Source organism: Micropterus salmoides, unplaced genomic scaffold (assembly GCF_014851395.1).
Source record: "Micropterus salmoides isolate LMB-PRFRI ecotype aquatic unplaced genomic scaffold, ASM1485139v1 Ms_hic_scaffold_12, whole genome shotgun sequence".
NCBI lineage: Eukaryota > Metazoa > Chordata > Actinopteri > Centrarchiformes > Centrarchidae > Micropterus > Micropterus salmoides.
Window position 1 is genome coordinate 5,152,533 of NW_024040263.1, and position 108,997 is coordinate 5,261,529.

At 38.8% G+C, this 108,997-nt stretch overlaps 7 protein-coding genes across 15 annotated transcripts in view; all 7 read right to left on the bottom strand.

The window, feature by feature from the left end:
* Positions 1-977, bottom strand: part of LOC119898946 (synaptogyrin-3-like) — a 16,165-nt gene extending 15,188 nt beyond the window's left edge. The window contains exon 1 of the mRNA XM_038713286.1: positions 936-977. Coding sequence (XP_038569214.1) covers positions 936-977 — 42 coding nt within the window. The remainder of the gene's footprint in view (positions 1-935) is intronic.
* An 8,130-nt stretch (positions 978-9,107) lies between these two features.
* pdia2 (protein disulfide isomerase family A, member 2) lies at positions 9,108-14,699 on the bottom strand. Its single transcript, XM_038712990.1, has 11 exons — positions 14,349-14,699; positions 13,319-13,525; positions 12,984-13,117; positions 12,753-12,890; positions 11,716-11,832; positions 11,500-11,625; positions 11,189-11,383; positions 10,992-11,112; positions 9,662-9,840; positions 9,341-9,505; positions 9,108-9,248 (listed from the first exon to the last, which is right to left on the bottom strand). Exons 1-11 carry the CDS (start codon positions 14,635-14,637, stop codon positions 9,192-9,194), a joined length of 1,728 nt encoding a protein of 575 aa, XP_038568918.1. The 5' UTR covers positions 14,638-14,699; the 3' UTR covers positions 9,108-9,191.
* Positions 14,700-15,900: 1,201 nt separating this feature from the next.
* LOC119898947 (protein PERCC1) lies at positions 15,901-17,399 on the bottom strand. Its single transcript, XM_038713287.1, has 2 exons — positions 16,782-17,399; positions 15,901-15,957 (listed from the first exon to the last, which is right to left on the bottom strand). Exons 1-2 carry the CDS (start codon positions 17,397-17,399, stop codon positions 15,901-15,903), a joined length of 675 nt encoding a protein of 224 aa, XP_038569215.1.
* A 2,827-nt stretch (positions 17,400-20,226) lies between these two features.
* Positions 20,227-22,705, bottom strand: LOC119898773 (toll-like receptor 2). The gene has a single exon (XM_038712989.1). It carries the CDS (start codon positions 22,703-22,705, stop codon positions 20,309-20,311), a length of 2,397 nt encoding a protein of 798 aa, XP_038568917.1. The 3' UTR covers positions 20,227-20,308.
* Positions 22,706-24,832: 2,127 nt separating this feature from the next.
* Positions 24,833-59,284, bottom strand: tmem131l (transmembrane 131 like). Of its 4 annotated transcripts, none has more exons than XM_038712993.1 (33): positions 59,097-59,284; positions 58,278-58,351; positions 54,418-54,461; positions 46,703-46,774; positions 42,468-42,591; positions 42,201-42,317; positions 40,258-40,362; positions 38,935-39,012; positions 37,031-37,184; positions 36,332-36,390; positions 35,776-35,975; positions 35,449-35,593; positions 35,096-35,266; positions 34,943-35,009; positions 34,733-34,856; positions 34,568-34,637; positions 34,331-34,440; positions 34,109-34,178; positions 33,755-33,888; positions 33,430-33,572; positions 33,113-33,299; positions 32,422-32,607; positions 31,868-32,017; positions 31,194-31,746; positions 30,937-31,049; positions 30,565-30,734; positions 30,259-30,468; positions 30,032-30,095; positions 29,498-29,604; positions 29,264-29,396; positions 28,350-28,420; positions 28,072-28,205; positions 24,833-25,369 (listed from the first exon to the last, which is right to left on the bottom strand). In XM_038712993.1, the coding sequence occupies exons 1-33, from the start codon at positions 59,218-59,220 to the stop codon at positions 25,076-25,078; spliced, it is 4,557 nt and encodes a 1,518-aa protein (XP_038568921.1). In that variant the 5' UTR covers positions 59,221-59,284; the 3' UTR covers positions 24,833-25,075. The 4 variants fall into 4 exon arrangements, with proteins under 4 accessions (XP_038568921.1, XP_038568920.1, XP_038568922.1 ...); XM_038712992.1 differs by having other exon boundaries at positions 30,259-30,465; positions 34,943-35,012; positions 59,097-59,283; XM_038712994.1 differs by having other exon boundaries at positions 30,259-30,465; positions 59,097-59,220.
* A 1,730-nt stretch (positions 59,285-61,014) lies between these two features.
* On the bottom strand, positions 61,015-77,895 carry mnd1 (meiotic nuclear divisions 1 homolog (S. cerevisiae)). Of its 2 annotated transcripts, XM_038712995.1 has the most exons (8): positions 77,738-77,895; positions 77,014-77,079; positions 76,434-76,491; positions 73,950-74,098; positions 72,774-72,848; positions 72,517-72,631; positions 65,505-65,549; positions 61,015-61,714 (listed from the first exon to the last, which is right to left on the bottom strand). In XM_038712995.1, the coding sequence occupies exons 1-8, from the start codon at positions 77,738-77,740 to the stop codon at positions 61,608-61,610; spliced, it is 618 nt and encodes a 205-aa protein (XP_038568923.1). In that variant the 5' UTR covers positions 77,741-77,895; the 3' UTR covers positions 61,015-61,607. The 2 variants fall into 2 exon arrangements, with proteins under 2 accessions (XP_038568923.1, XP_038568924.1); XM_038712996.1 differs by lacking the exon at positions 65,505-65,549.
* A 773-nt stretch (positions 77,896-78,668) lies between these two features.
* trim2a (tripartite motif containing 2a) lies at positions 78,669-107,902 on the bottom strand. Of its 5 annotated transcripts, XM_038713001.1 has the most exons (13): positions 100,941-101,112; positions 99,249-99,309; positions 90,422-90,600; positions 88,160-88,397; positions 87,061-87,212; positions 86,690-86,870; positions 84,050-84,773; positions 83,244-83,347; positions 82,855-83,022; positions 82,154-82,334; positions 81,650-81,720; positions 81,238-81,378; positions 78,669-80,251 (listed from the first exon to the last, which is right to left on the bottom strand). In XM_038713001.1, exons 3-13 carry the CDS (start codon positions 90,553-90,555, stop codon positions 80,099-80,101), a joined length of 2,247 nt encoding a protein of 748 aa, XP_038568929.1. In that variant the 5' UTR covers positions 90,556-90,600; positions 99,249-99,309; positions 100,941-101,112; the 3' UTR covers positions 78,669-80,098. The 5 variants fall into 5 exon arrangements, with proteins under 5 accessions (XP_038568929.1, XP_038568928.1, XP_038568931.1 ...); XM_038713000.1 differs by lacking the exons at positions 99,249-99,309; positions 100,941-101,112 and adding an exon at positions 107,761-107,902; XM_038713003.1 differs by lacking the exon at positions 99,249-99,309 and having other exon boundaries at positions 82,166-82,334.
* Positions 107,903-108,997: the final 1,095 nt, after the last annotated feature.

Below are 108,997 nucleotides of genomic sequence, written 5' to 3' on the forward strand. Positions count from 1 at the left end.
AGAAATTGTAGGTCACCAACAAGGATAGGCCACATCTCACAGCCTGTATCAGCATATGTAATTTGTTCAGCTGTCATTGAGACAGTTCAGTTGTCAGGAGACTTACAATTACAGACAATGGACCCAAACTGGTCACAACATCTACTAGGGAGGAGTCAAAGTCATTCATATCCCTGTTGACCAGAGACCCACCCTTCCCAGTGGGTCAGTTTCCATTTCAAACGTCACAGTGCTACAGTCATCTGTACTTCTGTTGTGGAGTTACTGGTATCACCTCCACCCTCCATTACTACAGAATAAACAATAGAGAGGTTTGTACTGGTATACACCAGTCTGAAGTTTCAGCAGAGCAGCAGAGGTTTTAAGTGACTGTGTCAAAACGTTGCAGCATTACTATATCGTGAGTAGAATGACAAAGTATATATGCTTTCAATGTATTCAGTATAAGAATCTATAAGAAGAAATATGGGCTTGTCTGGTACAGACAAGGAGATGACATTACTTATTACTGTATATAATAAGCCATGTTTTAAAATCAATGGGCTCATCATCACCTTAATACAGTTCAAATGCTCAGTTAAACAGTTACTATAGCTTCAACATAATACAGTGTCACTATAGTATGTGAACAGAGGTAGTCCTGTGATTATCATTCACTGCTTCGCCACAAGATGTGCTTTCATGCCAATACCATCACCTCAAACCAACGTTACCAGCCATTATACACACCTGCCAAAAACACGCAAGTAATTCCAGCGCACGTGGGACTCTTCTTTAATGTGAACAAGATATATTTAAGCCCCTGGTATCTATTGAAACTGGCACAAACCTGCCTCTGACATATACAAACTCCAAATACTGTCTGCGAATACTATGTGTCCTCATTCACTACAAAATAGTGTGATGTGTGAGAAATATCAGAGCAGTGGTCTTACCTTGGACAATCGAGGAAGCTCAGATGTCAGTAGGAAACGCATAGGCTACCATGTGGTGTCAGTGGTGACATCACAGCCTGTTGAACCTGTTTTCTTCTGGAATTAGAAACATTTGACTTCCCACAACCTGAAAACACACCCTCTGTATCTGTTTATCTAATACAAGCACACCTTGTTTACCAGCTTCCCACAAATGAGTCTACCTTTGTACAGTCACATGTTCCCTGAATGCAAACTTATTCTCTGATAGAAATTTACAGGATCTTGGTTCAAAAAAGGTGACAATGCAGTTCCTTATCAAATTCTTTATGATTTCTCAGCTCTAGTGTACGAGACTTTCTCTGGTCTAGTCCTGATGTGAAGTATACACAAAATTAAATACTTAGGCCATCGTCTGTACATTATAAAGGGGGGATACGTTATATGGCAAGTTGAAAATACAGTCTGAAATAATTGCTTGGAAAATAGAAACTTCTCCATATTCACCCCTGTTATTAGTCCTGATGTGAAGTATACACAAAATAAAAGAGTTGACAGTAGGCCATCATCTGTGCATTATGGAGGGGGATACATTTTTTGGCAGACTGCATTTCCAGCCAGGTAGGACCAGCAAGCTACTGTTATCACTTTTTGTGTATGAAAAGTGCTGTTTAAATGCAATGCATTAGTAAATTGTTATGATAACAATTTACTCTCAGAACAATTTCCAGCAATATCCAAAGGAAACATGAAGTACAATGTGTAAATATTGTCTACAATGCTGCATTCGGTTTAATGTACATTTCTTTGCAAGGAAGATATTACTATAATCACTGTAGACCTATAGGGAGTCCAAGGTCTGTGTTACAGTGGCAGTATTTTTTTGCGGTATCTGTACTTCACTTTGAGTGTTTTTAGTTGTTGCAACTTTTTACTTTCACTTCACTACATTTCAAAGCCAAATATCGACTTTTTACTCTATTACATTCTGCAGGAGACCTCGTTACATTTGTATTACTAGCCTATGCAGCACACCTGAGTGGAGCAGCACTGAAAAACAAATGTAAAAAACTGATAAAGCTGACTTGGCGCGAATCTATGACGGTTGGATAGTGCCAAAGCAAGGATTACCAGTAGAAGGATAAGGAGCAGTCTACCCTGCTACCAGCGGCGACTTGGCGGAGAGTGCATGGAAAGAATGTCTTCCGGCGGGGACGTCACAGCGATGCATGTTAGAATTCCTGTATAAATATACGGCTACTAAATACATCTTAAAACCGTGCGACACACACATCTCACTAAGTATGTCGCCACCATTACACCATTGTCAGTGTAACTTTATTTTAAATTTATTGAGTGAAGTCACATCATGTTTTGTACATCCTGTGTTAAATGCTTTTATTCTTGTGGCAACTTTCCTATAAAATTCCACTGAAGAAGATATAGTGCTTTACTTCCCCACAATGTGACAATGGTTATATTAGGCCTACAGTTACTTATAAAATTAATAATTTAAGCATTAGAGCTATTTCATGCTTATTCAGTTAACATTATTAACTGTAGGCTATTTGTTATAGGCTATTACTTTTATTTGGTTATTTTATTGGCAACAATGTATTTTAAATGTATATTTCTGCATAACCATTAGGAGTATTTTGATCATCAATGTAATCCTAAAAGAGTTAACATATTATGTTGCCTTATGTCTGCACATTTTTGTCTAGCAATTACATTGATGTTGAAGTACAAGACAGCAAATTAAAAATCTTAACAATGAAGTTCTTAATTTTCTATCGGGATGCTACACTGAGAGAAACCAGCACACAATTATAAAATGATACGAACACAATTTCCCACTCTACATAGCTTATTGTTAATGCTCATAATATAAAGCTATAACCCATGATTCTATACCAAGAAGAAGACCATTTAATGTTCAACTGTAGACAAACGTACAGGCAGTGTTGGGGAGTAACTAGTTACATGCAATTTAGTCAAGTAATTTAATTACAAAATAAATGTAAGTGTTATCTATCACAGTTAGGCCTACTGGGAAAATATGTAATTAAATCACAATTACTCATGAAAATATTTATGATTACATTAGGGGTTACATCTAAATATTTTCTGTAAAAAGCTCAGCGAAATGTTGAATAATATTCATTTCGTTGCTTTTCGTGTTTTTTATGTGGACATGTCTTCCTTTGCCATTTCCGGCTACAGTTGTTTAGTAAAGTGTGATGCTGTTCTGATGCTTTTGATTTGTTCTCATGTTTTAATTTGCAGCGCCACCCCTCTACCAGTTAAACTGCCTCTCATTGCCTTTTTAAAATGGTTTGAAACATTTGAAAACAAAACATTTATGGCAGCATCAGATATGGGGGAAATATATATTATCCCAGTTAGCAAATTAAGGATGGGAGGCTTGAACTTCAAGTTGTCTCTGATATCTATAATGCAACAATGTAGTATCATTTCATGGCCTATAGGCTAGTCAATTAAATTCCAAATATTACCAGTTATATTTTTGAAGTTATAGCTATAGTCTATTAACATATAAATGTAAAAACAAACTCAAATGTAAAACAAAATGTAATATTTAAATAGGTAAACCCCACAATTAATTGAGTTTTTACAGCCTAATAAAAGACAAGGTCCAATTCTAACAAAGTTTCTGGAAGGAAAGGCTTTTGCAGATTTCATCCACTAGATGGAGCCATAGCCTTGTAATGTGCTACAAATACACTAGAATATAAGCAGAAATTTTTAACTAACTTGAAGTGCTGTAGTTAAATTGTACAAACATTTAATTAGCAGATTATATACTATTAACTGAACAAAATGTAATACAACCTTGTTCATAACATTTTGACATCGTATTAATTTTTTATGTGAGTTTTACAGGCCCTTGTCTTTCTAGAATAGGCCTTGCGATGAGTGTTTAACCATGTGATGTGTATGTGGGCATGGCGGTATGTTTGGTTTGTGAGATTGAGTGTGATGTAGTTTTAGTGTTTAGTTCAAAGCAGACCAACGTAAAAACAGTGATAGCTGCCATTAACTTGGCCAAGTTGTCTCTACACTTTCCTTGAAGCAGCTAGTTTCGGAGTCCATGAACTTTGGCTGAACAATTACCGCTACTGATGTTCATGAAAAGTTTTTGTATATAGCAAATGTATACTTATTTGGGATAGTCTATGCTATTGCAAAGGTATTAGCAACATTTTTCAGATTGTACATAATGATGTGTTCCTCCAGGGCAACAGCGACATCCACAATTTCTTTTGCCAGCAACTCTTGCTTGCTTCAAATTTCCTCTTTAACAATGAGAAAGCCAATGTTCACTCCTTTTGTAGCTTGATGAGCCTTTTGTAGAAATTTGATGATTATTTTACTTTATAGGAGACAGGTTAAAACTAGATAAAACTGTTTGCCTCAAGGAGTTTATTGAACACTGGTCAAACCCGTTTAAAGATCCTTTTTATTTAAAACCGTAAAAGTTTTGGGATTGGGAGGGGAATATATTGAACATATTTCTAGATATTTTATACGCTTCTTTTTGGTTTGATTTACAAAATAACCTTTTAAAATTTTGAACAAAGACATATTAACAAAGCTAAAGTAGCTACCACAACTGTTTATGATGCCTGATTTTAGGGCATATTGCAGTCTCCTCAGCACCAGTACTTCCCACGTCAATGCCCATCTTTGTGGAATCTACTAGCCATTTATCTGCTATATAGCTCAGACAGCTGAGGTGGATTAATTGAAACCCAGAAATTGATCTGACATGCAGAAGGATAGAACAGACCACCTATGACAACTATGAACATGTAATATTGTGATTTTAATACAAACAATGAAATCTCTTCCTTATCTAGTAGTGTTAGCCAGTATTGTTAAGCAGTTGATAATAATCTATACATGGATGTGAGCTTCAGCTGCACCAGGAGCATTTTAATATAAGGAATATTAGACTAAGAAGCCACATAAATCCATAACCATATGATTGAATATGTCCCTGATGGGAATGTCTCTCAGCTAAAAATAAACCGTGTTGTAAAAAGGTGAATACTTATCCTATGAATGACAAAAGCCATGTGTTTCTCCAAGAGTAACAGGAAATAACCATACAAATGGGTTTTGCTAGGCAACAGTCATGTAGACATACAGCCAATAAACAACACCAGCTGATGCAACTCTGCAGCAAACCAATAGAAAACAATCTACCACAAAACCATTTCAGTCCACAACAAACAACATAGTCTAGCATTAATTTCAAGTTCAAAAGCATTATCATAAAAGCAACAATCATAATAAATGAGCCAAACAGCAGCCAAATTTAAATCAGTTCAGTCACAACAAACAAAACAATGCCTGATTAATATAGACTGCACTATACTGTAATTTCACCAAAAATGTGAAACCTGGTTAAACCCATTTAAAGATCCTTTTTATTTTACAAAAAAACGTTTTGGGATTGGGAGGGGAATATATTTCTAGGTATTTCACGCTTTCTTTTGGTTTGATTTACAAAAGAACCTTTTAAAAATTTAGACAGAGACATACTAACAAAGCTAAAGTACTGTTGTTGTTGTTTTAAGTACAAACTTCTCAGCTGACATAACTTACATAATTAAGTTGATTAATGTCTTGAATAGTATATCCATATAATATAGCTTAAAAGATTACCCTCCTTTTATATTTGTGTAAAATGTATTCTTGTTCTTTCAAGTATTTTTACAGCAACATTTTTAATGACAAAAAAGGCTGGAACATGTAGGCCTATACTCCTTGTATTGAAAATAATCTCTGGTTCCACACTCCAGTCCAGTTGGTGGCAGTAATGCACCTTTTGGCTAGTTTGGCAACCGCCAATAAAAAAAAAAGAAGTAATTTGTGTGAAAAAATTCAAGCCTGAGGAGCTTATCAGCGACATTGAGCACTGGCGACGGAGTAGCCTATCCACAAGTAGCTGTCACACGACGGTCTCCTTTGGTAGGTTATCCGTGGCACTATTGTCACGGCTGGCTCAAAACCGCGACAAAAAAGAACAGTGCAATGACACAAACTGCATTAAAGGTACCACTACTTTTATTTTAAACTAACAAACAGCTTAATATTCAAATAATCATATGAAGTGTGATAATCAGTAGGTCAGTCATGTCAGCAAGTATGCATGCTTTAAGGAATAGTGAGTGTTGTGTGGTGAAAGAAACAAAAATAACGAGGAGCGTGGAGCATAGGGAACAGGGTTTCCTTCCTGTCTAGCCCGAAGTGCAGAACAAAAGACGCGCTCTTATAGTGGAGAACACTGGGCCCATGTGGCTCCAACAACTGATGATTTTAACCACGCCTCCTGACATCTGCAACACAGGATACAAAGAGACAGACATCCCAGCAGCCGAACGATAGGGATGTCACACTATCCACTCCCCATAGAACACGAATGTTTACAACTCTGAAGAGACGGACTATCCTTCTGGGCACGAGAAGAGAAAAAAGAAGAGTAATCAGGTAAACGTGTTCTCTCCAAGTCTGATGTAGATCACACTTAGCCTAATGTGCAGACAGTGAATCTCTCTCTGTCTGTCCTGCTAACCAGCTGAGAAGCACAGCTCTTGGTCTGTCTGTGTCTTGTTTTCTTGCCAGACTGTGACTGAACAATGTTGAGTGAAATACAACACTTCATGACATTTGATAAACGCAGACGGGCCACTGTGTTTATAAACACAGCTCTGAAAGATGTTAGTGGGCAGAGATTTTTCTAGAAGAAGTTTCTGTTCAGGCTTCTTACAGAGGCAGGATTGTGAGAACATTGTGGTGTCAGGTGTGACTGTGCAGCAGAGCGGCTCTGTTTTTCGGTTTTTGCACTGTAAGTTGCAATGTAGCGGGTAGAGTTTTGCAATATAAACATCTAAAAAATGAAGCCAACTTTGCTCTGTTTGGGACTGTGAGCTGCACTTTATGAGAGGTGCTGAAGTTAACGTGTGGATTTTTGGTGAGATTGTGAATTGAGAAGTGTTTCAGTTAGTTTTGGTATTCACCTACTTGTCTCATCTTAACATACCCAAAGTCCCAAATGGAGTTCTTTGTCTGTCAGATGGTCTGAAGGAGATACTACCACACCAGCAGAGCAATATCGCAGACTTATCCTCCCCACATATAGGAAATATCCATTTGTCCTCTTGCGTCTCAGTTTTCCTTATTGTGATTCACTATAATTTATAATTCTGTATTCAAACCTGTCTTGAGTGAATTTAAAAAGATAGATTGCGTTTTGTAAGGTCAATAGATTTTGATGTGTTGTACTTTTACTTTTGATTACTTAAGTATTTTTAAAGACAGGTACTTTTTTACTTTTACTTAACATTTTTCATGTGGTATTAATAATTTTACTTAAGTATGAAAATTGAGTACTTCTTCCACCACTGCTGTTTCCTCACTGCAAAAGAGAAACTATTTTATACAGAAAACCTTCGATTGAGTTTTTTCAAGCAGAGATGAGAAATGTTCTGGTAAACTCACTTTTTTCTAACTTCACACCTCCAGAGCATTTTCATTTTAAAACTGATTCGCGTGACATCACACGCAATTTACCATATATAATCACTCAATAACTTGTATCATTATACATTTGTAATGGTGGGAAATACATAACGACTCTGAGTTACTCTGTGATACCCCTAGTTATCACTTATACCTACCAAGTAAGATAATATAATAAGGAAATATGTGTACAACAATATTTACATTTTATAGTTTGTTAATGTGACATTGTTCATGGTTTGTATTTGTACTTTAGTGCCAGGATGTAAGCCAGTTTCCACAAGGATAATACAGTTGAAAGTATTCAAATATGTATTTTTGTCTGCCGGTTTGTTTCGACAATTGATACATGGACTGACATGAAATTTTGTATAAAAATTCATGATCACAATAGGTTGAATCCTAATGACTTTGGTGATCTTCTGACATTTTGTCTGGCGGCACCATCTGGTCAAGGTTTTCGCTTATTCAGTGATTCAGTGAAATTTTTTAACATGAACTTGATGGAGTCATGGTTCCAAGATGCTGTAATATCCAAATCATTTTGATGATCCCCTGACTTTTCACCACCACCATGAAGCTGGCCTTGTTGGTTCTTACTCAATATTTCAACAATTATTGAATGGTTTGCAATGAAATTTGGTACAGACATTTTTGGTCTTTGGTGTTTCCCTGACCTTCATCTAGCGCCTTCATCAAGTTAAAATTTCTGTTTATCCAATACTTTGCTAATGACATTCCTACCAACCTCTGCTCTACTTTTAAGTGCCAATTAGCAAATGCTAGCATACTAACATGTTAAACTAAGACGGTGAACATTATGCTTTCTAAACATCAATATGCTAGCATCATCATTGCGAGCCTGTTAGCATGCTGATTTTAGCATTTAGGAAGTACAGCCTCACAGCCGCTAGTCTGGCTATAGACTCTTAGTCTCGTTAGACTTGGTACTCACATTAGGTAATTATGGCACTTTTCGTTAATTACCATGCATACATATTACAACTGAATGTTATTTTCCTCTGTCTGTTGTTTCTTCTAAATCTATTTTCCACAGCATGTTCTTAAACTTTCTTAAACTTTTTTGTTGTCACGTAGGCATGAAAAAACATAACTTTGTTTCTATATTTCAATCTACTTCCTCTTGTGCATTGTCACTCTTCACCATTATCTTTAACATCTTCTGTAAATAACATCATAGAGTACGGTCTAGACCTGCTCTTTTATGAAAAGCGCTGTGAGATAACTGTTGTTGTGATTTGGCGCTATATAAATAAAATTGAATTGAATCTTACCTATTTAAGCTTTGCCTTCTCTGCAAATTGTCCCCTCTTGATTGTTTTTCCACTTGCAGAAGTTCTGATTATGTTGACTCTCATTGCACATAGAGATGCTTCTCATAAACATGTTCATTTATCTTTTATGATAAATGTATTTATGTTTTATTAATGTTTTTCGTCATACTGAAAAAGTCAAAAATGTAACTGAGTTGTTACATAGAAGTGTCTTGAAGAAATGAGATGTAATATTTGTCCCAAGTCTAAAGCGACTATTACGTTGTAGAAAATCATATTTTGGATCAAACTGGAACAAATCTAAATAGTGTTTAAAGCCCATTCAGTATAGTCATAAGTACACAACATCTTTATGTTTGTAACCAAATTAATTTTATTAAGAAAAATTGGAAGATTCTATGTTGATCCTGATTGGCTGGAAACCAAAATTACATCACAGCTCATCTTTAGATGTTGTGTTGGTCAGTTCCTCTGCGGACTCATCAGTCTCCTGTAAGAGAGAAAAATAAAATGGGAAAGTGATGAGTGGAGTAGATTTATATTAATGAGAAAAATATATTAAGTAGCAATAAAAATACAAACCTTGCTATCATCATCCACGTCGTCACCTTTCTCATCTTCATCATCCTCATCATCCTCATCATCCTCATGTTCCTCTTGATCAGTAACCCCCTCAGACAACACTCCTCCATCATCCAAGAACTTCGACATGGTCTCCAGATCCCTTTTTCCAGTGTAGTCGACCACCTACACACACCAAGAGAGGAAGAGACAGAAAAAAGACAGAAATGGGTTGGAGGACAGGATGACTGGGAGAAAGAAATAATCAAAAGCCCTTTACAAAAATTGTGTTCGTCTCTAGAGCCTGTGTTGCTGGACATGTGTGTAAGTTTGTATTTGTACCTCTTTGCCACCAGCTGGGAAGTATTTGAGTGTTGGGAATCCTTCAATGACAACAGACTCCACCTCGTTGGCTGTGGCGTCCATCTTGGCTATGATGATGTCATCGTTGTCCGCATACTTTTCACCCAACTGATCCCAGATGGGAGTCAGTTCCTTACAGTGTCCACACCATGGTGCATCTACACACAGACACACACACACACACACACAACACTGTTAGAAGACAAAAGGTCACATCTGGTAACTGGTTTTATATCAGTGTCGAGGTGAGTCAAGCAAGGAAACAGGAACACAAGAGATTTGGACCCACAATATGGGAAAACACTATAGACAGAGGTGGAACGTGTGACATAATGATATAGATGAACTTACTAAAGACAAGAGAAGCACACAGACTACATATACACAAGAGAGGGGTGTATAACAAGACACAAGTGGAACTCATTGTAGGGCAGTGAAGACAATCAAACAGGCTGGAAAACACACAAAGGCAGGAAGTAAAGTAACACAGGACACATACTTTTAAAATAAATCAGGAAATAACAAAACTCAAACCCAAAAATATGACAATAAGTGAGTTTCCTGACGTCAACACTTTCCCTGCTAATCATGTGTCTGCTTCTCTTATTACTGGAGACTCCAGACATATTATGCCTCTGAACACTGAATGTATAACGTTAGTTATATTCAGACACGTGAATCATAATTTAACGTTAATTTACACACAATTTAAAAAAAGAAGTTGTGTAGCCTACGTGCTATGGACAGATTTTGAGTGCTTAAATAAAATTGCGGAATGTAAATATAGTTATATAATATAGTAGCCCAAGTCACAGGTTGCCATTTTTGATTAGATGCCAAGCTTCAAGAAGGTAGGACAGACTGAGGAGAGAGGAGAGGAGAGATGGACGTATGAGAGTAGTTTGCTGCTGATGAAAGCAGATAATAACCTTTATCCCCAATGTTTCTTGGTTTAGTTTCCATCTGCATTGATAATTGTTAAGCTAAGTGAACTGAAACGAATGCTGTGAGGGCATGAGCTCGGTGGGGTTTAGGTGCATCCTGTCTTGTTGGCAATCAAGGCATTCTGTGTATGTTGTGGCCTATTAGAAGCTGATACAGCAGTAAGGCTTAGTGCTAATTAAATTCCCCAGACCTAATAAACACTTTACCAGTACTACCTGTGCTAATGAATTTATGGGTTGAAATAGTTTGAAAGTGGAAACGAAAGAGAGAAATTTGGAATTGATGAGAAAGAGGAGTTGGTTTCACTAAATTCCAGTTTGAGTTTTTATAGTGCCAACTCAGGCAGGCAGTCAAACCAACTTACAGAACTCTACAAAGACGTTTTTGGTTGGGTCCAGAGCAACAGACTCAAAGTTTTTCCCCACCAGGACTTTGACTGGTCCTTTATCCCAATCCTCTGGGATCTCCTCAGACCGATAGTAGGGCTGCACCACAAGACAAGACAAGTTATTGGCTTTAATGCTGTTGTGTGACTGAATATGAAAGGTGTGTGTGTGTTACCTTGGCAGTGCCATCCACAACTTCCTGGCACAGCTTGCTCAGTGAATTTGCTGTGAGATCCCCGGCAGTGATGGTGAACTTCTTTCCCGTCTCCATGTTGATGATGCGTGCAGTGGGAGCATCATTCGCGGACACGGCAAAGTATTTCAGCACATGAGAGAGGGCTTCTGTCACATCGATCACAATGAACAGCATCTACATAATACACACACAAGACATAAATTAGGTTTTATGTCTTTCTGTCTCTGTCTCTCTCTCAAAAACACACTACCCTACACACACATACGCACACACACACATCAGACTGTTACCTTGCCCTTGAACTTTTTGGCAACAGCCCTGGATTCGTCCACCAGGGCTGTCTGACTCTCCACAGAGGAGTTGATGAACAGCAGGCTGTGCAGGAGGATGCTAGAGGTGAATATCTTATCTGCAGTCTAAGAACAGACACACACTTTTAATATAATTTTACATTTCACATGAATGTTCGAATTATGTGTGTGTGTGTGTGTGTGTGTGGGTTTTACCTGCTGGCTGAATGGGATGATCAGCTCCAGGCTATTTTCCTTGATGAAGGTGGTCAGGTTATTTTTGTCCAGCTTCCCTTCTTCTGACAATGCAAAGTCTGCTCTGCCATCATCAAACTAGCAAACACACACACACATTTGTGTACTGATGGTCGGACAAAACAAGCAAACTTTGGCCCCGGGAAATTTTATTTGATTCAGTCATAAACAAGATACACATTAAGCAAAACAGTAACAAACAAAAATCCAACACGTGCTGGATACACAAAGAAATAAAGTTAATTAAAACAAACTATACTTAGCATGTAACCATGGACGGATTATGAGACAATGGGCCCCTGGCACAAACATGTAAAAAGCCTCCCACCCCTCCTACATATGATCAAGACGACCATCTTGAAACAGACACAAACAACAGCTGCATTGTTTGTTGTTGTTTTGGGTTTCTTTGTAGTCAGTTTGCTTCTATTTGGGGTCGGTTTGTGTCCTTTTGTAGTTGTTTGATTGACTTTCCAACAAGAAATCTTAACAGTCACTTAAACAGAGGCTCTGACCCAGGGGCCCCCTGACCCCCCTTGGGCTGTTCAGTAATCCTGCATGTAACACAAACAAGTTGCATAAAACGGAAGCATGACACAGGATAAAACAGAAAATCTAATCTAACTTATTTCTAAAGGCGTTCTGGAAATTTAAATATTAACTGACAGATTAATACATTTTTAAAAAGTCATTACTGTAATTGCATGCCTAATCTTTTCCTTTATCTTCTGCTATATGGCAAGATGCTAAACAGAATTCAAGCCTTGTTTATTCCAAATCTAAAGTTTCTAAAGTTGGAAAACCCTTTTACAGAAGTCAGCCCACTATCCTCACATTTCTATCCTTGTGAGAACATCCAGTCCTCAAAAAGTATAGTCACTATCTCTAGGCGCTAGATGGCAGCAAAGCCAACATCATTACGGCTTCTTGCATGGAACTGCCTTTCTATAAAACACTTGATTCTGTGCCTTTCAGCGACTATCATAGCATTTTTTTACCTTTTTGAAGAGCACCACTGAGTTGGCTTTGACTTCATACTTGTGGAAAACCTCAGGACTCGCTGACACAGCAAACTCAGTGTCGGTCATATCCAAAGCAGCTTCTTTGAACAACTTGGCTGCTTCACTTTCCAGATCCTAATATAAATATAAATCAAAATATGAATATAACAAATAATATGGGAGCTTATGATTTATTAGTAGAAAGATAGCTAAAATAGATAAACGTACATCAAAGAATCCTACAACAGTGATGTTATGGGAATCGATGAACTGAGCTGCAGAGTCCGTCGAGTCGAGCACAGGGGTGCCAGGGCCTGTTCGGCGCTTCATCCACTGGATTATTCCCTCTACTGACCTCTTACCTGGAAAACACACACATCCACAAAACACGATGTCAAGTCATGTAAAAAAATTTTCAAGTAATTTAACACACCAAGATGTAAGATGAAAAGATTGTGGTTTTGCAGGGGGTTAGAGGGGCACATATGGTTGTGAGTCTGAAAACCTGGACAGGACACAAGTCTACAGTTACATTAAGTGTGTGTCCCTGTGTGTGCGTTTACCAGTGAAGTCAACAGGCTCCTTGCGGTCTCCGTTGACGAACAGTTTCAGAGTGGGGAAGCCATCGATGTCAAACTCCTCAGCCAGCTCCTTCTCCTCTGTGGCGTCCACTTTGGCCAAACGCATCGCTGGTTCCTCAGTCTTCAGCTTCCCAGCAGCCTCTGCATAAAGTGGCTCCAGTTGTTTACAGTGGCCACACCAGGGAGCATCTACACAAACACACAGTTACTTTCTTTATACAACACTGGACTGAGTTTAAATGTGTTTCCATGTAGAAGAAATACTGAAAATCAAGAGGCCGAAGCAGCAGCTACTCCACACAGGTGTCAGTTCTGTCCAGTATTGCGTTGCTATCAGCAGCACATGCACAGATACACATGGTAATAAGCCACTGATAGCAGCAGTGGCAGTTGGGCTCAACCTTTATCCCCTTTGCTCTTTTCCTTGTCATGACCCCTTATACTCACAGCGCTGAGCTAATCTGTGGGAGAGTTGAACCAAGAGAGCATCTGGACAGGAGAGGCCACGTGTATGCACATTTGTATGATAACGCCTCAGTGCTTATGAGGGCCAGAACAGAAAGCAGCGGTGGAAAGAATTTTACATTTATAGTACAAATTCTAAAGTCAAGGTCCACTAAGTTAGCTATTCCTAAAGCTTTGGTCCAAACCCACAGCCTCCTTTAGCTTTATTTTAATGTGTGTTTCCAAGGTCAAAGAGGAACCTCTGTGTTTGTTTTATTTTATTTTTTGTGTTACTCCATCACATCTGCATGTCTTCTTTAGGAAAGTACAGATCTGTGACACCTTTTAACACAAAACTTGTCAATTACAATCCATTTTGGTCCAACATATGTCACTGATGTTATCTGATGTTATATGAGCTGAAAAGCAACACAAACTTCAAATATATTGTCTCAAAAAAGTTCTTTGTAGAAGATTTTTATCACCTATTGGGCACAACAGAGTTCATTCATGATCTCACTGCTGTTTCCACTTCAGATGTAATTCAAAACTTAATACAACTACTTACAGAATTCAACAAGCAAATGCTGATTTTCGCTGAGAGCCCTGGCGAAGTTGTTGATGTGGAGAACCATCACATCTTTCTCCTCCTCTATCTCTGTTGTTTTCTCTTTCTTTGGTGCCTCTTTGGTTTCCTCCTCCACTTTTTCTGTCTCCCCCAGAGTTTCTTCTGTTGATGCCTCTTCTTGTGTTCCAGTCTGTTTGTCGGCGTTGCTGTCTGTGTCGTCGGCCTGGACGCAAGAGGCCCACAGCAGCAGGCCTAGCAGAGTTATGGACAGAAGCCTGCGTGTCGTCATGATGGCGTTTTCTGTCTGAGCTGCAGTGGTACCTTCGCTCAGGTATGGGCACCCACAATGTGTAACTGAAAGCATGTACTTTTATTTGTCTAAGATGGAGAGTGTGTGTCAAAATTTTACTGGCCTTGCTGCTCATCCAATCAGATGGTACGCCTACAGGGGACTCTTTCCAGTGTAAACCAATCAAATGGTGCCCTGTAGATTCACAGTTGTGAAAAACTGGTTGATCCACTGTTAAGGCTTCAAGACTCATCACACCTCTTTGTCTTTCTCTCCTTCTTTGTCATCTTTTACTTCATCATTTGTTATTGTGTTTTTAGCCATCACGCACCAGATGGTAGCATGTATATGTGTAAACGTCTTTAATCTTTCATTCCTCACACTGCAGCTGGGCCTTATCAGTCATTTACCTGAAAACAGTGACTGCATAGTAATTGGGAGGATTGTTAGCTCTTCCAATCTTTTAAATGGCTCATCCATATTACCGTTTAACAGAAACAGTAATATGGATGTTTGGAAAAAATCCAGTGTCAGGGGCTATTTGGAGATGTTTACGGTCAGTAACTTTGTCAGCAGATTCATGGTGCGTGTTGGCCCAGAGATGTTTTTTTTTTTTTAAACCCCTTTCAAAAGGTTAGTTAACCCAGATGAGTGCATGCAGATTGTTTTGGTTTTACTGAGTGTGCTGTGGTTTTGAGATATCTGCCCCACCCACCCCGGCTCCAAAGCAATGTCAAATGAATTTCATTTGTGCGGCCAAATACACTGAAAAAAATGTTGACAAAAAAATCTCATCACAAAGGTTCGTTCAATTGCATCACATGATATTCCTCAGGAGATGGAGTTTGTCTAGTTGTCATGGAATTGTAGATATTAAAATATACATTTTTCTGGGCATTTTAAGGACTTCTTTTCTGTGTTGGCTTAAATGTTGAGTTAATTCTTGACTTGGAAACTATTATCTGTTCTGGAGCCTTTTTAATGATAATAAAAAAAATTTAAAAGTCAAAACACGGACTGCATGACTCTGATCGAAGACCACTGTTGCAAGTCGTTACCCATCTCTCTCTCTCTCCCCCGTCCTTTCCTGTCATCTCTCTACTGTTTACTCTCTAATTAAGGCATACAATGCCCCCAAATACTTTAAATAGAATAAAGGGATAATCCATCCTCTTGTTGAAAATTCTGACCACACCAACGTTTACTGACCAGTGTGGTCAGAATTGTGCTCTGTTGTACCTGTAACCACACTCAACAGTGATGTCACGGTGTCCTGGAGTACACTTGCACATCAGGGCAGCAAGGTGAGAAGGTAAACCACTGGAGGTCAGCAGGATTTTCAGGGGAAATTACTCTCTAAACTTAAAACTAAAGACAATAAGGCAACTAGAGAACTCCTGAAATTTTGATATTGCATCACAAAAAAGGCTGAAATATTATATATATATTTTGAGTAACATTGTATCTTTTTATAAATCTGGATAATCCAGAGTATTTATTTGGATGTCTCTCTTTAGTTGACAGCATGGAAAAAAGTTCAGTGTGAGGTCTGTGTATTACCCAGAGTAACTGGAACACTGTCTCTGAAAAAGGCAAGTTCCTATTTAATCGTTTAAATGTAAGTTTTCAATTCTGTCAGCACCACTGACTAAATTACAGTTCCCTTTATTGTATTTGGGTTTCAAAACCTGGACACACAAAACAACATGGTCTGCATGACTACATACCACTATGCTTTTTGTAATTTGGGTGAAACAAACATCACATTAATGATAGGCTGCAGTTAAAAAACTGAGCACAACACATAGGCATTGATTGGTTTCTGTTTTTCCATTTTTATTAAACTTTTTAAGAATCTATCAAAGTTAAAAAAGGTATGAATAAAGAACAGTCCGCTGTCAGCCCCTGCAGGCTGTTTAATGCTGCATGTGTGTGTTCTCCGTTAGTGTGTGTGTGAGCTCTGGGTTTGGATCCCAGTTTGCCAGCAAGTCACTGAAGTCTGGCTGAGTGCCGTCGAGGGTGTGTGTGTTGTGGTGTGTCAGTGCATTGTAGTGCATGTGTGTGTTTGTGTCTGTGTGTGTGCTGTCCTGTGAAGGCGAGTCACTTTTTGTGTGTGTGACATCAGGTGTGTTACTGAAACTGACCAGAGAGCAGCAGGGGATTGGTTCAGTCCAGAAACTGAGCGGGAGATGCCGCTTGATCATCGGGCGGCTGCGGCCCTGACTTGGGCCCCTGTGGTTGAACAGTTCGGCCAGGGGCCCCAAACCGCTGTTACCCTTAGCAAATCCTACTCCTTTATCATCAGCACAAGTCCCAAAGCTGTTTTCTTGCTCCTCTGGACTTCCTGCTCTTGCAATTTTCAGCAGGTCGTCATAATAACGCAGCCGCCCGCCTGTTGTGACGGAGACTGGGTCGCTGTAGATGTCACAAGTGTCTTGATCACCAGAGCAGCGACCAAAATACCGCTGAATGTCACGGCTGATGAGATCTGCAAACCTCAGCAGCTGCTTGGTCACGTCCAAAGCATAGTGGGCGGGTTTTAAGAAAAGCTCTAAACATTCCTCCTCTTCCTCCTGAGCTTCAGATTCTTCATCATCCTCCTCCTCCTCTTCTTCTCTGTCTTCGTCATCTTCCCTCAGCTCCGGCTTTTCCTCCAGCATCTCCTCTACATCTTCCTTGCATGAAGAGTGCTGGAAAATAAGCGGAAAGTAGGCTGGAGTCGGGGTCTGCACGAGGAAGTTTCTGATGACGCCCGCCGCCATGTTGGCTTATTAAAGCTGGAGACAGTTACAGAAGAGAAGAAGTAAAGGATCAAATAGTAAAGCAGTTTGTTGACAGGATATAAATTTGAAATTGCTTGAAAAAGAAAACGTTTTATTACCTGAGCACAATTAGCTGCCAGGTTCAGCTGAATCTAACTTGAAGTCCGAGGAAAAGGTCTGGCCTAGGTCATTGATGGAGCCATTTTACTCTATGTGTGTGTGCATATGTAATACTGGACCATCAGGATTGTCACAATATATATACCTCAGCACACGGCTGCAGGCGTGTGTGTGTCTCCTGTCAGATGAGGCAGCTTCCAGAACAAATATTTGCGTGCCGGATTGGTCAAACACACTTTGTTTACTTAATCACTGGGCAACCAGGGAGGGGGTCCGAGGCTAATGGATCCTCTGCTAGGGGATGATGGAGAGTTGTTATACACACATGCACACACACACATCATTGCTTTTTCCATCCCTGTTATCAGGCTAGTTAAAGGATAAAAGAGCATGAAATCAAATCATATGCTGTTTTGACTTCTAAAGGGTAAGCCACATCAGCAGACTAAGATACAGTACAACCTAGTCAGACATGACGTGCTATAATGTTTTTTAATAGGGACACGACATGAAACTCACACGAGTCAACCAGGTCAACCTCCCAAACTGCCAATCCTTGTCTTCAGGAAGATGAGTCAGACACAACATCAGTTTTACCCGTGGCTATTGACTGACTTGCTGAACAGAAAAAAACCTCTTTAAAGGCTAGTGGAGGACAGATGCAGGGGTAGCAGCAACATAGTGCTGCTGATGAGCAGGTTAGCACTTTGTATTTTTTACTCCCAGTGAGCCTAGAATAGGTTAAAGGATAAGGCTTGAATTATTTTCTATTTCTGTCAATGTCAACAAATCTAATAAAAAGTTGTGGGACTCTTGAATTCTTCTTTCCCTCCCTAGTTTGCCCTTTAAAGGTATACAGGGACAAAAATAATTTCCTTAAAAACAAGAAACTTTAGGCATGTAACAGTAATTTTTCAGGAAAACTTCTGTAAAGGACTATGTTATTTGTTGAAGATAGTGTTCACAATTTATTTATAATGTGGCCTGTAGAGTTTTTTTGCCTGCTGCACAGCAGATCAGCTGAATATGTAAAAATATACACATTTGTTTGTCAAATTTCCTACAAAAGAAATTTACTAAGATGGAAATTTTATTTGTAAAATAGGTTTACCATATTCTCTATCTACAACTTACCACAAGACACACGTTTTTACAGCTACATACATTATTAATTATTATTTGCATTTCCTCAACATTTAACCAATAATATTTGAAATCTTTGGAAGTTCTGAGATCTTTATTGAAGTAAATAAGGTGCAGTGCATTTGAACTATGTCGAGCAGCACAATATATAAGTGCCATGTTGCTTTTGGTGGGTAACGTCATGCTGGTTTACTTTATTGTAGATAAAACAGAACAAAGTATAGTGATAAGTTTCACTTATTAAGTCCTGCACTTCACCAGATTTTACTGACCTTTACAGACATCTGTAACTCTGTAAATATGTGCATGTGCTTCTGTTTATATGTACATGTTGAGCATTAATATATGTTTGTGTGTGTGTGTGTGTGTGTGTGTGTGTGTGTTATCAGGACACCCTGACTCCCTTGGCCTGCCTGTCACCAGTATCCAGGCTTCTGTGTTGATTTTAGGACTAAAGATCAATAGCAGCAATATGTCGGCTCTCAAGAGCCTGACAATGAATTACACAGGCTTTTAGCCACACAAGCACATAGACACACACACACACACACACACACACACACACACACACACACACACACACACACACACAGATTTGTATTATATTTGAAATTCATCATAATCCTTTAAGAGTATATAGAAACATCATTCCTGCTACAATTTTTAGGGGTAGTTTGTTTCAGAAACCAACTTTGTGAAATTATACTTTTAGTGGGTAAAAGTTTTGTTTATAGGTTAAATATTAGCAGGTTGTTCAGCAGTTTGTGCAAACTTAGTATTTCATATAAATAATGGATCAGTTTCTCTTGATGATGAGTAATGCATACTTACAGAATAAAATCAGCTTACAAGAAAAATGTGACATGTTCAGCTGCTTTACATAGTAATATATTTTTATTTTATTTGTTCTATTAAACTCTTTTTTGTTAACTATTTAACAAATGTAAACTGTAATCAAGAAAGAAAACAGAAAACATATTGTGTTACAATACATACTTTCATACTACATTCATTAAAAACATGTATTCTTGTTTAGTAATTTTGAATTAAAAGAACACTTGCCTCAGTTGCAGTCTGTAAATGCCTGTGCAGCTGTAAAACACCCCAGTGAATCAAATAAATAGACTACATCCAGTATGTTGTGACTCACATGTCCTGCACTTTGTACACCAACCATGCACCCCAACCACCTCTCTAAGATGTGGTGTACATAAATGTAGCACTTTACACACACACACACACACACACACACACACACACACACACACACACACACACACACACACACACACACACACACACACACACACACACAATACATTGCCAAGGGACATAATCTAGACAGCATTTACATTTCCTTACAACACATGATTGTCTCACCAAATTAGCAGAACAGAAACAGAATTTTTTGGGACAGGGTTGCCCCAGTGCATGCTAGTTAGGCTCCAACTCTGAATGGGATTAAAGAATGAAGGGATGCATGGATACAACAAATATTATGAGGCACAATTTACGTATGAGCTGACCACTGATATTTTATTGAGACAATCCATTCTCAGGCTTTCACCACATTTATCCAACAGAAAATAACACGGAAAAGCTCTCAAAAGTTACACATTTAAAAAAAAAACTGCAAAAAAACCCCACTAAAACCTAAGTCCTAAGTCCACAGTGTCCATTAAACAGTGTCCATTCTCAGTCTCAGGTGTTTCAATAGCTGTTCTCAGGCTTTGCCAGAACCTGGGGATCTGGTTGTCATCATCAGGCCACTTCAGGTACGTCCTGGAGTTCATGACTTTCCTGAGTTTACAGAACCTTTTGGGGATGGTCGCTTTGTCAATGGGCTCCAACAGAATCAGCACCATTGAGTCGTCGTTTTGGTCAAACAATCTAAAATGGGTGTAATCCAGCTCGTATTTGCACCATTCACTCCTGACAAAATGCTCAGAAAGGACAAACAGAGTTTTGTGACTCTTCTCTATGGCGTCCACGATGTTGTCCAAGATCCAGTCTCCAGGAACAAAGTCTCTCTTGTGGAGGCAGAGCCGGAGAGGAGGCTCGGCCTGCTCGAGTTCCGGGACCAGATGTGCTTCCACCCATCCTGAGTCCATTTCACTGTATGACACAAAGGCGTCATACTTGAGTTCTCCCTTTTTTAACTTTGGCTTCCGCTTTGCTCTCAGCCAGGCCCAGGTCATCCTGATATACCACACAACACTAAATTTGTGACACACACCTGCGATGAGCAGAAACACTGCCAGGATGCCTAAGCAGAGTAAAGAAAAAGCTAAATCTGCGTGGCACTCAAACACTGACAACCTCACGTCTACCACACTCTCTCCTCTGTCGGCGTCAGGAGAGTCACAGATGTACGACTTGAATCCATCTCCAATTGTGACGCGATGATTCGCTGAATTACTTGTCATGAACGTTACAAAGTCACATGAACAGACATAAGTGTTAGCACCTGCCTCCAAACGCTTTAGATTTTTATATGAGTTTAGATTATCACTGCTGATTGTGTGTAAATCATTGTTTTGAATGGAGAGAAATGTGAGACCAGGGTATACAGGCCCATCTGGCAAACGACTGAGCTTGTTTCCAGAGATGTGTAACTCTCTGAGAAAAGGTAGTTCGATGTTGAACACTGCCAAGGCATTGTCTGACAGGTCGAGGATGTGTAAGCTCACCGGCAAACAAGCTGTCACTTTTGTTAAATGCGTCGATGAAAGGTTTAAGAACTGGAGACTTGGCGGCCAGAAACAAGTCTCCGGCATACTATGAAACACATTTCCACTCATGTCAATGTTTTCAAGCTTCTCTAGTTTGGTGAAGAGCTGGCTGTTGATTGACTGCAGGTAATTCCTGCTGATATTGAAGGTTTCCAAATTCAAAAAAACACCTTTGCCGTCGCACATCATTTGGCTAAGGGCCAGATCACTAAAAATGTTGTCACTAATGTCCAGATACTCCAGCTTTGTGAGACGGGCAGATAAGTCACAAGGAATGGCGAAAAGCTTGCAGTTTAGCACAGACATATGCACCACCTTCAGCAGACGGTACAGGAATAAGAGGGCTGGGAACATGTGGAACTCAGGCACATCAATGTTTTTGAGGACGACAGTCTCCAAACAGTCCAGGGTTTGGAGATATGGACGGTGAACCGAATAAAGAAATAAAAAATGTATTTCTTCAAGTGCAAACATAACTATATTGGAGTTTGACAGCAGTTCTAGAAATTCTAGACCAGCTGTAACTGTAATGTTAATCTTTTTTAAAATAACTTGTGTTGTTCCGCCTTTGAAGGCCACTTTAAATGGGATCATATGATTCTTTGTGAGGAACCATGTGTCGGTGAATGTCAAGGTTGTGTTTGGGTGTACAACATCAGATAGTATAGCTTCCACGAGTGCTGGATTTATCTGAAACGGACCATTCAGACCAAGTGTTACATGTTTAATTGGTCCAATTTGTCTCAAACTTCCTCCTGCATATAATTTCAGGTTCTGTCCATCAAAAATAACCTCTTCAAGACCACTGAGGCCAGAAAAGTCATTTTTTCTGACAGATTGAAAGTAAGGTCCTCCAAATTGTAAGGTTTTTAATCTCGTCAGTGGCTGGAAAAGATTGCCTTGATCCAACACGCTATATCTGTTCCCCAAAAGATTCAAGTGCCTAAGAGAAAAAAGGTTCTCAAACCATCCAGCAGACAACCTATCCAGTCTGTTAAAGGACAAGTCCAATTTCTCCAAATTACTCAGCGGGGAAAATGCTTGCTCCTGGATCGTTTTGATTCTGTTGTTACTCATGGTCAAAGACCATAACCTGGCATAGGCAACAAAGTCTTTTTTCGTTATTGTCCCCAGTCTGTTGAATGAGAGATCGAGTTCAGTGATGAGGTTTGACGGGGCTGCAGGGACTTTTGTGTGGTTTTGTCTCGAGCAGTTACAGGATGTTTGTTCACAGCTGTGACACTGTGGTCTGGACAATGACAAGCTTTGACGCGTAAGCAGGACAAACATGAGAAATGTCAGGATTGTCATCTTGAGTCCCTATAAAACACAACAGAAAACAAATCAACAGGCCTTTTATTGCAATATATGAATAAAAAACACAATTGTTGGCTGTGGCTATTAAGCTGCCGCACATCACATTTATCAAACTACTCATTCATCATTGGAGAGAAATATTACAAAATGCAAATTAACCTTGTGAATAAAACAAATGCTGTCTGACTTTCTTTCCAAAGGCATTTTTGGTAATTATACCACAGAGAAATATCATGATTATAAAGCACAGGTGTAACTAATAACTTTAATGATGCGGCTTTTTTATTGTAGTGTGTCGGAGAGCACAAACCGGGACCCCGAATGGAGTCATTAATTACATTATTCACACTTGCGCTTTTCCTACTGGGACAAGAAGACGTCTTCTCTGCAAAAGGCCATTTCATTTAAAAGGATGAACACCTGCGTCATAGTTGTCCAGTTATACTGCCAGATTACTACAAATTAATCCACACCTGCAGGCCAATCAGAACGGGGACTTCTCTGTGGCCATGGTATCAAATCTATTGATAAATTGATTAATTTAAAAGAAATTATATATAATTTAAATTTGCATTAACTACTTAATGCTACTACTCTACTATCACTATTTCTACTGTATTTTGTTGATTCTGTATTGATGAATTAATGTGAATTTCAAATGGAATTGCATATGCTAGAAGTCAGATTTGAATAAAAAATTTTTACTTTTAAATGAAATGATTTTTAACAACTTTTAAAATTTGACAGTTTATAATCAGTTATGAAACACTGAAAAATGCTATATTCACTTGAGGATCACATGGCACACTCCATAAAGCAATAAAGCATGACGGGACTAAAAAGAAATTAGTAAATAAAGTAAAATACCTTGATGAGTCTTGGCTGAAATTTCTTGTCCATCTTCGGCACGGTCATGGCAGGACAGGAAGAGGATTCACACATTTTCATTATGACTTCTCTAGTTTGCAAATTACTTCCCCACGTCTCAGACATTCTACCACATTAGGAAGTGGAGTGACATAAATAAAATGTTGGTTTCCCGGCAGAGCTTTGGGATTAGATAATCTCACGAACAACACTTAGGTTGTTGGTTTATTTGGTTTCACAGTTCAGCAGAGAGCTGACAGAACCACCTGCAACAGAGAAATGCCTTTTTTTCTATTTGGTTGCCACACAACTAATGGAAACTCTTATATTTTATTTGAACAAAATATTTGTATACTTGTTTTACGTGAAGTCTTCTGTATTGTGTGTGGCTAAGAGACCTAACAAACCAGCCTCAGTTAGACTCTTTAACTGCCTGTCGGTGTGAATGTGTCCGTAGGTTTTAGAAAAACCTGTCCAAAGTGTATCACACCTCTCAATCAATGACAGCTGGGCGAGGATGCAGCCCACCCTGACACTGAAAAGGGGAAGTGGGTATAAACTGATGGGTGGATGTATACAGCATTGAAACATGTAATGAATTATCTTATGGCTTTTTCTTAACTAGTGACATTTGTTTTTATAATTATTTTCTGTGTTATGCTTTGGATTGTATTTTCTTTCATTGTGTTTTTACTGTAAAGCACTTTGTAACTTCAAAAGGTGCTATATCGATAGTTAAACTATTATTCAAATACTAGGTCTGTAACTAGTTCTCTCATCAGGGAAGGAACTAGATTGGTATGTTTTTTCTTCTTAGCAACAGGGCCTATAGCTAGTGATGTGATCTGTCTGCCCAGAACAAGATGCAGTATTTTAACTACTTTCCTTGACCACTAATTAGCTTACAAAAAGATATCTGGAGAACAAATAGCCAGATTGTTTGAAATGTGTTAATATAAATGTCCACCATAAATTGTTGTGGACATTTAGGGGGAATTTCTCAACCATCCATTTCTCAACATCAGTTTGATTAATAATAAATTTGTCATAGAGTAATACTCTGTGACTTTAGAAAAATAAAAAACCTCGGTGATGCCACCAGCATAGTATCTGTTTTTAACAGAAAGTCCCCAATTCAAATTTGAGGTTATAGTGTTTAAAAGACAGGACCTTTTACCAGCAGCCAAGACAAGACAGACATATAAAGATAGACACAAGTTAAATATTACATTAGGTAATTAAAGAAAGACTGACTTCAGTACAAAACCTTTTTTATTTTCTATGATCAAAACTGCAAAACATCTAGAAAAATATACAACAAATGCTTAACCTTTCACAACATTTAACATTTGAAAACGGGAACATAAAAGAAAAGGAATATTCACATTTTCCCCATTAATGATAAAAGAACATTCATTTTTATTTCCTTTCTTTTATATATCAATGTTTTTTATATGTTTGCAATTATAGTTATGGTCTGCCACTTTGTTTTTTGTTTTAAACATCTCCACAGTAGCCAGAGTCGTTGGAGAGCTGTGAGTTGGAGCTGCGGTTGGAGGAAGAGTTCCATATGTCCAGGTTCATGTGCGGGCCGAACGGGTTGAAGCTGCTGTACTGGATTGGTGCGCACCTCACCTCTGGCTCCCGGCTGAAGGGAGAATGAGGCGGGGTGATGGGGGACACGGGGGACATCGGGGCTGATCGCTCTGGTTGGAAGTGGCTCTGGGGCGTCCAGATGGATCCAAACAGACTGGACATGGGGGAGAGGCTACGGGTACCCGAGAAGTATGGCTGTGGAGGATGGAGAGAAAGAAATAATATTAGCTTTTGAACCACTTTTTTTATAACTATTCTAGCTGCTCTGTGGGCTCAGGAGTTACTGTCCAAAGCTGTTGTATCCCAGTTATACTTCCATCACATTTTCTAACCTTTCCTGCCGCTGTGCTCTGCTACCATCGACCATGTGGCTGCCTGTTCCCTGCAGCGATTGACCTGGCTGTCATTTCACAGCTTTTTAATCTCGTCTCTCCTTTTCAACGAAAACAAAATGACCTTCCTGCTCTAATCAAGATGGCAAGGTTTCTTCCCATCCTCAGCCAGAAGAGTGGTGTCTTAGTGAGTACTGTTTAAGAAGACTCATGCCATGAACCACAATATCGTCTTTTTGATTCTAGCTGGGGAGCTTTGTTGCACCCCCCTGCCCCTATATCTGTCTATTTCTGTCAGCCTCTCAAAAAAACAAACATTTATGCAACAATTTACTATACGCACCAATACTGTCTGATTATAATCTCATTAATACTTTCCTAGAGCATTTGAATAACATGAGAAAAACTGCATGCACCACTGTACACATGTGCGAAGCATCAAACAAAAGAAAAGTTTGTTAAAACCCACTTACAGTTTATTGAAACCAGACACTGTTGGTTCCTTATTTCTGCCCAGACACGGCGAGCAGTGATGAAAGCACAAGAGCTAATAACTTCCCCTAAAAGGTATGACTGTGTGTGTACTGTTGTTCAAAAAGACACAACCACAGAAAAAGAACACACCAAATATGGGTGTTAACGAGTGTGTCACAGGTGTTGTAGCAGGTCAATAAGGATCTTGACCATCTTGATGCCTAATCACAGGTTTCAGGCAGCAGCTTGCTTTCTAGTTGGCCTAGTTCATGTTCCAAAGTCTGTTTCTTTTCTGTAACTCTTGTAATGCAACAAAAAAAGTGCTACTGTGGTTACTTAAATTCTAACACTTTTAGTGTTTACAGTATAGCGTTAATAGCCCCAGTGGAACTTTTTGAACATTTAGTGTTTATATCATTATTATATCATCTTTTATGTGTAATTTCACTAAAAACTACTGCATAGTTTATTTTTTCATTTCAATAATTACACAAATTTAACCACATCCTGTATATCTATATTCTTGTGGTTAATTTATGTACCTGAAGTTGACCAATATTAGTGAAATCTGAATGACACAATATTTATTTTATTATCAAAACCTTACTGATAAGGTATGCCTGATTTTTTAAAAGAATTATAATTACAAATATAGGGATGGGATCGAGACCCGGTTCCAAAAGCACACGGTTCCAAAATTTCTCGAAACCCGAAATTCAATAAGGTTCGAGCTTCTCGATACTGCTATCGAGACTTGCAGGACCTCTGATGTAACATATATGTCTTGAGCGTCAATTCGGTTTATTTTGCAACGCAATGGATACGAAATCAACAAACAAAACTGGATCAGGCTCCAGTCTCTGCCTGATCTCTGTCAGAGCCTACATACGTTACGGTGAGGGTTAAGTTAGCCCCAAACTACTGTAACATTAGGTGATGACAGCTACGCTCGTTACTCTAAGTACGTGCAATAAAATCACTGCAAGTAAAAAGACAATACTTTATCAATACACCTGTCTGTACGGCAATGTTAAACATGTAAAAATGGTTAATTTTAATCATCTCTGTCCTCAGTATCTCATCCTGTATGTTTTATACAAGCACAGCTAACGCTAGCTTGGCATTAGCCAAATGTTAAAAACAAGCTAAACAGAAAGCTGTCTCTGTCTGGAGCACAGACTGGTCTGTAGTCTTAAAAACTCAGCTGCTGGCTGAGACAAACCAGCCGCTCCTCCTTCTACCTGGTAACGTTACCTGCAGCCAGCCAGAGAGGAGGAGGAGGGACTGATACAGACCGATGTCATCACTACTTCTGATGTCAGATAAAGTTATTGAGTTACTTTGCTTCTGTAAACATTAATGTTTAAGCTGTTCTAGAAACAACATTTAGCTGTATTTAAAATATTAAATTAAAAACAACCAGGCAGTTAAAATGTAGCCTACACTTCAATATATGTTTATTTATTGCAAGTGATATGTCATCTCAATATACGTTATCACACATTGAATATTTTCCTCATACCGTGCAGGCCTACCTCATGTCCGTTGGGTCTGGTCTTATCAAATAACCATCACTAAATAATAGTAAAGTATTGATAGTGGCATCGATAAAGAATCGGATTGTTAAGCAGTCTCAATAAGGGTATCAATATCAATAAAAATTAACGATCCCCATCCCTATACAGATATGAATATGATGGCCTGATCTTTATTTTACTTTATTAAAAAATAAATAAATTTAAAAAAAAACAATCGAGTACACACGCAGACTATTAACACCAGAAAAATTTAATCGGCAACTATTTTAATAATCGTAATATCAGTTTAAGTAATTTTAAGGGAAAAAAAAGAAAAAATTATCTGATTCCAGCTTTTTAAATATGAATATTTTCTGGTTTCTGTTTTTTTCACCATTTTCTGACATTTAATAGACCACACAACTAATCGATTAATCAGTAAAATCATCAATGAAATTAATCATTAGTTGTAGCACTACACCTGACAATGACAAATATTTAACTGCAGCAAAGACAGCAGCCAGATCACTTTGTCCTGTTTAAATCATCTGAGTTTAGTGTCGTAACGCCTCACCTTGTTGCCCACACAGGCTGCTGTGTCCCAGGTTGAGGGCGATTCCTGAGGCTGTTCCTCTCTCCAGCTGGTCTGACTGCAGTGTGCAGTCTGGCCCTCCTGACCGGAGAAAACACTCGGAAATGTTCCATTACCTACAAGATGATTAGAGCAAACAAATGCTGAACTTGAATCCAAATAAACGTTAAGGACGCTCAGTCAATGGCTGTTCCAGTAACAGCTTCAAGTGATTTAATTCTGTCCAGAGTGTAATACGAATGTGTGTCATGAGCTTGTACCTATGTAGTTGCTTTCCTCGCTGTAGGTGTAGGGACTGTTGCACTGGCTGGTGGCATTACTCCAAGTAAACCTGCAACGGTTTAAAAGGGACAAATAAAAAAAAAAAACTTATTTACTAAGTTATTTTAAGCAGTTAGGGATGCTGTTTACACAGGGGGTTAGTGGAGGAAGGTCAAGTAGTTTTTGGACACCAAGTCATTCTCCCCCCGTGATGTGTAAAATGCAAATCATAGTAAAACAAATCCAATAAAGACACAACATTAGCATTCAAGTTTCTGTCCAATATTCACTCTTATTAGCTCTGGTTCAGTTCTCCACTCCAGAGGAAAATATCTGGCTATTCGGGTTGTCTTAATGTAGGGCTGGGCAATAAAACAATAATGATAATTATCGCAATATAACAAATGTTCAATAAATGTTTGTGAATCAAATAAATTACATAAAACAAATCAGCACTTAATTTTTATATTGTGATATTTATTTCGTTGAGGAAAAGGGACAAAAAAAGATCATGCATATTTGTTGAAATAAGATTTTATCATAATTGTTTTGAATGTTCTACCTCAGATTTGTTAAGTGTGACTCACTTTTTGGCATCAAGTGTCATTTTCTGACCAAAAAAATTAGTTTAAAACCACAATTAACCATCTGGTTTCTTTAACTTTCACTCGTGAGCAAAAATCAGCCTTTAAACTTGAAAGAAATAAGGATTTGACATTTATCGTGAAAAGTATCGATATCGAATGATATGAATTTTTTTATTGTGATAACATTTTTGGCCATATCGCCCAACACTATTTTAACCTCCAACTTTCTTTAACAGCTTGTCATTTTTTGTCTGTCTGCTCTTTGGTGCTGAATTTGTCATTCATCGCCGTCGGATTCATTTTTAATATAAATAACGGACACTTACCCATTGTACGCAGCAGTGGTGGATGGCTGAGGTATGTAGGGCAGAGATTCGGTGGTGTTGTATCTGAACTCATTGGTGAGTGGGATGGATGGAGCTGACCATGTCTCTTCGGGCAAAAGCTGACCTGTCAGGTCTGAGGGAGCACACGGCAACTTTCCATTAGAGCTAAGACATAATGCACACAAGCCTTAAGACTTTGCTTTTCAACTATGTATTTACAGTGAATGTCTTTACCCATGTTCCTGTCTACTCCTGCAGCAACAGCAGCAAAACTCGGGGCAAAGCTCGGCGCTGTGGGATCTGGGCTTTGGCACTGGTCTTTACGGTACAAGCTGTTCATGCTAAACAGAGAAAAGGCAAAGGTTACAAGTCAAACAGAAAACAGATAAAAACAATTGTATATTTTCCATATGATAACAATATTTTTATCAGTAATCATGACGCAAAGTAGATAAACAGAAACACAAAATGTTACTATTTTGAGGCAAAACCCCCACAAACATGTGCAACATAACTATATATTTAAGTGTTTTTTTAGTTCATTACGTATATTATTACCTACTTTAACATTTAAAAGTGCTCAGTACAATCCACATATGGAATACATTTCACATTTTTGTAAACCATTTTTTTGGCCACACAAACACACATATAAACTAGTATCTTTTGCTGACAATTGCTAAACACGCCAAGATAAAAGCATGTTTCTGTGGAAGCGCAAACAATCAGAGTTCTCGTTCTTGTATCCAGGTGTGTTTGCTGAGGTACCTGACAGCCTTGTAGGTCTGGTAGCAGTCTCGGTCTGCTGGGTAGACGTAATGCATGGAGTCCCCTGCAAAAAACCAACAAGACAAAAATCTGTTTGTACAAAAGTGAAAATAATGTAATTTACCATCATGTGATAAAATCACAGCAACAGTCTATTTTTTCAATAACGATACTGCACTTTGTTGTGGGAAACATTATGTTTTTCTACATAAGGCAGTGTTCCTTACTTTTTCTAGATGAGGTAGTGCAGGCATGTGTTCGGGCACTGGGGTCTTTGTCTCCCTCCATGCTGCTGGCGCTGCTCCAGCTGCCCCAGCTCCCTCTGCTGGCCCTCACACTGCCTGACGAGCTGCCGGAGTCCGAGCCCGACTCACACACTCCACCACCATGACGATCTGTAGTGCACTTCCGTCGAGTACGAGCAGGACACACACCTGCTAGGCATCAACAAGGCCAGTGAGATGAAAATCAAGTGTTCAGTTATTAAGTTAGTAAAGCTGCAGAGAACAGTTACAAGTCAGGAGGCCGCCCACCATTCTGTTTGAGGGCGCTCTCAGCACTCTGTCCGAGCTTTGGTGTTTCTGACTTGAAGCCGTTGCAGCAGTGGTTCCTGTTGCGGGTTCCACTGATGTTACGGTCCCCTGTTTTCCAATCAGGTTCTTTCTCCCTCTCTGGCATCACTTCCACATTGTGCTCAGGAGCACTGGGGCAGTAATCAGACAGAAACAATGATCACACATTATCTTACTGATTGGTGCTTTATAACTGTCGTTTTTTGTTTCACTGCTGTTTGATGTAGCTCGCTGTCCAATGTTTAAATATTATACAACAAAGACCATGTCACGTGGTTTTTTATCAGAACAGATTGATTCATGGATAAAAATTATAGGTAAAATGAGGTCTACCTGGAGGCATTTTCTGTCTTCCTGCGGCTCCTCTTTCCCTTATTATTTCCTGATGCGGTGCCAGGCTCTGTGCTCTGAGCTTTCTTTTTCTGGCCTTTGCCATCTTCCCTCAGCTGGAGAGAGAAAAAAGTGATGATGGTTGTTCTTTAACTTGAAGCCATTAGCTATTATACATTGCAAAGTGCTTGAATCAATTAGTAAAACATAACATTTAATTGATTAAGTACTGGCATAGTACATTTCCACATCTTTCTTACCTCTACTTCAGATCTGTCCCTTTTCTCAGAGTCGGTCTTCTCTGCATAGTGCTCATTGCGGGTCTTCTCTATAGGACTGCATAGTAACAGGCCTGGTCTAGGTCCTGGACTCAATGTGACATTGTCTGGGAAGCCAGCGGGCATTTCCATGGGAAACATAACTGCTACTGGCACTCTATCTTCTATAGTGCTCTGGGGGTCTTCTTTGAAGTCTACGGATGTCTTTTTATCAAGCTCACTGATGAAAGGTGGTTCGTTGTTGTTGCAGACATCAGGGTCTGGAGTGAGGGGAGGGTCTGGCGTCAGGTCTTCGTGCTCTTCATCCATCGTCACAGTGCCAGCCGCTGCTGTGGACAGGCTTGACTTGTATTTGGTGTAATAGAGTGAGACCTTATGTTTCTTTTGTGGTTGGGACGGGGTGATTGAGGAGCCTCTCTTTGAGGTTTGAGGGCGTGGGGCGGGGCTGTTGGCCAAGGCTGGAGAGCCACGCCCCTTACCTTTGTCTGAGGTGTGGCAGGTGTCCACATAGCTCTTACAACTGCCCTTTGTTTTACTGCACACACAAACACAGAAATGATAAATTCAAGTATTTTAACACCAGCAAAAAAATCTACTTGCAGTATATTTATCTTTGTGCAAATAGTAAATAGTCTCTGGAAAAACAGTGGACATACTTTGCTCCATTGGGTGTGATGTTATTGACGGGGCCGTTATCCCGGGACAAGACAGAGTTGTGGTTGCTCCTAATGCTGGGTGTGGAGAACTCACTGAGGATATACTGAGCCTGATGGAAGGCCATCAGACACACACCAAACAGGGAGAAGCTGAAACACAAATAAATACAACAGTCAGATTTATAATGACTTAATAATACTGTATTATAATCTTTCCCTGATAATAACGTCCCACAAAATCTGTAAAGGTCCAACAACGGCCCATTTTCTTATCTTGGCCCCTCCGTAAAACACACAAATATTAACTGATATTTATGTTTTGTGTGGCTCAGTTTTTTGTTGTTTTAGCTAGTTATCATGTTTAAAATGTCTAAAACTGCGTGTTAGGTAACGTGCATTTGCATGTTCAAAGACTCCGGAAAAGAAGGAGCAGATTTTAAACTCTTTTCAGGTCAGTATATTTTTTGGTGGAAAAAGAAAGTGGACAAATATTATTCAACACGCACACGTTCTTGTAGATGAGGTGATCTAACAATTACTGAAAAGGTACTAACCATGTGAAGATGAGGGTGACCACCCAGAAAGTTTCCTCCCAGCTGGGGCCAGGAACCACCTGAGCACAGAGAGGCAACATGTGGTGGGGCAGCGTCACATTGAGGGTGAAAGGGAAAGAGGTGCCGCGTGATGTCACCAGGATGAGGTCCCGGATCACCCAGGAGGAGGTGAAGTCTGGGGTGAACCTGAGGACACAGACAGGTAGAGGCAGTGAGAGGTAAAGAAATGGACATAGAAAGAGTGAAGCAGAGGGTAACAAGAAGAGCGAGGTATAATTAGAACATGTTGCACAAACATGTAAAAGAGGAAGAGTGAAAGTAGATAATGAGTAAACAGAAAAAAAAAACTTCACTCAGTATACTGATGTCAGGAATATGATTTATTTTATGGACATTTTAGATTTGTTTCCAGTGAAATATTATTGAGTTTATATAGTGACTTTGCCGTAGTGAACATCTCTGTTGCTGCTCTAGAAACAACAGTGTTATCTTTAAAATATTCAATTGTAATCATGCACTGAATTAATTTTTTTAATAGAGTATTTCTAAAAAAAGCAATTATTTAGTAACTAAGAAGAACTAATGAGGAGTATTGATAAAATTTGATACCCATTCCTAACTTTAACTCAGTAAAAAAAAAAAAAATAATAAAAATCAACAACCAATGTAAGTAAGCTACAGTTCCACTTACGCGATGGTGATCTCAGAGGTGGTGTTGTGGTCGAGGCTGAAGGAGTGACACTGCAAGACCTCAAAGCCAAACCCCTGACATTTATATCCATTTATATTCATAGACATGACTGTCAGAGGAAGCTCTCCTGCATTCTCCACCTTGAAGCTCTTTCTGATGGCAAAAAGCGGCTTGGTGGTGCGGAGGCCTAGGAGTGACAAGCAGTAACGTTCAGCCAGTTGTTTTTTTCCAACGCCTTGTCTTTCTTTTAAAAGCAAATATATACCACAAAACCTCATTGTTTAACAGCCACGTAGTGACATTAAATTTAAACTCACCATCACGACACTCCATTAGAGTTGACTGTGGAACATTGAAGCGCAGGGAGGCTCCTGGGCCGGGCAGTTTGCCTCCGACTCTTAGCAGCTCTTTGGCCCCGTGGCCCTGCACCGTCATCATGTCAAACACCGTCAGGTTGTTCCTGAAGTACAGTTACAAAGACAAATAAAGACCATGTTTCACCAAGCTGACATTGCACTCAACATGCTTGATAAAAGTAAAATAAGGGCGTATGGATACATTTTTAAAACACACTAAGTGAAATTGTCTGATCTATGAAACTCTTCACTATTGTGAAACATCCAACTAATTGTGAATAAGTACCTGATGATGAGAATGGTAGTGGTGGGTTTGTGTTCAGAGGGGGTAAAGACCACAGCAACTTCTCTGGCCTCCCAGGGCTGCAGCAGCAGACGCAGGACACCGTGTCCTGTTACGTCACCCACATTCTCTCCAGCCTGTGTTTAACGAATCGATAAAGTTAGTGTTACATGTTGGAAGCCAAAAAGCAATGAGTAAATACCAGGGTTGCCCCCTAATAGCAGACTTAAACGTTAGCTAGTCGACTAATGGCTTGAACTAACGACTACCAAATCTTTAGTCGGGGGCAGCCCAAGTCAAAACTGAAAGATTAAACCGAGCCACCACTTTACTTTCCATTGAGTTCTCAGGATTTACCTTGGGGGGAGAAGCCAGCAGAGAAAACTCTGTAGTGCTGATGTTGACCGAGAGGCGGCTGATATTAAACCTGCATATCCAAATAAAGAGAAAACAGTGTGACAAATCAATTAGAGGTATGTGCTAGAACAACATGGTACAATACTCCAAACAGCCAAGGCAGAAAATAACTGTAGTTGAATAATTATCCGTAACATCAAACATATATTCTTGACAGTGTACCATTTGGTTAGGAGGTCCAAAGCCTCCAAGGGGGCAGGGTACATCGACAGGATTCGAATCTCTACAGAAACCACTGAAGAGGAAGGATTCTTAAGCACAAACGTCTTCACCTGAAACAAATAAAACAAAGGTTTTCTTTTTGCTACAGACAGATGTCACAAATAGTAAGTAATGCTTATAAATAAATACACACACACACACACCATTTTTAGTGAGGAATCATTAAGTGTTGCTCACCTTGCTCTCATTGACAGGTGTGGCACCAAAATCCAGAGGAAAGGAAGTCTCTACAGGGAGCCTGGGCCACCTGAGAAGACAAAATGATGTTTGTTTCTGCTGTGTAATGATGCATTACAAACATGGCATGAAAAAATAAAGTGATGTGTCGCATTTAAGACTGACCTGCAAGGTAGTTTGTCTTTGTGGTTCTGCCATCGAGAGCAGAGCTCAGCAGCCAGTTTGCTGTCTGTCGTCCAAGACGAGGAGAAAAAGTCTGGGAGGAGAGAACGCTGCCACTCTGAACGACCTGAAAAATTAAGTAATTAACAATAAAAAAAATTCAGATTATGACCTTTTCTCTCTCACAAAGGGTTATGAAGTGCAATGTCTAACCTGTTTCAGACAGTCTGAGTGGGCAAGGTCGTCCACACTCTCGCTCTGCCTCAAACGTCACTTCCCCCTGCTGACAGACACATCATCTATTACCACATCTGATCTTAATACTGTCCCCCAAGTGAACACACTACTAACAAGCTTGTGTTTTACCTTAAAAGGAGCAGAGTGAAAGTAAAGTGGAACGTGAAAGGCTGCGCCCAGGCTGGTTTCCAGGCTTAAAGTGGACAGATGGTTGATGGGCAGGGCCCTGCTGAGCAGCTGGAGGGACAGGATAGGCCAGCAGCCCTGGGGTACTGTCAGAGGCCCACTGAAGTTCATCACCTGACAGACAGGTGGCAGCAGAGACAATAGCGTCACATTCTGCCATGAACTTGGGATCCTTATCATAAAAGGGTGACATGTAGTGTACTTTGCCCATGTCAGAATTCACTTGGCACAAATTAAGAGAAGCTTTACTGTAATCAGGTCTGCTTCGTAACAGTGCGTGAAGCAGTGGTGCATACCTTCATTACTCCCTGTAGCTTCTCTGAGAGGCTGACATTCATCACAGTGAGGGGCAGGAGAAAGGAGTTTGTCAGCCACAGATCCACCTGATCTGCATTTCTTTGTTTCACCTGTACCAGGCTGAACAACTCATCCACGGTCCGTCTGCAGAAAGCAACAATAAAATGACACCATAATACTCAGAATCACATGTTCGCACAATTGCTGTAATGGACTCCTCACAACAGAGACAATAAGTATGCGTAGGCTACTTTGCTTGTCACAAGCTACAACCACAGGGTTTTTAATTAAGCTTTGGTTTAATTCTAAAAAGGTCTCAACATTACCTTTGTAGTCCAGGGAAGCTGTACGTTGTCTGGTTTCCCAGAATTTTAAAACTGATATGACTTCTGCATTTCCTTCCGTGGCCTGGCAATGAACCTCTGCAGGCAAGTGTAGCCACATCAGTGAAGTTTTTCGCTTCTGGTCTCAGAGGAACACGATTAAATTCCAGACTGGCCTCCACTTTTGATAGCACCTGCATGTCCTGGAGAGATAAATAATCTTGTTTAAGCCCATAAATTGCTAATGATAATACCCATAACATAGCAAAAATGGGTAAAACTTTATTTGGATAGTATTTGTCACAACTGTTTCGCTGTGGCTGTAGTTGTTAAACTGATAATTAATAGAGTATATGTGACAATTCATGACGATGCCCTAATCAAGTTTTATGCCTAAACCTAACCAAACCGAGAATTGTTTAATTTATCAAACAGTTGAATTATTGAATCACAACTAATTAGCTGTTGAAATTTTACAAATACTCTATAAACTATCTGTACTACGCGGACTATACAAATAAAGTGCAACAAAAAACAAAAAGAGAAAAAACCACCTCACCTTTACATAGAGCTTCTTGTCTCCAGAATTTAACATATAAACTCCTACTTTTGGTTCCCCTGTAACAGATTAAATAAATAATCAACAGTGTACACGTGTATGGTACAACAAACTAAATGTATTAAGGTTTATAGGTTTGCACAGTTATGTGAGAGTTTGATGTATCTACATTTTCTGCTACATTTGCTGACACCTACTTGCAAACACATCAATGGCTTTGGTTTGCTGATGTGGTTCAACAACAAAGACAGATGCTGAGTGTCCGATCAAGATAAAACGATTTACAGTAATTGTACATAAATGAAAATGCTGTTTAGACACTTGCAGCTGATTTCTTCTTATCTTCAGTCTCTGTGTTACACGGTAAAGTGAGGTCAGGAAAGCAGAACTGATGTCTTCATAAATTTCTCTGGCTCTATCTGACAGTCAAAGCAGCAGCTTAATGTAAAAAGCTTCATTAAGTCTACCTCTAGTGTCAAAATGGAATCCCTATTTTAACCTTTTGAACTTTTAGGTAAGTTACAAAGAGGCTGAAGAAGCAGAAATATACTAGCGTGAAATACAATTGTTCTTTCCACACTACAATTTCAAAAGACAAATCAATCAGAATCAAGCAATCTTTAAGTGACTGCGCAATACTCTCAATTCCCAAAGCTATTTTGCTCCAGATATTGGGTTAGACAGGTGAAATAAACCCACCTACTGCGGGCTGTCCAGGAGTGGAGGCCACAAGCAGCACCAAAATGTGCTCAATGACGTAAGGCTTGAGCTTGTCCAGGTCAGTGGGCCGGTCACCACGCTCCGACAGATTAATCTGCACACTCAGGCGCTCCTCACTTTGGAGGCAGGACCCCTGGGACACGACAGGAAAGGCATACCGGTCATGCACGAAGCAGAAAGAGAAAGATGAGAACAATGAGAAGTAATTTGAGAGATAAGAAATTCAGTAAATAGGAACAGAAACTAACTAAAGACACAAGTAATCAAATTTGGATGTCAAAGACTCAAAGAATTTTACAAATGAACAAGTTGTTGAGGCGATGAAAACAAAAGGTGATGGAAAAGTGTGAATTACTTTCCATCATGTACATTGATAGACAGAAACAAGTGAGCAGTAACTACCACACACTCTCCACCCTACACTGCAACTAACACCCAGTTGGAGCTGACAAATCCATACTGAGAGAGTGAACATCTCAAACCATCTCAGCAGGTGAATCAGCACTTGACGACCTGTAGACAAATGACCTTGCTTGGTGCCACAGGGGCTCAAGGATGCAATAGCAAACCCAATCCTTTGAAATCAATTCTACTGCTAACTTCCTGTAAGGCTCATTTAATATGCAAGCTGTATCAACACTGACCAAAAGCCAGTTCTCAGTATTGTTAGCGAAAAGAACTGAGGAACAGGTGTTGATCTTGGAAATGAGCCGAAGTTCACAGCTGGGACACTCATGCAACAGAACGCAAGGATGATTTCAGTTTGTACAATTATGGCAGTATAGTTAGGTTGTCTGCAGCTCCCTGTTGCATCATGTGTATTGCGCCACATGAGCACAAGGAGCCCACGGGTCAATTATAGTCTCTTGAGAAAGCAATTAAAAGTCTGGCAAGAAATCTCACCCTCCTCAGGGGTTCTGAGTAAAGCAGAAGGCGCTCAGATGACGAGCCTGACTGTTGGAGCAGAGGGCCAGCTACTCTAAAACTTAGAGGAGTGGGTATGATGAGAGAAGTGAGAAAGACTCACTGCAAAGTATAGGCACAAACTAAAAACGGTGTGCGATTATCCATCATAAAAAAAAAGTACTTGGTTCTTACTTCTTTGTATTTCTGCGTGCATTTCTTGGTCTGACTGCTCGTAATTTGAAGAATGTCAGAAGAAGAAGTGTCAATGAATTCAATTCATGCTGAGTATCTGGGCAAAATAGTTCATTTCTGTCTCTAAATGATCTGATATGAAATATCTCTCTTTGGACAGAACAACTGCACTGAGTTTTGAATTCTGCTATCCTGCATCCTTTATACTTTCAAAATGTGGTCATTTAAAATGGATACGAATAGCTGATGAACTTATCAAAATAATATATGTGAAGATGTGAATAATCCACTTAAAGTCTCAGCACCATTTATTATATAAACTACTTTAAGTCCCCCTCCACTCAAAACTGTGTTTTGGATGTTCAAGCTTTACAGTGCAGAATGTTGTATCAGCAGAATTTGACATTAGACATCTCATACATTTTCACAGTCCTCTGCTGAAGGTGGAAAGTTTACCTTTAAACCCGAATTAAATAAGACATTTACCTAAGCCAACAGTAGCACAAAGCATGACGAGGAAACATGAAACCTCCAGTGCTCTAACACTGAGAATTTGTTTTACAGTAAAGAAGGCACATACTGTGTATGGTGATAAATGATATGCTTGAATGATAAATATCTGCTTATTCATAGATTGTGGATTTTCCATGAGTAAGAAAAAGAATTTTCAATTACGTAATTGAACTTTTTTTGTGGCCAAAACATATCAGACACTACTTATCGGTCAAAGCATGGCACTGTAATATGTCACAGAACATGTGTGGAGAGAATCTTTAAATTAGTACCTGAGGACTGTTGAGCAAACTCTTCGGTAAGCTGCACTCCAGGAGTAGACCCAGTATAGTGATGTTGGAGGCATCTTCCTGCAGGAGAAACAGCATGACAGGCAAAGGGTTTAAAAAATTAATATAGGCATAAAAGAATATTCAGAAACTTAAGTGACGAATTGGGAGTCTTTTTTTCTTTTATATACACAAGGCCTTTAATGATCAATGGCTGCTACGATGCCACACATGACTGAACTCTTGTGGTGCTAGTCATGCACTAAACAGTATAAAAATTTAATACTTCAACAGAGCAGCTTTGTAACAACTGTCTACACTCTCAGATCTATAATCCAAACATCACACAGCCAATTCATTCCACAAATGGTCTGTGGTTACTAGGGTTTCCCTGTACTAAGTTCTAGCAAAACCTAGCATAGCAGTTACTAGTTATCTGAACTCAGTTGAACTTGTCCCCATGTTGTTTTAAACTGAATACCAATGGAGGGACTACCTCTTTTTCAGCTTCTCTCTTTTTGTAAACACACAGTGCCATGCACGTCTTTGCCCCACCACCAACCAACACTTTATTTATAACATAAACATCATACTAACTGACAAACCCTTGTGGCCTTGTCCTAAGCTTGGAGGAACAACATGTCAGCTTGTGTGATATGAAGCAAAAATGCAAAGACAGAAAAAATTGACATAGTATGAATTTGGAGTGTGGCAACCTGATGATTATCCCTATGAGGATGATATGGATTATGTACATGTGGACAATATTTATTTAAATCGCTTGCTTAGAGGACAAAAGGCTGCATTCGCCACAAGCAGCAGACTGAGTGATGATTAGATCTGAAGTCTCTCTGCACTTGGCCAGGCTGACATTTTGCAACTGCCACCCCACTTCCTGTTGTGGAGGCGAAGACACTTTTCTCACACACTTTCAATGCCTTGGCTTGTTTCTAAAATTCTGCACTAATTTGTCTTTGGTTTTCTGTGTTTTTTGAATGGCTTAGAAACATGTGTACAAATGAATGACTGTACAAAACCTGTATCATTTTAAATGGAGTGATTGTGGTTATACAAACGCAAACATTTGCATTTTAAGCAAGAAAAAAAAGGTGATTGTTTAGTGACATCCTCCACGCTGATTGCACACAGTCGGTAATTTCATGACTGCAAGAGCTTGTCAGTGTGTTTCACAGTCTGTGTGTGTGTAGACATCTGTTTATCAGGGCTGGCAAGAAAGTGGAAATCAGCTGTTTCCAATGATTAGCGGTTATTCCCTACTATGCATGGCCCGCACAAACCAACACACATACACATTTAAATACATACCTGAGTTTGGGTCAGCTTAATGCTCTGAATGTTAGGGAATATTAACAGACTATCCTTTCTTTGGACAGACTTTAATGGACCCTGGTGAACTCCCACACCAAATACCTAGAAAAGGAACAGTTATAAAGATTTATAAAAGGATTCTCAACACAATGTGCATTACTATATATTAAGACGAGGCAGTCAACAAGCAAACAAAGGAGTAGTGTCATTTAGTGGGCCTGAAATGATCACTTGAGCAGATGTTTTGTGATTATGAATAAAGAAAAAGACGTTATGTTGCTAATAAGGTAGCACCACAAAGGATGCAGAATTTTCCAAATAAATGCATTTGTATTCATCTTCTTCTTGGTGAAAGAACAAAACAAAGTCAACAGACACATGTTTGGGGAAAAAAAAGTTTTGTCTTGTTGGGCTCACTGGCAAACATTTGCATGGCTCTGAAGCACATGAAGGGAGTGGCACTGTTGCAGGCAGTGCATGGGAGTCTGCAAGTGGCTGTTTGTTTGTAGTTAGTAAGCTACATGTGAGAACCACTGTGGTGCAGGTTTAATGTGAGATGGGCTAAATTCACAACAAAAACATAATGCAGATATTTTAATTGGGAGTAAATCTGTATAGGTAACTAGTATTTGCTCTATGAAATCTGAGACACGAAGTACCACTTATTATGCTGGGTACACACCAAAGGATTTTTTACATCTTATAAGATTTTCAAAATGTGATAGACCACAAACATGAGGAGAAAAAATCCTAGATTTAACCGTTTTGCTCCTATAGTGTGTGGTGTGCCATGATGTGACAAAGACAGCACACCACACACAAACAGATTTTCAACCCAAGTCTAGACTGTGAACACGTGATATGCAGGAATAAATTGCGACGTTGAACAAATATTCGTGCTGTTGCTACAAATCTACAAGCTGATCCTCCATCTCTGCTGTCCACATTAATTTCACCTTGTGCTGCGCCAGCCCTGCATGATTTGGATCACACTACCTTGTTTCGTACGACCCACCCTTCTCTGCTTCTGATTGGCTAGTAGTCCTTACCTGGGAACTGCGCATGTGCAACTCCCAACAAAGATTTTGTACAAGTAAGATGCATCACTCTGTAGCTCAAGAGTGGAGCGTACAACACAGAGGGTGAAAAGAGGAGCTGCAGCAATGTGCAGAATGAGAAAAAATATGGTGTTTTTTGAAAGTTAAACCATGTAAACCTGTTCTGGTACAACACCTAATTAAGATTTTGAACCTGAAAATGAGCATAATACCACCTCTTTAAGTGGTGGCACAACCAGTTAGGATGGAATAACAAGACAGACTCGGGGACTGAAGTGCAAATAAGCCTGGAGGATACAGCAGTTTCAAACATGTGAATTTCCAGACTGTATTCATATTATTCTAAAAACAAAGTATACATACATGGGTTTAATAAGTGGAAGTAAAAGCAGCAACATTTAAATTGTTATAAGAAGAATAAAAGCACCGGTTGTGTGAAACTATGGTGACTTTTCTGTCTCTATAGTTTCTACTTGTTTAACTGTAACAGTTTTTACTTTCCAGGACCAGATTGTGCAATTTGAGATCAACAGCAGTTTTAGAAAGCTAATTTAAAGCAGAAGTCGAATATTATTTTCTATTATAACAATCAGGGTTTTAGACTTCCTTTGTTTATGAGCATGTGCATGTGGGATGAATAGTGAACACAAACATGGTGCATGCTGGCTACGTTCTGAGCAGCAGTCTTAAACCCATCTGGTGCTATTTTTTGATCACACATTTTCTTTTAATGAAAAAAACAAAGTTTTGTAAACTCAAACACAACCAACATGTGAGCATATTTCACTCTGATATCTGGAGATTAAGATATGGGATTTCACCACTATCCCAAAAGAACACAGTCTGAGACTATCCAGCAGGAGTTGTATTAATGGAACTGACCTGGTATGACAGCAGCCCATGGGCCGAAGTGTTTATAAATAATGTGTTTTCTACATTGCCCTCCTCAGACGGGAGGAAAATTAGTTTAAAAGATGCCTTTCCTCTGGGTGGGATCACCTAGGACAGACAGGAAACACGATGAGTTATTTTAGACATTTCTACAAAGAACAAGACGCACAATTGAGAACATTATTAACTACTAACAATTACTTGTGAATATATTGTGCAGCTAAACGTGTACACACACTTGCACACATACAGACTTACTCTTCTGTGAAAGAAAGGTATGTAAAAATGCCTGCTGGATGTAAACATTGACAGCAGTGTCACAGGAACTTCCTGGCTGGGGTTAAGTATATATATGGTTTCAGCTCTCGCCAGCCCCAGCGGCCTGTAAAGTCAGACAGAACAGCATTATAAATGTGTGTGTGTGTGTGTGTGTGTGTGTGTGTGTCTCTCTCTCTCTCTCTCTATCAAGCCTTTACCGATAGAGCACCACAGCCAACTGAGAAAGTCAGTGCCCATATTGTGAGGGCACCAAATTCATTCACAACTCTAGAGACTATTTCATTAAATCCTTTGGCTGATTATTTAAGCCATTAGGATTGGAGTGGCTGTGGTGGTTAATGTTAATTTTAAAAATGTATCATTTAATAGTCAAATTTAATTGGGACATTTAGCTGTTCATTTTACATGTCACATTAGTTTAAGGTTTTACATAAAACACTAAACAAGAATATTTTTTCTTCTTCAGATACGGTGCCATGTGTAACACAGCAATTAAAGTGAACAAACAGCTGTAATCTTTGGGTCACATTATGTAGAAACAAATTCAAAAATTTGCATTTATAAAAAAGATAAGATAAAAGTTTAATCCACCATGTGTCCATATTTGCAAGTTTACAAGAGATTAGCCTAGTAATTCAGTCACACCAATGCATCATAGGAGTCACAGAACAACTAGTGTTTTGCATTCTGTCAATACAGCCACATCTACAAATAAGGACATAAGGAAGGCCATGAAAAAGCTTTTGGTTACATCAGCACAAAGATTAGCTCTCTGGCTTTGGCCACTTCTGCTATTATCTATTACAGTGGCATGTCACCACTCAACATGTTTGCTGACATCCAAACTAAGCAGCAATTAATACTGCTTACCCCTCCCTTTCCACAACCACTACAAGTTAATTAGATTTATATTTTAATTAAATTTCCAATTGAATTAAAATACAAATCTCTGTTTATAAGCTTATGCTCATATGCTTATGTGTTCTCACACCATCGGAATATAATAAGGTCATTTAAATGTGTACCAATATTCATGAAGGACATTTTATTAATCATGTATGGCTGACTGAGGTGGGATGAGAGGTACTTTCATGCGGGTTAAATTACAAGTTGACTGGGTCTTACAGATAACCTTATATAATAACCTTAGATCAAAGTATATGCATGGCTTAATGTAATTCCAGTTTTATTCCTTTGGATATACAGGGAGTAGTTACAATAACAGCAACTTTACAATACACTGCAATCCAACAGTGTAGCCCTGCAACACATACTACCACTTTGAAGCTTTTATTGTTCAGTGTTAATGGCGTATGTGCCATAGAGGTGCTGGTTCATCTTTATGTTATTTTATAGTCCGACGCCACAGTTTATGTTGTTGTTATATTGCATTACATTGTAAAGTTGTCACTTGGTGCGTTTGTGATGGGTCAACACAAACACAATTATTTGACATTTTCATGCTTTATGTTCAATTAATTAAAATAAATGATCCTGTTGTGTCAATCATAACACAGACACTACACACTATAAACTACATAATCTATAAAACATACAGACCATTTTGGAGGTTACTGGAATTTTTAAGTGCTGATCTAGATTTTCCATTAGTGGCAAATACCAGACTTTAAAAATACTTGGAAGAATGCACCCTGCACACAGAGAATGGTCAAAACGTTGTCTACAAATGCTTCATGGACACTGCTGCCACAACACAAAACTGGCAGCGTAGCAGCAGGAACTATTTTTGGAATTGAACAACAAGCTAGTGGAAGTACTATCAGAAGAAATATTCTAATCTGCACCTTTACTCTACAGCTAGTCTAGCAATCAAATGTTGACTGACAACTTGTATGCAACATTTTGCTGCTACATGTTTACTATTGTGACAGCAAACACTTGGTTAGCACCCAGTACAATCTGATCACTTTCAAAAAGATATTCAAGGACAAAAACAGCATTTTGACATGAAACCCAACGGATTTCTTCATTGTCATGGGAAAGACAATTTGTGTCCTTTGATATTTGTCATATATGTCTATATCAGCAATGATATCAAGATGCTAAGCAATCACTGGACAATTCTAACCTGGACCACCTGTTGCAGATATTACAAACTGTACCTACACAGTCTTCCCTTCTCCATTCAGTCAATGCAGAGAAGCTATGCATATGCAAGATCAGGTCAATGGCCAGTGTGCTGTGCTTAAACAGAAGTGGACACAGTGAAACACCAAGCAGCACATGGAATTTGGTTGAGGAGAAACGCTGATGTAATTAGTGTGGAGTCAATGGTGGTCTGTATGTACGAGAGTGCTTCTCTCTGCAGAGGAAGCTCATGAATACAAAGCTAGCATTTTTACCGCTTTGTTTCATTTTGGGAAAGGAACAGTGTATCATAAAAAAAACATTTTTTACAGTTTAAATTTTATGTGGACATCACCTTTATTGCACATCCCATTTCGCTACACTGTTTGTTCACCATGCACTATAGAGACATTTGACATAAATAGCATAGAAGTTAAAGCTGCAATGATTAATCGATTATTTGTCAACTATTAAATTAATTGCCAACTATTTTGATAATTTATTAATCGGCTTGAGTCATTTAAGAAAAAGTAGACAGTAGACTCAATTTCTTTGGGTTGTGGATAAAACAAGACATTTGAGGAAATCATCTTGAGCTTTGGTAAACACTGGTCCTGATTTGTCAACATTATCTTACATTTTATGGACCAAACAAATAATTGGTTAATCAACAAAATAATTGACAGATTAATCCACAATGAAAATAATCATCAGTTACATCCCTATCAGAAATATTACCAAAAAAGTATCTCTGGTCAAAATGAATATAAAAGACAGAATTGCAAATTTCAGCTTGACTTTCATTTTGAAAACGGCAAAATAAAGGTATTTTCTTGTGATTTAGTCGGCCAATTTCAGGTGAGTAAAACACAGGAAAAACTTCAAATTACTTCAACATATCACTGGCACATTCTTGAAATCTTCAGGCATCTTTCACTTCCTGTTTGTCAGCGAGAATTTAACTTTACTTTCACTTTAAGCATTCCCAACAGAACTTAAAAACGGGGCAGTGAGAGTGGTCTAATCAAATCGTTTCTACTTTTTCTTTCCAGCTACCGACCTGGACAAGTGGGCAGGATTAATTGTCACACTCCATTCTGCATAATAAGCACTAACAGGTTTTTGGACATGGGCAGACAGGATCTTCCTAACCACATCAAAACACAGTCTGCTGCAAATATTGTCTGTAAAATTGTCAATAAACAGCAACCAGGAAGCCAGACAGCCAAGCACGCTCAAACCAAAACACATATTAAGTGGTGTGTCTGGTCATTTGCGGTTCAGTCGAACATTGCAGTCCTTCTCATTCGGCTTTATTTTTGTCTTGTTTGGTGGCATGCATCAGCTGTATAATTATCTTTTAACATCTACTTAATTTGTTTCTTATTTCCTGTAGCTGGGTCATTGTTTTTGCAATGCCCAAGTTTTCCAACAGCTTTAACACTCTTTAGTTACATCTTCAGGTCAATACTACTGGTGTAACTGAGCATTATAATTACAACTATTCTCATCGTTAACACAGAAAAAAAGGAAACTACAAGTTTCCTGAAGCAATATCTTCAGTGTCCAAACTTTAGATGCATTTTTTAAATTTTTGTGGGATTTCTGCTTTCCACATGTATGACGCAAAATACTACAAAACAGATGCAGCTTGTGACTGTTTGCTTTTAACAGGAGTATTTGAGACTGCTGTCCAACCACAACATTACATCTGATATTCTGGGTGCTTTGGGAGTACAGACGCAAACAGGAAAGTACTTAACCCTTCTGACTGGGGTCAACCCTCTCCAGTATGCGTCTGGATGCTGGGAACAGGAGCTTACTGCCATACTTGGGTATCCTATCTGCTCTTTAAGGTTGTAGGGCCCCCCGCTTTATGAAATCTCCCCCTTCTGTAGCATTCATCACTGCGACAGGTCACTTGCTATGACGCCACAGTTTCATTTTAACTCAGGTTAAATTTGGTCAGTGGAGTTTTCCACATCATAACTGAGAGATGGCGAAATGAAGTAGATTTTGATATTGGGCGTGCAGTAATGTGTTTCACCATTTTCAGCACAAAATGAACAACATCTATGCCTGTTGAGGCACGTCATATTGAACTAGGAAGTGAGAGAAATACTTACTGCGTCCCAAATTCCAACGCTGGGGGCTGAAAATGCAAGGGCCTCCCATTCTCCCGTGTATATGGAGAGGAACTGGTGGAGAGAAGGGAAGCACAAGAGAAAGAAAACATAAGGCCGAAGAATAGAACTTGAATCTAATCAGTTTCATTGAAAACGTAAGACATGAGAAGAAAAACATCTGTTTGTTTTTAATATCAGAAGTTGCTAATTTAAGACAGAAACATTGTGTTCCCTTTCTAACAGAGCATGTGATGGTCCACCAAGATGAATTTACAGTCAAACCTTTTAATGCCCCAGGCCGCTTCACAAACCACTCACTTCCCTGCCTAACAAAAGGGACTAGAATCTTGCCGGCACATAAAAAGGATGACATTCACACAAAGGCAAGTATGAATCACATTTTTAAATAAAGCCTTTACATATGAAAATAACTGCACACTCCAATTAAGGTTGGAACTAGAAAATACATGGCTTCGTTTAGTTAGATAACTATACTTTTGACAAATCACAATCATACAACCCAACAATATTACACAGTACTCCATGTAAGTAGAGTACATGTGTTTGGAAACAGTTGCACACTTCCAGCTAAATCTGTATTTGAATGAATTTTAAGAGTTCAGAGACTCCATTCAATGGGCATTTACTACAAAGAAGACCTTAAAAACATTGTGCGACACCCCTCTCCAGACTAGATTATGAACCTAAATAAATAAAGTAATTTATTTTCTCTGTACGCAGGATAAGCGGTTGGCGATGGATGGATGGATTTTCTCTTACTACCCTGATTTGATGTATATATTCACAGGTAGAATTTTACATAAGGATGAACAATGACCACAGTATATTTTGATACTGGGTACATAAGTCGAAGATTTTTAACAAAATTTGTATGAATGCGATAGCATGACCAGTTCTGGTACCAGTGAGTCTACCTACAATGTATCACAAGAAATCAAAATCTACATTTCTTTTGTCCCACTTCAAGTACTGTACACACTCTATAGAAAGCCACGCAGCCTGAAAATGAAATGTTCTTAACCCATAACAGCTCCATATCAATGTCATATAAAGACTTCCAACACCTCAGGTACATCTAGATTCTATGGTGCTTTACAAAGCATGTAAGCAATGCTGAATACAAGCAACTAACCACAAGTCAGTGTTAAAACAGGAAACTCTTCTCCAACAGCTCCTTTTGGAGCTCCACTGTGTTTTTATTGGTGACGGTGTGTGTGTGTGTGTGTGTGTGTGTGTGTGTGTGTGTGTGTGTGAGAGACATCCTGTGCTAATGAGCTCTGGGAATGGGTGCCTGGAAGCAGCAGCTGCATTGTAGTTGTGCATGCATGTATGTATGAAAGCAAAATAGAGCCCCGTTAACAGAAGACTCACAGCTGTTGACCAACAGAAGCAAGTAAGTGGAAGGACTACAGTTCAAGTAGATCACCCCTGCAAAATACTGTAAATGCTAGTGATGCAGCCATGTTTAGGGAAGTCACTTTTCTGTATGTTTTCATGAGTGCTGCGCTGGATTCAAGAGTCTTGTGTGTGTTATTTAACTCTAATCTTCACCTGAAGATTAAAATTGCTCCTTGTCCCAATGACAGCAACACCAGCTCAGAAAATACACGCCATTGCCAAATTCAAGAATACATCAAAACACCGAAGCATCACTCATCAACCCTAAACCCCCAAACCCTCAGTTTATTATCACATATTTCAAAGAAAAGCAGCAAATCCTCACATCTGAGAAGATTAAATTTTGAGTATGCATTTTTTACTGAAAAAAGTACTAAAATGATAACTGAAACAGTTTCTGATTCATTTGCTGTCAATTAACTAGCCTAATCGATTAATGATTTTAGCACTAATCTAGTGCACCAACCAGCACCGACACACAACAAGCCTTATTGAGGCTTATTTTAGAAAACATTGTGCATGGCGGTTTTGATGCCTTATTGGCATTTATTAAAAGGCTGGTTTGCCTGAATAAGTGTTCGGCTTTCAGAGGAAATGCATTAATATCAAGACAGACGGATGAACAGATTGGCTGGCCAACCGTCACCGTCTTTAGACCGTGATGCACAAATAGAATCTTTATAAACAATGTCTTCAAAACTTTATAATAAAACACAAAACTTCTGTTGTGCATTTGGTAACAGAAAATGTGCAGGCTTAGTCTTGCAAGGTTGCATTATTTCAAAACATTAAATCAGTAATAAAAAATGGGAACTCACTTTTTTACATTACACAACCCTGGCTAAATATGCTTTCTTCCTGACAGCTACTTATCATCTTGCTGTCTGTTGTTAACAATTGTCTTAAAAAAAAAAAATAAATAAATAAAAACTTCTCACCTGTACAGATTACTGAACCAATTTCTTCTTGTGGTCATTTTAAAACCATGAATTTAAAAAAAATACAATATATTTGAATACAATGAATGTCTTATTGAGCAGATACATGTACAAGATGGAAAATACTTTTAAATTTGCCAACATGCCTCATAAAAAAAAAAATAAAAACTTTATTTGAATATCGTTTCGGTGCCAACATGAAAAAGGAAACATAGGGGTTTTGTTGTGAGATACTGTCACTATAAATGATTGCTGACACATTATCCTGCTGCTGGGAATCATAAAGCAACTCCAATAATGGGAAGCAGCTGTGGCATTTGCATGACTCTGAAACAAAAAAGACCAGGACTCCCGGTCAAGCAGCTTTAACATCTCGTTTTAAAGAAATATATAAAAAAAATAAGGAACCAAGACTGGATTCATGATTTCCACAAAATGATGATTCCTGAGTGATTTAGCCTCTGCTGAAAACAGAAGGTGCTGTATAGACTTCCAATGAACATGTATACACAACATGGAAGAGTAAATACAAGGTTTTATAATAAATACAAATGTAAGGAAATGTTCTGAGTGGATAGCTTCCTGTTAAGGCAGCAATCTAATTTGCCAATCTCATTTAAAATATTTGAAGATGTTCCCCACCCTTTTCCCTAAAAATAAACATTCCTACATATAAAAATTTGTTTGTATGAATTCCATTATAGACTACAGCTTGACAACAGTCAATATAAATTTAGGCCAGCCTAGTGTGAAGTTAATGTGCTGGAAATCAGACTGATCTCTGTATAATCTGTTGACATTGGGGACAGCCACAGTTTACAGAAAGGTCTGAGAGTGCCGTAAGACAACGATCTTCTGTTTTGTGTCTCTGTGAGATTAGTGCTTACCAGTACACTGCTTATATTCTACTACTGGGAGACACAATTACAACCTTGACATACTGTTGAAAAATTGGATTCATCAAGCACAATGAATTATGTATGACTACAACTGGCTAAGAGAGAATAAGAGAAAATATCAACTACTGGTGACTGAGATGTCAGATATGAGCTATTTCTGCAGAAGAAAGCTAAAAAAAAAAGTTTGCGGGTTGCATTTTATTTTACATCCAGCTCCACATATATAGCTCTGCTGAACTGGATCACATGCTGAGATGCAGCTCGTGTAGTCAATTGAACAGGAAGCAAAAAAGAAAAGGGGTCATTGCTGAAACAACAGAAATGAGAATAGCACTGACAAAGACGAAATCACCAAGCAACCTTTTATATTCCTTCCGTCATACTGACTCATGGTCTACCACTTGTAAAATTACAATAATTCCCTTATTTTTCCCCAGCTGTAGATTTAGTCCATTATACCAACTACTATAACACAAAGAACAACAAATAAGCTTGTAGTGGGGACTGACTTAAGAGGGGCACTTTCCCCTTTATTACATAAGAAGTGCATATCTCTCCCACTCTCTCTGCAGTTTTAGATAATTGTTTGTTAATTCATAGCTTGTCAAACAGTATAACTTCAAACAGTGATAGTTAGAGCGGAAAGGCTGTGTGTGTTGGTGAGCATATGAGAGGTCAAATGTGGAGAGGAAATGAGGTCATCTGCCTCTGCAGAGGAGTCTTGTGTGATGGCAGACTGTTCATTTAGATCATGCATCGTTTGAAAGGTCAGCAGTTTCAACAACACAAAGCAATTGATCTAATTAAAAGCAGATTACTTTTATTATCTGCAATAAAACACAGTTGTAAAAGACAATGTTTAGATAAGCGCTACCTAATTACAATGTACATATGCTGATTAATGCAGGTGTAAAACTAATTAGTTTCAATATGCAAAAGCCAGATTCAGTGTTAAAATGCAAAGTGGAAAACATGCTGCACTCTTTTTAAGGGTTGTAGCATCAGGTTATCATGTCGTGTCAGGTTCCTATGTATTTCTTTAAAGGCAGAGGAGGGCATTTACCTCATCATATGTATTAGTAAGTTAGTATTTTCTCTGGATTCAACAGCAGCTGGTCTTAAAGAAAAACTCAGCCTCTCAACAAGCGTACCACTGAGATGTAGTCCAAGGGTTCTGTCCACTGCCACAGTACAAAAATAACAAGTTATGTTTGGTGCCATTTGATCCCCTGGATCTAACTCAAATAAATTCAATGTTAGTGACCTCAGCCATGCTCCAGGGGAGAGGTTAGGACCAGTGGAGAGTTTAGGTCAACAGGTGTTCGCAAACGTTTGTAGAAGACAGGTAAACAATAAGAGTAACAGTTAAATTCAACTATCCTACATTGAAGTGTGTGTTTATGTGAGGATGATATATTTTAAATCAACAGACAGAAAGAAATGACTGTGGTAGACTCAGGCAGTCAGACATCTTGACTCATTAACCTCTGTATCTGCAGTCTGCTTTGCACTTTAGGCTGGGACAGAGTGATGGCAGGCCTGCCAAGTGCCTGATAACCCAGGCATGAGAGGCCTCACAGCACACAGCTCTGGAGGTTGAGGTCAACCAGCACTTCGAAGCCTCCTTTGCCTCTCACTTCCCTGGACTTAAAAATAGCCATATTCCCACACTCTTCAGTTGAACTTCATATCAAGACTGAAAGCTTGTTACTTTAAAGGAGTACTCAAAGGAATATTTATCATTGCACCCAAAGATTTGGGTGACTCACAAGAAACAGAAACTTCAAAATTGAAGGAACAAAGGCCTAGATAGCCTTACTTTTGGACCCTAGAATGGGCCAAGCTCCAAAAATACTGAATCCTACAATTCCCATAATGCAACTTGATACTATCTTTCCATTAGATCAACCCTGGCTAGTAAACGACCACATCTCTGAACTCTCTGGTCCGCTGGCAGAACACCGGGTGCTTTCTGATCAGGTGCTGTCGTGCTGTTGCTGAGGCGACATAAGTTTTGTTTTACGGTGGATGGACTGTGACATTACAGAGTTGTTTTCTTTAGCTTGAAATAATCCCATACTTTGTTAGTCCCTCACTATTTTCTCTCTCTTCCTCCACTTTGCAAACAGCTCCATCATAATCACATCGTGTTCAGAGCGTAAGCGTGACGTGCAACAGTAACAGTGTGCTATGTAGTTATATGGATTAAACTAAGCCTCGATGCAAAGAATTTGCGTCAATACATTTTAGTAATTGATTTTATCCATGAATCGTTTCAGCCCTACTGAATTCCGTACCCCAAGTTTGTAATCCAGGCTTTTGGTTTGTAGTCCCCAAGACCAAAGTTCAGCTAATAATATGATGCCATCAGGGTTATTCTATTTAGACTTAGGAAAGCTCCCTACAGAGCCACTGAAGACATTAAACAACTGTTTAAACAGGCTGACAAGTACGCTATTCCTCACAATTGGTAGGATGACCTTTACATGTAAAAATGGTGGCATGCTTCTTAAGCATACGTTTACCACAGAAAATGTATATATATTGCAATACCAATACCAGAGAGTAGGGGTGGGCAATCTCAGGCATCCACAATCGACTTATCAGATGAATCATAAAGATTGTGGTACTTAATGTCCTCCAACTTCTGTTTGTTTTGGTTTACAATTATGCTCTTTATTTCATTGTATCGCAAATTCCACACATTACAGTAATATTTTCACGGGGACGAAGATTTGCACCGCGGTGAAGTTAGTTTTAAGTTGGATATTCGACGCATTCAGAATAAACAAATGTGGAGGACAGTAAAGTTTACTCAGAAATGGGTAATAGTGAACAGGAGTACTCCGACCAAGCAAAAACGAGGAGCTCATACATAAGAGAGAAATCTATTGTATGGACGAGCCAAACAACACTACTAGGTGGAAATTCTAACAGTAGCTCATGAAATTTCATTGCATTTAAAAAAACATTCCGTATCGGGATATGTATCCTTATTGGGATATGAAGTTACTAATATCAGTATATGAGATTTCAGTCATATCACACACACAGGCAATCCCTGCCACCCTGTATGCAGGATAAGCAGTTGACAATGGATAGATGGACAATTTTTGCTAGGCTGCATTAGCCAAACCCTTTGAATTTGGACATCAAACTTATTCCATATTATTGCCACAGCTGCATCATGTTATTAAACAATATCATGGTATTGCAATAACTCAAAAGTAAGGTAGCATTAAAATTATGCAGAGCAATACAAACATCTTGCAGAGACAAGTCAGCCAAACTGTACATTATGTGTTAAGGTACAACACTTCAGTGTGGGGAACATACTGAGCCAGTTTATTCAGTATACAGTATGGCAGGCTGGGCTCTTTATATTTCTGACATTGCTTCCCTAGAAAGATAAACAAGAAGCAGAAGCAAGCATGAATGCTAGAATATATGTGAGACCCCAAAAATGTTTTTGACATCAGTAAGTGGGGAATACTAGCCTAAAAAGTGCTCTGTTTTTTGAGCAAGCCCTTACTAAATAATACCATGAATTGTTGATATTTTCCTGCAAACATCTATTTTCTGAACAATTTTCTGCAGGAACAAAAACAGCTGGGAAAGACAGACCTCCCCTCCTTTTTCTTTCAAGGAGTTCTAAAATTAGTCAGGAATTTGGTTCTGTGCCTCTCTAACACACGCCCCCAAACTCTCTCCGTCACATACCCCCCCTCACTCACCAACATAAACAACATAGCCTGCATTCAGGGGAGGACTTTTAAAAGCCCTTTTAGAAACCTTCAGTCTTTTTACACTGAAACCACACCACGTACTTTGTCTGTGTGAATACATAAACACGTCACCCTGCAGTTACAGTTTGATTCTGGATATCAAATAAACCATTTAACAGTGCTTTACAGTTTGAGGAATAGCACTTTCTTTCAAAAACACTTCTTGTCTGTACTACAGCACACAATCATCCTCTGGTGATGCAGAGGTAGGGTTCTTTTTTTCCATTGGGCTGTTCACAAACCAGACCCACGCCACAGCCCTGCTTTCATTCTGTGTCTTACAGTATAATTTTAGTCTACACTATACAAGGGAAAACATTTCAGTATGATGCAATCTGTGTGTTGGTTTGGGGTTTGTCGGTAATTATGTGGCTTGGTGGAAAGTCTCTACCAATTCCCAAAGTGCCATTCGTGAACAGGTGGAAACTTCTCATCAACTTCACACAACTGTAAATAAACCTTTTTTTTTTTTTTTTGCTGAATAGATGTGTGACTTTCTCTGACCACTGTTTGATCTAGCAAAGTAAGGTGGTTTAAATGTCTTTTACGCCTTTTCATCTGGAATTGCTGACTGTCATGAATGTGCAAATACATTACAAATGTGTGACAAAGCCCACAGGAGAGTTTCAGTTTTATGCAGTTCCCACACAAGATAAACAAACAAAAATGCTTACCTGTCTTCCAGTGGAAGACCATCTTTTCTTCGTTCCTTCTCCACCTAAAAATTAAATAAAAAAAATATTCTTTAGTCAATATGGTGCAAACAGCAGACCACAGCCCATTTATTCTACATTCACGCTGTGGCCTAGAAATAACCATATCAGGAGGCTCTGTGGGATGATAATCTACTGGTATGCCAAACAGCCTTCTGGCTACTGTGATGATTTTGACAAGAGGTTTGATGCACATTTGATACACCACCAACTGCTCATATAGTTTCATTCTGCATCGGCATTTTATTTCTTGATAATGTCAATGGGTTTTATTTTGTATAAAATATAATTTCACTGTAAATAAACAAAGAAACCCAAGCAGAAAACTGGAACAGCCTAGGGAAATTAAAACTGGCATTACATCTTCTCCACACGGACTCTGAGGGTTAGACAGCAGGCAGCATTTTCTGCCAAATGTTGGCAGAGTATACTGTAGTTGTCAGAATAAAAACAACATCCCGCTTGAACATCCAGTTCGATGTCCACTACATGTTCTCACTCATCCAGGATAACTGAATGAATACAGAATTTCTCAAGATCAGTGACTTTGATCCAGCGCTTAGATACTTTATTACATACTTTATTTTTTATTCATTAGTTCATTATATAGTTTTTATGTTAGTTATGGTGCAGTGATTACTAAAATATCTATACATCCATCCATCATCTAATGGCACTGTTGCTTACAATGGATGAAAATTTAATTTATTCATGTAAAAAATAACCAACAAAAAAACACCAACAAAGACCCTCCAGTGTTCTTTATCTTACTTAGCAGCACGAATAAAATGTTTCCTCCTGAGTAAAGCATCCTTCCAGACATTTACACAATTGCCATAACTCCCTGAAAATCAAATTATGCTGAACCATTTGCACACGTGCAACTACTGCCATACAGCATGAGTGTTTTTTAAGTTCATTCTTCTTGAGTGGAAAATTGACCAGCAGTGCACTTGCTAGTTAACTGCCAGCTGACTGATGACTGTAACAGTGACGTGGCTTGGATCAACCCTGATTTGTACGATAATGGTGTTCTTCTACACTGTTGTACATAATTGAGGCTAGTCTGCAAAATGAGGCTCAGTTTGACAATTACCTGAGGAAATCTACTTTTAATGGAATCAGGCTTATTAAGAACTTAAATGACCGGAAATTACAACTGAGCGGTATAAACACTTAACTACAGTGCATTAGGTTTTGTGCACCATGCATGGCCTACAGAGATAAGCTTTAGTCTCTTCAAATGCAGAACATACAGTTTCCATAGGAACAATCTGGGGCCTTATGGCTACATCATGGCGTCATGATCACACCACAAAACAACAATAATGGAGGACATTTGTAAGTATAGTGGCTGTCTGAAACACTACTATGAATCCTGATCTGTCAAGACATATTATCCCCCATCCCATCTTTCCCCCTGCACTCTATTTTCAAACTAGCTTAGTTAAGCACCAAGCCAACACACACCTCAAGGAGCGTAGTACTACAATGACATCTTTAAAAGCGCAACATCAGCTGCTCTATTGTCTATGCTTTGGTCTGAGCAAAGGTTGGAGATGTGACACTATATAATGTGAGACAATAAGGATTTGTCAGCCAGTAAAGCTTAGGTAATACCATATTATTTCTACTCCGGTAGCAACTACCCTTTAAATGTCTTTGCACGCAATGCAGCAAATCAAAGAGCGGGACTGGTTTATGGCAATATTGGATTTCCAGGATTTTTATTAGGATTTTTTAATCAATGTGATATGGCATAATTTATCAGATATTTAATTTGCTGGATGGCCAAAAAAAACACAGACATTTCTATCGATATTTTTAATCTTTTAAGAGTGTGTCAAGTACTTGTAAAGATTTTTTTTTTTATAATTTATACTGCAATATAAAAGTTGATATACTGATTTTATCTATAGTCACACACCCGTTGCCTGAACATAGTCAATTATTGCCTGATGTCTATTAAAACAGCAATTATTTGTTTTGCTGCCCCCAGAATTCTGCGACCTGTAGTATTAAACTGCATTTGCTGTAACACCATTAAGTATCACCATGTAACACCATTAAGTACCAACCAGGACTGAAATCTTAAGGATTGCCACTCTAAGTGAAAGAGACAAAACATAATTTCCAGCTGACACATTATGTGGCTGCTTGTTGCAACAGGTGAGCCATTAACGCTTGAGGAATATTCAAAAGTGGAACAGCACCATTTGTAAATGAACTTGACTGTAGTTGCAGCGATTTTAAACATGACAAGGATCCGCATACAAAACACAAATAGTAGATGAAAGAGATCAACTAGTCTAATAATCACTGGGGGCCACCTATTTAGACCAGCAGTCAATCCAAACATATATGATCATTAATCAAAAATACAAGTTTTACAAAATGCAAGTAGGATGTATGAGATGAAAACTGCAATAATTACAAGCTCTAGTTATGCACACAATATCTGCTATGATCTATGCTGCCCAAATCTGATCATGGCACATAACAATGTTATCTCCTGCATCACTACTTCAATGCCTGCAGCAACAGACTACATGCTACTTAACCAGCTGACCACCAGCAGCACTTGAATATAGAAGAAAGGCACCCATGTCATGCTCTATTTCTCATTGCCTATATAACTGAGACAGTCTCTCCATTCACCACTGCCTATTTAAATAGGACACTTAACAATGTCAACAATTCTGCCAATTGGTCTGCAAGGTAAGAGATGAGTGGAAAAATATTTCCAAACACTGACATAACCCCATTCTCTAAACCATCCTAATTAAAAAAATAAATATTTTCAACTACCTCAAGAATTATCTCCAGTGTTGAATGAACTCCTCCTGTGTTATCTCTGGGCTGAGCAGGTCTGTGGTAGTTATTGCAGTGTGCAGATTGCAAGTACAAGGTAAAAGTGTTGCGAAAGCAACAAAATCAACTATTTATATTTTTGTATATTTCTATTATTTATTATTAGTATTTAATGTGTGTATTCATTTTTTTAGAAAAGACAGGCATTATCCTTAAAAAAAAAAGACTTTACCTAATGTAGTAAAACTACTTTTGTGCAATGTGCATTATAATTTTTACTTATTTTCAAGGCAACCACATTATCAATGCTATTCACATCTGTTTACAAAAGACCTGCAGAAAATGCCACACCCCCCTCCCCCCTCAGGTAACATGACGGTCAGCTGGTGACCTCATGACAGGTTATCAGTAAACACTGAACTCCTGCTGTTTGTGCTGGTCTTGCCCCATAATTACATAACTGTGGCACCCCATGACCCTCCAACTTTGAAATGTTCAAAAAAGTGAAACTTATATCCTAAAAGAAATCCTAACAAGTATGCCATGCAAACTACAGGAGCAGGAAACAATCGCAAAAATAATATGCAGGAAAGAACTATACAGTAGTACTCAGACTGCCTCAATTATAATTTGCTCTCAATGTGTACTACTGACTGAACTTCACAATGGACACTATGTACAAAAGAAAATAAGGAGGAGCCACATGGCAGGTGGTCGCCTGCTATGGTTTCATTTCAGTATTTAACTGTGGATACTAGCTAGATAATTACATTTCAGCTGCTTAGCAGTATGATCACAAAGTTGTATATGATAATTGATGTTTCCTCACATAAACAAATAAATATGCACAACTCAACTAGTTGCAAGTTAAAAACAATAGGCATGCACTAACCACACACGTGCTCGTGCATCTCTGGCTGCATTTGAAAGCTCGTTAGGTGATTTGTGTTATTGCACATAGATAACTCTCTCCTCCATAGAAACGCACCCAAGAAAGAAATTGTGATTACCTGAAGTGGGACTAATGGGTCTGCATCCTCCGGTTGCCAGACTTCGACCACGCTGGTGGACAACTGACTCAGAGCTTTGTGGGAGCAAGAAATCAAATTAACAGCGAGATGCTAGGGTTGCAAATTGGGCAACATGGAAATGATACCCGGCTGAAAATACAGCACAGTGAAGCAGTCGAAAGAATTAAAACAGCCATCCATTATTATTACTAGTTATTACAAAGGAATAAACTGAAACGGTGTGGGTGTTACTCTCACAGACAAGTGAGGAAATTACTTCTCTTCGACAGGCTGACAAAGGCTGTTTGTTAGCTGCTTGACTAGCAGGAAGGTTAGCTCGGGGGCTAACGAAGTTGGGGAACATCTCTCCTACTACTGCAGTACACACGACTGTTTAGCCGTGTTTGGTTAGTTCACAACATGTTGTAGATTTTTTACAGTGACAACAGTAACCCTCAAATGTCCCTTTTAAATCCAGATACGACGTTACTTCCCTGCCCGTACAGGTTATCGTTTCGCTTAACCAAACAGCACAGGGAACTGGGAGCTAGCATAAACTAGCAGGCTGACAAAACATTAGCTACGACCCTCTTCCCTGTTGGCAAAAACAAAATATGCCTGAGTCACTACTTACTTTACATTTTATTCAGAACATTTTCCAGCCATTTTACTTTGATATGTTTGGGCAATTTAGCCTGCCACCCATTTCCCTATGTAACGTTTGTTGTCAAGTCAGTCTAGCTAACTTAACATTTTCACATTTATTTTTGCAACGGTCGTGTTGCGGTTGTGAAGCTGAAAATAAAGGTGAGCACAAACCTTGCAGCTGTGCCCCTCCGTGCTGCACGCAGGGTAAAAGTAACTGTAGTATTCCTAGTAGTATATTGATCCACGTTTTCCTGTGACAGTGGCTGCCTTGTCGGAAGTCCTGTAGCCCCGCCATGCTGCCCTCTCAGCTAGCAGCCTAGCTTGTGTTTCGCTGCGTTGCTGGTCTTTCTTTCTCTCGCTGAACAGCAGCAGAAGCCGCAGCTCCCTCCCTCTGTCCCGCCCCGCCTCCTGAAACGCATTGTACAGACAACGCTTGCAACATGTCTGTTTACGTGTCCGTTGCTGAAGGTAAACCAAACACAGTTGTCAGAAAGGCATTATACAGATAAATATGCATGCATAATGCACCCTTTACAATTTCAATCTTAGTCTTCTTTATACCTCTTCTGCACTACATTTCATGGGGAAATACTGTACTTTTTACTCCACTACCTTTGACAGCTGTAGTAACTGGTTTCTTTACGTATCATATATTAAACTACTGTACAATATACAAAATAGTTACAATTATCTTCACCAGCTACAACATTAAAATACTGAATACTAAAAATGAATACACCAGTAATAATAATAATAATCTAATAATGGGATATATAAGCCGTAAAATACTCCCAAGGGGCATTATGCATACTTTTACTTTTAATTCCTAGAGTACAATTTGTTAATAATACATTATTACTTACATATATTTTTACTTAAGTGACATTTCCACTGCAGGTGTTTTACCTGTAACGGCATATTTTTATTTTTCAGGATTGCTTTTACAAAAGGATCTGAATACTTCCTCCAACAGTACACTCATTCAGTGGTGAAAACTATTTGATTTATAATATATCAATCACTGGGGCAATTTTTCTGCAGAACCAGTACTTAATTTTGATACTTTAAGTAGTTTTTGTTTACATTGTACTTTTACTTTTAACTTACTATTTAATTAGTAAAAATGTATGCATCAGTTTAGTGTTAAATAATAAACCAAAGACACTGCAATTCTAGTATTTAAGTTAGTGACAGTTAGTAAAAAATCAGCAGTCAGTCAGCAAGTCAGACTCATGAATCATAGTTAAGACAGGTTGGGCAGGTACACACATGAACATACACCCAGGTTACTTCTATGGGTGTGTCAGTTCTACCAAACAAAACTGCAGCTAGGCATTTAGAATAGTTTTATTTTTCTGGATCAGCGTTGCTAGTCACCAGTGCACATATAATAAGGAGCTTAGGGTCACCACAATACACAACATGTAAGAGCACTGACATTTGCATCAGCACATCGTTCAGTGGCAGACCATCCTTATTAGTATAAATAACTACAATAGTATACAATAGGAAGCGTTATAAATAGGAAACTGCCAAATCTTTTAATCAGTAGGCTACAGTATTTTTGCAAGGATGCGTATCGTTCACATTTGTCTCTTAATACTAACATTTTCCTCTTTAATGGCTTACTGACAAAAATAACTTTACATACAACATTATAAATAAAAGGTAAGATATGAATCAACAGAGAACTAACCATATGTTTGCATACCATTCATCTACTGGAAAGAACTGATGAGTAAGATGAGCATGGAGTGCATTTGAAATTTAAATGAACAAACCCCAACACATTGGCAACTAGGTCACTGAGTAAACACACAACTACCTGTTTTACGTTTGGTTTGACAGAGAAATAGGGATGACAATAAGCAGGACAATAGTCATTCTAGATGTGTCATGACAACATTGTTCCTTTTTTTTTTGTTCAACCAGAAAGTGAGTGTGCAGTGCTGAAAAAAAAGTTGTACTTTTGTGACAGGTTTTGAAATGTTGCAGGGGTAATTTCTAAAGAAATGAAAGCACAAAAGATGGGAGGGCTTGTGTAAATGTATGCTGAACACTAAGCTTTGGAAAGAGTATGACTGCAGAAAACAGCTTGTAAAACTCTTTTAATTTGAAACATAAGGTTCTGCAAAAATTAAATGTACAGCACTTGTAGACATAACATATCCTCTGTAATTTAATTCACCAGTCCCAGTGCACATTTTTTGAATGAAGTTGTTGCTTACAAGGTTTTTTTTACCCCCCAAACAAAAATAAATATGAAAACATAAAGGAAAAGTACACAAGCATTGATTCCAAACCATCTGTTTAAACCATATAAATTAGATCACTGGCTACACAGATGTGTTAAGTGTTGATTCATTTCCATCATCAGCTTGGGGTTCTCAGTTTTCATGCAAACAGGTGTCCCAAAAGGTTGTTATCGCACTACTGGTCGGTGCTTCTCTTCTCTGGTTGCACCAAAGCAACACATCTGATGAAGTCCCTCCACAGCAGCAAAATGACTGATATTCATCCTTATTCCAAGCTCACCGGAGCCCATAAATCTGAATCTTGGTGCATTTATCTTACCTCTAATACAGGGACCATAAACTAGAACTGCTGAGACCGGGAATGCTGGCTTCAGTCTGAGGCTTAAACACTTATTGTGACCATGAACTATGGTCTAAAAGCTGGCAGTCAGTCCATGTAGTCAAAGTCCTCAGGGATCCCAAAGGCTTTATTAATGCGGCTGTCATCAAAGGCAAACTTCTTCTTTGTCCAGGACTTGATGGAGAAAATATTGTCTAAACAGCAGAACAGAAATCAAAATCTTTATTTATTTAACTGCAATACACTGATGCACTTTCCTCTCCAGTGTTACATAGTATTATAGATAGCACAGTCAGTCTAAGATCATGCGGATATTCTTGGACATGAGAATGATGGTTGAGTCCAAGAACAAACCATCTGTCTCACTGCTTTGAATCTCTTGCTCGATGCTGTTTTGGCAAAAGTTTGGCCCAATCCCAATGTCCTCCCTAAAACCTAAGCCAGGGGTTCTTAACCTTTCTGGCAGTCCGACCCCTTTTTGAAGTTGAAAATATTTCGTCACGTTACCTTGACGACACTGAAACACGTTGCATACTTTTTATTTTATGTTTTTGCCATTTTTAAGTCCTGCAGGCTCTCGCCCTACAGAGTGGAGGAGAGGTAGCCTAAATGTCAATATATATATTTGTAATTAATCAATACACTATTGTTGGTCAAATAGCATCATTAAGCAAAAACTAAAATAAATAGTTGAATAAACTAAGTGTGTAATAAGGTGACTGCATTCCTCTGACTTCATGTGTGTGCATCTTAAGTTAAGAAAACTTTCAACAATATTAACATCAGCGTAGGTGTCGATTCTTGTTTGTTTACGGTTTTATTCTTCTCTTATAACGCGGATTTGCCAGGATACTTCTCTCGCTTCCGGGCTTCCCCTGATAACCCCCGTGTTTCACGTCATACCACTATGAACTGTGAGCAATTCCCTCAGCCAAAGTCTGCAGAAATGCGGACTTACGAAAAGGGTCTATAAAAGGGCTCAAAATGTCCGCGAGAGAGTCCTCGCGCACTTGACGATTTGACTGTGGGACAGCCCTAAGCCCTCACGGACTTCCCGGGAACGCGCCTCAAAGTCTGTGAGGGGGGACATTGGGATTGGGCCCCTGAGTTATTTTGTCTGAAGATTTGTTTATTACTTCCTGAACACAGAACATTTCCCACCAATGACAATCTCCCACACCTGAAAATAATTTGGGCAATTAGGGTGAATCTGGCGGGTCTTAACGAGGTGATTTGGGATGCAGACTGTATCCAGTGCACCAGTATTTCCCATAAAGATCTTGCTGTGCACATTTGATACCATATGTCATATGTCAGTTAGAGCTGTGTGTCAGGCAGAATTTTAGCAAGTATCTGGAAATTTTCCTGAGATTTAATGGTTTAAATTCCTCAGCCATCAAGAGATGATGCAATAATGACCTTATACTTTAGAATAAAAGTCTAACATTTTTGACTAGGCCTAATTTGTGTGACTTTACTCTAATTTATCATTCCAGTCTATTTCCATTCACCTCTTAAAGGCACTCTGGTGACTGTAGTATAAACTGTTATGAAAGCAGATCATTTAGAGTAAAGTATTTGTTGAATTTGATGTATGATGGATTTACCTTGATATTCATACAAGCAATGGATTTCAAAGCACATTAAGCACAGAACCACATGCACAATTAACATATTATTATATTAAGGGAGGTTAAAATCAACGGAAACTGGAATTGGTTGACGATATACAAAGACGTTTCGTCCCTCATCCAGGAGTGAACATTTGTTTGTTCACTTTTTGCCTCATGTGAGGATGCCAACGATGGTCATTCAGACTTGGCCTCAGGTGGCTCCAGCGATCATAACAACTGTCGTTGTAACATCCAGGAGCACTAATGAACCAGCGGTATCGATCATCTTGACAAAGACCCCACAGAGCTTCAATAGCTGAGTTTCCCTACCAGTTAGTCAGAACTGAAGAAGTCTCTTGGATGAGGAACCAAGTCCAGTTGCCTTTGATTGTAACCTTCTTTGAATAACTATGGCCTGGATTACTGAGAACCTTCACAGACACATGCACAATTGATCTGACTTCATTCACATATCAATCTAAAATGACTGTCTATGAATTAAAAGTGTAGTTGAAAGTGTTTTTAGATGTGATTCATAAAACAAGCTGAAAACTGTGGATGTGTCACCCATTTGAAGACTAAATCACTTACCCTCCTCTACATTAACACCTGTTTTATCAAGAGCTTAAGTCAATAAACTCTGAATCATGTGATAAGTAAAGCCTTTCTCTGAAGTCCTGTATGATCACTGTACTCTAGTTCTGATATGACTATACGCAGTTAAAGTGCAAGTGATTAACTGTGTCAGGGCTTGTATGCGAGTCTTTATGCTTGGTTGTGTCTCATTGTGACAAGGCTGTAGGTTAAAGCCACACAAAATCTTTTTTGAAAAGTATGGTCTGCTGTCACAGAACAAGTTTCAGCCACAGACAATTCAATACATTAAACAGGGTTGTGACCCTCCTAGACTAGATGCTGAAATAACGGCAACTATATAGCACTAATAGCAGCGCATGTTTAATTTTTTGTTTGAAAAAAAAAAAAGGGCACACAGTGATGCAGCCATTTCTTCCACCAAGCCTAGAAGATGTGGCTTTGCTGTGTTGCTTTTGTTGTTTGGAAAAAACACATTTGTTAAAAATGTACTGACAGCCAATTGAGGCTACTGACGAAACAGTGCGTTAGTTGCAACAATACAGCTGAGGACATTACAGCTTGAAGTCAAAAATTGCATTGCACTCTGTCTAAGGCAACAATTGTACACAGGACAGTACTGTGAGGAAACACTTTTATGCTCACTCCTTCCTAATGTTTATTGGTTTAGTAGTGTCCACTGGGGGAAGTACAAGTCATGGAAGAGGCAGATATGAATCATAGTGTATGGAATAAAGCAAGAAATATGCCAACTAAAACCGTCAGTGTAACTTTGTTGACCAGTTACAAGTAATGATGCACACAGAGAGTAAATTATATAACTGCTTATATATGCATGGTGCAGGTCCACTTTTGCTAGTTAAACAGCGTTTCATTTGGGCAGTAAGTAAGTCGCAAGGTGGAAAGGTGTTGTGAAATCTAATTCCTTTAGTTTTAAACACCTGCAACGTTGCTATGTAAATTGCAGATGAATGGTGTGTTATAAAAAACACCAACTGATAAAAGTGTGTAAAGTGCAGACTCGCAGCAGAGAGAGAGAGAGAGAGAGAGAGAGAGAGAGAGAGAGAGAGAGAGAGAGAGAGAGAGAGAGAGAGAGAGAGAGAGAGAGAGAGAGAGAGAGAGAGAGTGTGTGCGAGTCTGACTGAAGTGTCGACATGAAGCATAATGTTACTCTACAGTTCTGCGGTTTATCAGTGAAGTGCATGAACTACACTGAACAGACAGATCTGCATTACATAAGCTCTTTCCTCTATGAAACATCTGTATCCTCACTGATCCTCACAGTTGCATTATTATAAACTATGTTGAACTGGTCATGGGTCACATCTCTTCCAGGTTATTTCTTTATTGTGTGTTGTATTAAACTATTTACCCTGTGTTTAATGATTAGAGAGGCTGCTGTCTGTTTCTTTTTACTTTTAGCTTCTGAAACAGCTGCTTTACTCCAAACTACTTCACTGTATGAACCTGGATTATGTCTGTGACCTTTTGGATGCTAGAAGACAACGTTTAGATCCTGAACGATTCTGTCAGCCCACCCCCCCAAAAAAGTTAATTTACTATTATAAAACAAGGACAACAAGCAAACTCTCCCATTTGAGTAGCTGAAACCATCAAAAGTTCTGCATTTTTGCTTGAGAAATTACTTTTAACGATAAATCAATTATCAAAATAGTGGGAGATGAATCTTCTGTTGATCAACTAATTGATTATCAGTTAACTGTTAGTTCCAGACTCATTACATGTGCATGTATGAAAAAGATAAGACAAGACTCACCTGTCCACCTGGAAACAGCGTCTTTTGCTACAACATTTGACTTTCCTGAAAAACAAAATGTATGATTTGTGATGTGACGTGTGTTAAAAGTGAATTATTATGTGCAGTATTAATTACTCCAATGGAAGGTAAATACTACATACAATCAATTCAAATGTTAAAGTTTCTCTAATTGTATTAGGTAAATGTAACATCATTCCCTTTAGTCATTTTTTTCCATTACTGATCAGTCATGTTACAGATGAGAGATTTTGTGTTGCAAATCCATGTGTGTATGTTTATGAGCAGGGCTCACAGACCAGTCTGTGCTCATGTTAAACAGGCCAAACAAATGAATGCTTAATGTGAATTCCCAGCTGGACATAAATGAAGGTGGGCAGAAAAGCAATATCCTTTCTAGAGGAAAATATGGTCAGTGATGTGATGGTTGGATAGCTACAGCCATACTGTATAAACATGTGGTGATTTACTATCAAATTAAAGCGGACAGTTTAGCCTCCCCTGCAGCTGTAGCTGGAAAGAGCCCATATAGCCCAACCTGAAATGGAGCTGAACAATGTGCTCTAACTGCATAGCTCTCGAGTGATGTGGTAACCCATAAAACTGAATTCCAAAACAGCAGCAGGTAAGGTCATTAAAGTTGCTAGGCACCTGGAATAATCGCTTTACCTTTAGCAGTAGTTAAAAATAACCTTTTGTTCAATCCAACTATCAGCCGGCACCTACTTGGCCACTGTGCTCAGGATACTGGGCTGCAGCATCCTAAAGTCCAGCCAAGATAAGCTTTTTTAGGTTAGACTCAATTTACAGCAGATTCCTCGTTCATGAAAATCAGAGGAACGATCTGGTCCAAGGACTTGATCAGTAGACTGCTAAGGCTGTTCCAGTGATGACCAAAACCATCACTGGAACAGCACTGGAGAGAATCTACCAGACCAGGTTCAACAGGAGGGCCCACAACATCATAAAGGACAGAATAGAATTCACCCCCAGCATAACCTGACACTTCTACCTTCAGGAAGACGCTATAGAAGTGTTAAAGCAAGGAAAACAAGACTGAAAAAACATCAGGCTGGTGAATGAAACTCACCCACTGCCCCTTCCCCCAACACTACAGACTTAGGGTGATTAATTAATGTTGGATGTTGCTGGGACGATTCACAGAATAAGAATGTCATTGTACTTTGTGACAACTGTATACATACAGTTGCTTGAGCCTAAAAGGTGAGTCTTTCTCCGCACCATTCCAGCATTTAAGCATTTATTGATAATGACACAGTGAAAGTTAGATACAAAAATTATTTTTAAAAAACAGCTTCAAGTGGGAGGGACTGAATTGAATAACTTGTGACTCATGGACCTGGAGACAATGTGATTCATTACCATGAATATGGATGAGAATTTGGATGCCAAAAGAAACCACATACGTAAATGATGGAAAAAGGAACACATATTTGTTTCCTTTGGTAAACAAGTAATTTAAGTTATATATATAAATAATCTCATAAATCCCTTCAAAGTGGTTGCAAATAGGATGTGTGAATATGAATGTCCCAATTTTTTATTCTGATTTGTACTTCCTCTATGCCCATAGCTGTGGCTGTGATTACTTTGAGGGGTCTTTTGCCCTTTCCATGTTTGGTGGTTTATAACCCCACCTGTTACCACAGCAACATTTTGACCCGACAAATCCAACTTAAATCAAAATGTTGTCTGTCCACTCATTGGTACAAACACTTATATTTTCACTGGTAATTACAGAGAGCAGGACTGTGCGTTTAATAGTACTTTGGTTTGATCTAATGAGAAGATGAACATTTACTCACTGTCTCCAATCCACAAATGTATAAACAATTTGGTTGCAGTTGGATTCGCCAAAATATTTGGTGGTGTGATTCCCACGTGTTGCCACAACAGCTTATTGCTATCTATAGCCGCGCTTCCACCAGAAGTACCAGGGACATTTTAGTCCCCAGATCTCTTTTCAAAGAACTAAAGGATTCCTTCAGCCCACTGTTGTGTGCATTTCCACCGTGGTCAAAAGTTCTGCGAAGATTAGGCAAATTACCCAGCTGACGTAGGCCTATACTGCGTACAAAGCAATGCACAGGGATCATTATTTAGTAACCACTATCCATCAGCAAAATTTATAAATGAACATCAGATTTGATTGGAATATAATGAAAAAGTCTACCCTACTTTTGATTCTTGAATAACCCTTTAGTATTGACTGACACAGCTTTTAGAAGTAAAAGCACATATTTACCTATTAAAAGTGTTTCTAACTACTATTGGTGAGTAATTATTATATTCATATTATACAATTATTATTTATAATTCAATGTCTAAAAATAACTTTCCTAAAATAACTCAAAACAAAAGCTCTTTATGGTTCAAACGTACTGTATGTGTAATAATGTTGTTGCAGTGTCTCAGGGGTAGAAGATCAGATCCTTTTCATTAAACCTGTCGATACAGACACCAGATACTGCGAATTTACTACAAGGTAAACCTCTCTGTATTCATTAGCAAAATGCACTTTGAGAATCCAAAGTAAAAGTACTCATTATTCAGTTTTTAACTATTATCAGGGCCTCTTTATATTTTTCTGGGAATTTGGATTATGATGATTCAACCTGGGGAGAATTCATATTATAAAAATAAAAAATGTACACACAATGGTAATTTTATAAGCTGATACCAGTATTTTTTTAGTTTATTTAAATTTGACTACAAAAACAAATCACCATCAACGCCAATGCAATACTTGGTTAACTTCAGCCACTACCCATGAGTAGAAAACCACCTAAAACAATGGGTTGTTTTGACTCAGTGTGACTTTAATAATCCACTCTAGCTCTTTTTAAACTTGCTCAGACAATCCCTGCTACCTGCGTGTGCTAATCCATTCTTTCACCAAGATTTTTTGTCTTTGTTATTATAAAGATACCAATTTTAAACAGCTGTTTGTGTAGGTTCGCATCATTTCCCGTTTCACATTTCATGTGTGTTTTCTTGACAAAACGTGGTTTGGAGACCAGCGTCGGGTGACAGAGTCGCGTCGGGTGACAGAGTCGCTGTCAGCTCGTGTAGTGTGAACACCACAACTACTTCAAGACTCCTGTCACATGAGGGCAAGTTGTGTTGTGTGAACAGCACGGCCATCGGCTGACGCTGAAAGTCGTGTGGTCTGCACAAGGCATAATGTGTCAAAGCAACTTATTGTTACTAGGTTAAGTTAACCCAGAAATTAATTAGTGCTATACTGACCCAACTAGGTCATCTTCGACCCAGTGATTTTGATTTTAAATCATTTATTTCTTTATTTATTTAATCACTGGCCTAAATGTACAGTTTTGGAGCTGTGGGGGAGCTTGGACACATGTCTTTCTTATTTCTAATCTTGGCTATGGCCCTTCCTAATATGCATGGTATTAAATAAATATGCAAATAGCAATCTACTGTTTTAGAGTTGTACTTAAGTAAATGTACTTAGTTGCATTCCACCATAAAGATCTGCATGAACCACATATGCATGAACAGGTCTGGGCCCATTTTGCAAGTTAAGTCCACCCCCTCAGCAGTAGACATAACATTCTGTCAAACTCTCTGCATCGCTGCATGCATGTCTCAGTGCACATTTCAAGTATCACTGAGTGGTGATGATTATCTGGTACAAAGCTGTGTGTGTATGGTGTAGTTAAAAGAAGAAAAGAAGACATGTATGCAAGTGGAAAACAATGATAATGTGAAAAACTTATTACTGAGCTTATCTATTGAATCTGTATGCATTACGTGTACCTATCTGATCTGTATTTCAGTATATAACATTCACTGTCTCTCATAAACATACAAGTCGAGGCAGAACATGTATACACAGTTGAGAGAGTGACATTTAGCTGTAGCCTCAACTTACAGTGGACAGAGCCAAAAGCAGTGAGAGTTGTGGCATCTACTTTTACCAACACAAATCACTGAGAGCAACTCCACAGAGTGAATCTAGAGTTCACACAGATGTCCAGTTAATGGATAGGAAGGCCCTGGATTCTACTTATACCCCCTGATAATAAAGATAATCTTTATTATCATCTAATATCACTGGTTCATTTTTAAGCAAGATTACTACTTTGACTTAACATTTTCTACTTCAATGTATACTACAGTTTTATTCATATTTGTCAATATTTCAAGAGGAAAAAACCCTTTTTGGACTCTGATAGCTGTGTACATAAAAAAAAATATCTTTCCTTCGTTTGGGATTGGGACTCCAACAGCTGTTGCAGTGATTAAGCTTGGTAATAAGTTTATCACAGGCACCAGAGGCTGAGTTTCTGCACATGGTCCAACAATGGGATCATAAAGTTATTTCTCTGGGAATCCAAATACTGTAAAAGAAATGTTAAAGGGACATGGTGGTATTTTAGATTTTAGCTTGTTTGGCACCAAGCTAAAAATACAGACTTCTTGTTGTATGGAGCAACTGTACTTCCATATAATATAGAATATTTAACCTGCACACCATAAGCCAGCAGCTGTAGTAAAATTATCTTCTTTTCTGGATTATTTAAATTCTGCTGTGATGTAAGTTCACTTTACATTTAAAGCCATGTGTAGTTTTCAGGGGCCTCTAGCAGTGAGGTTTCAGATTGCAACCATTCCCTTCCCAAGTGTGTGCTTGAACTAATGAGCCAGCCAAAACAGAGGCCGACACATCTGAGACGGCATCACACAAAATGCTGTTAGACCGTAGTAATGTTACTGTACTGAATGGGTCTTCCACTGTGGTGTCCTGCACTGTCATGTTGCATTATTGTTACGTGGGTCACGTAAGTTACAGCGACTGAGACCGGTGAAGATGATGTGTACTTGAGTATTGGTAAAATGACAATAATTTTAAATTAAACAATATGAAGCCAACAACGCCAGATCCAGCCAGATGGCTGCCCCTGCCCTGCATCACCATAGGCCAGTAAAAACAAATCGTTCCACTTTTGCTTTGTAAGGTTACATAATTTCTTACAGGCTACAGTCACTTTGAAATAATACTGGTGGTACACAGGATAGTAATATGGATAATAAGGGTTTTTTTGTTTTTGTTTTTAATCCTTATGCGTAGTTTGTGTTGGAGTCTGTGTTATGCTGGGAGCCAGTATCTGGTGTTAGTTGACTCGTTAGCTGCAGTGTTGTCGCTGTGTACGGTTCAGAATCAGTGGCAGAGAGTGCACAGCCTATGTAAACCAATGGATTTCCTGGAAAATCCAACCCAATTTCTTCACACAGTAAGCAGCATAGAGATCGTTCCAAGCAAAAGAGAAAGCATGTTCACAAATAGGCAATAAAAAGTGATCTGTTGCATTTAAAAAATATATATATAGCCCCTTTATGGCAAATCTCTATGAAAAATGTATAGACTACGACATAGATGACAGCGTCTTCTTGGACACAGTTGGCCTGGAGTGAATGTAATAAGCTTAATGTTTATGTTTACAGATTAGTCAGGGATTATTTGCTCACAGGTCCATATCAATAAACGAGATATAATAGCCATGTTGGACTGGAAAAAAAACTGCAGAACTGTGTGCAGCAGACTAAATGCATGCTTGGAGTAACATTGGGAGGTGCAGGTACACAGACCAGATATTTTTATGACATCACATGTGCATAAAGTAACACACCCCTCAGGTCCCGTCAGGTCAGCTGTAACATCAACACAAGGCAGCATAGGATTTTTGTAATTCCACTAGCTGTGCAATAATAGCTGTGTGCATACTGTAGAAGACGTGTGTAACAGCCAGTAATTACGCTATGGCCGGTGGACTTGCCTTTGTGCATTTAAAAGCTTTTAACTCCAAACCTTTTGACTTGAGAGGGCAGAGATTACAATGTTTACGTAAACCGCAATTAAAACTGACGTGCAAGTCTTTAGATCAGACTGGAAAAAGATGATGCCTCTGTTTCAGCAGGACGGGTCACACTGTTCACACGTACTATCTTGTCTCAACATAGAACCAGTCTGTGGTTCAGGCTGATGACTTAAAACTGACTTAAGAGTGTATCTCAAACGTATGTCGAGCAACCACTTGTGATCAGTTTTCACTTCCTCATCTAACTGTGAGAATGTATGCCTGCTGCTAACCAGAGAAAATACATGTTCTCAACAGTACAACTGCACTGGTAATTGGTGGTTTTTCCTGGTATCATTTCCATTAATGTACCCATCTTTGTGTTGAATGACTGATTTGCTGAACAGCTAAAGAGAGTGAAAAATGTTAATATCTGCCAACTGTACCAAGGGCTTATTTTTATCATCCCAATAACTGACAATTTGTGGGAGGCTGCATAATTTTGTGTTCATCATCTGCTGTGAAACCATTTATTTATGGTAGTTTGAGTCATGTAGACGAATGGTTTGTATCTTGAACGCTGCCCAACTCTTTCTCGCTCCTAAATAAGAGATACTCACTGGATGCAAAAAAAGCACCATCTGTCTTGATGATTCCTTATTCTTTGGTGAGTCCAATTTTTTGGGGGGGAATAAAATCATTCACAGCTTTCAGCTACAGTAGCTAACAAACAATCTTGCTGTCAGATGATTCTATTGTCCACAACCTGGCACAAAACCGCACACAAGATACATGTTACAGAAGTCCAGTGACAACAATTGATTCAACCTTGTTAATGCACAAATCAGCAAACCAATGAATTGCTTGTATTTGGCCCAAATCCACTTTGTACTCAAGCTGCTGTTTAACTACATTGTCACTGACATAACACTCCAGTAAAACGCTTATGCAATGTAATGCAATCCAATACAAATAACAAATACCACCTTTGTAAAGACACGGTCTTAAACATTTACATTTAAAGTTTCACAGAAGCAGAGTTTATTTCTGACTATTATCCTGGACGGTATTGGCTATATTTCTCTGGTCAGTGATTGTAGGTGACTTGATTGATACTGAAGCTTACAGCTGACTTTTTGAAGGACCGGTCACGTTGCATCTGTACTTACTCATCTCCTCAATCACTTCTGGGTCACATTCTCTGTACTTCTCCAACTCTGCCTGCAGCTGAGTTCGCTCTTCTCTCAGAGCCTTCAACTCCGCCAGGATAGAACTTCTCTCCTTCTGCACACAGACACAGAGTTCATTTAGTTAAAAATTTATTGTATAAGTCTAATTAAAATGGATTATTCATTTTATTTCAGCACTTTCATGCACAGATATATTTTTCTGTACAAGGTGGGGAAGGGCATAAAAGTATTCTTACTGTATCTTCACGGCCCACTTTCGCTTTTTCAACTGCTTTCTGTAAAGACTCTTTCCGCTGCTTTGCTTGAGAATTCTTTAAAGTGAAAGAGTTTTACATTAGGCACATTTGACAACAAATGTAGAAAAACAGAGATTTCCATGTACTCTGCCATAAAGTCAGTTCAAATGTTCCTGACAAAGCTGTTTTATCTTAAAAGAAAAAGCTACTAAGAACAACAAATCAACACCGGTCACCACATTTTCTACTAGAGAGCAGAGGCTTCACTGGCCTTTGTAGCTGTTAACTGTCTTGTATACATCCCTAAAGTCTTCATTGAACATGACTCTTCAATGCATTAGAGGCTAAAGATTTATTGGCATTACTAGCTAATTACAGTGTTGTACACTGTACTGTTAATTTGGCAGAGCCAGACCCTTTTTTCCTCTCTTATTTAGGTCATTACATCAGTAAATCTAATCAACGGCTGTGCTGTGGTATCCGTGCCTGTATACTGTAACGCTTATGTTACAATCACACGTCATTATTTTGTGACAGATTGCCAAAATCTGGTGGTCAAGATCCTCTCAGGAGTCACATCCCTCACACCAACAGTCTGCCACGTAACGGGAGAGGGAAGTGGGACACGGCAGACACCGAGAAATTCAAAGACGAGCAGTGTCACTTTCTGTGACAACAACACTCTCACAAAAGCTACCAAGTGTAACATAAAAGAATCCCAGTTCTAAGTTATTAAAAGGAATCTTTTTTTCTTCTGAATATAAACAGTTCTAACAAAATGTTAAAATTAAATTAATTAAATTTAACTGCTCTTTAAAAAATAACCTGCCCGAAATCAGCTATTAATTTGCATTTTCTTCCCATTTTACCCTTCCCTTTCTATTACCAGAAGTGTTTTCTGGGCAATTCTCACCACGACCTAATTTACTGTAAACTACAGAAAGTAGAGTCATCTAACACAACAACCTTTGGTGAAAATGTGTTTTTATACTATTTTATACCCTCGCATAAAATACAGACATTTTTAGTGAAAGGTTTTCAGCTCTGAACATATGCTGTACATCACAGTCTCTGTATAGAGCAAACTGTTCTGCATTCATTGTGTTTTGATAAGTAACACCTGCAGCTTTTGAGATATGAGCTCATTGTTTTCAGGCTAAAACTAAGTCTCCTCACCTGTTTTTGCAGCTCTTCCAGTTTGTGCTTGCGAGCGTTCAGGGCCTTGCTGGGAAAGGCCCAGTAGTAGTTGGATGTACCCACTCTTTCACAGTCCACCATGTTGTCATCCACCAGACTCTGCAGCACTTCTTTCACACTCATGGGAGCTTAAAGCAGCAGAGAGAGGAAGGTACACCTTCTACATTAAAAAGGTTCACACTTTTCTATAATAACACTGCCTTCCCAGTGATACTATTTGTGGATTGCTGATTTAATTTGTGGTCAACTGATTTATGGTAGAGGTATGACTGTTACCACTTCAGAAGACATTAAGCAATATAAGATGTGTCTGACGTTAGCTATAATATTGCATTCTACTGAGGATCTCATTTTTACTGCTGGCAAAGCTCACCACTCAAATGTTTATAAAACTAAACCCACACATCTGCAGCCTCTGTGGCTTTTTTTTATACTTATCTGAGAGAACAATGCATGAGAGGATGAGTTCTTAAACAGTGTCAGCAGTGAACTGTGATACTCCCACACGTTTGTTCAGCTTGTCCACTGTGAAACTGAAAGAGCTTTTCTGCTGTGTTACGGGCTGCTGAGAGGATGTTAAACAGCATCAAAAATAAAGACGAGGTCTGAAAATAAAATTTAAAAAACACTCTGGATGGATCAACCAAACCCTGTATGTGCCTGACTTCCTTTGTCTCTTCTCTGTTCTTGTGATTCAAATAGATTTTCACTCATTTTCAACTTCAAACTATTCTGCCTTTTAATGGTTAAAAGTATGTTATTACCACTCTTTTTCCAATTTAGCTGAGATCACCCCCTTTTCTCACATATTCTTCCCTTCTACAGGAACATGCGCCCATAATGCAGATCTCTCATTGCCCCCTCCCCCCATCACTCAGTAACTACATCATTCCTAAGCAAGGGCATCAAAAACATGTGCTTTTAATCACAGCAACACGATCCAGTTTCTCCTGATTAATGTCCACTTTGAAACAAAAATCCCTCCTCAGTATACTCAAACATACACAACACAGTTTGGTTCCCCTGCAGGGTCTAGAACTTAAAAATCCAAGTTTGTATTTTTATAAACTTCCCCCCGATACTCATAATTTCAGGCTCTTTGTTGACATTAAGGGAATATGTTTTATTTAAAAACCAAAAGTCTTCAGCAGTTCTCTGCACTGCGAGATTACTGCCATTGGTAGGTCTGGTTCTGCTTATACAGACTAAATACAGTTAAGATGCCAACAGCTAATCCTGGTTGCCATGGTAATTTTGAAAGCATGCCACCACAATGTTTTCAAAAATGCAGCATGCAATACCCGTTGACGCCGTCTGTATGGTTTTTGGAAATAAAATGACTGTATTTTACCATAGCTGGTATTCATGTATATTTTATCCAATTTATTATTCTCCAAGAACTCTACGGTTTGATACATTTTTTCTAAAACAAACCATACTTTTTTTTATCTTTGAATATTCACCAGTTGAGGTAACAAAACAAACTGTTGGTCTCACTAACAGCCATGCCTATGTTTCTAAGTCCTGAATGTTTTCATTAAGAACTATATATTTAGCCAGAGTCATGCATTCTTATGCGCGAGTTGTCTTAAGTTGTGGTTGACAGTTCAGAGAGTACTTTTCAGCTTTAAGTGCATGTTCAATTAAAGTTTAATGCAACAATAAACAGCTCTGACTAAAATAAACTTGGGGAAGGTGTTCACAATTATCTGCCAACTGACTGGAAACATATGAGCTCAGTGTGGTAAATGGGCTAAAACCCCAAACAAAAACAAAAAAACACTATCTATGCTCTACGAAAATAATCAGTCCCTAAACTTGGCTGATGTAAATGTTTTGGTGCATTATATTGCGGCTGACTGTCAATAAAGGAAAAACACGCTAAACACGGTAGAAAACTGAGGACGCGCACACAATGATAATCCAATATGTTTCAGAAACACCATTTAACCCATTTATTTTCCATTTCACAGCGATGCACAATGGTTCCACTTAACTGTTGTTTTCATACATCCATGCAAAGAAACTACAACGGCATCAGACAACACAAATGCACCACTGTAGATAAAAAATGCAGTCAACAGAAAATTTCACTCCCGAGCTCACCCTACCCCCAAGATCACTCGTGCCAAGTGAGGTGAACAGGTGAGCGCACCTACTTCTAACCGCGTCCCACACACCCACGTACACACTCACCACCCAGGTGCCAATGCAAATGAAGAACATGAATGCTCCCACATTCATGTTTCTCTTCTCTAAAAATAATAGTGACGTCTCTGCTAACCTTTAGATTTGTTTAATTTATTTAGTTAGAATCCAGCAGGGGAACACACACACAAAAAGACTGTACATATTTTGTTGAACAGGCAGCCAACCTGAACACTTGACAACCTGGACACACTTGAACAGACATTTTAAAAAGTGTCTGATGTTTCTCTACTAAAACTGTTGATCATTACTCACTTATGCCCTTCGTCTTAGGGGCGATCTTCTCAATGTCTTTCAGCTGAAACACATCTTTCTAGAAAGAGAATGAGGGGACATTTTTAAGGAAAACATTTTGCTATAAGTCTGTATCAGTAAGTTTTTGTCTGCGCTTAATTTGGGCTTTGTGGAATATATTATATTCTCAATTGTTTTAAGATATTCAGCAACATGACTTTGCCTTGTCAGGTATTTTTATTCATGGTAGTTTATTTGCCTGATTATTTCTATGCATTGTGTGTTTTGTGTGCAGATGATGTGCAACCTGTTCTGTGTCTGTTTCAGTTTTTTAAAATTACAACACTAAAATCCTCTCAGTGTCACTCAAGAATTAAGTCTTTCCATGTCCATTTATGTTTTGGTAGCACTTTTGTTTCTTTCACAAAAAGTGGGCTACCTAAATCAACATTAGCAACATTCAGTAAGTACAGTGATTAGCTTTAATTCCACGTGGTAACAGTGTAATCAAGACAACACCAAGGGGAAATGGGGGCTGGGATGCCTCATATTATATTCATATGGTTCCTGCTTTAAATCCTTATGCAATGGGAAAACTCACCGTTTCAAAGAAAATCTCCATCATGCGAGTTCTCTTCTCCTCCAAACATAGTCCTTTCTTCTTTGACTGTAACAGATATGTTTAATGTAACATAAGTCCTGGATAATTTCAGGAACAGCAGCTGACATACTATATTACACACTAGCAATAGAATAATATTGCAAGTGACAGTAAACACTGTATGTGGGAGTGCTTGCTGGATTTGACTGTTGGTCTATATAAAAATAAGTATTTGGCGTGCAGTAAGGAAGAAAACATGATCTCTCTTTTCTGCATACATCAGTGTTGTTGTAATGTAGCTTGGATTTTACATGGGTTGCTGCATGCTAATGGAAATTAACAAAACTCCATTTGAGTGCGTCGTGTTTTATTGTATTACTCTGTTTTTTTCCGTGACAGTCAACAGAGAAGTTCACCTTTCCTCCGGTGTATTCCTGTTTTCATACGTCCTCCATTAATGAACGTTAATGAGCGCTGGTTATATGTGGATGGGTAATTAAGATAACGTTAGCAACACAGGAATGAACATGGCTAATACGACGTTCCTGCTAATATGAAAAAAAAGATATTAGCCTTTTGACAGGTACATAGTTCTTTGATTTTGTCGGTAGCTAAAGCTGATGCTACCGTTAGCTAGGAGCTAGCTTGGTAATGATATCCATAGGTCTCTCGGATGCACTGCTACATCGACTGCAGGTAAAGCTAATCATAATGTTTATCTTACCATTTTGTTTTGTTGGTTATATCAGCAACGTCCACAAACAATAACGTGTTTGGCACTCACGTTGTAAGATGTTATATAGTTGCTGTTGTTATTTTTGTATTTGAAACAAGAAAAATACAGTTCACGCAGTAAGCAACTGGATTTCCCGCGGAAGGCTGTCACGGGGTGTTGCGACATTCAAGGCCCCTCGTAAATCCCACAATAACCAGTTCCCGTGGTGACTGTACGTAATGGCATCAGCATGGGATGTAATAACAAACTGTGGCTACAAATTGTTAATGATGATTGTGCTAAATGTAGCCACAATGCGCATAGATTATATGTGCTGCAACACTAGAATAAGTTTGAGAAATATGTATACGTTATACAGTAATTCCACAAAACTGGCATATTATTTTAATATACTGTAGATCAATAAAACCAGTTGTGGCTTCTACACGTTTCCACGTCACACGTCTGAACCTAGCGTATTGCCGGAAAAGTGCAATAAGGTCATGTTTGCCACCGTTTCTGGTCGTTAGTGTCTTGTTCGCTTAACTTTTTATTATTTCCAACTGCAGGGAAAGCAGCATTACTTTATCGGGGAGGAGCGGTGTAGTTTGACTTCACCTCATGATTTTCTGACGCCCTCTGCTGTCTAATAAACTACAGTGTTCAAATAGGGCACCTGTGTCAGACTGGATAATAAAAAAGTCCCTATTTTCAAAACATGTGTATATATTTATAATTTACTGGGAGACAATACATTTTTTTAAAAAGGACATCAGTTATAGTGTGCTGTGCTTGTTATCTCCAGTCATATTGAAAACACTAATCATCACTGCAGGAAAAGTTGTAGCCTAAAGGACAATTGTCAGTCTGCAAACTAATTGATGCCAAACAAAACAAAACAAAAATACAACTATAAATCATCAAGTGTTTTCAGCAGCTGTTGAGTTAATAACAAATGTGCCTTTATTCTACAACATCACAATCAAATACAAAAGCAATATTCTTTCCTATGGGCACTTTAATTCCATTTGGCATTACAAATATAAACAATATAATGGAAAACAAATAATTTAAACAGGATTGTGTAGAAAATAAATGACCAAATTCAGGGTAACAAGTAATGAAAACTGTGCTTGAAGACAAATAGGACTAATAGGAGCACAGTGCATTTTAACAACATACACCTCATCTGCTGAATTACACATAGCATGTTTTTATGTGGACAGACATATTGTTTTACTAAAATACAACTTGTTAGTAGTCCTACAGATTTTATTTGAAAGACACATGGAAAGAAGAGAAGGTGATCACAGTTCTGCAGCCCTATGTATGATGTAGATTAATGAACAAACCCTTTCAGTGAGGTCTGATGCACCCTAATGCAGTTTGTTTTTCTATTTTTATTTTTTAGCCATTTACTAAAATGAAATCAATGTCAAGATGCTTCAAACACAACACACCCAAACACGCACGCACACAGCGGACTGTGAGTCATCATATCAAGTGGCTTTTGTTTGGTACCTTAATTGATCACAACACACTCACACAATCACATTTGTCTTGCACACACAAACACACTGCACGGTTTTGTAAACCCAATTAAGCTTAAGTTATTTAAAGTCATGACAGAACATTGACTAGTCATTTTCATATATAGGTAGACGTATTATAGGTGAAACAGTGGTTCAATTTAAAGTTTCTTTTGGTGATGTTAAGTATGAGCCTGAAATAGATTCCTTTATAGTACGCTTTTTTACGCTAGTAGCTTTTCTTGTGTTCATTAGGAAAGACAGCATGCACAGAGATGCTCAATCATGCTCTAAATACTCTGCTACCTACAGTAGGTGGAGGATTTTTTTTTTTTTCTATTGAACAGGCAAAATGTGAGGACTTAACAGGAAGCTGGAGCTGTAAATATAATTCCTAAAAGGTACCTCTTTACTTTAATTTAAAATCTCACTTAACACATTGTCCAGCCAGTATTTCTAGTAACAAGTGCATTGGGGTTATTTTCCAGTTTTCCTGCCATGTCACAACAAATCAAAAGGTCTAACATATGTACAATACTAAAGTTTTAGTTTTTCAAATCGGTTTTCATTAAGATGGAATTTGAACAAGGTTATGAGTGGCTCTTCAAAGCACCAATCAGCAGCAGCTCTCTGTGAATACCACAGATCCTCGCACTTGATTCAAAACACAAATAATTCCCTCTGTTGTTTCTCTTCAGCGTCAGAGGTCAAACAGATGGCACAATGACGGCATGATTCAAGGATGAATGGTTGAGCGTATGAGTGCAAATGTGACGGTCACTTCATACTAATGAGTGCATGTTGATGTGTGTACAGTTTGTGCGCTGATGGAGAAGGGCTACTATTGCAGGTAGCGGTAGATTTTGAAGCAGTGGTTGCCAGAATCTGCAACCACAACATGTCCGTCAGAGGTGAGAGCCAGTCCCTGTGGGCCGTATAGCGGGTCTGCTGATGTGTTGATGTAGGACAGGAACGAACCGCTGCCATCAAACACCTGAGAGAAAGAGAGCATGAAATATAAAATAAGAATTTGCATTTGGGATAAAACCAGAAGATACTTTGTCTCCCACTCCATTTGCAGTTTATATTAATTACTTGGTATATACACAATTAAGTCATTAAATTGTTGAGTGCAGTGTGGCAAGTCAATAATAACAGCTTTGTGGTTCACTTATAATGATGTCATCCAGACTGAGAGTGAACATAAATAAATGGTGTGAGGTATTCAGTGCGAGCTCCAGCTAGGGGGTGGTATTGGCAAAATCAAGTCAATTAAAATATTGTGGACTATGTCTTTTTTGTTTTTTTTATTGTATGTCTTTTGGACCGGGTGTGTGTCCTTAATAAAAGCTTGATTTGATTGGATTTCTCACTTGACAACACCAAATAATAGCAGTAAATGTCACCACACACTTATTTTAAAATTTGAATCTAATTCCTTTACTAAAAGTTGCATTTATTAATTTCTTATTATTTGTTGAAGAAAACAAATCTTTGAGATCAGATTATACAGATTATACAGTTGGTATATTGCCTCTTCAAATTGAAACAAGCCCAAGTAGGTACACTGCTCTGGGAGAAGAAAGGGAAAAACTTAGTCAAATTATAGTTAGTTTTATAAAGGATGAGAATAGTTTTATAAATAACGATTCACAGTGACTGAAGTTGTTGTTGTTGGGATTTTAAAATTTGCTTATTATTTAGTATGTGAACTAAAGTAGAACATCTATTAATTTTTATATGAAGTTTAGACTCCAATGTATAATCAGCTCTTTCTGTACAAGCAACAATCAGGTACTTTGAATAAATAAAAAAATGTAAAAATGATTGATCGATAAATAAATAAATGATCGATAAATGTGTATGACATTAGGTCTTCAAGGTATAGAAATTAGCTATAAAGACATTAACTGAAATCCAAACAACTATTTCAGCTTGTATTTTATTCAGGCATGTTAAAGTGAGACTTTTTGTACACACCTGTATCCTGCTGTTGCCCCAGTCTGCTACTATGATGTTCCCATTGACATCCACTGCCACTCCTGTGGGGGCGTTGAACTGGCCATTGCCTTCACCATTAGAGCCAAACTTCAGCAAGAATTCTCCTTCTGTGTTGAACACCTACATTTTGGTTTAGCACACAGACAATAATCTTAAATAACTAAAGAAACAGTGACCCATTGCATCACAGTAAACAAAATACACAAAGAAATCCACTAAAGAATTAGTTTTGTCAATACGAATTTCAATATAAGACAAAATTTAAATTGAAAAAGTCAGAGAAGTCATACAAGGCACCATTTTTTAGTAAATATGGATTAACATCGTTTTTTTTAAGCTTTAGAATTATACCTGTAATATAGCCTTCTTCCACTGCTGATATTGCACTTACCTTGACTGAATGGTTGTGGAAATCTGTCACAATGATTTCATTGTTGTTGTTGACAGCAGCAAAGTGAGGGCCTGAATAAAAAAAACAAAACAAGAACAAGGTCTCAGACATGTGTTGTTTTATACTCAGGCAGTAGTTTTTTTTGGAGGACATGCAAGTTGATATGTAGACAAATGCATTAAATGACAACGAAAGACGGGGGGGGGGGGGGGGATCAAGATGGTACTAAAATGTTCAAACTATAACCACTACATGCTGTTTTAGGACAGTTTATTATCTACAGTATGTAATGACCATTTTAAAAAAAAAGAAAGAAGATGTTTGAAACTGATATTTGTGGGGAAAAAAATTCTGTGTCTGCTGGGTTCTTCATATTATTTTGAAAAACCTCAGAAGTCAAAGGATAATGGGATCTTTATGGGTCCTGGTTTGGCATTCGTCTTCATTCCACATGCAGGTGTGAGCTTGTTGGAGAAAGACTGCAGGGGGCAGTGCACATATTACCATTGAGTGTACCTGCAAACTGCCGGTCACCGTTGCCACGGTTACCGAACTTGGTGACCAGCTTGCCATTGGGCTGAAAGATGAAGACGCAGCAGGACTTGTTGTCGACCACGATGATGTGGCCGTTTCTGTCCACCGACACGCCTTTAGGGCCCATCAGCTTCCCTGAGCCAATCTTGTTCTGGATGAGACAAGGATTTTACATTTCTGTTAGGCAGCACCAGAGTTTCATGATTAGAAACAGTAGTTCAGTACAGTAGTATTAGTAGAGTGATATTGTACATTTCTTACATTTTGCCATTGTAACTGCTGAAAATGTAAGTAAGAAAGTAGGACAACTTTTATCAAACTATCTAAAGCACAAGTCCAGAACAATTAACTTTAAAAATCTGCAATTTCATATTTCAAGAGGGAAGTGAAAACCTATATGTGCGCAACCCTGCAGAAATGTGCAAATGAGATGTGAAAGTTGCAAATGACCTAAAGCAGGGCATAGAGTGCACCTGTTCTGTAGTTTGAACCACAAAAAAAGTGACATTAGTCCACAATTTATTTATTTATTTATTTTTTAAATACAGTAGTGGTATGGGGCAACATACAATTTATTACCATTATTTATGGCAGCACCCTACATGGTTATTCTGTCACACAGAGAGTCTAAGTATAGAATAACGTTAACAAGAGATTATAGCTCGACTTACCTTAAACTTGCCTTCACTTGAAAAGATGCTAACCCATTTGTTGTCATAGTCAGCAATGATGATGTCACCGTTGGGGTGGACGGCCACACCCGTTGGCCGCTGCAGTTGTCCAGGAGTCCTTCCCCGCACACCGAAACGGCTTTTGAACTGACCATCATTTGAGAAAATCTGCAGCATAAAACACAATGTCTTGTGTTCACTAGTTTTAATCATCAAATGTCCACAAATGCTTAGAACTGCAAAGTTCAGAGGAGATGGCAAAATGCTGAGGTAGCATTGTTCAAGGTAACTGAACAATGATAAGTTATAGTGCTCCACCGATGACTTCTTTATATACCCGTTAAAGTCTACTATTTCTGTAGGCTGACGGCACAGGAAGTGATTTTTACCTGGACACACTGGTTGTTGCTGTCTGCTATCAGCACCTTTCCCAAAGAGGAGGCAGCCACTCCCTGCAGATTAGTGAACTCCCCTTTGTTTCTTCCTTTTGTGCCTGGAAAATGTGAAATATAGCCGAATACATAATTAGTAGAGTGATGATGTGACTTGTTGGCTTAGAACTCTTTCTCAATCTGATATTTGAAATGTCGTTTCATCAAGCTAACTGTACCATACTATATACACGCAAAGACAAAGAAAGAGACAAAGTTGACACGCAATCCGTTTCTCACTGGTGCTTTTTATGTTGCACTGTTAAAGTTATGAAAAAATAATTAGTCAGAAATATAAATGCGTAGTTAAAAAATGACTGCCAAGTGTTGCAAAACATGTTATGGGTCATGTTTAAAAAGATTTTAAAAACTGCAAGAAGATATTTTGAGCACATTGGACATTATTCATCGGATAAATTTAAAAGATGCTGGTCTACAGGTAAGGGCGGGGTATTGTTTGTAATGTATCTTTACTAGTGCCAATACAACACCTGGTGTTGATACCCAGGTTATACTTTTCTAAATACCTTACTTTTAAAAAAGCTTTTCTACAAAACCCTTTTACCATAATGTCATTAGCAGCTGCAAAATAATTGTTTTTGAAAACAGTATAGTTTGCAAACTGTCTGCTGAAAGAATAGTTAAACAACATTATATATCTGACTCAGCATTCCAGGTTGCTACAGCCACATTTCGGTCCATACCAACAAAACATTGAGGTCCGATATCCAGCCCTCCTGCTGACAAAATGTCTGCTTTCTTACCGATTCTGAAGATGAGGTCGTCCTCGATGGGGTTCTCTTTCCTCCTCCCCGTGCTGTACATACTGGCCGGCCTCTTGATGGCCTTCTGCTTAATGTGACCACTGCCTGGAGACTTCAGCCTCTTCTTCATGCCGTCTGAAGTCGACGACACATCTATCGATTTGGTGGCCTTTATTTTAAAGGGGCTTCCTTTGATATGTTGATCATATAAACGCAGCGATAAATTAAAAGTCCCCTCTTTAGGAGCTGTGAACAGGTACTCGTAAGTGCCATTCTTGTTGTCCAGTATCTCTCCTTCACCTTTGCTGCCATCAGGTGAGGAGATTTCAGCCGTGATAACTGCGTTACCCATCTTGCACAGCTCTCCGTCTTTGTCCTTAGTGGTTATGGTGACGGAAGTGGGCACACCCACCACACAATGCCGTAGCCCTTCACCTGTCGCCACAGTCTCAGAGGCCACGGCATTAGTCGTTACAATAGTGCCCAGGTTGTGGATGGACTTCTTTAGTCCCTCTGTCTCCACGAGGAAGTCCAGCTGGTCGTTCTCTCCGGGCTGCAAAGGAAGCTCCTGGCTGGCGAGCTCAATGAGACGCTCGCTCATCTGTTTCTTCACCAGCAGCACCTCGGCCTCTGTGCCGTGGCTCAGGGCCTGTTCCGTGAAGTTACAGCTGCTGTTGATACCCTCCTGGCCCTGCAGCAGGGTATCCAACTGGGCTTGGAGCACCTACACAAAGACAAAACAGGAGGCAGCAGGGTTTTAGGCTTGGAACCCCCTAAAAAGCAGTGTCTTCTTGCATCCCCCGTCAGTTTGCATATGTCTACAAGTTGTGAGCAGCCAAAGAATGATTTTCCTTTCTTATAAATAAGCATTTGAAAACATTACAGAGGCCAGAAGGGGTAAAACGATACAGTATCTTACAAGAAAAATGCAAAGATTGGAGAAAAAGAACACCATTGTTAATAGCTATAGCTTTCTTTTGAATGAATTCCTTTATTCATTGCCCACATTTTTACTGTGATCTCTTTTGGTTCCAAAACCACAGAGAGACTGTCCCTCAGCATTAAAGCCTGCACAAAAAACCCAACCAGCTCCACCGTTGTGCAGAAGGGCAAGTGAAAGATCAATATCTGTGTTAAAATAAAGGATCAACCATGACTTGCCACCATTAGGGGAACAGGATCTTGGCTCATTAAGTGCATACTGGCATAAACATTTTGTTATGATTCCTAATACGCAAACCAACAAAAGGTTCTCACACACAGCTGCAGGTTGTCTCCAGGGACTGACCATGAAAACAGATCAATATCTGTCAGATGGTTACATCATCCTGTGGTGACATGCAAAGATCTGTTCCAAGAAATAATTTTAAAAAGCGCACATACTACCCACATGTAAATGTGACAAACAAAGACCGCTGTGTAATGCAGCAACATGTGGATGTTTGCAACTGACAACCAGTTTGAAACAGGTTCATATATTTCTATGAGATCAGGTATTTGTTTTCAATTTAAAGAAACACTTAACTGTATATAGACAACATATGTCATTGTATACACTTATTTTTCACCTACTTGTATGTACATAATAGTTCTGTTTATTCTACCGGTCTTTGTTAAACTTTGTTGACCTTGTTTTTTTGCTGCACGTCGATTTCTTTCGTCCTGTAAATTGTACTTGGAACTGTGTATAAGTACATTGAGAGAAAATTAAAACTTAAAATTCCTTGTATGTTTACACATACTTGGCCAGAATTAATGAATGAACAAAGTAACTTATTAATTGATTGACTAACTCACCCCCATCTGGCCGTCAAACTCATCTTCTTCTCCAAAAAGAGAGGCCATTAAGGCATTTCTCTCAGACTGGAGTCCAGTGTTTCATCTGAACACCTTCAACTAACCCTTTCTTTTTATATTAATTCACACTGTGGAGCTCTGAAAACTAACATATTGTCCATACGAAGAGAGACCAAGCTTCAGAGTAAGAGGATAAAGTGTTTGCTGCATGAAGAGCAAAGCTGTACTGTGTTCCCTCACTGCACATGACACGCCCAAACCAACTTACAGTACACTGGCTCCATCTAGCTCCAAGCAACAACACAGCCGAAAGTCGCATTATCTGACTTTCCCCTGGGCTCCAGTGTTTTGACTGCACACCAGCCAGTGAATTGTAAATCTTTCAACAACCCATGTGATGAAGATCCCTGAGGGGGCGGCGGCAGTAGCAGCAGTAGCTCCCAACCAGACTGGGTGATTGGTTATCTGGATTTGGGTGGTGCACCAGCTCCCCTGGCCCCCCTCTTTCTGCCTGTTAATCGCCTATCAGACCAGCTGAGCCCCTGACACATAGATCAGCAAAAACAACTTGATGAATAGCCTGTGATAGGTTAAATGCTTTCCAAAAATGGATTGTAATTAGGTCAGTGTTGTGGTAATTTGAATTGTTCCTCTTTGTTGAAGAACAAATCAGAGCTGCCAGTTCATACAGCCCCTTTAAGAGGTAGACAAATACTACAAAGTGCTTTACGCTGATTAAAAAAAACGACCAAAGTCTAAACCAACATCCAAGGGCAACACTGAAACTACACTCTGCATGTGTCAGCTAAATAAAGCACTTTGTTTCAGACCATTTTACTTCACCTTCTGCTTGAGGCCGTAGTTGACCTCCAGCTCCATAAGTAAAACGCTCTTTCGGACATTCAGAGTCTTTTGCAACTCATCAAAGGTTGTGTGGATGTCATCCTCAATGGAGCTTTTTTGATTGGTCAGCTGCTGCAGGATCTCTGACAGCGTCAACAGAGCTGTGTCAATCTGTGGCAACCTGGGAGCGACAGAGGGACAGGAGGAATGAGGAGAAAGTTTTCATATAGCAAGTCAACAGTCATATGATAGAGCACGCACATAAAGGAGGATTGTGTTTGTTTTATTTGTGCCACCATAGCTGTTACTTGGGAGTAAACTGCATCAAGTCTGTAGTGCAGTATAATGAAGTCATAATGCTGCTGTTGTACCTCTTCTTGACAGCGTCAAGCTGGTCCTGTAATGAGGCCTTGTGTTGTTCCACTACGTCTTTAAGAGGCACAGTTGGGTGTTCTCCATGTTCACCGCTTGTACACTCCTGACACATGGCCGTCTCACAAGGCGGACAGTAAAACTCCATCAGCTAACAACAGGAAAAAGTATTAAACTTACATATCGAGTTAATGTTTAGTACAAACATGTTTAGCAACATTTGTAGTCTAACGTTGGTTGCTGGATCCACCACTCTGGTCAAGACTGAAATATCAACTATTGGATGGATTACTATGAAACAGCAGGTTCATAGTTTTGGTTGAGTGAAACGCTCAACACCAAAGGCATGGACTGGCATGAACTTTGGTACACACATATAGGCACACCACAAGATGAATACGAGTAACTTTGGTGATCCCTTCATTTTTCTTCTAGCGGCATCTTCAGGGCAAATTTTAAATTTGTCCAATATTACTTATAACACTTTGGTTTATGACCAAACAACCGCAAAACGAATGACATCAGCAATACTCTTATTTTATTGCTAATTAGAAAAATGTTGGCATGCTAACACACGAAACTAAAATGGCGAATATGGTAAACATTACACCTGCTAAACATCTGCATCAATAATATTTGTGAATACAGTGAATCTTTAAAAAGGATGATCAAACCAGTAACCAATGAACTTTACATCCAAGATCTGATCTATTAGACAATGATTATTTGTTATTAACACTGCACACAAGTAACAGCTGTGTCTTTAAACCAACCTCCATTCATAGAGGGATAATAATGTTCTGCTGAAAACCCTACATCTATAAACATGTGTACTAGACAAACTAATAGGTTAAAGAAAAAGGGAACAACAGCTAGAGGCTTATACATCTAAACTTCATGATAAGGTCTCACTAACAACTGCCTCATTAGCTCTCAATTTAGTAGACATACACATTTTTATTATGTCATTTTTATTCAGTTTCATTAGGTCAGTTTGACAGGACAAAATATTTTATGTGCCGTGTGTAATAGTCAGAGAGAAGGTCAAATGAAAAGACAGAAACCGGCAGACAAACTGTCAGTGTGTGTGACCCTTACGTTGCCTCCATGGTTGGGGCAGGAGAGCAGTTGGCCTGTAGCCACAGTGGTGATGTTGTTGAGAGCGGCGGCCTCCTGGCTGCAGCTGTCCGGCGCCCGCTGCAGCACGTCCATCAGGTTGGTGATGAAGAAGTTATTCTGCAATGCCGCCACACCTTTCTCCGGCAGGATCGAGGTCTGGCGGCACACGGGGCACGACAGTGTGAGGCTGTGGACCGGGATGTAGTTTTGCAGGCACCTGGAGGTGCGATGAAAAGGAATAGGAAAGATGAAGGACTCAGCAAAACTGTTTGCTGAGTGATGATAAACAGTAGATATATGTAGTTATTACTGTGAATACAGCAAGATTTAAGATTTTTCTTTAACAGGTAAGTCTCTTGACATGCAGTCTTGTTCTTTTCTGTTTACACAGCTGCCTATAAATAAAAACAAAAACATTCAAAACTAACATATATATCTATTCATTGACCTTTAAGGTGGAAATCTTAGATGCCATCTTGTGGTTGAACTATTTACAGACCAAAAATGATTAACAGAACAAAGTGAGTTACTTTCTCACCAGTTTATCATCTACACCTGTACAGTCTATAGCAGTCAGATACATTAGCGCTGCCAAATCCAATAAATCCTGTCACTGTGACGCACATAATGTTGATCAATGTTTTGATGACACTAAGTCAGAGAGGGTGTTAATTAAAGGCTGGGGTAAGTTTAAAGGTCATAGTTTGTTGTGCTGGATTCTACTATTCTTTCCACTCATGTATGCAAATAGACATGGAACACAAGATTGGAAACACTTATCAAATTAGTGCAACACTACCACCAAACTAAATATTAGAATCTACAAAAAACATTAAAGATTTCACTTATTGTGTAACTTGATGGTCACAAGTGGCATCTAACATATCTTATGATATATAATCGTGCCATTTAAGATTTTCAGCAGGAAGCTGATAAGATCTCGCCATTGTCATGTTCTTAAATATGATAATTTCATTAAATTTTCGATTGTTAAACACATCCATAAAGGCCTAAATAACCAGGCTCTTCAGGTGCTTAGTGGCCTGGTGGTTCCTCTCACGTTTTCTGGCTCCGTAATGCGGAGTGTCTCTCAATATGCGGAACTCCTTACCCATGAAATTGTTAAAAAGGCATCAGTTATGCGGTCATGAATGATTTGGTGCTTGTCATTCAGTTTTATGGTAATTTTATTGCATAATTTTTTGTAAACTGTGTTTTGTGCTGTCCCACATGTTATTGTTGAGTGTGGGGTGAACACTGCAAACTAGCGTAGGCTATAAAATGACTGTTTATGGCATTAATTCCTACTATATACTATTAAATTTAAAACAAGCTTCACAAATCTATATACATCATCTGATAAAACAGTAGCCCAGTGTAGATTACATTACATTACATCACTGATGAGTGTATCCATTCCTACACATAGCTTCATGTTGGATGTTGTCAAAAATACATTCCAGTACTGGAGGCTTTCAACATACGTATAGGTCAGTGTATATAACAATAATTATAATAATGTCTTTCTACCATTGAAGGTTTAGTCATGTTACATTTTATGAAACTTAAATTAATGTTTAACAAATATAGTTTTAGATACTTGCGATCTGACAAATTAAAACCCAGAACACAAAAGACATGCAAAATGTGTTGGAAAAAAAAAAAAAGTGTGATCTGTTCACATCCAGAGACGGAAAATGTGAAACATTCAACTAGTATCCTCCTATAACTACAAGCTAATTTTCTGGTACCAAACACATGTAAGGAAGAAATAATTATACTAAAAGAGAAGACAACTGTTTTGTTTTAAACGTAATGGTTTAATGACTCTCCAGAAACAACCAGAGTAAAGGGACGGACAGGCACAGACCACAGTTTCTCTTTTGTGTCAGAAACAAAGGCTAGTTGTTGAGAGAGGATGGCACCAACACACAAAAGTCAACAACAGAGATTCAGCACCATCTCATGTGAAAAAATACTCGAAATGTACAAAAGCAATACAGTACTGATTACAAAATATACAAAGTATTATTTCTGTTTCTCCCACTTAAGGTCATGCACCATCCATTTCTCCCAGAAAACACACAGATCATACATTTGAATTTCTAACTTCACAAGTTGCGTTTGCCTAATGAAATAAAATCTTCATTTGCACACACAAACACCAATGTCCAGTATATACAATGTACATGATTAAAACATACAACCCCTTCATAAATATATTATGCCAACTCCACTCACCTCTCACAGAAGGTGTGTAAGCAGGGCAGAACTTTGGGGTTTTCGTAGCGGTCCAGACATATACTGCAGATCAAGAACTGCTTGTCAATCTGGCGGACCACAGGACTGGGAATAGTGGAGCCTTCACTGGCCATCCTAAAACTCTGACATAGGAGTCCCTCTTCCTCTTACCCTGCACCCTGCAGAGCGAAACAGACGGAGGACGAGACAAGTGAGGACACAGCGAAGAGACAGCGCATATGATAAAACACACAGGGAGGACCCAAAGAGACGCCTAGAACACTGTGGGTTGTGAAGATCAAAGTTTAAAGCAAAATGCCTTCTTCCTTCCATCCCCTCACTGAGAGAGGAAACAGCAAACAGACACACCAATCAGCGCCTGCGGCAACAGGCTTCAACTCAAACCTATAAACACAGAAGTGTTAAGGTTACAAACATACACCACATCCCCTCAATCAGCAGGTCACCAAAATAAAACAAATGCTAGATGTATTTGCTTTTGGTCGGTGGAATAAACCTATTTAAACATAATGACTTTTTCTTTCATTGAGTCAGTGGACCTAACAGCCTGGGAACAGATACAACATCTGAGATGTTGTGAAGAGGGTGAGAGGTCAAACTCAGGTCATGGCTTCAACATCAAATGTTTACAAGAGCGCCAAATAACTGAGGATCAAAACATTTACAGTATTGTGGGTGCACGCTATTAACCTCTAGCTCTTATTCTAAACAGAGAATGGAAGTCTATTTTTGACCTCAGTTTACAAAATAATCTTTATAATAACTGTTATGGAGCTTTTGCTCAAATCACATAAATAATTTTTTCCTAATTGTCACTGAAATGTATGTGTTCAAATTTTCATTCCTCTGAGAACGTGAAGGACTCCCATCTCAGCTTAAAATTCAGACGGAAGCTATGACTGTCCAATGTATTAATAGAGCTCTTTCGACAGAGAATGCAGTTATTCCCAACCCCTTCAGCTCATGACCCCCAAAAATGCGGTCTACATGTGACCTCGTCACTATAGCTGTATTAAAAGAGCTGGATTTGGTGCTTAGGCTGGATTACCAACCAGGGAAAGCAGGAAACTACCACAGGGTCCCAGACCCCCACGGGCACCAAAAGCCTCAGAGTCATGATTCGTTGATTTATTTTCGGTAAGTCATTGAATTGCATACTGAGGAAGTTTAATCCAGGCCATGACGAAAGAGTGATGTTCCCTTCTCAGATCATTTAGAATAGTGTTTTAAAAAGGATTCACTGATGAACACTGATGCCACCTGTACTGACCTTATTAAGTGGATCGGGCATCTGCCAGATGTGACTGACCTACATTAAAGACTGATCCAAGAGTTTCATTGTAAATTTCATTATAAAATCCAGAGTTTCAGCCATGACTGGCTACTACAGCAATCTTTGGCCTCATGTTACCTCACATTTTAAAAAAGTAGCTCAGTTAAGTATATGCAGATTTGAAATTCGGGAAAAATAGAGCACTGGCCTGTATCATTATTCAGTTTTAACAGATACCCTTGAGGTATCAGAATTTGTATTGGGTGAGAAAAATCAGTCCTAAAGAGGTAAAACTATCCTACGTGATCAAAGAAAATTCTGAGAAAATAAACATATTTATCTTGCAACCCCTCTGGGGCTCTGAAGCCTGTGTTGAGAACCACTGCAGTATAAGCTAGTCAGACTGGAGCTTGAATATGTGCTGTGTCTATGGTTGGTTGTCATAAAAAGCACTTTGACTCATAAATATTTGATTATAAAATGAAAGCAAGGCACTCTGTGTTCAGCACACGGTGAGAGACAGAACCTACAAAAATAAACACTTTAATACCAATATTTACAATTCTTCATAATTGTGGAGATGTATAAACTTTATCGACATCCTTTATTTTCATGTCTGACTTTTCGGTAACATTATCTCACAGCTAACTTAAGACACAGAAATTGTGTCAGGGCTTTTATTGTCTCTTCACATTCAAGACAGGCACAGAAACAGGCCACCTCTGCTGCCGAGAGGAAACCCTGTGGGACCGTATTGTACGGTGCATGCTCTCTTTCTCCTCCTCTCTTCTATTTTCTCTTAAATCTATCTCTCTGTTACACATTGCTCCTACTCTCTGAAAAGCAGATCCTGTCATCCCAATGTGGTGATTCGGTCAGCCTGAAAATGGAGAGTGGTGGATGAGATTACTGTCTCAATGAAGGTGTCATGCTGTCAGTGGGTTATTATTAAATTGTCTAATATGCTTCATGGCTGGTGTGTAATATGTTTCCTGTAAGCTGCCAAATAGTTACGTGTTGAGCAGGTCAGTTACAGCAAGTACCTGTAGAAGCAGATGACTTCAACAAAACCTCAAGGTGTTCACAATCTAGTGTAACATTTAACCAGCCCAGAAGTTAAAACCAGCTTTATAGGCCATATTCTTTATTCATAAATGTTTATCCATATCTAAAAAGGAAGAAACCATTTTTCATCTCTGATGTTTGGATGGCAATATAAATGCCAGCACAGCTATGCACAAACACAAAAGCTCAGCTCTTGGGCTGAATGTTAATGACTTACCAGCTCCACTGACCAGATTAAGCAGAGGAACAGAACATCAAACATGATGGCACTGATTATAAAATGAAGACTCCTAAATCCTGCAGACAGCCACAACAGGACAACAGAAGCAGTCCTGTGCTGACAGTGCACAAGGTTGCAGCAGCCACACAACGCTCCACTCTTACATAATCATATCCGCACCAGCTAAGCGGAATAATTCCTGCTGGATAGAGCCGTCATTTACTACGCAGTGGAGGGTACACATGAAAAAAAGAATATTATTGGGGGAATTTATACTTACTTCAGTAGATTTAAAAAGGTAAAATTCCTTTGATTGACTCTAAGAGAAACTACTTATGAGCATTAAAGAACACCGGCTGTTCCAAAAGGTTCAGTATTTGGCTCATAACATCATCATCATCATTATGATGAAAAGGAAGACTTACAGTGCTGCATCTATGGGTTGATCAACAGGCGTCATCCACTCCAGCACACAGACCGAAACATTGACTCCTTGTGTGTGAAACAGGCAGAATTTGTTGCACTAAAATCCATCTAATATTGCCTTCAAGTCCTGTCAGCTCTCACACGAGATGATTCTTCCCTCCAGGTAGCAGCGGCGAGCCAAACAGGAGACGAGAGGATGTGTGTGAGCGAGGCAGCTCCTCCGTGTGTTTATGGGTGTGCACACACGTGAGTGAAGTTGAGGAAGGGCGATTTAGCCAGATTGTGTTTCAGTTTTTACATCATCCCTTTCCCCTCCCTCTCTCTTTTTTTTTTAACTCTCCCCCACCACTTCCTTTCCTCCAATCACTTGCATTCTTAGCTCGGCAACTCTCATCCATTCATCTCCCTCCTACCCCCCCCCCCCCCTCTCTCTCTGTCTGAAGTAAATGCTGTCTCACTGCAGTGCAGCGAGCATGTGCAGCATCAGGAGTATGTGAGCGACTGCTGATGGCTGGTGATCTAACAAATGGGGGGAAAAGGGCAGCAGTTATGGGTCCCTTCCACGGCCTACAGAGTTAAAGGGATGTCTTCTGAGCATGTGTGTGTATGTGAGGGTGTGTTTGTGAGGGTGTTGCAGTGTTGCTGACTCACTGTATATGCAGAGAGAAAGAGCAAAACAAAAAAAGGTAAGGGAGAAAGTCAAATGCAAAATATTAAGAAAGGGATTGAAGATTCTCACACACACACACACACACACACACACACACACACACACACACACACACACACACCTGTGATGTATGACATACCACGAGTAGGTCACTTCTTAATATAGTATGTTGTTATTCCCCCATAGCCTCTTGATACAACCCTGAGGTGAAACTTATATTAGATGAAGATGAAGGCCTCTGAGGGGACCTATAGCGGTGACATGTGATTTCAAAAAAAAAGGGGGGGGGGGGGGGCTTTAACCTTCAGACTTCAGTAAAAGATTGACCTCACTGACCTAATACTGTATAATGTTTGCATCTTGCCAGCACACTATGTACTGTATGCACAAGGAAGGGAAGAGAAAGAAGAGATGCGTGTGTTTGGTCAACAAAATGATAGGGCTCTACATGACAATCAGTTATGTCTGTCACTTGTTTTTAGCGTGGTTCCACACCTCTGAATTGCTGCCCGCATCTTCAATTTGTTCAGTGTTTGAAAGGTCTGGTGTTTGCATCAAGTATCTTATTTGCATGAACAAACAGATCATGTGAGAATGTTAAAAAAAAAAAAACATTTACCCTTGATGGGACGAATGGAACTCTATTAAAGACATACATGATTTCAATAGATAGAAAAAAATACAAATGAAAAGTTCCTTTTACGCTTGGAAATGTCTTCAAATAATATCATGCATACCAAGTCAGAATCAAAATTGGTCTACTTGAGGAAAGACTAACACAAACATTGTGAAGGGGATTTCCCTGTTCTTCTTTATTTCCTTCATCACTAACAGAGAAAAACCAAACAATGTTGGTTTGACATCAATCTTAATCTTGCCATTTTAAAATAATTTGACCATATTTCCACAAGACCCATATGGTTTCTGAGCCTTGGATTTGTTGCTTGATTTGAATGATATTTTCCTTTCATATGCTTAGAAATTGCTGTTCCCCATCTACCAGCAAATAACTGAAAAATAGCAGAGTGAAGTTCTTAAAGTCTTTCGTAGCATTTCTACCTTTCCATTTCAAAATAAACACGGAGTTGATCTTGCCACATTTCATTATGCCTGGCAGCTCCAAGGCTGTTCCAGTGATCTCATCTCAGCCTCTGCCAAACTCTGAGTCAGTCGGATGAGTGGGACACAGAACTAAGAGAAACTGAACTAATCAATCAGTTTCCAAAGCATCAACTTGGATTCAATACTCTAAAAGGATAAGACTGAAAGCAGAGACACAATCAGAAAAACATAGAATATTAAACAGCCTTGAGCTTTGAAGGTACCCTTACAAACGAAAAACAAAAGCATTGCTCCAATGTTCCATAGACCTTCATGAGACTTTCATGAGTGGTTATACAAGCTGACATCAATTTAGATAATGCAAACTTTGTTCATACAATCACATCCTTACAGCCACCAACTTCTATGACAGACAACAGACTTCTTCATCACTTTGCTTCTGGTTAGTTAAAGACTGAATGTAAACTGAAGTCAAAACACAGGACTGGAACCTTCTGTGACTTCCAAATTGACAGACAGATCTTTTTATGCAAACACTAGTAACAACTTAATCACTTAAGTGTTTTCTGATGTTACTACAGGTTTTATGACGACAACAACAGTGATCGTAAGCAGGAAAAGAGGGCCTGTATTTTCAGTCATGAAACATAAACTGCTGATTTCTTGTCTGCCAGTCAAACTCTTCTCTTATGTTTGAAAATATATACTTAAACATGACTAACAGTCTTCAGCATGCTAGCACCTCTTTGAGGCTGTACTAGCTAAATATCAACATCAGCATGCTAACCATTACAACACATCAGGTATAATGTTAACAGTGTTCACCATTTTTGTTTAGCATGTTTACATGCAAACTATTTAAAAAAGAATTAAAACTTGTATTTGTGATCTGTTGACTCGTCACCTAGCACCATCATCAAGTTGTTACAGTTTGTCCTGAGGGGGACATGAACGTTTGTGCCACATTTCATGACAATCAATCCAATAGCGGTAGAGACAAAACCACAAAAGTATGCTGGGCGAAAAGTCAGGGGCTCGCTAAAGTCATTAGGATTCATCCTCTGGGAAGCATAACTGTTTGAACAAAATTTCAAGGCAGTCCATCCAGTAGCTGTTGAGATATTTTAGTCAGGACTAAAGTAGTGGATCAACCAACAGACAGATCGACATTGGCACTGCTAGAGCCACGCCGCTAGCATTACTAATAAGCGTTGGGGTTTTAAATCCCTTTCAGAGAGGCCAGCAGGCATTACATCACTGGAAGGCCTGTATGAAAGCAATATAAAGTAAAGACACTGATAGCTCAGGTGCACAAGCAAATGAACACACAACTTCACACATTGACAAGTAAACATGTCACTTATCCTGTTTTTGTTGCTTCACTATTCACACCCACGTCGTCACCCCTTTTAATGATGTAGGTGTGAATAATAATGCATTAAGTCACTTCAATGGCTACTGTAAAGCAAAGCTGGAGCCTAATAGAAAAAACAACATCGGCTGCTCCTTCACACCATCCTCCAATAAAGAAAACACAACTTTAACCAATGTTAAACCTTAACTGTTGTATGTAGAGAATCTAGGGCATGTTGTAATATGAATCTGGCTCATTTTCACTCACCCGTATGAAGAGGAAACTGTTTTCAAACATTTCTTTTAGGTTTTGGTTTACATCGTGGCTGCAGTGGCTTGTATGTTACTCTGGGTCTCCCTCTGGTGTCCATCCTACAGCTCTTTCCAGAGCACTGACCTCAGCTGTTTTACACATCTCTCCTTTTCTAAACACACAAAATGCCATGTCACCCTGCACAATAATGACCCTGCTCAGTCAGAACGACCGCTTTCAAAATGTAAACAACCTGGCTGAAGACAAACTGCTGGATTTGTACAGGGAGAGGAACTACCCCTTGTGTTACATACATATGTTCATTCACAGACTAAGGTGTTTCTATTTAACAGCACTGATGGAGACCAACTGGTTTGTCTCACTTCACCTGCACATTATTTAAGTTTTATAATGTTTTAAGATGTAAAACTCATTAGTTTGTCAGGTCAGAAGTCCAAGAGTCCAGTCACATGCAGGTCCACATGCTGGTGTCAACTGAACGTAGTCACAGAAGAGTTTATGGCTGCTTGTTTTATGCACATCAGCAATTTGAAGTCAGATTTTATTTTCGTGAGTGACTTTTTAATTGTTTTGATTGCACATTTATAGCTATCGTTATGTTCCACTCACCTTAGCAGAGTAACTAATATTTTGTTCTCCTTTTAAGATAAGTAAACTAAAACTCTAAAAGAGATGTAATATTTTCATATTGAAGAGTTCGAATGAATTAAAAACTAGGTAACTATATTTGTCATGTTAGCTGCAATCTACGGAACCTGTCTTGCATCTCTGATGGTGAACAGCTCATCCAATTATAAACTTCTACCTGGCAAAGTTAAGCTTTACAGATTTCCTGTAAAGCCACATTAAGAAAAATCGCAGGAGATTCGCAGTAACTTTGTCTTAACCATGTGATTGTATGGCTGCAGAATTCACACTCATTAATGAACTGTAGATAATCAGTAATGCATGACTAAGGGTCAAAGCACTGCAGCAGGCTCTTAGGCACAGTTGAGGCTGATGATAATGTCATTAGTTTTGAAGTTATTTGATCATAAACTGAAGTATTGGACAACGCCGTCTGGACCAACATTTCAGTCTGGTGGACTGACCAACACAATGACACTGCCATCCTTAGGGCCACATCGCTAGCACGGCTGAAGACTACAGTTTGGGGCTTTAGGGGAAGTAGTGTGCTGTTTTGCACTACTTCTAGTCTTTGTGCTAAGCTAGGCTAACAGCATTCTTACTTGAGCTCCATACTTAACGCACAGCATGAGCGTGCATTCAGTGTTCTGATCCAACGGTCTTATTGTCCGTCCACATTTCACATGATTCGTTAAAAGTCTGTACTGTCTCAATAAATAAGGAAACTCCATGTCATTGCATCACTTGGCTGTAAATCTGATAATCAGAGAGAACAGCTCTCACATATTCATTGACCTAAATTACCATAATCAGGAGTGGACAACATGGACTAAATACTACTACTATTTTAGAGTCACCACTACTGACTGTGTTTACTCTAAACACATTAAAACTCCGCTCTGTTTGCTTATCCAAAAACTTTGTCCATGATGAATTTGCACATCTTTTCTCCTACTCTACTTATCTGTTGAATCTGTGAAAAACAAAACGTCAACAACTTTGCACACTTAAGAGTACAATTACTCTGTGTATCCGAGTGTTTTTCTTATTATATTTATGGAGGATGCTAGGTTTTTTTCCCCCTTATACTCTTTGAGTTCATTAAAATTATTTGTTGTGTTTTCTATATAGCGTTGATACAGTATGTATATTTTAGTGCATTTAGTTCATGACCTGCTGCTACAACATTATGTCCATGGTAAACGTGTTAATCACACCACTTCATCAGTGTTGCAACCGTTTCATACCAATATACTTAATTCTGGGACTACCGTACTCCAGGTACTATAATTGTTTAGCAGCAGCTCCAGGAAGTTGCCCAAAAAAAATGACTTAAACCAAACCTTTATGTAACGCTACAGTATGTTATACTGCTTTCCAGCTTTTAATTTCAGTGCATCAGGGGCTTCACATGCTTTCAGTGCTGGAGAGGGAGACATAAAGCCCCACCCATAAATTATAAGAACACTCTCATGCTAATCTAAAGAATCCACTGGGGACAGGATGATGAGAGATTACAAGGGCAGAGCACGCCTTCAGCCTGAACATCCCGTCGCGCAAATCCACCTCCACTCGACTCCCCCTCTGAAAAGTCTGAATGACTTAAAGCATCTTTGAAAACCACAGAAGAAGGGGTACAAGTCAGTGAGGTTTTAAACCTCAAAAGTAACCATGTTGTAGGAAATTTGTTAGTACTATTTTAAGGGTACTTTTGAGTGAGTAAGGAAACCCCGTGTCAGTGCATCAGTGCTGTGCTACACATCTGCCAACCGCACATTCTGGTGAAACGAGATAAGACAATGCTCTGTCTGGGTGTCATGTGTGTTTACTACTGACCTCAAGTTAAGGCCTACAGATGTTCTAGCTTGGGCCATTGGAAACTGTCCATGCTGCACAGCTGTCAACGAGAATTAACGAAGCTAAAACATTGTGGCTCAGTGTCAAATGCATCAATAGAAAATGTTTATTTATTTATTTTTATTTAGCTAATGAATTAAATTATTCCTGTTTTTTGGCACTTAAAAGTCATACAAACAGAGAAAGTCACAATAGGTATAAAATCAATTTAGAGCTTGTACAGATTGCTAATTTGAAAAAAAAAAAAAGTGTATAATGCAGTCTGTTGCATTATATTGTCCTGCAAAAATAGTATTCTGTAGGTTAACCTCCCTTGTTTTGAAATTTAAAAGTTAGTGGCTCTATATTTTGGTAAATATAATATAATATAATATAATACACTTATTTGTTTTCTGGCAGATTGTTAGATCAGAAGATTGATACCACTCACTAATCTGTTAATCATAAGGCTACAGCCAGCAGCTGTTTAGCTTAGCAGAAACATCTGAAACAGGGGAAAACAACAAGCCTGGCTGTGTCCGAAGGCAACATATGTGTCTACCAGAAGCATGGTAACAAATTCACTAAACATAAACCATGCTATTGCTTGTTTATTTAATTGTTAGGAGAACAAAAAAAGGGTAAAAAAAATAAAAATAAACAACACCACTCATCTATGTCTCCTCCAGAAAACATATAAGCATATTAGCAGTTGTTTGGCCTGGCGGAGTGAGACGGGAAGTGACGTATCGTTGTTTGTTGTCAGAAGTCTGTTTTCTAACTTTTTGGCAGTCATTAAAGTGGCAGTGAAAAAGCTGTCCCTGTGATTTGTACTTATACCCACGCCTGAAAATAGCTGTAATGCATAAAACTAGTTAAAAGTAAAAGTTGCAACCAATGTCACAATATGACAACAATGGTAATTCTTACTGACTAGTGAGTTTAAAGATTCTGCTGGATGTCATATTTCATCACACCAGGAGCTGACATGCAGCCTGCTGTTGAATTGTTGTTTGTTCTCTCTGGATTTAATCCTGCAGCTTCCCCACACTCATGAACAACAGACTGAAAAACTCTTGATAATATGTGATGGATCAAATAAGTGTCTTTTAACCTAATCAAGGGTTTAAAATTAGAGGGTGACATATGTTGTACAGATTGTAAAGCCCTTGGAAACAAACTTTGGGTTATATAATAAACTTTGACTTTTTCTCAGTGCACAAAAAACAGATGTACAGTAGTGCACCTGCTTGGTATGAAGACAGATGAGCTGAAGCCACAGAGCATGAAAAAAAAAACAGGAAAAGGAAATGAGTGAAAAGCAAATATTTTCTTGTGAACAGTACATGTACCTCCATAGAAAAAACACACATCTGCTGAGAGTAAACAATGTGTATTTCGCCATGTGAACTGTACCTGGAACCTGTATTTCTAGTAGTAGCTCACAAGACCTCCTGGGTAATCACTTGGAATTACAGAGGCATCTTTTAGTAATAATCATTTCCTGTTACAGAAGGCAGGCTGAAACACAAAACAGTTTACTCTGCATAGCGACTTTCTCAAAACAACATTGGTACAGTTCCTTTTTCCCCTTTAGTCATTAATCTTCCCTTTTCCCCTATCCTTATTTTTCCATGTATTACTCACTCTTTCCAATCCTCTCCATCTTTAAATCCCAAACATGCCACTTACTTCAACTCCATGGCTCCTCTTCTCTCCTCTCCTCTCTCTTCTCTGGGGTGAAAACAAACACGGCTCTCTGTCACCTAATCCTTCTCATCTCTGATATACTGTAGTGTGCGCAGTGGGCAGAGAGGGGAGCGCACGTGAGAGGCCAGAGCTGTTACAATAATCCAAACAGACTGACAGGGAGCCACTGGGAGAGCGGAGACGTAGGGGGGGGAGGGCCTGTCGGTGGTGTAGAGGGAGGGCATGGACCAATCAGAGTGTTTGGTGAGGCTGCGGGAGGTTGGGCATAATGCTTGTGCTGCTCTTTAACCCCAGTAAGGGCGTAAGTCCTAGAGGCATGACTAGCATGGAGGAGAAACAGATAAGGAGTGACAGAGGAAAAAGATGAAGGAAGAGAAAGCAAAACCAAACATTTCCTACAGGAGTTATTTCATTATTTCAAGCACTGCCCCTGCTACAATAGACATAGCATGTTATGTACTGCATGTGCTGTTTTATCCTTTTTTGGTGGATAAAGTTGAACCCTGATTCCATGTGCTTTAGTTTCTCTCTATTTCCAAGAAAGGCCCCAAGTGTATGTGAGCTCTGCTTTTCCCCTTTTGCAAGCTGGAATGACATCATCTTTTAACAAAAGGACAAAGTCCAAACTGACAAAACTAAAACATTTGCCCCTAAAGAGTTGAACATTTATATAAGAGTGAAGTTTTTTCCATTACCATTCTTGAGAATCATTGAAATAAGAGCTCAAGAGTAACAGCTGGTCTAAGCCACAGTAATTGAAACAAGATGGTCCAGAGGTGGTGACAGAAAGCCACAATAACTATAACAATTCTCAGAATAATGATGCCATTGCCGTCAGATACAGAACATGATAGTTTTAAGGGTGAAACTGCAGTTATTCACCAGCTAAACAAGTAAGTTACTATCTGTCCAGTTTGCCCTCAGGGGACTTGGTGCACTGAAGCAAAGCTAGTAAACAAGAGAGATGATGAAACAGAACCAAAGGAGAAAAAAACTCAGGAGAATGCTTCTCCCACATATCACTGGCATAAACAAAACACACCTACTCATTGATATGTGTCCTAGTAAACAAAGACCAAGTTTCAGAAACTCTTCCATTTTCAAGATTTGCAGTAGTTTTTTTTTTTGCAAATGCTCAATACTACTGTTGATATAATACCCGAGTTTGAGTACTGACACCAAAACCCTTTGTTTTTTAACACTTTAATCTGAGAAATATGAACATGCCAGTCCACCGTTTTGGTCCAGACTGAAATGTCTCAACATCTATTAGATGGACTAACACAAAATTCTGTACAGACTTTTTTTTTTTCCGGCCAACTGTTTAAGCACCACCAAGAGGTTAACATTTGTGTTTTTATAGACATGTCTTGACATGAAATGAAATTTGATATAGAGACATTCATGTTTGCCTCTAGGATGTATTTTGAAAATTTTCGTGATCCCCAAATTTATCCAGTGTTAAATGTTGTCCTAAATGCAGCCGTGCAAGAACTGTAGGAAAAAAAAAAAAAAAAAAAAATTGTTGTTGACCTTGGAAAAAGCAGTTGAGCAAACAATCTCAACCCAAGGTCCATTTGATAGTTGGTATGGTGATATTTGTTGAGTACTCTAAAGACGTCTAAAAGTGAAAAAAAAGGAGGAGAAAGCAGTCCTTAAAGTGCTTAGTGTTGAACATCTACATAAACAGTTTGCTGATGAAGATGATGTGAAATGATCAAAATCTCAAAAACAGCTACAAAATAGACCTTGTGGTGAGACCGTTTTCTTAACTGGCAAAATGTTTATTAAACCCCATCAACTATTGAATTAGAGAATAAGTAAGCAAGACTACAAATCTGAGCTGACATTTGATACCAGCTCACCATACTTTATTGGTCAGTCTCAAATGTATTTACAATAGAGTTTATATTAATCTCTAGTTACAAATTTTTTGTAGTTGTTAGTGCCACTATCCCAAAACACAATCCTGAGCATCCTGTTCTGATACCAGGAGGGCAGCCTTCCCCTCATTGTTACCACATTTTTCATACTTAATAAATACTGGTGGTTCCACAACAAAATCACTCATGCTGTCATTTCAAACTCACACTCTACTAGAGAGTTCCCTATTTCTTGAAAGCTTTAATCTTATTGGCAGGCCACAAAAAATGTTTGTAGTAATTATCCAAATGCATCTGTTTCCCCCCTGTACATCCACTCCCACTTAACTGTATTACTTGCAGCAGAGAAAATGACTCTGTATGGAAACACGACTACTATGATTCGATTGTTTTTTCACTTAGCTTTATACGATGCGACTGTCATTTATATAACCAGCCATACGCCAACAATATACTGTACGTACAATTTACAACACAACTATGAACCAAACTAATAATGTCACTTTGATCCTTTAAAGCATATAAATGGACATGAACGGATGGTCAAAAAATATAATAAAACACATGTGAAAAGTAACTAAGTAGACTAAGAAATATTTGAAGACATGTTAATTTGTTTCTGCAGTGTGATCCTGAGGTTTTATGCTAAAACTAACAAACCAGTTGCTGGCTGCTAAGTACCAGTTTGAGGGTCTGTGTCAAAAGATAATTAAAAGGGCATCCAGTGATAAACTACAGCACACTGTGTAGAAAGTGACACACTGGATAAGAAGAGGTGTTAAAAAAAAACAAAAAAAACAAACAAAGTCAGTTTGTTGGGGTTATTTTGACTCTTGCTTCTGTTGTTCCCTTCAGCAAAGAAACACAGACAACTTGCTTGACCTAGATGCAAAAGAGCAGACAGCGAGGAAACAGAATAATCTGTAATGCAAACAGTGAATGACAAAGAGAGGTGAGCGTGGACACAAACACACTATGCACACAATTGCTGGGTCCTGTGAACTACCTCTCTTTTTTTTTTTTTCCTTCCCCTTCATCACTTTCAAATAAGAGCAATTAGCTGAACCAAGTCATCAAAATAGGGACAGATTTATGGATTTATGAACCACTGTGCTATACGCTACGCTAACAGATTGGAATCGCTTGTCCTTACACTGGTGACTGGGTGCGTTTTATGAAGCATCATCAGTCCATTTTTGTGCTTATGGTGATTATTTAGAGGAGTCATGTTCCTTTTGTGCAACGCTGATATCCCCTGCTGGCTGGAGCACAACACGCACGTTACATTATGACTGCTCGCTTGAGAATGCAGAGCAGAGAGGGAGGATTGTTGCTACAGGAAAAGGAAGTCTGAAGGTTCTTGCAACTTAAAGCCGATTTATCACAACTCATGATCCTAGCCTCAATTCCAGACATTATAAAGCTGGATTTTATATTGCATGTTCCCATGTGTTTAAATAAATAGTCAGTTAATCAATTAGTTGATTTGTTTTAACAATCTTGATATTATAAATAGTTTAAAGCTTCTACAAAGTCACGGTTCACTCACACAGGTGTTATTCCTGAATCAACCAGGATACATTGTATAGACTGTTTGATTGACAGTTTCTCTCAGACTCTCTCTACATGGTGTTTGAGGACATATAATTCCCTTCGTAGCTATGCTCAACATCAACCTAAGTAGATGTCTAACCAGCCAGAATAACTGAAAACACCTGTGAAGCTGTGCAGGACCTTTACGTTAACAAGCAGAAATGCCAAACATTCGCTGCTTAAATGTTAGGATTCGCTTGTTATGTTATGATACAGGCTCTGGGATGATGGGCATTTCCCCCCTGAAGGTTTGCTTTTTCTCCAAGAGTAAGATGAGAAGATCAATACCACTCCCCTGTATGTGCGATACGGAGCTGAAGCCAGGAGATGGTTAGCTTAGCTTAGCTTAGCATAAATTCTGGAAATGGTCAAGTACCTATCCTGTCTGTCTACAGCATGCAGAAATACAGCTATCATCACCTCTACAGCGCACTGAGAACAAGTTGTTTCTCATTTGAATTAATACATCCTAAAACAGTAATGTGGAAACATAGCCTACATTTCTGGTTTCGGGGGAGTTCCATGCTTAAACTATTTCTTGAGGAATCAGTTTGTCTGTCTGCACCTCAGCTGGTTGTCCGGATGTAGCTCCCCCTAAAACCACACATTGATGTATTTAGATTAAATAACAATTTCAAACTATTCCTTTGAACAAATAGTGGATTAACACATGTGCAGCTATATCATTGCGTTTTTAAATCAGACAGCTTGTGCAGCATCCACCGATTAAACAGCAGTCTTAGAGTTAGATTGCCCTGAAGTGCCTGTTGTTACGACCCTTAACACAGCAACACACCGATTTCTCCAGATCCGAGACACTCAGCTACTACTTGTTTAAAAGTCACTGAGCTGGCTGATGTCCAATGCTAATCAATTAGCCTTAATCAGACAGACGTCGCTGTCAAGCCCCAGCAGAGGTCGCAGCATTGAGCCCATTGATCCAGGGAGGTTAAAATGTCACAGGGTAACAGTTCAGCCTACAGGGCCTTCAGTCAACGTACAAGCTGTAGAAAATCATCAATAAACCCACCAGTTGACATGTAATGGAAAAAGATGACCGTCTTTATCTGGATTATCAAATGCTCATGGTCACATACTCAAACTTTTTTTTCTAAAACATTTTTTTTTTTAAATTCCCCTAAAGAAGCCATGTTTCTCAAATGTTGTCTAAACAAAAGCAGCCATACAAAATCGTGAAAAAAAAATGACCATTTAAATCCGAATGCAGACAGTATAAATCTGAGTCTATCCCCTACAATTTACCCAATGCTCCAATTCTGTCTGTAGCAAGAAAAAGTATTGAGGTTTAATACCACCACTATCTAACCTTTGTTAAGCTTGTAATGTTTTGTATTTGTTGGCAATACATCAGTGAAGTGTTGATTTAACTCTATGATAATTTGTGAGACCACAGTTGATGCTGATGTTAGATTGGACTGGAGTATTAACTAAAAGAATAACAAGACTTTTCATATGTTTATATACAATCGATCGACAACCAGTGTGGAATTACTGTAAAGACACGTAACTGAGCAGCCTCAATGTATGACATGTTAGCGAACTTATGTATGCAACAGTGAGGTTAAGTGCACATTTTGCTTTACTTCAGTGCACTGAGTCATCTTAGTGGCTGGTTTATTTCTTGATTAGCATGAGAATACTCCCACAGTTGCAGCACAGTGCACTGCAGTGGTGGGAGAGTTATGCAGCCTTCACTGCATCACTCTCTACTTCCTGTTTCCAGAATCACTTACTGCAGTCAAGCACCTCTAATGTCACAATGACAGCTAAACAGCTGCCATAGAAAAACTACAGGTCCGACATCAAAGGACACTCACTTTTTCACACACACAGAGTGAGGAAAAGAGATGATGTGCTGCTGACACAATGTTATATAAAGAAAATTGATGCAACTGAACATTTCTAATGAACAAGTAAAGAATTGTTCCTATCAATTAATGACTGTAACTGAATAATAATCCAATTTAAAAGATGTCCAACGTGAAATGCCCATGGCAGTTTAGCTGACTCCAAACTTTGCGTCATCTTTGCTATTTAGATGTTTTCACTTTGTCTGTTTAAGTAGAAAGTTAAAGTTCAACATTTTGGGAAATGTGCTTAATCACTTTCTTGCAGAACGTTAGATGACAAGATGCCGCTCTCACATCTGTGCATATAACTAAGGAGCTAGAACTAGTAGTTAATTAGCATACCTTAGCATAAAGAAGAGGAAACAGCCCTAAAACCGCAAATTGTAATTTTCACATTACTGTTTGTATACAAATTAAACAACTGATATGCAATGTATTAATTGGTGAGCTCTCTTCCTGTCTTTATGCTAAGCTAGCTGGCTGGTAGCTCCAGCTACATCTCTTAGTAGGGTACAACAACTAGCCTGAATCTTTCCAAAGTTAAAAACAAATCTCTAAAGTTCATTAAAAACATTTTACATCTTGATTTAGTCTATGCAAAAATAATACGTTATCATTTATGGGGAGTTCTGTGTTGTAAGTATTTTTGACCTGGCATACGGACATAAGTGGTATTGACCTTACATCTAACGCTCGCCAAGAAAACTAATGTGTTATTCCCAAAATGTCATGCCCCACTGATGTGGTAAATGGACGTTAATCAACAAGTGACAATACTAAAGATGATTTTTTTGCTAGCCTCAGAGCACTCCTGATCCCAAATAAATCAAATTCATAGACCATTTTTATAGCAGATCTTTTCAACTTGTCATAGAACAAAAAGCACAGGTGTTGCTGCAATGCACCAATTCATTTTTTATTTAGCATGTGGTTGTGAAGAAGCTCTACTCAACTTTAGTAGCCCTTGAAATACAAAGTACTAAATGTCTCTTCTTAAAGTGCAAGAAAACACACAGATTTACACTCTAAATCTGGGAGCTGCAATCAATATTCTGACAGTAAACCTGAAAGTTTATTAATGCTGATGCAGTATGCACGTGAAACTATGAACATACCACCACCAAGTCATGTGTTACAGGAGTCCTGTTTGTGTATCAATAGGCACAGAGGTTCATTCAAGCGTTTACAGATTTAAGATGGAACAGACCTGCTGTTTGCTGTAACGTTAAATGGATTATTGAAGCAGTCCACGCTCATAAATTAACACACCACACAGAACCGCCTGGACACTTCCACTTTATATGATTGGATGCATAAGTTAATCCAGAAATGTTATCCTGCATTTTAAAGCTTCTTTCATAGAATCAACTGGGACAATGTGCGCTCAGTCATTCAGTCTCTGCTAGTGGTAGTTTTTTCTCAAGAAAGACACGCAAGAAGTTCCGATTCACTCACCTAAATGATGTCTTTTCTGCCGGTGTGAAAACTACAATGACGTATGAGGATATAGCAGGTGACGGTAAAGCTGTGATCCTCGCTGGACTTTTCCCTGTTTAAGTGCAGTAGTTTCTCCCCTCTCTCGCCGCCGTCCTGTCTGCTGCTCTGCATAAACACACTACAGCTGAACTGAGAGCCGCTTCTACTCACTTCCACCTCACTTATTAAAGGGATCCGCCGACAATAAAAGGGAAAGTCAACTGCAGCCGGATGCAGTTAGAGCTAATCCAGTCCGGAAAAAAAGGGGAAAAATAAATCTTCATCAATATTACATTCACGTGTAAAAATAGCCCTGGAAGCCATGCATTATTTCTATTTCTCCCTACAGTGGTTACACAGGCTGTTCTGTGTCACGTCATGATGCGCGATGTGCTAAACTTACCTTGTTATCCTACAGCGATATATATTTCTACTATTGAGTAAGTGATATTTAGCCTACAATGCTTTTAATTTACCTTTAACTTAGCCTACATTTTATGTAAACACTTTGTCTTTGTGAAGTACAGGCTATGGGTTTGTTTATTAAAAAGGTAGGCCTGATATGTTTCAGATAATAAAGTGCAATTACTGACAACAAAACAATTGGGAATGATGCAGACTGTGGGAATGTACAGATTAGTGGGAGTTTATTGATGAGGAGACTGAAGTTGTAGACATGTACGTAATTTCAATGTGTTAACTCATGGTTTGTGCTAAGCACACACAGCTTAGCTGAAGTCAGATACAAATACTGACAGGCCAACTGTCATCTCTCTATTATTCGTTATTTTGGTACAATTTGGTGATTTTCTTTAATTTACTTGAAAGTCAGTAATCCGTTAACCACTTAGTTTTTATGTCTTTACATGATAATTTCATATAATGTAATCAATATCATCATATTTAGGCCTACTAATAGGATAGTATGATGATGATTTTGTGTGAATTAGAGTTTCATTGCATTTAGATTGGCTCAGCCTACTTGGTCACATTGTATCTTTCATCCATTTCTAGTCACCTGTGAAGTGGGATGTTGTGTGCGCCAATGACCTGTGACCTGTGACCTATCATATGTCTGTTGATCTTTATCTCATACCTCTTTACTCAGGTTAGCTGTTTCCCCATGTTTCCAGTCTTGGTGCTAAGCTAAGTTAACAAACCGCTGGCTGTGGACTTGTGTTTAACAGACCGATATAATCTCATTTAATTCTCATCC

Excerpts from the sequence above, each read along its gene's own strand:
- tmem131l (XM_038712991.1), bottom strand. The coding sequence starts at position 59,220 with ATGGCGGGGCTACAGGACTTCCGACAAGGCAGCCACTGTCACAGGAAA. Across the intron at positions 34,638-34,732 it reads AAAGACAAACTACCTTGCAG|GTGGCCCAGGCTCCCTGTAG; the intron begins GTCAGTCTTAAA and ends TTGTCTTCTCAG. Across the intron at positions 30,469-30,564 it reads GAGCGCCCTCAAACAGAATG|CAGGTGTGTGTCCTGCTCGT; the intron begins GTGGGCGGCCTC and ends GTTGATGCCTAG.
- LOC119898947 (XM_038713287.1), bottom strand. The coding sequence starts at position 17,399 with ATGGCGGCGGGCGTCATCAGAAACTTCCTCGTGCAGACCCCGACTCCA. Across the intron at positions 15,958-16,781 it reads CAATCCCCTGCTGCTCTCTG|TGGTTTACCTTCTCACCTTG; the intron begins GTCAGTTTCAGT and ends GCTGACCTCCAG.
- pdia2 (XM_038712990.1), bottom strand. The coding sequence starts at position 14,637 with ATGACGACACGCAGGCTTCTGTCCATAACTCTGCTAGGCCTGCTGCTG. Across the intron at positions 11,384-11,499 it reads CCAAAAAGTTCAAGGGCAAG|ATGCTGTTCATTGTGATCGA; the intron begins GTAACAGTCTGA and ends TGTATTATGTAG. Across the intron at positions 11,113-11,188 it reads TTGTGGATGGCACTGCCAAG|CCCTACTATCGGTCTGAGGA; the intron begins GTAACACACACA and ends CTTGTGGTGCAG.
- mnd1 (XM_038712995.1), bottom strand. Across the intron at positions 72,849-73,949 it reads TGGAAGAGCTGCAAAAACAG|AATTCTCAAGCAAAGCAGCG; the intron begins GTGAGGAGACTT and ends TTCACTTTAAAG. Across the intron at positions 65,550-72,516 it reads AGAAGTGATTGAGGAGATGA|GAAAGTCAAATGTTGTAGCA; the intron begins GTAAGTACAGAT and ends TTTGTTTTTCAG.
- trim2a (XM_038713000.1), bottom strand. The coding sequence starts at position 90,555 with ATGGCCAGTGAAGGCTCCACTATTCCCAGTCCTGTGGTCCGCCAGATT. Across the intron at positions 88,398-90,421 it reads TTACACACCTTCTGTGAGAG|GTGCCTGCAAAACTACATCC; the intron begins GTGAGTGGAGTT and ends TCGCACCTCCAG. Across the intron at positions 83,348-84,049 it reads CGACCTCATCTTCAGAATCG|GCACAAAAGGAAGAAACAAA; the intron begins GTAAGAAAGCAG and ends CACATTTTCCAG.
- LOC119898773 (XM_038712989.1), bottom strand. The coding sequence starts at position 22,705 with ATGACAATCCTGACATTTCTCATGTTTGTCCTGCTTACGCGTCAAAGC.